Here is a 144,179-nt window from a genome sequence, read left to right on the forward strand (position 1 = left end):
ATACACTACCAAATGTTAAATAGAAGGCTAGTGGGAAGCTGCTGCAAAACACAGGGAGATCAACTCGATGATGGGTGATGACCTAGAGGGCTGGGATAGGGAGGGTGGGAGGCAGGCTCAAGAGGGAAGGGATATAGGGATATATGTATAAACACAGCTGATTCACTTTGTTGTACAGTGGAAACTGGCACATTGTAAAGCAATTATACTCCAGTAAAGATCTGAAGGAAAACAAAAAGGTATACAAACTTTAAAAAAAAAATCCCATAGAGTTGGACTTCCCTGGCAGTTCAGTGGGTAAGACTTCATGCTGCCAATGAAGGGGGCATGGGTTCCATCCCTGATCAGGGAACTAAGATACCACATGCTATGTGGCATGGCCAAAATATTAAAATTAATAATAATAATAAAAATAAAATCCCATGGAGTCAATCTGTGAAAAGCAAGTGGGAAAGGACTTCCTAGGTGGCGCAGTGGTAAAGAATCTGCCTGCCAATCTGCAGGGGACACAGGTTCAAGCCCTGCCCTGGGAAGATTCCACATGCCACGGAGCAACTAAGCCCGTGCGCCACAACTATTGAGCCTGTGCTCTAGAGGCCGTGAGCCACAACTACTGAGCCCATGTGCCGCAACTATTGAAGCCCACGTGCCTAGGGCCCATGCTCCACAGCAAAAGAAGCCACAACGAGGAGCCCGTGCACCACAATGAAGAGTAGCCCCCGCTCACAGCAACTAGAGAAAGCCCGTGTGCAGCAATGAAGACCCAATGCAGCCAATAAATAAATTAAATAAATAAATAAATTTATTAAAAAAAAAAAAGCAAGTGAGAAAGCCCCAGGTACTTTTGCCTCTTTAAGACTATATGACAATAAATGCTCTCTCATCAAAAAAAAAAAAAAAAACACTATATGACAAATGGGCCATGACTGCAGCAGTTTTGTAGGAGCAACAAGTGTTCTCTCAGAAACATCGAATTCTTTAGTTTGTGGAAGACAACAGCAGTTCTTTGCATGCAGAATTCAGTGTGTGAGCCCATTTACATTATTCCAAGTATCGCAGTTGACACACAGGCCCTGACTTTTATTGCGGATCATAAGACTCCCTTGCTGGTGGGCATGCAAGGCAAAAGAAAATGGCACCTTTAACTCACCGATCAACAAGACACCATTATACAGTGAAAACTTTGGACATCAGACAAATTGTTCTCTGACACCATATGAACATTCAAAATTCAAACATGTAACACATTTCAGTACCCATGACATATTGTTACATAGTATAGACAACGAACCGGCTCACAGGCCTCTCAACAACAAAATCACTTTTAAGTTTTTATCTTTTTACTCCAAGTTCTCTCAGATGCAGTCAACCCATTTTTTCAGAAATAGAAACCACAGGTATTTACACAGACATCACAACACCAATTTCCAGACGACCATCTAACTCTCCTTGGCTGGGAGCCCAGGAAAGGGGTAACAGGAAATAAGGGGTAAGGGGCGCAGGAACTGCAACTGGCACTAGTAAGCACAGGTTTGCACACACGTTTGACCATTCTGTGGACCTTGACAAACATACTTTTATCAATAACTAGGCACCAAACAGATGCGTGATGCCAATCCTACCTCTTCCTACCTAAACAACCAAATGTTTTTCAACAGGTAGCAGACACTATCCCATCCCAGAGAACCTACCTTACTCCTACTACACTGGCCCACACACCTCAAAAGAGGTTGGTCGGTGGGAGAACCCTTATGCTCCCCGCTCCTCACCGACCATGGAGACAAGGGTGTGCTACCAGATCCCGGGGAGCTACACCGCTCATAACCTGGCCCGCACTGCTCTACTGATGCGGGGGAGCCTTGATCTCTCCTAACCTGCTCTCGCTGTACACCCAGATTAGAGAGTCTGATCTCATCCACTAACCCAGCACGGGCTCCTAGGGAGCACAGATCCTAGGTGCATCATCCCTCCCAACACAGAACAGGCAATCTGTTAGTGGGGAGAACTTACCCTCCTCTCACCCACTGGCAGGTGAGCGTATGTGCTACCAGACGCAGTGGAATCTAGCTTAGGCAGTAATCTGTCCAGGGTGGCCTCTTGCCTAGGAAAAGGGCATCATAACTTTTCTTGGCCACACATCAGTGCCAAGTCTGGCATCTCACGCAAAGGAGACCTATGAGACCAAGGCTAAAGGCCAAGGCCAAATTATTGTCCCATCAAAAATACAAGAGGCCACTTTTACACTTTCACATTTTAATACTTACAAAGACACCAAAAAAAAAAAAGGAACGAGACAAAACTGTCAGCTCCCCATGATCCTTGTCCTCCACACCAACCTGACGACAGCGTAACAAAAGGGAGCAAATGACCTCAATGCAGGTTGTAGGATATCTCATTATGGACGAGGCACCTGTAGACTGCAGCTGAGTGGTTTTCTATTCTGCAGCTCTGTACTCAAGTGTTGGAAGGACAGAAATAACCAGGTCTCAACAGACCCTGAGCGGGGTTAGAAAACTGCCTCATGGGGATGAGGGTTGGAATGGCTAACCCAAGGGCAAGAGCTTCAGAAACCTTCACTCACATTCCCTGGAGTCAGAACAACACAGAACCTCGTGTCTGCCTCTTCTAGAAAGAATAGCTGGGGCTAGGGCGGCCCCTGCCTAGAAAGACAGAAGGAGGCTGACACAGGAGAGAACTGCACTTCCTCCAGCTGCAGCAGAAAGGAAGGTTCTCCAAGGTCCACACGTGGACCCTGAAGAAGGGAAATTGGTGGGCATTTTCTCCACCCTCACGAAGGAGGGACAAAGATTACTTCCCCCTCTGCCTCAAGCAAATGACAAACAGCTTCAGAAAGCTTGACGTATGTCTCCTGGGGTTAGAGGAACAGTGGGACTAGAGTGTGACTCATGCAAACGAAGTTGAGAACCTGGGGTAGAAACTGCCCAAATCAGAAGGTATAATATAATGGCTGGCACAGAACACAGTGCTTTTTCACCACCTGCATAAGAGAGGACTGTGTTTTCCATGGTCAATATGTGAACGCTGCTAAAGTGAGTGGACTAAGTTTGTCTTAAAAGGAAAGCACCAAGACCAGTGCCTAAAGAGAAAGAAAAGCTCAACAGAAGAGAGGGACACAAAAGTCTATATATTTAGGGGGAGTCTAAGGCCCAGACAACAGCTGCACCTGTGGACCCTTCCGGTAAATGGCGACAGCTACTAGTATGGGTATCGCATAGGAAGAGAAGCTAGAGATGCAGCTGCCCTGTAGAAGAAAGGACTTTCTGCCAAGGTTGACATGTGGACTCTGAGAAAGGGACAGTGGTGGGCATTTTCTCCACTGTCATGAGAACAAAGATAACTTCCCTCTGACCTTAATCAAGTGAAAAGGAGCTTAGGAACGCTTGAGTCATGTCTTCTGCAGTTAGCAAGACACAAGAACTAATGTCTGATTCATGCAAATGAAACCCAGCATCTACAGCAGAAAATGTCTGGCCAAAAGATGCAATAAGAGGAATGGCATAAAAATATACTTCACTCATGCCACATGCCAAAGAAAAGTCTGTGTTTATGGGATACAGTGAAGGCAGGGCTCTGAGAATAATTTATAGCTATAAATGCATACACTAAAAAAGAAAAGAGATCTCAGAATAAAACCTAACTTTACATCTTGAGGAACTCTAAAATGAAGAGCAAAATAAACACAAAGCTAGCATAAGGAAGAAAACGATAAATATTAGAGCAGAGACAAATAAAATAGAGAATTTTTTAAAATAGCAGTTCAATGAAACCAAAAGTTTGTTCCTTTAAGAGAGCAAGAGAAATGACAAACTATTAGTTAGATGACAAAGAAAAAGAAAGAAGACACAAATAACAAAAATAAAAAATGAAAGTGGGGGGACTTCCTAGGTGGTACAGTGGTTAAGAATCTGCCTGTCAATGCAGGGGACATGGGTTTGATCCCTGCTCCAGGAAGATCCCACATGCTGCGGAGAAACTAAGCCTGTGCACCACAACTATTGAGCCTGTGCTCTAGAGCCCATGAGCCACGACTACTGAGCCCGTGTGCCGCAACTACTGAAGCCTGGGTACCTAGAGCCTGTGGTCCACAACAAGAGAAGCCACCAAAATGAGGAGCCCGTGCATCACAATGACAAGTAGCTCCCCACTTGCTGCAACTAGAAAAAGCTGATGTGCAGCAACGAAGACCCAACATAGCCAATAAATTAATTAAGTTTAAAAAAATGAAAGTGGGAATATTACTACTGACCTTACAAAATTTAAAGGATTATAAGAGAATATTACAAGCAATCATTTGCCAAAAAGCTAGATAACCTAGATGAAACAAATTCCTAGATGTACAAAATCTATCAAAACTGAATAACAAAAACAGAAAATCTGAATAAATCTATAAATGTAGAGATTGAATCAGTAATCAAAAATCTCCCAACAAAGAGCTAAACCTAAGGGCTTCATGGTGAATTATACCAAACGTTTAAAGAACTAACACCAATCCTTCTCCAACTCGTCAAAAAAACTGAAGACAAGGAAACACTTCCTAACTGATTCTATAAGGCCAGCATTGTCCTGATATTAAGCCAAAGACACTATAAGAAAGTAAAACTACAGACCAATAGCCCTTATGAATATTGATGCAAAAATCCTCAAGAAAATACTAGCAAACTGAATTTAGCAGCATATTAAAAACATTATACACCATAACCGAGATTTATTGCTGGAAGGCAAAGATGATTCAACATACAAAAATTGATCAATGTAATACACCCCATTAACAGAATGAAGGAAAAAGAATACATGATCATCTCAACTGATGCACAAAAAGCTGAGCCCAGTCAAAACCACTCACCCACAGAAGGAACATTTAAAAATGAACCTAAAACTATATGATATCAAGTGAAAAAGACATATTGCCAAACAATAGGAATAGTATTCAAGCATAATTCAAAGCACGCAAATACCATACATTTATTGTTTACATTATATATTACTTACATGTAATAAATTATTTAAAATATTCTCAGAAATGAAACAAACCAAATACAGGTAACAAAAGAGGTGTACAATAGTGTTTTAGCTCTTTATGGTTGAAGTTGGGTGATAGAATATTGGTTACATTATACCATTCTTTCCACTCTGGGTTATGTTTGAAAAGTTTGATGACTAAAAAGTTGCTATACCAAACAACAGTTTAAAAAAAAACTTTGAGCAAGTTGGGGAAATCTGATTGTGGGCTGGGTATTAGACAATATTAAGAAATTTCCACTATTCCTGTCAGGTATAATAGTGACATGGTGGTCATGTGAAATAAACAAACAAACAAGCAAACCTCCATGATGCATACCAAAATATTTACAACTGAAACTACTTGATGTGTGGGATTTTTTAAAAAATATTTCAGCAATATAAGAAAAGGAGGTGGAGAATAGATGAAAAATAGTTCGGAAATATATTGATAAGTGTTAAAGCTGGATAAAAGGCTACATGAGTAGTCGGCATCCTATATATTTAGTGTATTTTTGAAGTTTTTCTAGTAAAAAGTTTTCATATACCAAATTATATTATATTGTGATGTACTATAATTACAGTATAGTATTAAGATTTGTAAAAACCAGAGGCTGGTACACAATTCTTCATTACATTTTCGTCTACTCTTTTCTATATGTCTGAATTATTAATTTTAGAAAGGAAATTCTACATCTTCCCCCATGTAAACTTTACCAGTCTCACAAATATCTCTATAATACCACTCTTTAAAAGCTTATCAGAAGCCTGCAAGTCCTACAAAGTAGAGTTTTTTGAAAGACTTCTATCTTAAAAATGTCATATGTTCCAGAAAAACCCCAAGAACTCAGAATTCATTTCCAAAGCAAAATGTACAAGATTCAGGAGGCTCCTAAAATTGTTTTCTCTTAGTATTTCCAAAGAGCTGTCATGCCCTTTTAATACAATGCCTCCTTTATCAACCAAAGAATTCCTGTTGCTTAACATCTCTGTGGAACCCCCAAGGTGCTATGAAGTAGGGTAAGTAAAGTATGCTCCCCTTGGAGGAAAAGTACTTGTCAGTAAGAAATAATTTACATCTTGAAGCCAAAATACACCATTTCACTGCCAGAAGAAGACAGTTTTGTCAAATCAAAAGGTAGGATTGTGAATGAGGATGGACGAGGAGAGGGAGATACAATTTGCCAAGGTAATGAAGCATGAAGGATGGTACCTTAGAAAAAGCACAGGCCTAGCGCCAGCCCCACCACATATAGTTGCATAGACTTGGGGAATCTGTTTTAACCTCTCTGTATTTCAGAAAAGTTGGTTTTTAATGGTGCAACCCTGGCTGCACATCTGAATTCCTGGAGAATGCCCAGGCCCTTCCCCAGTCAAATATCTCTGGGATAGATCTTGGGCAAGGACCATCCTTAACACTCCTCAGGTGATTCTAATGTCCAGCTAGATTTGTGACCCACTGGTTTAGGTCTTTTGAGGTCTCTTCCAGCTTTTCACTCTACCTGGATATATCTAGAGGAAACTATGATAGCTGTAGTTTTTGCCTTTCTAGAATGCCTAGTCGACACCTTCTTCCAGTAATAGCCACCTTCTGTTAGAGAACATGTTCCAAGCGGTTCTGTGGGGCTAATGTGTTGCTCATCTTATACTGAGCATTTTCTCTTTATTGTTATATCAAACTCAATATATGTCATTAAAGAGAATCAAGCAGTGGTTATAGCTGTGTCCAATAACCCCAAAGTTTGAAGGGCCCACAGGATGAAGGAGCCAAATAAAACATCCTGAAATCATGTTTTGCGTTTGATTTTGTTAGAATTCAGCAAGAGATATATTCACTGATCAAATCCCTATGATTCTATAAAGCTCTATCAATGACAATGATCCACTCCACTAAACACCTAAACTTTCTTCTGTTAAAGATCATTTATAGAGTGAGTTTCTGAACACAGAAAATGTGAATCCATAGCCTACAACTCTTAACTACAAACCAATATCATCCCAGAATAAAGAGCAGGGCATGCTCTTTATTTGTCTTGTGATTAATAGATGAGCGGGGTGGTGCGGTAGGGTAATAACCTTTTCAGAATTGTCACTGGCAATACAAAAACTGTTAGTTATCTCCTGAATTTAACGTATTACATTTCAAACTACTGTTTTTAAAAAATCCATGCTGCCATTTGGATACTCCTTTAATTTTTTTATTGAATTATAGTTGATTTACAATGTGTTAGTTGCAGGTGTACAGCACGGTGATTCAGCTATACACACACACATACATACATACACATATGCATATGTGTGTGCATGTGTGTGTATTTTATATATATATATTTTTTTTCAGATTCTTTTCCATTACAGGTTATTATAAGATATTGAGTATAGTTCCCTGTGCTATTCAGTAGGCCCTCGTTGGTTATCTAGTTTATCTATAGTAGTGTGTACGTGTTAATCCAAACTCCTAATTTATTGCCCCCCTTACCCTTTGATAACCATAAGTTTGTTTTCTATGTCTATGAGTCTATTTCTGTTTTGTAAATAAGTTTATTTGTATATTTTTTTAAGATTCCACACATAAACTATGTCATATGATATTTGTCTTTGTCTGACTGACTTTGCCTAGCATGATAATCTCTAGGTCCATCCATGTTGCTGCAAATGGCATTATTTCATTCTTTTTTAGGACTAATATTCCAGTGTGTGTGTGTCTGTGTGTGTGTCTGTGTGTGTGTGAGTGTACACACGTGTATATACACACCACATCTTCTCCGGATAGTCCTTTAATTTAACAAGCAGGGAAAGTTCATGTTTAAGTGGATTAAGTCAATTGTTTCCAGGTGACTTCTGTCTAAAAGGCTTAATCTATTCACTACCAATTTATCTTCCAAGTCCAACTTATTGAGCAGTATTTTTACTCAGTTTCTCTCCTTTCCTCTGATTGCCTGGGTAAACACCTGAGAAAAGGAGATAGGCACTAAACCAGATGCTGTACTTAGCTTCAGAATTACAATGCTCTTAAGATGCTAAAAACAAAAACAAAAACAAAAAACCTGGCCAGCAGTATACTATTTAAAATTAAAAGTTATTTGAAAGTTACATAAAACTATGAATAACTAGATATGTTTTTACTGACTACTCACATCAGAGGAGACTTGAGGAAACTGTTACTTCAGAATTGATTTATAACAGGTGATGCTCTAGACAGTTTCCCATATGTCTCCCCTTCAATTTCACTGTCATCTAATTCCTTCCATCTGCAAATTAAAACTGTAGACAAAGAAAAAAACAGAGAAATATGGTGAAGGGGATCAAAATGCCACCCCAAAAGATGCCACTTTAGCATAAGGATATTTTGAGCTGAAGCCTCTTAAGAAATAGCAGACACAGGAGGAACTCTCTGCCTTGCCCCTTTCTACCTAAAAGCAGGATATAAATTTCCATTTGCAAAGGTACCATGCATAAATCTTCACTTGTAAAGGTGTTCCCATCGCTTGTACCAGAAAGAAAATGACTCTTATTTGCACATCAAACTTTACTAAACAACCCTTATCTACCATACATTTCCTAGTTGCCTTGCCACAGTTTACCACCTCTAGAACCCTAAATCACCTTTTCCTTTTTTGTTTGTTTGGGATTTTTTTTTGTTTGTTTGCTGTTGTTGCCCACACTACATGGCATGTGGGATCCCCGTTCCCCGAGCAGGGATCGAACCCGTGTCACCAGCAGTGGAAGCATGGAGACCCAACCACTGGACTGCCAGTGAAGTCCCAAATCACCCTTTCCCTTGTCTAGTCACTTCACAATTTGGTGCCCTTTGCTAAGATGGTATATAAGCCCCAAATTAAAACCATCCCTTTGAGTTACTTATCATTGATTTCCCCCAAATACACACATGTTGCATGTATAAATAAATTCTGACTTTTTTGTCCTGTTAAACTGTCTTTTGTCAGTTTAATCTGTAGACACATTTACCAGTCGTAAGAGAGTAAATGAAAATTTTCTTTCCTCTTATAGACACTCACATTGAACTTAATGCAAAACTGTCCCAAAGGGATCAGCAGAAGGGTGGGAGGAGAAAGAAGGAAAAAAGAAGCCAATGTATTTGGTCCCAAAGTGGAGGAAAGAAAATGATGCTATCCTCAATTCCTCTCTCCTTCCTAGCCCCAAATTATCTCATCTTACCTGAAATTTTCCCATAACATTTTAGCCAAGTTCAATGTGCCTAAAGAGTTTTAATTTCCTGCCTTCTGCTATGAAAAGATGTTCCCTGGGGTAAAAACATGAACAAATCTCCTAATCTCTTCTGGCCTTGATCATTAAAAAGAGTATATAAGGTTTTCCCAGGTTGGAAACTGTCCTCAAAAATCAAACTCTTTTTTTAACCTTGTAAAAAACTGTAAAATCCAGGACATAAATAATCAGTGGCTTCAACCTTGAAACACAGACAATGGCATAAATTAAATCAAATTTTAAATTTAAAAGTTAAATGTATTGGAGGGGGCGGGGGGTGAAGGGGAAGCTGAGACGAAGCGAGAGAGTAGCACAGACATATATATACTACCAACTGTAAAACAGATAGTCAGTGGGAAGTTGTATAACAAAGGGAGTCCAACTCAAGGATGGAAGATGCCTTAGAGGACTGGGGCGGGGAGGGTGGGGGGGACTCCAGGTGGGGGGAGTCAAGGAAGGGAGGGAATACGGGGATATGTGCATAAAAACAGTTGATTGAACTTGGTGTACCCCCCAAAAAAAATTTTTAAAAAATGGCAAAAAAAAAAAAAAAGTTAAATGTATTAAAAAAAATTTTCCCCAGCTTTATTGAGACAAAATTGACATGTAACATTGTGTAAGTTTAAGGTATACAATGTGATGATTTGATACATGCATATACTGCAAAATGTTTACCACAAGGTTAATTAACATGTCCTTTACCTCAAATAATTACCATTCTGTTGTTATTGTTATGGTGACAACATTTAAGGTTTACTCTCATAGCAGCTTCCAAGTATACATTACACTATTATTAACTACAGTCACCATACTATAGCTTAGATTCCTAAAACTTTTTCATCTTCTAACTAAAAATTTGAACCCTTTAACCAATACCTCCCCATTTTCCCCACCCCTCATAACCATCAAATTACTATTTTTATGATTTTGACATCTCTGTAGTCCACATATGATTGAGATCACACAGTATTTGTCTTTCCCTGTCTTGCTTATTTGACTTAGCATAAAGCCCTTCAGGTTCATCCATGTTGTCACAAGTGGCAGGATTTCCTTCTTCTGTGCTTCTATTGTGCTACTAAATTTGGTTTGCTAGTACTTTGTTGAGATTTTTTGCATCTGTATTCATCAGCAATATTGGCCCTTTCTTGTAGTATCCTTCTGTGGCTTTGGTAGCAGGGTAATGCTGGAGTGGTAAAACAAGTTTGAGAGGGTTGCCTCCTTCTCAATTTTTTAGAAGAGTCTGAGAAAGATGATACTAATTCTTCTTTAAATATTTGGTTGAATTCTTCTATGAAGCCATCAGGTCCTGGGCTTTTCTTTGTTGGAAAGTTTTATTATTGATTCATTCTCCTTACTTGTTATTGTTCTGTTTATATTTTCTATTTTTTCATTATTCAGACTTGGTAGGTTGTATGTTTCTAAGAATTTATCCATATCTTGTAGGTTTTCAAATTTGTTAGCATATAATTGTTCATACTAATCTCTTACTATCATTTGTATTTCTGTGGTATTGGTTGTAATGTCTCCTGTTTCGTTTATAATTTTGAGTCCTCTCTGTTTTCCTTTTTAAGTCTAGCTGAAGGTTTGTCAATTTTGTTCATTTTTTTTCCAAAAAATCAACTCAGTTTCAATGAACTTTTCTATTGTTTTTGTATTCTCTGTTTCATTTATTTCTGCTCTGATCTTTGTTATCCCCTTCATTCTGCCAACTTTGGTCTTAGTTTGCTCTTTTTCTAATTCCTGAAGATGTAAAGTAAGGTTGTTTATTAGAGATATTCCTCATTTTTTAATATAGGCATTTATTGCTATCATCTTCCCTCTTCACACCACTTCTGCTGCATCCCATAAGTTTTGGTATGTTGCTTTCATTTCCTTTTGTTTCAAGATAACTTTTGATTTCCCTTTTGATTTATTCTTTGACCCACTGGTTGTTTAGGAGTGTGTTGTTTAATTTCCACATATTCATGAATTTTCCATTTTTCCTCCTGTTGTCAATTTCTAGTTTCATACCATTGTTTTCAGAAAAGATACTTGGTATAATTTAAATCTTTTAAAAATGGTTCAGACTTATTTTGTGACAGAAAACATGATCTATTCTGGAGAATGTTCTTGGTGTACATGAGAAGAATGTGTATTCTGCTACTTTTGAATGGAATGTTCTGTATGTGTCCGTTAAGTCTATTTGATCTAAACATAGTTCAAATCTGATGTTACCTTATTGATATTCTGTCTGGTGATCTAACCATTGTTCCAAGTAATGACTCTCCTGCTATTATTGTTGTCTTCTATTATTCCCTTCAGATCTGTTAGTATTTGCTTAATATATTTAGGTCCCCCAATGTTGGGTACATAAATATTTACAATTGTTTTATCCTCTTGATGAATTCAACCCTTTAAAATTATATAATAATCTTCTTTGTCTCTTGTTACAGTTTTAGACTTAAAGTCTATTTGTGTGATATAAGTATAGGTATGTTTGCTGTTTTTTGGTTTCCATTTGCATGGACTATCTTTTTCCATCAATTCACTTTTAACCTATTTGGGCACTTGAAGCTGAAGTGACTTTCTTGTAGGTGGCATATAGTTGAGCCTTGTTTTTTTAACCCATTCAGTCACTGTATTTCTTTTGACTGGAGAATTGAATCCATTTACATTTAATTATTGGGACTTCCCTGGTGGTGCACTGGTTAAGAATCCACCTGCCAATGCAAGGGACACAGGTTTGATCCCTCGTCCAGGAAGATCCTACATGCTGCAGAGCAATTAAGCCCATGTGCCACAACTACTGAGCCTGCGCTCTAGAGCCGGCGAGCCACAGCTACTGAAGCCAATGCACTCTAGAACTCATGCTCCACAATGAGAAGCCAATGCAATGAGAAGCCCTCGCACCACAATGAAGAATAGCCCCCACTCGCTGCAACTAGAGAGAGAAAGCCTGCACAAAGCAATGAAGATACAATGCAGCTGATAAATGAACTAATTAAGTTTTTAAAAAATAAAATAATTATTGATAAGTAAGAACTTACTATTGTCATATTGTTAATTGTTTTCTGCTTTGCAGTTTCTTTCTTCCTCTCTTGCTATATTCCTTTGTGAAATGATGATTTCCCATAGTGGTCTGCTTTGATTCCCTTTTCTTTATCTTGTATGTGTCTACTATAGGTTTTTGTTTTGTGGTTATCCTGAGGCTTACTTGAAACGTCTTACAGAAAAAGCAGTCAATTTTAAGCTTATCTCAACTAAATTCTGATTGCATATAAAAACTCTGCACTTTCACTCCCCTTCTCATATTTTATGTTTTTGATATAACAATTTATATCTTCTTATATTGTGTATCCATTATGGAAATCACTGTAGCTATAGCTATTTTTAATACTCCTCTCCTTTAACATTTATACTAGAGTTAAGTGCTTAACACATAACCATATTATAGTATTAGAGTATTCTAAATTTGACTATATATGTATGTTTACTAGTGTGTTGTATTTTTTTTATGCTTTCATGTTTCTCATTATTATCCTTTCATTTCGGCTTGCAAAACTCCTTTCAGCATTTCTTGTAAGGCAAGTCTAGTGGTGATGAACTCCCTCAACTTTTTTTTTTAGGTTGTGCTGCACAGCATGCAGGATCTTAGTTCCTTGACCAGGGACTGAAGCTCTGCCCCTTGCATTGGGAGCATAGAGTCTTAACCACTGGACTGCCAGGGAAGTCCCTCCCTCAACTTTTGTTTGTTTGAGAAAGTCTTTATCTCACCTTGATTTCTGAAGGGCAATTTTACTGCTTAAATATTCTCAGTTTGGCAGATTTTTTCTTTCAGCACTATGAATATATCATCTCACTCTCTCCTGGCCTGCAAGGTTTTTGCTGAGAAATCTGCTGGTTCCCTTATAAGGGTTGCTTTAAATGAGAGAATTTGTTTTTCTCGTTGCCTTTAAATTTCTCTTTGCTCTTATTTTAGGTGCATTATAATGTGACTTGAAGAAATTTTGATTTCAACTAAAATTTGAAGGTGACCAATTAACGTCAAAAATTTGGATGTCTAAATCTCTACCCAGATTTGGGAAGTTCTCAACCATTTTTTCTTTTTTTTTTAAGATTTTATTGGAATATAATTGCTTTACACTCTTGTACCAGCTTTTGAGGTACACCAAAGTGAATCAGCTGTATTTATACATATATCCCCATATCCCCTCCCTCCCATGACTCCCTCCCACCCTCCCTGTCCTGGGCCTCTAAAGCATCACCCATCATCGAGTTGATCTCCCTTTGTCATACAGCAACGACCCACTAGCTATCTATTTTACAGTTGGTAGTGTATATATGCCTATGCTACTCTCTCACTTCGTCCCAGCTTCACTTTTGCCCCCACCTCCACAATCCAGTGTCCTCCAGTCCATTCTCTGCATCTGCATCCTTATTCTTGCCCTGTCACTGGGTTCATCAGTACCATTTTTTTTTTGTTTTTTTAGATTCCGTATATATGAGTTAGCATACAGTATTTTTTTTTCTCTTTCTGGCTGACTTCACTGTATGACAGACTCTAGGTCTATCCACCTCATAACATACACCTCCATTTCATTCCTTTCTATGGATGAGCAATATTCCATTGTATATATATACCACATCTTCTTTATTCATTCATCTGTTGATGGACATGTAGGTTGCTACCATGTCCTGGCTATTGTAAATAGTGCTGCAGTGAGCATTATGGTACATGTTTCTTTTTGAATTATGGTTTTCTCTGGGTATATGCCCAGGAGGGGGATTACTGAATCATATGATAGTTCTATTTGTAGTTTTTTAAGGAACCTCCAAACTGTTTTCCATAGTGGCTGTACCAACTTACATTCCCACCAACAGTGCAACAGGGTTCCCTTTTCTCCACACCCTCTCCAGCATTTATTGTTTCTAGATTTTTGGATGATGGCCATTCTGACTGGTGTGAGGTGATACCTCGTTGTGGCTTTGACTTGCATTTCTCTAATGATTAGTGATGTGGAGCATCTTTTCATGTGTTTGTTGGCCATCTGTATGTCTTCTTTGGAGAAATGTCTATTTAGGTCTTCTGCCCATTTGTGGATTGGGTTATTTGCTTTTTTGGAATGAAGCTGCATGAGCTGCTTGTATATTTTGGAGATTAATCCTTTGTCCGTTGCTTCATTGGCAAGTATTTTCTCCCATTCTGAGGGTTGTCTTCTTGTCTTGTTTATGGTTTCTTTGGCTGTGCACAAGCTTTTAAGTTTCATTATGTCCCATTTGTTTATTCTTGATTTTATTTCCATGATTCTAGGAGGTGGGTCAAAAAGGATCTTGCTTTGATGTATGTCATAGAGTGTTCTGCCTATGTTTTCCTCTAGGAGTTTTATAGTGTCTGGTCTTTCATTTACGTCTTAAATCCATTTTGAGTTTCTTTTTGTGTATGGTGTTAGGAAGTATTCTAATTTCATTCTTTGACACGTTGCTATTCAATTTTCCCAGTACCACTTATTGAAGAGGCTGTCTTTTTTCCACTGTATATTCTTGCCTGCTTTGTCAAAGATAAGGTGCCCATATGTGCTTGGGTTTACTTCTGAGTTCGCTATTCTGTTCCATTGATCTTTCTTTCTATTTTTATGCCAGTACCATACTGTCTTGATCACTGTGGCCTTGTAGTATAGTTTGAAGTCAGAGAGCCTGATTCCACCAACTCCATCTTTCATTCTCAAGATTGCTTTCGCTATTCGGGGACTTTTGCGTTTCCATACAAATTGTAAGATTTCTTGTTCTACTTCTGTGAAAAATGCCATTGGTAATTTGACAGGGATTACGTTGAATCTGCAAATCGTGTTGGGGAGTACAGTCATTTTCACAATGTGGATACTTCCAATCCAAGAACATGGTATGTCTCTCGATCTGTTTGTATCATCTCTGATTTCTTTCATCAATGTTTATACTTTTCTGTATACGGGTCTTTTGCCTCCTTAGGTAGGTTTAATCCTAGGTATTTTATTCTTTTTGTTGCAATGGGAAATGGGAGAGTTTCCTTAATTTCTCTTTCTGCTTTTTCATTCTTTGTGTATATGAATGCAAGAGATTTCTGTGCATTAATTTTGTATCCTGCTACTTTACTAAATTCATCGATTAGTATTAGCAATTTTCTGGTAGCATCTTTAGGGTTTTCTATGTATACTATCATGCCATCTGCAGAGAGAGACAATTTTACTTCTTCTGTTCCAATTTGGATTCCTTTTATTTCATTTTCTTCTCTGATTGCTGTGGCTAAAACTTCCAAAACTATATGGAATAATAATGGTGAGAGTGGGCACCTTTGTCTTGTTCATGTTCTTAGAGGGAATTCTTTAAATTTTTCACTATTTAGAACAATGTTGGCTTTTGGTTTCTCATATATGGCTTTTATTATGTTGAGATAATTTCCTTCTATGCCCATTTTCTGGAGAGTTTTTATCATAAATGGATGTTGAATTTTGTCAAAAGCTTTTTCCACATCTATTAAGATGATCATATGGTTTTTATCCTTCAGTTTATTGATATGATGTATCACATGGATTGATTTGCGTATATTGAAGAATCCTTGCATCCCAGGGGTAAACTCCAATTTGATCATGGTATATGATCATTTTAATGTGCTGTTGGATTCTGTTAGCTAACATTTTGTTGAGGATTTTTGCATCCATATTCATCAGTGATAATGGCCTGTAATGTTCTTTTTTTGTGACGTCTTTGCCTGGTTTTGGTATCAGGGTGATGGTGGCCTTGTAGAATGAGTTGGGAGTGTTCCACTTTCTGCTCTATTTTGGAAGAGTTTGAGAAGGATAGGTGTTAGCTCTTCTCTAAATGTTTGATAGAATTCGCCTGTGAATCCATCTGGCCCTGGACTTTTGTTTGTTGGGAGATTTTTAATCACAGTCTCAATTTCAGTACTTGTGATTGGTCTATTCATAGTTCCTATTTCTTCCTGGTTCAGTCTCAGAAAATTGTACTTTTCTAAGAATGTATCCATTTCTTCCAGGTTATCGAATTTATTGGCATATAGTTGCTTGTGGTAGTCTCTCATGATCTTTTGTATTTCTGCAGTGTCAGTTGTTATTTCTCCTTTTTCATTTCTAATTCTGTTGATGTGCATCTTCTCCCTTTTTTTCCTGATGAGTCTGGCTAATGGTTTATCAATTTTGTTTATCTTCTCAAAGAACCAGCTTTTAGTTTCCTTGATCTTTGCTACTGTTTCCTTCCTTTCTTTTTCCTTTATTTCCGATCTGATCTTCATGATTTCTTTCCTTCTGCTTACTTTTGGGGTTTCTTTGTTCTTCTTTGCTAATTGTTTTAAGTGTAAGGTTAGTTTGTTTATTCGAGGTTTTTCTTCTTTCTTGAGGTAGGAATGTATTGCTATAAACTACCCTCTTAGAACTACTTTTGCTGCGTCTCATAGGTTTTGGGTTGTTGTGTTTTAATTGTCATTTGTTTCTAGATATTTTTTGATTTCCTCTTTGATTTCTGCAGTGACTTCTTGGTTGTTTAATAGCATATTGTTTAGCCTCCATGTGTTTGTATTTTTTACATTTTCCTGTAATTGATATCTAGTCTCATGGTTGTAGTCAGAGAAGATGCTAGATATGATTTCAATTTTCTTAAATTTACCAACACTTGATTTGTGACCCAAGATGTGATCTATTCTGGAAAATGTTCCATGTGCACTTGAGAAGAAAGTGTATTCTGTAGTTTTTGGATGGAATGTCCTATAAATATCAATTAAGACGTGATGGTCTAATGTGTCATTTAAAGCTTGTGTGTCCTTATTTATTTTCTGTTTGGAGGATCTGTCCATTGATGTAAGTGGGGTGTTAAAGTCTCCTACTATTATTGTGTTACTGTTGATGTCCCCTTTTATGGCTGTTAGCATTTGCCTTATGGGTTGAGGTGCTCCTATTTGGGTGCATAGATATTTACAATTGTTATATGTTCTTCTTGGATTGATCCCTTGATCATTATGGAGTGTCCTCCTTGTCTCTTGGAATAGTCTTTACTTTAAAGTCTAATGTGTCTGATATGAGTATTGTTACTCCAGCTTTCTTTTGACTTCCCTTTGCAAGTATTATCTTTTTTTCCATCCCTTTCCTTTCAGTCTATATATGTTCCTTGGTCTGAAGTGGGTTTCTTGTAGGCAGCATATAGAAGGGTCTTATTTTTGTATCCATTCAGCCAGTCTGTGTCTTTTGGATGGAGCATTTAATCCATTTACATTTAAGGTGATTATTGACATGTGTGTTCCGATTACCATTTTCTTACTTGCTTTGGGTTTGTATTTGTAGCTCTTTTCCTTTTCTTGTGTTTCCTACTTAGAAAAGTTCCTTTAACAATTGTTGTAATGCTGGTTTGGTGGTGCTGAATTCTCTTAACTTTTGCTTATCTGTAAAGCTTTTGATTTCTGCATCAAATCTGAATGAAATTCTTGCTGGGTAGAGCTTTCTTGGCTGTAGGTTTTTCTCTTTCAGGACTTTCCATATATTCTGCAACTCCCTTCTGCCCTGCAGATTTTCTGCAGAAAGATCAGCTGTTATCCTTATGGGTTTTCCCTTATATGTTGTTTGTTGCTTTTCTCTTGCTGCTTTTAATATTTTTTCTTTGTGTCTAATTTTCCTCAGTTTGATTAACATGTGCCTTGGTGTATTTCTCCTTGGGTTTGTTCTGTATGGGACTCTTTGCACTTCTTGGACTCGATTAATTATTTCCTTTCCCATGTTGGGGAAGTTTTCCACTATAACCTCTTCAAATATTTTCTCAGACCCTTTCTTTTTTTCTTCTTCTTCTGGGATGCCTATGATTCAAATGTTGGTGTGCTTAATGTTGTCACCAGGGTCTCTGAGACTGTATTCCATTCTTTTAATTCTTTTTTCTCTTTCCTGCTCTGTGGCAGTTATTTCCACCATTCTATCTTCCAACTCACTTACTCATTCTTCTGCTCAGTTATCATCAAGAGTATTTTTAATTTTGGTTATTGTGTTGTCCATTACTGTTTGTTTGCTCTTTAGTTCTTCTGTGTCCTTATTAACTCTTTCTTGTATATTCTGTATTTTGTTATTGAGATTTTGGATCATCTTTACCATCATTACTCTGAATTCTTTTTCAGGCAATTTTCCTATTTCCTCTTCATTTATTTGGTTTTGTGGGTTTTTTTCCTGCTCCTTTGCCTGCATGGTGTTTGTTTTCTCATTTTGTCTAATTTATAGGATTTGCTGTCTCCTTTCCCTGTGCTGCCTAGTAGTAATTCCTCTTGTTTCTGCCCTCTGCCTGCTGTGGTACGGTTTGTTCAGGGTCTTGAGTAGGCTTCCTGCTGGGGGGAGGGTCTGGTTTCTGCTTTCTGGTGTGTGGCTCTGTGTCTTCTCTCTGATGAGCAGGGCCGTGTCAGAAGGTGTGTTTTAGGGTATCTGTGAGGTTAATATGACTTTAGGTAGTCTGTGTGCTGTTGGGTGGGTTTGTGTTCCTGTCTTGTTTGTAGTTTGGTGTGAGGTGTCCAACACTGGCAGTTGCAGACAGACGAAGCCAAGGCTTAGACTCTGATACAGGGCTCTGTGAGAGTTCTCTGCAGTTAATCTTCCCTGTGTCTGAGGACTCCCTAGTAGTCTAGCGTCCTGGATTCAGGGCTCCCTCCCCAGAGCCTCCTACTTGACTTCTGATGGAGTAGTCCAGACTTCAGAGGTTGCTTGTCCTGGCAATAAAGGGGTTTCAAGAAGACTGTCCAAGCCCCAGACTAATGGCAGAGTGTTGAGTCAAACAAATACTGAGTCAAGGAAACACATACATGTATAAGACACACAAATCCTGAATCCAACAGAACGTAAGGCACTAGAAAGACCTGACAGAAGAACCCCAGTATGCCATCAAACAATCAAAGAGAAAACCAACAGAAATTCAAAACCAAAAAAAAAAAACCCACACACAAACACAAATCCAGGGAGATTTTGAAGGATAGGATCAAATATAATAAAGAGCAAGAGTACCACCAGATAGACTGAAGATTCTCAGAACAAAATCAGACAATTATACTTAGAACTAAGATAAAGACAAAACCTAATAAAAACCAAAGCAGTGTGTCATCTGGAGAATAAAGCAAGGAAACAGAGCAGACTGATAATATTGCTTATAAGTATACTGAGATAAAAGAAACTAAAAAAGGATAGAAAACAGGGCAACAGAAGAGTGTAGTGTGACTGGAGATATGAAAAGAAGAAGAGAGAAATAGAAATGTATAAAAGATAGAGATGAAAAGAAGGTAGGAGAGATACAGTCAGCACTACAAAAAACTTAGCTAGGAATAGAAATATATAAAAAGGCTAAAAATAAAAATAGAATAAAAAATATGTTATAAAACGTGTAGATACCTTAGGATTAAGATCATAATTAATAAATTTAAAAAACAAAAAAAACAAAACAAAACAACAAAAAACTAGAACTGACCCCAGAATGGACCAGATCAGTAGAATTAATAATATATCTGTTTCCTTGGGGTCTCAGCTGTAAGTGTCCTTCTACCCACCTTGGGCTTTTTGTATTACTCTGTGAACAGCAGAGCTTCCTTTATTCTTCGCCTGTAAGCGCTGGTGTGTGGGGAGAGAGGGTACAATAGTGGTTCCTTCCCCTGGGAGTGAGTGAGCAGTGGCGCCCTGCCTGGGTCATGGCGGCTTGGGCGGCTCAGGCCGAGCGAATGACTCCAACTGCGGCTCCTCCCCTCTGCCACAACTCCGCTGGGGCACCCTGCCTGGGTCACAGCAGCTCAGTAGGCCGTGGCGGTGCTTGTTGCAGAGGGATACCGGCGGCTCAAGTGTAAACAGAATGTCTCCAGAGCTGGGCCACACTGCGGACTTTTGGCTCTCGGCTGCAGGCACTCTAGGCCAGCCCCGCCCGGGGGCCTTTGTTATCCCTGAGTGCATTAGCCAGGTGCAGAGGGGTCCTTCCTTTGTGTATCACAGGTGCGGAATGAGAGGCTACACCCGTGGCTCCTCCCCCTGCTTGTGAGTCAGCAGTATCAAGCCGCCACTATGGCCACCCAGCTTTCCACGGTAGGCAGTCTCCACTGTGGATTTCTTCCCTCCTGCCCTCTCAGTCCGTCTCCCCACTGCCAACAATGTTTCTCACCCTGAACCAGTTCTCCGGTTTCCATGTTCCAGCTCCCAGACCCCCTGTTCAGCTGTGAATCAATGTCTCAGTCCGGACATGCTGAGCCGTGGTGCGGACCCTCCGTGCGTTTCTCACTCTTTCTCGTCTGCCACAGCTCAGCTGTTTCACCCTCTTTGAACAGTCCCAAATGCCTCCCTTCTGATCCAGGGAAATTCCCCGTTGGAGAAGGGGTTTCCCCGTCAGATAAGGGACGTTTCCCCAAATTCGGCAATCTCCCCTCTGTTTCAGATCCCCCCACCCCAGGGTGTGGCACCCATCCCTTTCCTTTCTTCTCCTCCTCTTTCTCCTTTTTGTTCACCCCTCTGTCCTACCCAGTTATGTTGGCATCTTTGCAGTCCTTTCTGGTGTCCGAGGTTGTTTGCTGGTGTTCAGCTGGTTCTCTGTGGGAATTATTGCATCTTTTGGTGTATTCCTGATGCATCTGTGGAGAGGGATGCATTCCACGTCCCTCTACTTCACCGCCATCTTTCTTCTCTCACCATTATTTCTTTAAATAAACTTTCTGACCCCTTTCTCTCTCTTCTCCTTCTGGGACTCTAATGACACATAGATTATTTTTCTTAATTGCGTGTCCAAGTCCCACAGGCTTTCTTCATTCCTTTTCATTCTTTATCCTTTTTGCTTCTTGGACTGTATTATTTTAAATGATCCTTCTTCAAGTTCACTGATTCTTTCTTCTGTATGGTCCAGTCTGATATTTAAGCTGTCTGAATTCAGTTCAGTCATTGTATTCTCCAGCTCCAAAATTTATGTATAGCTCTTTTTTATGTTTTCTATCTCTCTGTTGAACAGCTCATTTTGTGCTTGTAGTGTTTTCCTAATTTAACTAAATTGTTTGTGTTCTTTTGCAAATCTCTGAGCATCTTTAAAACAATTACTTTGAATTTTTTGTCAGAAAATTCATGTATCTGAATTTTGGAGGGATCAATAATGGAAATTTACTATGTCCTTTTGGTGGTGTCATGTTCCCTTGATGCTTCTTGATCCTTATACTCTTGTGTAAGTGTCTGTTCATTTGAAGGAAACAGTCACCTCTTCCAGACTTTATGGACTAATTTCAGTAAAGAAAGACCTTCACCTATGGTATAGGTAGGGTCATGCTAGAGTGTGCTGTGACCCTGGGTCTAGTGGTACATGGTACCAAGTATGGAGGCATGCGATGTGTCCAGAGGGGCACAGTTTCTTGGTCTGGGTACTGGTTACATGGATATGTCCACTTTGTGCAAATTAATTGAGCTGTACACTTATAATATGTGCTCTCTTCTGTATGCATGTTCTAGTTCAATAAAACTTACATTAAAATATACACATTTATATACACTAAAATCCAAATACGTTCATGATAATCTAACAGTCCATCATAAATATCAAGGAATCCTGTAGGAATATGTAGGAATCAGAATCAGACAGGATGAAACTAAGAAAATAGCTCACGGTAAGCAAGCTTTGAGCCAGGTTTTGAAGGAAGAGGTTACAAATTGGAGTGAAGTTAGGATAGTGAGTGTAGGGCTATTAAAAAGATGGCTTCAAATGACAGAAACAGTGTACACATAGAAGGGCTAGTCATGACATGGCCTGGGTTATGATCGTTAAATCCTTTTTGTAATGCATGATTATAAACTACAAAACAAATCGGGAGTTTTGACTTCCTGTTCTCATCCTGAAGAATAATATAGTTACAGTGTAATATTATGTCACAGATCACTTTTGCAAGGGCTAGTACCAAGTCTTACCAGTCTTTATATTCCTAGCATGTGAAATAATGACTAACACATGGTAACCTCTCAAAAAATGCTTACAGGTGTTTGTTAACTAACAATGAATGAAGTAACTAATTACCTAATCAAATGGGTATCTAGAAACTGTCTTGAACTGTATATATGTCCTCTGTATTGCTTAAATTAAAACCATATAATTGGGGATATCAGGGAATTTCTGAAGCAGACAACAGTCCTCAGCTATAGCCCAAGTAGGCAAGGAACACCCCAAATTTCTCCTTCTTACCATCAGTCAGCACAACACCAGGTGAGTCAGGGACCTCTGAAGCAGATGACGACACATTCATATCACAGCCCAGCTCTAGGCAAGCAGCAGTTGCTAAAAGTTCCTGACTGACCTGAGCAAGTCTACCAGGCTCATGAAGCCAAGGACAGCCCTAATCAAAACCTGCCAGACATTAGTCTGATCTGTCTGCATCATGCTACTTGGAGCACTCCATCATCTCACTGGGAAGTGTACTTGGATCCTTACTTCGAGGCCCAGAGAATAATTCTGCTCAGATGCCTTGTCTTAGCTCCTTAGGGCTAGACTCTTGGTGACTTCCAACATGACCATTAACTGGCCTCTTACATTAATCCATGCTATTGGGGTAGTAGGAAAAAGTTTTAAGGGACACCTACTATCTTTTTTCATCTATCCACTTTCTCTAACATGTACATTTAAACAGTTCTCTCTGCTCTAGGAACTAAAAAGAAAAGAAGTGTCAGAGACAAGAAGAGCTACCAAAATATTCAGCCTCTTTGGGGCTAGTAATCCTGCTTCTGAGAATTTATAAATAGGAAATATTCCAACAGGGGGAAAAAAAAGCTATCAGCAGATTTTCACTGAAGTATTATACATAATAGTAAAAATTTATAAATAATCTAGAAGTTACACAATATGAAAACTCTTGTAATTTATGATATATCAGCTCAGTATAGTACTCTAAGTTACAATAATTATGAAGATTGTCTAAAAAATGGAAACATACATAGCAGAGTGATCATTTTAAAGCAGAATTCAAAATTGTGACTATGCTCTGATTGCCATCTGTTACAGTAATATGACTATAGACAAAGACTGGAAAAGAACATGAGATAAAATGACATTTGATGCTTTAGCAATATAGGACTATGAGTATTTTTTAATTGAGAGGATCACCTAATATTGCTAAAACTGAATAGTCAACAATGTGTCATCTCTGAATCTCAGTGTTACCATAACATCATTTCCTTTGTTTCTGTTACTACACCAATTAAAAACCAAAAGAAAGAAACTGAAAGAAGTCTTGAGATCGCCATTTTGAATTTCATTTTCCTATCACAATTCCTAGAGGTCAAGAACTATTTTTTAATCATTCAATTCATTCAGTCTTTAATCTTCTGTATAATCCAACACAGTGTCTCCTACACATTAAGTACTCCATAAATATTGTTGAATCAAGAGAAGGAATAGTTCCCCACCCCACTCCACAAAAGAACTTGCAGCAAAGCTGTGGAAAACAGCCACATTAAATGAATGAATCTAAAGGCTTTGTCTGGGTTAGATTCTTCCAGAAGTAGACCCTGAGACAAGGATTCAGGTACAAGTAGTTTACTGTGGAGATGATCCCAGTAAGTTCTGGTAAGGGTGACAGGAAGTAAGCCAGGGAAGGGAAAGAAGCCAAAAAAGGGTTCATTATTGAGCAGGTTACTGTTGTAGGCAACTGAGGCTCAATCCTCCTGGGGACCTCTGAGATACTGTAGAACATATCTCAAAGTTATCCTCAGCAAAGGGTGAGGAAGCAGCAGAATTTACCCACCAGCTTCTCCTCTATCATTTGCTGAGGGCTGCTTCTGGGGCATTCACTTGCCCTAAACATGGGCTGAGCATAATCTTACCAGAAAAACCCCATAGGGAGAAAGTAGCAAGTAGCAAGTGTTCCTAGTGAGAAGCCAATATTTGTGTTTACATAAATCAGCAGTGTGTGTTGAGGGGCTATATGACAGAGGTGCTGACAGTGTCTGCCAAAGGGGCTATATGATAGATGCCAGAAGCCAGCTGAGACAAAGAGATCAGCCCAGTTGTAGAGCAAGTAGAACTAATCCTTAAAGAAGCAGCAGGATGTGAATGGAAATCACAATCCCTATGAAAGAAGGCTCCTGGGATATGTGAATTTATCAGCATCACACATAGCCCTTGATGAGTGCTCAGAAAATGTTAGTTTTTATCCTCTCCCAAGCTAAGAATATGGAGAGTCTTGAAATTGCTCTTCTATGAGTGTCCTAACATTCTAAATGGCAGAATGGAGAAGGCACGGCATGAGTCAAGTCCTAGGGCTGGGTATGTACAAGGGGTGCTCAATGGATGAGAGGAAAACAAGGTTAGTTGAAGCAAGTATCTTTGTGCCACCATTATTATCAATTTCAGTGAAACAGAGGAGGGGAAGAAACTACGGCAAGCAGGAGGAATGGAGATCTGGGGGCTCAATGTGACTTCAAATCAAACACCATCAGAAATGTTTAGAGAAATTTGTATTAAACTATCTTGTGTGAATTGTGGTCCATTTACATGTGAAGAAAAAAATGACCCTTGCCTACCAAGGACAGGGAACAAAGAGGAGATGGGGTAGTAGTGGTAGGAGGTGACAACATGATACTGAGTCTTTCCTGCTGAGAAGCCTCTAAAGTGCCCCTGCCCTTACCCACTCACATTTGAACCAACAGTCAGAAAGGGTTTGGCAGCCAGTACTAGGGCCATCTTCTCTAAAGCTTTGACAACCCAGCAACCAATGTGAGGACTAGCTCTGCAAGGAGACCCAAATTATGGTCACTTCACAGTCATCAGATCTTTGTTGCTTTCACAACAGTCCCTGGGTTTGAGTTGAGCAGGGAGAGAGGAGATGCAGGGTGCAGTGAGTCAGAATTCTAGGGGAAAATACTGAGTAAGGAAGCTGTGACGGCCTTCTTAATAACTAGCTTCCTGAGCTGGAACTGGAAATCAGAGCCCTCTGGTTACAGACGCTGGATTTCACATACCCCTGAAAACAGCTGTTCCATGCACTTTTTTTCTCAGTGTATGTGTGTACGTGAGCACACTCACAGACCAAAGCAAAGGTTTCAGGGACTCAGAAGAGTATATTATTTTCTCCCTAACTCTAATTCTTCATGACTCTTGATAATTTTCACTTGAGATGTGGTGAAAAGAGCTTTGGACATATCATCAGGCTGTGCTCAAACACTGTTTCAGTCGTGCTACTCCATTCTAGCTATACCATTCCAGGCAAGTTCATCAGTTCTTCACCTGTCAAATAGGGTTACCACAGGGCTTAATGACAAATACTAACGTGGTGCCCACCATGTGTCAGGCATTGCTCTAGTTGCTCATTCCAGATTCACCACAACCCTATTGGGTAGGTGCTAATATTACTACCCCATGCAACTCACGCAGGGTCACAAAGCTAATAAGAAGCAGGTGTGAGGCTTGAGCCCGGGCAACCTGGCTCCAGGGCCTGCCCTTTTAACCACCATGCTCTATCACTTCCCAGGAGGTAAAAATGCCTGGTAAACATGGAGGTGGGACTCAATACTTTACATTTACATTTTATACTTTGAAAGGTAACATGGTACAGTAGGAGAACTTGAGCTTTGGAGTCAGACTAATCTGAATCCCATTTAATTACTATGTGACCTTGGGAAATACATTATCTCTTTGAGTCTCAGTTTCCAAAAAGTGAAGTTGAAATCATAATCCCTATGTCGGAGGGCTGCTGGGATATGCAAATTTATCTCCACCACACCTGGCATTTGATAGGTGCTCACATAAACATTTGTTTTAATCCCGTCCCTAATCAGGTATATGTAGAGCCTTGAAATTGCTCCTCTATGAGTATACTAACACTCTAAGCCTTTCTCCCCTCTAACAACCCAAAGGGACAAACAAACAGGGCAATAAAAGTCATCAGGCATAGTACCTCAGTTCTCTCTGAAAATTTCCTGGAATTTTTCCTGACGGGAGGAAAATGAGAACTAGGAAAGATGTTTAGGGATGCCTCTATTCCCAAATGCAATAAATGACACCAAATAAGACAGACTGGGCAGCCAGGGTAATGGGCATCTTGTTAATATAATCAGCTGGCATTCTGCCAAACTCCCCTTTCTCTGACTAAACCTACTGCACACTATATTTAACCTATGAAATGCTGTATTGTGATAGAGAATTTAAAAAACAAAATTTTTTAAGAACTTTTATTGAGATACAGTTAACAGATAATAAATAGCATATATTTAGAGTGTACAATTTGGTATCCCAATCTCCCAATTCATTCCCCCCCAACCCTCCCCACTTTCCCCATTTGTTGTCCATGTGTTTGTTCTCTACATCTGTGTCTCTATTTCTGCCTTGCATTTCCTCTTTCATGGTTGTTAGCATTTGCCTTGTGTATTGAGGTGCTCCCATATTGGGTGCATATATATTTATAATTGTTATCTCCTCTTCTTGGATGGATCCCTTGATCTTTATGTAATGTCCTTTCTTGTCTCTTGTAACATTTTTTATTTTAAAGTCTATTTTATCTGATATGAGTATCACTACTCCAGCTTTCTTTTGATTTCCATTTGCATGGAATATCTTTTTCCATCCCCTCACTTTCCATCTGTATGTGTCCCTAGGTCAGAAGTGGGTCTCTTGCAGACAGCATATATATGGGTCTTGTTTTTGTATCCATTCAGCCAGTCTGTGTCTTTTGGTTGGGGCATTTAGTCCATTTACATTCAAGGTAATTATTGATAAGTATGTTCCTATTACCATTTTCTTAATTGTTTTTGTTTTTGTAGGTCCTTTTCTTCTCTTATGTTTCCCACTTAGAGAAGTTCCTTTAGCATTTGTTGTAGGGCTGGTTTGGTGGCGCTGAATTCTCTTAGCTGTTGCTTGTCTGTAAAGCTTTTGATTTTTCCGTTGAATCTGAATGAGATCCTTGCTGAGTAGAGTATTCTTGGTTGTAGGTTCTTCCCTTTCATCACTTGAAATATATCGCGCCACTCCCTTCTGGCTTGCAGAGTTTCTGCTGAGAAATCAGCTGTTACCCTTATGGGAGTTCCCTTGTATGTTATTTGTCATTTTTCCCTTGTTGCTTTTAATAACTTTTCTCTGTCTTTAATTTGTGTCAATTTGACTACTATATGTCTTGGCGTGTTTCTCCTTGGGTGTATCCTGCCTGGGACTCTCTGTGCTTCCTGGACTTGGGTAGCTATTTCCTTTCCCATGTTAGGGAAGTTGTCAACTAAAATCTCTTCCAGTATTTTTTTGGGTCCTTTCTCTCTCTCTTCTCCTTCTGGGACCCCTATAATGTGAATGTTGGTGCATTTAACATTGTCCCAGAGGTCTCTTAGGCTGTCTTCAGTTCTTTTCATTCTTTTTTCTTTATTCTTTTCTGCATCAGTGATGATCACCATTCTGTCTTCCAGGTCACTTATTCGCCCTTCTGCCTCCGTTAATCTGCTATTGGTTCCTTCTAGTGTATTGTTCATTTCAGTTATTGTGTTGCATATCTCTGTTTGTTTGCTCTTTAATTCTTCTAGGTCTTTGGTAAACTTTTGGATCTTTGCATCCAGTCTTTTTTCAAAGTCCTGGATCATCTTCACCATCATTATTCTGAATTCTTTTTCTGGAAGGGTGCCTATCTCCTCTTCATTTAGTTGTTTTTCTGGGGCTTTATCCTGTCCCTTCATCTGGTACAAAGTCCTCTGCTTTTTCATTTTCTCTCTCTTTCTGTGGCTGTGGTTTTCAGTTCTACAAGACAAAATACTGCTGATACTGCTGTCTGCCCTCTTGTGGAGGAAGCTATCTAGGAGGCTCGTGTGTGCTTCCTGATGGGAGGGACTGATGGTGGGTAGGGCTGGGTGGGCAGAGCTCAGTAAGATTTTAATCTGATTTGGTTGGCAGAGCTCAGTAAAACTTTAATCTGCTTGTCTGCTAATGGGTGCAGCTGTGTTCACACCTTGTTGGTTGTTTGGCCTGAGGTTACTTAGCACTGGAGCTTACAGGCTCTTTGGTGGGGCTAATGGTGGACTCTGCGAGGGTTCACGCCAATGAGCACTTCCAAGAACCCCTGATGCCAGTGCCCTGGTCTCCTCGGTGAGCCACAGCTGCCCCCCCACCTCTGCAGGCAAACCTCCAACACCAGCAGGTAGGTCTGGTTCAGTCTCCTATGGGGTCACTGCTCCTTCCCCCTGGGTCCTGGTGAGCACACTTTTTTGTGTGCCCTCCAAGAGTGGAGTCTCTGTTTCCCCCAGTCCTGTGGAAGTCCTGCAATCAAATCCCACTGGCTTTCAAAGTCTGATTCTCTGGGGATTCCTCCTCCTGTTGCTGGACTCCCAGGTTGGGAAGCCTGACGTGGGGCTCAGAACCCTCACTTTAGTGGGTGGACTTCTGCAGTATAACTGTTCTCCAGTCTGTGAATCACCCACCCAGCATTTATGGGATTTGATTTTAACGCGATTGCGCCCCTCCTACCGTCTCATTGAGGCTTCTCCTTTGTCCCTGGATGTGGGGTGTCTTCTTTGGTGAGTTCCAGTGTCCTTCTGTCGATGAGTGTTCAGCATTTAGTTGTAATTCCGGTGCTCTTGCAAGAGGGAGTGAGCGCACGTCCTCCTATTCTGCCATCTTAATCTTTTTTACATTTTGTAAAGAAAGGATCCATCAGTTACTCAAGTTTGAGACTCGTTAGATTGAGGAGAGGGATATTTATTTAGCTACCCATGCTGAGTGTAATAGGATTGAGAGTATCATAAGCAAAAATACTGGAGGTCATGAAATGTAAAGTGAAAGATTTTATCATTTCCCTTTGTGTGATGGTAAAGAGTGAAATTAATTTCTTAAAACAAAGGGAATTGGCTAAAGAAGTGAAGAAGAGCAGAAGTCCTACTTCAGAGAGGAAGGAAGGAAGGAAAGCAGGGAGAAAGGGAGGAAGGAAGAAAATAGATGATATAGCAGATTAGTCTAAAATTTTTATCTCAAATCCCAAATGCTTTAAAACAAATCCACTTCCTTCTTTCATCTTAGAGTAATAAAATTGTTATTCAAACCCTGGAAAGGCATGTGTTTCCTCTCCTTTCCCTCTGCCTCTACCAACACAATTTTACCAACTAATATATACTGTAAAGAGTGAGCCCATTGTAGCACTGCATCCAGAAAAGTTTTCATTAAACTATTTTCTTGAGAGCACAGCATCTTGCCATAAAGAAACTAACTCCCAAGATCTTCTTTTATAACCTCTATTAGAAACTAAATCATAAGACCAAATTTGCACTGACACAAATACCCTATAGGTTAAGTTGCTTACACCTTGCTAGGAATTGTTATAAAACCCAGGTCAAATTTGTCTGTTTGGGATAAGATTCTAAGACTTCAGAGAAATTAATTGGTAATATTTTCAATGTCTCCCTGGAACTCGCAAAGCTATATCTGATGCAACTATAAAAATCCATGGAATTAATTTCACCCTCAAGATCAAAACAGCTGCGTTAATAATTAACTTAGTAAATTTCAAAGCCATCTCAATTGTGCCTACAAATCCAGCACAGATTGAGATCAAACCTGAGACACAATTTAATTTTCCAAACTATGTACTAAATGTTGATGGAGAATGAAACTGTTGACTCACGTATACCTATTAGATTAAATATCATAATCATCATACTGTCCTCCGCATCAGAAGTTGACACCTACTGACCCACTTTTAGTAGGCTGTGATCCTAAAATGTTTTGTTTGTTAGAGTATTAAACTTGCTCTAGACATCTTCACTTAATTCCAGTTCTGATTAATACTTTCAAGAACACTACTTAGGGTTAAGAGAGCAGACTATGGCCAAGAAATAGCCAACTGTTTCACCAGGGAATCAAACCATGACCATGACCCCATAAGTATCTAAGCAGTCAGTGAATCATGCAGAAATCAGCAGTACAACTACTATAGAGCTCCTCAAGTATAACCTAAGGATGCTGAAGAAAGTTGGGTGAAAGATGTACTACTTTATCATTATCTATTCAAAAATTACAGGACAATAGGTGATTCCCGAATTTATTGAGGGATTTAAATTTATGGCTTGAAGAATGAAAAGCACACACTTCCCTTAGGAAGTAGAGTCCTTGTCCATCTCACGTAAAGAAGAACATATATTATCCAACTCTGATGAGAACAGGTTTCAGTACAGCTTATTATGCTATGGTGGGTGTATCGGTTTCCTAGGGCTGCTGCAACAAATTACCACTAACTTGGTGGCTTAAGACAACAGAAATTTATTCTCTCATAGTTCTGAAGGCCAGGAGCCTGAAATCAAGGTGTCAGCAGAGCCATGCTCCCTATGAAGGCTCTAGAGAAGAAATCTCCCTTGCCTCTTCCTATCTTCTGGTGGCTCTCGGCAATCCTTGGAGCTCCTTGGGTTGCAGCTATATCACTCCAACCTCTGCCTCCATTTTCACATGGCCTTCTTCCCTTTGTGTGTGTATGTGTGTGTGTCTCTGTGATCACTCCTCAACTTCTCATCTTATAAGGACACCCGTCATTGGATTTAGGGCCCACCCGAATTCAATATGACCCCATGTTAACTAGTTACAAATGCAAAAACCTTTTGCCAAATAAGGTTACATTCTGAAGTTATAAGATGGACATGAATTTTTGGAGGACACTATTCAACCCAGTACAATGAGCATTCTAAATTTGCCAAAGAGTAACCACTCTTACCAGACTGATCTTCTATATGGCTTCTAGGTTCTATTTATGGGTAGGAGATTATAAACCATTTTCCTTCCAGGTCTCCAAACTCCAGTATAATTTGATAGTCTACAAACAATGCCCAGTTCAAAATAATGTATAAAACATGTATGTAGTTTTATCTTCTTTCATTTTGCAAGACATCTAGCTCTAGATAAGAGTTAAAACTGACATGGAAATCAGCAAAAATGAAAGCAGCAATTTAAAACTATGATTCTTTTTAAAAATTTTGACCAAACATTAAGAAATTCGCAATAGCCAAAGAGGAAGATGATTCTAATGTTCAGCCAAGTTGAGAAGAACTCTAGAGCAGTGGTTTTCCAGGTGTGATCCCCAGACCATCTGCATCGGCATCAGCTGGGAGCTCCTTAGCAATGCAGAAGTTCAGTTCCCATCCCAGACCCACTGAATCAGAATTTTCATTCTAACATTTTTCTCCACATGATCCATATGGTCTGTTCTAAAATTCTGATGCCAAAAGTAAAAAGAAGTCTGACCCTCCCATATAATTCCATACTTTCTGGCAGGAATGGGTATTTGTTTTGCTGAGGATGGATAGGGACTGTTAAACACACACACACACACACACACACACACACACACTGGTCCTCTGCCTTCCCACAGAGTGTCAGCAGCTTTCCAAATGAACAAGCTGTTTCCATGACATCACACCCCTAATTCGAAGCAGATACACCAAGCATCCAGGAGTGTGATAGCACAATGCACCATTTCATATATATTTTATTTGTGTTCTTGGTCTCAAACATCTCCTCCTTGAAAAAGAAATCCTTGTGAAAAAAAAAACCTAGTATTTAGAGTAACACTTTAATTGATAAATTTGTCACCATTTTTTCTCTTGTAAGTAGGGCACTCTGAAGGATTCTGTGTTAAATCTCTTGTCATGGCTAATCAATCTGGGATAATAATATGAATGACTAGTAAATTAATTATACTACTGTGAGTATATGTTCTCCCCCTCCAGTGAATGTTTTCCTTTTCCCCACTGCAGTCCAGGCCATTTCATTCTTAATATAGTCTCAAAGTCAATTTCTTCTTTGCTGTGAACATGCTTTCTTCTCTTATTTCTCTGAACAAATGATGGAAAAATCCTCCCTTTCGCAGCATCTGTACTTAACAATATCCTGACGTGAGAGACAAAGCCAGGAATGTGACTACAAGAAATTCATTTGCATTAACAGCAGCCTGAAAAGATGAATCAACTCCTAGTCTCTTCCTAAAAATCCTCCCTTAAATGTTTATCTCCACAGTTTTTCTAAACTAATTTACCCAATCAACAAATTTAAAGGAGAAATCACATGGTGTTTAATGCCAACCGGTTTAAAAATAGTCAAGTCTGTTCTACAGGGAACAGACCAAATCCAAAAGTGCAGAAAGGAACCAAGTGTAAAGAGGGCGATTAAATAAGCACATACGCAGTAAAGCTCGAAGCCCCAGAACTACAGGCTCAGATGCAAATTGGCTTCACTGTGGAAGGTTCAGGCAGGAGCTGTTAGGAATTCTTCACAGCATTTTCTAGCCCATGACACCTACCAGGCTTTCGCCCACCTGCTCACACAAGTAAAATGCGAGAAAAAGAAAGCGTTGCTTGAATGCATAATTCCCAAAGGCTTAAGGCAACTAGATGTCTGAATTTGAGGGGTTCAGACCATTCCTAGCTCCTATGCTCCTGGGATTCAGTCCTTCAATCCCAGGGCTGCAGGGTATGAATCATTGCTGTAAATCACCTTCGATTTCCAAATATGTAAGGAGAGTTTGGGGGGAAAAACAAGGTGACGTTCTTTCCACAACCTTCAAGAACTGGCTGTGTGACAAGAGCCAGAGCCAGGGGAACCTAGCCATCGGAAGGAAGAAACAGCCCAGAAAATCCCTTTGAGACAGAAGGAGGGATAACAGGAAACAAGAGAAAGAAGCCGGGAGTGAGGCAGGGACTGACAAAACAGAGCTGAGCTTAGAGCTCAACCAGCTGCCTTTCTAGCATTTAAATTTCTCAAGGAGGCAAATGGGCTGCATTTTCTACACAGGTGTTGCAGCCGCCCTCCCATCCTACCTCTCCGGGGGAATGTGGCCTGCGTCTATTTTGATCACTTTAGCACTGAGCACAGTGACGGACACATAGTAGGAGCTCCATGTATACTTGTTGCTGTATTTGTTGATTAGATAAGTGATTAATTAATGACACAAAAATGTTCTCCACAAAGTTTATCAAATACTATTTCCGGAGAATTATCATTATAAAATGATACTTGTGTTCTCCTGGGGAGGTGTGGATAAGAATTTGTTTCCCTAGACAAAATAAAATCCTGTATTGAAATGTAAGACAAATTCAAAATCTCATGTTCTCCTAATAAGATATTATACACAATATAAGTTGAAACATAACGCAAGATATTCAGTCAACATTGTTTTTGAGTTTGTCTAATGATTTATCCTGCACTGATAGCCTAGTTGAGCAGAAAAGCGAGGCCAGAGTTCTTGGGTTTTTATCAAAGTTCTTGCCCAGCACTTTGCTCTGTATTCCACAAAAATGTTCAGTTTTTCCTGATTCCTCAGATTCAAACACACCATGGAAGCCGATAGTGGGGATGAGCACATTTCCCTGGGTGGATAAACCAAGCAGGTTTATGAACCAACATGTAGCAGCAATTAACAAGCATATGAAAAAGATACTGACTAGAATATACGAAAGAGTCTGGGAAAGAGGCGTGTTTTTAGCAGAACCACACACAGTAAAAATTTAAGAGGGAGTAAATCTTGGCAATGGAAAAGGTCTGATTGTCTTGCAGATGCTCTACTGTGTAAGAGATCTTTTTTTTTTTTTTTTTTTTTAAGTTTTTTTTTTTTTATTTTTTTTTATTTTTTTTTGGGGGTACACCAGGTTCAATCAACTGTTTTTATACACATATCCCCATATTCCCTCCCTTCCTTGACGCCCCCCCCTCGATTCCCCCCCACCCTCCCTGCCCCAGTCCTCTAAGCCATCTTCCATCCTCGAGTTGGACTCCCTTTGTTATACAACAACTTCCCACTGACTATTTTACAGTTGGTAGTATATATATGTCTGTACTACTCTCCCGCTTCTTCTCAGTTTCCCCTTCACCCCCCGCCCCCTCCCATACCTCGAGTTCTCCAGTCCATTCCCTGTATCTGCTTCCCTGTTCTTGTCACTGAGTTCATCAGTACCATTTTTAGATTCCGTATATGTGAGTTAGCATACAATATTTGTCTTTCTCTTTCTGACTTACTTCACTCTGTATGACAGATTGTAGTTCTATCCACCTCATTACATATAGCTCCATCTCATCCCTTTTTATAGCTGAGTAATATTCCATTGTATATATATGCCACATCTTCTGTATCCATTCATTTGTTGATGGGCATTTAGGTTGCTTCCATGTCCTGGCTATTGTAAAGAGTGCTGCAATAAACATTATGGTACAAGTTTCTTTTGGGATTATGGTTTTCTTTGGGTATATGCCCAGGAGTGGGATGACTGGATCATATGGTAGTTCTATTTGTAGTTTTTTAAGGAACCTCCAAATTGTTTTCCATAGTGGCTGTACCAACTTACAGTCCCACCAACAGTGCAGGAGAGTTCCCTTTTCTCCACACCCTCTCCAACATTTGTTGTTTCCAGACTTTGTGATGATGGCCATTCTGATTGGTGTGAGGTGATACCTCATTGTGGCTTTGACTTGCATTTCTCTGATGATGAGTGATGTTGAGCATCTTTTCATGTGTTTGTTGGCCATCTGTATGTCTTCTTTGGAGAAGTGTCTATTTAGGTCTTCTGCCCATTTGTGGATTGGGTTATTTGCTTTTCTGGTATTCAGCTGCATGAGCTGCTTGTATATTTTGGAGGTTAATCCTTTGTCCGTTGTTTCATAGGCAATTATTTTTTCCCATTCTGAGGGTTGCCTTTTAGTCTTGTTTATGGTTTCTTTTGCTGTGCAAAAGCTTTTAAGTTTCATGAGGTCCCATTCGTTTATTCTTGATTTTATTTCCATGATTCTAGGAGGTGGGTCAAAAAGGATGTTGCTTTGATGTATGTCAAAGAGTGTTCTGCCTATGTTTTCCTCTAGGAGTTTGATAGTGTCTGGCCTTATATGTAGGTCTTTAATCCATTTGGAGTTTATTTTTGTGTATGGTGTTAGGAAGTGTTCTAATTTCATTCTTTTACATGTTGCTGTCCAATTTTCCCAGCACCACTTATTGAAGAGGCTGTCTTTTTTCCATTGTATACTCGTGCCTCCTTTGTCAAAGATAAGGTGCCCATATGTGTTTGGGCTTACTTCTGAGTTCTCTATTCTGTTCCATTGATCTTCCTTTCTATTTTTGTGCCAGTACCATACTGTCTTGATCACTATGGCCTTGTAGTATAGTTTGAAGTCAGGAAGCCTGATTCCACCAACTCCATTTTTCCTTCTCAAGATTGCTTTGGCTATTTGGGGTCTTCTGCGTTTCCATACAAATCGTAAGATTTCTTGCTCTAGTTCTGTGAAAAATGCCATTGGTAATCTGATCGGGATTGCATTAAATCTGTAAATTGCTTTGGGTAGTACAGTCATTTTCACGATGTTGATTCTTCCAATCCAGGAACATGGTATATCCCTCCATCTGTTTATGTCATCTTTGATTTCTTTCATCAATGTCTTAAAGTTTTCTGCATACAGATCTTTTGCCTCCTTAGGCAGGTTTATTCCTAGGTATTTTATTCTTTTGGTTGCAATGGTGAATGGGAGAGTTTCCTTAATTTCTCTTTCTGCTCTTCCGTTGTTCGTGTATAGGAATGCAAGAGATTTCTGTGCATTAATTTTGTATCCTGCTACTTTACTAAACTCATCAATGAGTGCTAGCAGTTTTCTGGTAGAGTCTTTAGGGTTTTCTATATATAATATCATGTCATCTGCAAAGAGTGACAATTTTACTTCTTCTTTTCCAATTTGGATTCCTTTAATTTCTTTTTCTTCTCTGATTGCTGTGGCTAACACTTCCAAAACTATGTTGAATAACAGTGGTGAGAGTGGACACCCTTGTCTTGTTCCTGTTCTTAGAGGGAATTCTTCCAGTTTTTCTCCATTGAGAACAATGTTGGCTTTTGGTTTGTCATATATGGCTTTTATGATGTTGAGGTAATTTCCTTCTATGCCCATTTTCTGGAGAGCTTTTATCATAAATGGATGTTGAACTTTGTCAAAAGCTTTTTCTGCATCTATTGAAATGATCATATGGTTTTTATCCTTCAATTTGTTGATATGATGTATCACGTTGATTGATTTGCGTATATTGAAGAATCCTTGCATCCCAGGGATAAACCCCACTTGATCGTGGTGTATGATTTTTTTAATGTGCTGTTGCAGTCTGTTAGCTAGTATTTTGTTGAGGATTTTTGCATCTATATTCATCAGTGATATTGGTCTGTAGTTTTCTTTTTTTGTGACATCTTTGCCTGGTTTTGGTATCAGGGTGATGGTAGCCTCATAGAATGAGTTTGGGAGTGCTCCGCCTTCTGCAATATTTTGGAAGAGTTTGAGAAGGATAGGTGTTAACTCTTCTCGAAATGTTTGATAGAATTCGCCTGTGAATCCATCTGGTCCTGGGCTTTTGTGTGTTGGGAGATTTTTAATCACTGCCTCAATTTCTGTACTTGTGATTGCTCTGTTCATGGTTTCTATTTCTTCCTGGTTCAGTCTTGGAAGATTGTATTTTTCTAAGAATGTATCCATTTCTTCCAGGTTATCCAATTGATTGGCATAGAGTTGCTTGTAGTAGTCTCTCATGATGTTTTGTATGTCTGAGGTGTCCGTTGTTACTTCTCCTTTTTCATTTCTAATTCTGTTGATTTGCATCTTCTCCCTCTTTTTCTTGATGAGTCTGGCTAATGGTTTATCAATTTTGTTAATCTTCTCAAAGAACCAGCTTTTAGTTTTATTTATTTTTCTTATGGTTTCCTTCCTTTCTTTTTCATTTATTTCTGCTCTGATCTTTATGATTTCTTTCCTTCTGCTCACTTTGGGGTTTCTTTGTTCTTCTTTCTCTAGTTGTTTGAGGTGTAAGGTTAGGTTGTTTATTCGATCATTTTCTTGTTTCTTAAGGTAGGACTGTATTGCTATAAACGTCCCTCTTAGAACTGCTTTTGCTGCGTCCCATAGGTTTTGGGTTGTTGTGTTTTCGTTGTCATTTGTTTCTAGATACTTTTTGATTTCCTCTTTGATTTCTGTAGTGATTCCTTGGTTGTTTAATAGTGAATTGTTTAGCCTCCATGTGTTTGTATTTTTTGCAGTTTTTTTCCTGTAATTGATATCTAGTCTCATGGTGTTGTGGTCTGAGAAGATGCTTGATATGATTTCAATTTTCTTGAATTTGCTGAGGTTTGATTTGTGACCCAAGATGTGATCTATCCTGGAAAATGTTCCGTGTGCACTTGAGAAGAAAGTGTAGTCTGTCGTTTTTGGATGGAATGTCCTATAAATATCAATGAAGTCAAGATGGTCTAATGTGTCATTTAAAGCTTGTGTGTCTTTATTTATTTTCTGTTTGGATGATCTGTCCATTGATGTAAGTGGGGTGTTCAAGTCTCCCACTATAATTGTGTTACTGTCGATGTCCCCTTTTATAGCTGTTAGCATTTGCCTTATGTATTGAGGTGCTCCTATATTGGGGGCATAGATATTTACCATTGTGATATGTTCTTCTTGGATGGATCCCTTGATCATTATGTAGTGCCCTTCCTTGTCTCTTTTAATAGTCTTTACTTTCAAGTCTAATTTGTCTGATATGAGTATTGCTACTCCAGCTTTCTTTTGACTTCCATTTGCATGGAATATCTTTTTCCATCCCTTCACTTTCAGTCTATATGTATCCCTTGGTCTGAAGTGGGTTTCTTGTAGGCAGCATATAGAAGGGTCTTGTTTTTGTATCCATTCAGCCAGTCTGTGTCTTTTGGTTGGAGCATTTAATCCATTTACATTTAAAGTGATTATTGACATGTGTGTTCCAATGACCATTTTCTTAATTGTTTTGGGTTTGTATTTGTAGGTGTTTTCCTTTTCTTGTGTTTCCTACTTAGAGAAGTTCCTTTAGCACTTGTTGTAAGGCTGGTTTGGTGGTGCTGAATTCTCTTAACTTTTGCTTGTCTGGAAAGCTTTTGATTTCTCCCTCAAATCTGAATGAGATTCTTGCTGGGTAAAGTATTCTTGGCTGTAGGTTTCTCTCTTTCAGGACTTTCAGTATATCCTGCCATTCCCTTCTGGCCTGCAGAGTTTCTGTAGAAAGGTCAGCTGTTATCCTGATGGGTTTTCCCTTATATGTTGTTTGTTGCTTTTCTCTTGCTGCTTTTAATATTTTTTCTTTGTGTTGAATTGTCGTTAGTTTGATTAATATGTGTCTTGGTGTATTTCTCCTTGGGTTTATTCTGTATGGGACTCTCTGTGCTTCTTGGACTTGGTTCATTATTTCCTTTCCCATGTTGGGGAAGTTTTCCACTAGAACCTCTTCAAATATTTTCACAGACCCTTTCTTGTTTTCTTCTTCTTCTGGGATGCCTATAATTCGAACGTTGGTACGTTTAAGGTTATCACTGAGGTCTCTGAGGCTGTCTTCTAGTCTTTTTATTTTTTATCTTTTTCCTGCTCTGTGGCGTTTATTTCTTCCATTCTATCTTCCAACTCACTTATTCGTTCTTCTGCCTCAGTCATTCTGCTGGTTAGAGCATCTAGAGTATTTTTAATTTCAGTTATTTTGTTATCCATTGCTGTTTGTTTTTCTGAGTTCTTATGAGCTGTTTCTTGTACTTTCTCTAATTTGTTATCGAGATTTTGTATCATTTTTACTATCATTACTCTAAATTCTTTTTCAGGCATTTTTCCTATTTCCTCCTCATTTATTTGGTCTTGTGGGTTTTTTTCCTGCTCCTTTGCCTGCATGGTGTTTCTTTGTTTCCTCATGGTTGTCCAAGCTTTTGGGGTTGCTTGTCCTGGCGATAGAGGTGTTTATAGAAGACTGTCCAAGCCTCAGACTAATGTCCAAGTATTGGATTAGATGAATATTCAGTCTAGGAAACACATACATGTATAAGACACACAATTATTGAATCCGTTAGGACATAAGGCTCTAGAAAGACCTGACAGAACCCCAGTGTGCTATCAGATATTCAGAGAGAAACCCAGCAGAAATTGACAACTGAAACAGAACAAATCAGAGACAAAAGCAAAAGCAAACAAACAACAAATAACACCCTACACATACAAACATCAATCCAGGGAGATTTTGTAAGCTAGGATCAAATATAGAAATGAGCTGGAGTACCACCCGAGAGAATGGAGATTCTCAGAATGTAATTAGACAACTGTACTAAGAACTAAGATAAAGACAAAAGCCTAATATTAATACCAAGGCAGTGCATCATCTGGAGAATAGAGCAAGGAGTCTGAGGAGACCGATAGTGTTGCTTATAAGTATGTTAAGATAAAATACACTTAAAATGGCTGGAAGAAAGGGGAACAGAAGAGCGTAATGTGGTTGGAAATATGCAAAGAAAAAGAAAGGAATAGAAGTGTATAAAAGAAAGGGATGAAAGGAAAGTATGAAAGATATTTTGTCCGTACTACCAAAAACTTAGCTAGATATAGAAGTATTTTAAAAGGCAAAAAAAAAAAAGAGTAAAAAATATCCTTATAAAATTATGTTGTAAAACTTGTAGATCCCTTAGGGCTAAAATCGTATTTAATAAATCAAAAAAAAAAAAAAAAAAAAAAAGAGAAAGGAAAAAAAAAAAAAAAATCCAGAACTGATCCCCGAATGGACCAGTTCAATAGGTATTGATACTACTATTTCTGTTTCCTTAGCGTCTCAGCTGTAAGTGTCCTTTTCCTTGCCTTGGGTTTTTTTTTTTTTTGCGTTATTCTGTGACCAGCAGAGGTTCCTTTATTGTTCGTCTGTAAGCCTCGGTGTGTGGGGAGGGAGAGGGTGCAATAGTGGCTCCTTCTCCTGGGAGGGAGTGAGCAGTGGTGCACTGTTGCTTCAGTCAGGCTTGGAGGTGCCTGTTGCAGAGGGCGCTGGTGGCTCAGGCGTACACAGAAAGTCTTAGAGTTGGGCCTCTCTCGGGGTTTTTTCTTTTTGATGCTGGTTTTTTTTTTTTTTTTTTTCTCTCGGCAGCCTCCCTGCTGCTGGCGTTGCAAGGAGTTTTAATCTAGCCCCGCCCGAGCGCCTGAGGGTGCTTGTTATCCCTGAGCGCCTTATGTGGCCCCGCAGGGCGTCTCTCCGCTGCCTGTTGCAAAGGCGCAGAAAGAGAGAGAGAGGCTATGCGCGCGGCTCCTCCCCCCCCCCCCCCCCCCCCCCCCCCCCCGGAGCCTGCAGCCTCCAGCCGCCATCATGGTCGGGCAGCTCTCAGGGATCGGCACTCCTCTCCGCGGACCTCCTCCCTCCTGTCCTCTCGGTCCGTCACCCTACCGGCAACAATGTTTCTCCCCCTGAACCAGCTCTCCGGTTCCCACGCTCCCGCTCCTGGACCCGCCGTTCAGCCGCGGATCGATGTCTCGGTCCGGGAACGCTGAGCTGCGCTGCGGACCCTCCGTATGTTTCTCACTCCCTCCCGTCTGCCACAGCTCCGCCGCTTCACCCTCTTTGAGCCCTCGTAGATGCCTCCCTACCGGCTATGTCAGGTTTTCCGCAGCCCTTTCCGGTGTCCGAGGCCGTCTGCTGGTGTTCAGCTGGTTCTCTGTGGGAATGACTGCGTCCTTCCGTGCATTCCCAATGCATCTGTGGAGAGGGATGCACTCCACGTCTCTCTACTTCGCCGCCATCTTTTTCTCTTACATTTTCTCTTGATTGTAAGGAGTGTTCCCAGTGGGGAAGTGCCATGACAGAACAGTGGTGCTGGAATGAGTAAACAAGCAGGCGCCCACCAGGCTTCCTCAGCACAGCCATGATGTATCAGTAAAGCAGCATATGATGCTAGGTTTTGAAGGTGGAGTTGCATGAAAGGATGTCCTTACACTGATCATGGAACTCACGGAGGCAGAGGTACTTAAAGATACTGTACCACCCTAAAATAGCCCTGAATTATCCATGAAACAAGCCAAAAAAGTACTAGATGCCTCACTGCACCATATAGCAGCCTCAGTGAGGAGCAGTCCTCCTTGCACCTGAACTTCCAGGTTTCATAATGATCACAGGTCCTGTGTGCAGACTGAGGAGCCTGGCTTGCGATGGTGGACGTGCTAATGCTTTCTTCAAATCCCAGTGCATCCATGGGATCAGAGCCTATTTACCTTCCCTGGGTCTCAGGTCACAACATATGTTCAGTGTGCTGCCTCCCAAAGACCTAAAACTGATTTTTCTCCAGGCTGGGACATAGAAAAGATTGAAACCTCAGCCAGGTTGTCTTGATAACATTACATGGGTGACAGTATTCTGAATCAAAAGGCTAAGGACAACATACCATTTGTCTCAGGTAGGCAGTCCAATATCTGAGTAACCAGAGCTTGGAGATTAACCCTACAAGAACCAGCAGCCAGCCCCACCAAGTACAGTTATGTGGGCTGATGTCTATAAACAATCAATGAATGTGTTCAGTAAAAGCAAAATGTCCTAAAAGTTTCTGGAAGACCACATTTTGCACAGCTTATGACAAGGTTGTTCAGTAGTGGATGTGCTTTGTACCTCACATAGGGATCCTGCTCAGCCCATGACATTATACATCTTAAAGTGCATCTGATTTGACCAGCAGCCTGTCTCGAGACTGTCCAACAAGCTGTACAGTAGAATATGATTCCATTCAGGCAAGTACTTGTTCAGTACTTCTGAGGAACAGTGTCTGTGACTGACATTTATGCCAAGTAGAGCCTGTGGCAAAAAGATGTGGCCACTAGACAAGGGCACCCTTTGGGATTTGTTTGTGGCCCTTGTCTGAAACTGCTACAGTATACCCCATTTGAAAGACTGTTGCTCACCTATTGTGGATGCCCCTCAGTATTGAGAGTAAAAATGTAAGAGCAGGTGTTGTTACCCCCCAACTTTTCCCATGCTGTGGGGTGGCTCCCAAATGAGACCACCAACCAAGTGGGTGTAGACTAAGAAATAGCCACCTTACGTGAAGCTGCTAAATTTAGCAAAGAAGTACACCAGGCATTAATGGTGTCACAGAGGTATAAGAAAAAGCCACTCTGTAGATGTGGCTGTGTCAGATGCAGAGACTCTGCCAACATCTCAGCCTTCTGGTGGCAGTGGAGGAATTCTATGCAAGGACTCTTAGTTAAACTGTGTATGTGACAGTGTGTCAGCACTTCAGCCTTCTGATAGCTTCAGTACACCCAGGTTTCTGAGGATGCCTGGATATGGTTCATGAAAACATCAGTGAAGTTAAAGGCAGATGGGTCGTAGTGGGCTGTGGAAGATTTACAACCTAACAGAAAACTGCTTGCATCTGTGCAAGGCAAAGGTGATTCTACACAATGGGTGGTGTAGCTAGCCCTGGGCAACACCACCTCAAGTTCACCTTGATGTATTTTGGCTAGCTCTTGGGCAAGGACCCATGGATTGACAATGTTGGCTGGTATTAGGCAGCATAATCACTGGATGATCAAGTCTCAGCCCCTGTGGGGACAAAAATTATTATCAGATTGCTCGAGATGCTCACCTCCTATTTCTGTCCCTCATGCATACCTATGGATAACGACCTTTCAAGAATGGAAGTCAGTAGAATCAAGGATCTCATTACCTGTGATGCCCATGTTAAGACCATGGTCACTTGGATAGACCATTGCACAGCACTCGGTAATCCATCTTCACCTGGACCACAAAACAAGATCTAGTGATTCTAGCACATAAGGGTAAGGAATCCTGGAAATAAGTGCAGAGTCCCAGCTGCATAGTTGAGTAGAGAGGGGATGTCTGGGTTCCATAGCCAGCAGTACCAGTCTTGGTGCCCTAACCTCCTCTCAAGGGTATCTCTGGCCGTCGATGGAGTAGATAGCTTTTCAAGGAACAGCACTGACGTGCCTGTCCACATAGCAAGTATGGGCAGTACTCAAGGACTCTTATTTGCACTTTTATGTTTGTATTTACCAACTTCATCCAGTCCGACAGTGGTGCCACCTTCAGAGGGAAATGTACCCAGTGGTGGCCAGCTTCATGGGACTGTTACTGGACTAGTCATGCCCCATATCATTCATTATCAGCAGGTGCCATTGAAAGATTACATGGATTCTTAGAGAAGAGACAGTGGAAGATAAGTGGACAACTGATGCTTGGTCCCCAATGCAGCACACACTTAAGAAAGCAAGTTTGTTCTTTAAATGTGGCATTTCCCCAGCTGGCACAGCCTGTTTAAATAGAAGGTTTAATTATGAGGTTGAGAAGGTGGTGGAGGAGGCCCACAAAACAGGGAAGAAAATGCTTACCATACTGGTGACTCCCTTCCAAATTCCTTTCCTCCTCCTTCCACCTTAACTTTTTATATCCCAGAGATGGGCAATGAGCTGATATCTCCCTACACAGCTTTTTTAAGGTTTTGGCAAGATAGCTGAGTTCACACTTGAAGAGTACGGGTTACTTGGCATTTATGATTTTGGCTTTTGGAGCCTCTGGCAAAATTCTTATAATGCAGGGGCATTAACTTATCCATTTTACCTATCCTCACAAGTGGAGGGAAGTCAGTATTCTCTCATCCCATTGTTTTATAAGTAGGGTGCAGGAAGACTCTGCCACATATGTGACTGCCTTTGGCTCTCTCTGCAGGTAATGCCTCTTTTTTGTTTTCAGAGAGAATTTCATTTTGAGTTACCTTCCTGCAAAATTCTCCTCAACCTTTCAAGAGGGATATTTATACTAGGTAGCATTCTCAGAAAGCTTCTTTTGTATTTGCAGTGGCCTCTTAAAAAGATTTGGCATTTGTTGCTGTTGACTTTACTACAGTTTCAGGTATTGATTCAATCCCAGCAGCCAGTGTGTGTAGCCCTTCGTTTTAGCAAAAAGTAGCTCCCCACATATTTACTCCTTCTGTCATTTGGTTTGTGGTATGTTTGGCCTCCAGGACCCCAAGGTAGGAAGTTTGATCCCAACTTTGCATGTGGGGTAGTAACAGTACCTTAAAGGGCCTCATCTCTATGTTGATTTTAACCCAAGCTCCCATGTGGACTGAGTGGTTAGGATCCCAGATGGATTTTTTTAAAGCTCTTTATTGGAGTATAATTGCTTTACACTGTTGTGCCAGTTTCTGCTATACAACAAAGGGATTCAGCTGTATTTATATGTATGTCCCCATATGCCCTCCTTCTTGCGACTCCTTCCCACCCTCCCTATCCCAGCCCTCTAAGTCATTACCCATCATCGAGTTGATCTCCCTGTGTTATGCAGTTGCTTCCCACTAGCTCTCTGTTTTACATTTGGTAGTGTATGTATGTCAATGATACTCTCTCACTTTGTCCCAGCTTCCCCTTCACCCCCCCACCCTGTGTCCTCAGGTCCGTTCTCTACATTGGCATCTTTAGTTTTGCCCTGTCACTGGGTTCATCTGTACCATTTTTTTTAGATTCCATATATATGAGTGAACATACAGTATTTTTCTCTTTCTGGTTTACTTCACTTTGTATGACACTCTCTAGGTCCATCCACCTCACTACAGATGAATCAATTTCAGTCCTTTTTATGGCTGAGTAATATTCCATTGTATATACGTGCCACGTCTTCTTTATCCATTCATCTGTGGATGGGCATGTAGGTTGCTTCCATGTCCTGGCTATTGTAAATAGTGCTGCAATGAACATTGTGGTATGTGTTTCTTTTTGGATCATGTTTTTTTTCCTGGGTATATGCCCAGGAGGGGGATTGCTGGGTCATATGGTAGTTCTATCTTTAGTTTTTGAAGGAAGCTCCATACAGTTTTCCATAGTGGATGTAGCAGTTTACATTCCCACCAACAATGCAGGAGGGTTCCCTTTTCTCCACACCTTCTCCAACATTTATTGTTTCTCGATTTTTGGATGATGACCATTCTGACTGGTGTGAGGTGATACCTCATTGTGGCTTTGACTTGCATTTCTCTAATGATTAGTGACGTGGAGCATCTTTTTATGTGTTTGTTGGCCATCTGCATGTCTTCTCTGGAGAAATGTCTCTTTAGGTCTTCTGCCCATTTGTGGATTGGGTTATTTGCTTTTTTGGTATGAAGCTGCATGAGCTGCTTGTATATTTTGGAGATTAATCCTTTGTCCGTTGCTTCGTTGGCAAGTATTTTCTCCCATTCTGAGGGTTGTCTTCTTGTCTTGTTTATGGTTTCTGTGGCTGTGCAAAAGCTTTTAAGTTTCATTGGGTCCCATTTGTTTATTATTGATTTGATTTCCCTTATTCTAGGAGGTGTGTCACAAAGGATCTTGCTTTGATGTATGTCATAGAGTGTTCTGCCTATGTTTTCCTCTAGGAGTTTTATAGTGTCTGGCCTTACATTTAGGTCTTTCATCCATTTGGAGTTTATTTTTGTGTATGGTGTTAGGAAGTGTTCTTATTTCATTCTTTGACATGTAGCTGTCCAATTTTCCCAGCACCACTTATTGAAGAGGCTGTCTTTTTTCCATTGTATATTCTTGCCTCCTTTGTCAAAGATAAGGTGCCCATATGTGCTTGGGTTTACCTCTGAGTTCTCTATTCTGTCCCATTGGTCTTCCTTTCTGTTTTTGTGCCAGTACCATACTGTCTTGATCACTGTGGCCTTGTAGTATAGTTTGAAGTCAGGAAGTTTAATTCCACCAACTCCACCTTTCCTTCTCAAGAATGCTTTGGCTATTCGGGGTCTTTTGCGTTTCCATACAAATCATAAGATTTCTTGTTCTAGTTCTGTGAAAAATGCCGTTGGTAATTTGATAGGGATTGTGTTGAATCTATAAATTGCTTTGGCTAGTACAGTCATTTTCACAATGTGGATTCTTCCAATCCAAGAACATGGTATATCCCTCCATCTGTTTTGTATCATCTTTGATTTCTTTTATTAGTGTCTTTTAGTTTTCTGCATACAGGTCTTTTGCCTCCTTAGGCAGGTTTATTCCTAGGTATTTTATTCTTTTTGTTGCAGTGGTGAATGGGAGCGTTTCCTTGATTTCTCTTTCTGCTCTTTCGTTGTTAGTGTATAGGAATGCAAGAGATTTCTGTGCATTCATTTTGTATCCTGCTACTCTACTAAATTCATCGATTAATGCTAGCAGTTTTCTCATAGCATCTTTAGGGTTTTCGATGTATAATATCATGTCATCTGCAAAGAGTGACAGTTTTGCTTCTTTTTTTCCAATTTGGATTCCTTTTATTTCATTTTCTTCTGTGATTGCTGTGGCTAAAGCTTCCAAAGTTGTCTTGAATAATAGTGGTGAGCGTGGGCACCCTTGTCTTGTTCCTGTCTTTAGAGGGAATGCTTTCAGTTTTTCACCATTGAGAATCATGTTGGCTGTTGGTTTGTCATATATGGCTTTTATTATGTTGAGGTAATTTCCTTCCTTGCCCATTTTCTGGAGAGTTTTTATCGTAAATGGATGTTGAAGTTTGTCAAAAGCTTTTTCTGCATCTCTTCAGATTATCATATGGTTTTTATCCTTCAATTTGTTGATATGATGTATCACATTGATTAATTTGCATATGTTGAAGAATCCTTGCATTCCAGGGATAAACCCCACTTAATCTTGGTGTATGATCTTTTTAATGTGCTCTTGGATTCTGTTAGCTAGTATTTTGTTGAGGATTTTTGCATCTATATTCATCAGTGATATTGGCCTGTAATGTTCTTTTTTTGTGACATCTTTGCCTGGTTTTGTTATGACGGTGATGGTGGCCTTGTAGAATGAATTTGGGAGTATCTCTCCTTCTGCTATATTTTGGAAGAGTTTGAGAAGGATAGGTGTTAGCTGTTCTTGAAATGTTTGATAGAATTCGCCTGCGAAGCCATCCGGGCTTTTAGAAACTCTTAAACACTATACAGACCAGCCTTTCTACCCGGGCAAATCAGTCATGCAGTGTGTTCTGAGACGAAGTGTCAGAGAGTGACATTTATCTGGACTGGAACCTGTGGCAAAAGATGTGGTCACTGGGGAATGGCACCCTTTAGGATTTGTTTGTGGTACTTGCCTGACATCGTCACTAGATATACCCCATTTGAAAGACTTGTTAGTGTGTGCTGATGGACATTGAGAGGGTAGCACTGCATGAGGAAGAGTTGATATGCCCTAACTCGCCTGTCGTAAAGAAATGAGTCCTAAATGAGAACTCCAACAAAGTATGTATTGCTCAAGAAATATCCATTTTTATGGGAAAGTGGTATATCTAGAGAATAAGTAAACCCAGGCATTAATGGTGCCTCAGAGGTTCAGGAAAAAGTGTCTAGACATCTCTTCAACTGTGAGTGACTGAGATGCAGAGATGGTGCCGGCACCCCTGTTGGCTTTTATACACCCAGGCTCCTGAGGATGCCTGGGTCTGATACATGGACACATCTGCTAGACTAAAGACAGGTAGACCATAGTGGGGTGTGGAAGCTGTACAACCTCAAAGAAAACTACTTGCTCCTGAGCATGGACAAGGACAATCTGCTCAGCTGGTAAAGCTTGCCTGCATAGTCTGCAGGCTGTGGTGCTTGCCCTGGAAAAAAGCCCCGCAAACATACCTTGTTACATTTGACTGATTCCTGGGCAGGAGCCCATGGGCTGACAGTGTGCACAGGTACCTGGCAGCATGGCGACTGGATGATCAAATGTCAGTTTCTGTGGTAGCACACATTAGCAGCCAGTTGCACGAGATGTACATCTCCTATTTGTGCCCTATGTGATGTACATCACTGACTTTGAGAGTGAAATTCGTTGGAGTCAACAAGGTGATCAGACACTTCCCATCCAGGTTGGCACCCCGGTCACCTGGATAGACTATGCACTAGGAATGGTAATCCGTATACAATTTGAGACCTGGCCCCAAAACAAGACCCCGCGATTTGTGCACACAAGGCCAAGGAAGCCTGGAAATGTGCCAGAGTGCCAGCTGTACAGTCAAGCCAAGGGCATCTCCGGGTCTCATACACAGAGGTACTGGACCTGGCTTTGTAGTCTCCTTTCAAGATTACTACTGGGCATAGACTGCAGTCAACCCCTTTTCTGACTATGTCACTACCAACTTTTTGTACATGCACAGCAGATGGGGGAATTTTATGCAGGGACTTATAGTTGGATTGTGATTTTTTTTTGATTCATTGATCATATGCAGTCAGATATTGGGGCCCCTTTTATAGTAAAACCTGCTCAGCAGTGGACTACATCATGTGACATTCAACGGACCATTTATTCCCTGTGTTGTTACCAGGCAGCAAATGCCATTGAAAGGTGGCTTGAATTCTTTCAAAAAAAAAAAAAAAGAGGAATGGACAACGCATGCTCAGCTGCCAGTGGAGCACACACTTAAGAAAGTCAGTTTGGGGTCTAAATGTGGCATTCCCCCAGGAGGTACCTCCCATTTACATCGAATGTTTGATGGGTTTGGGGATGTGGGGAGGAGGCCCAGATTCTGATTGGGGAAGAAAAGGCCTACCACATGGATAACTCCCTCAGTTTCTTTCCCCCTTCCTCCACCTCAGCTTTTTATAACTCTGGTAGGAAATGGACTGATGCCAACTGGCCTACTTTTGCTCAGATTTTTGGCAAGACAGTACATGACCTCACTCCAGAAATGGCGTTCTAGATATTTGTTTTTAGTTTTTGGAGTCTTCGCCAAAATGTTTATATCTGAGGATGAGTCGCTTTCAACATCTTGTTCAAGGCAGGCTTCACAGACGTGTCTGACTCATGGCTCCTTCCCTCACCACGCCCTTAACTGTAGGTTCTGTGGGTACATTTCCTTATCCACTTTCAAATGTTGGGGAATCCAGTGCCTCTTCATCCCATCAGTCTGTGAGATGTCAGGGTGCATGCAGACTCTTCCATACATTGACTCCCTTGTGTTCTCTTCTGGCTTGCAGTCTTCTGGTTCTTAGAATTTTATATCAGATTATCTCCAGTCCAAACTTACCCTCTAGCTGTGAAGCAGAGGTGTTTTAGACTAGTGGGTGTTCTCTGGGAGTCCCTGAAAAGACTTGGTATTTGTTGTCTGTTGATTTCACTGTGGCTTCTGGTGTGTAGTCAGTCTGGGCTGACCAATGTGTGTAGTCCTTCTGTTTGGCAAATACCAATTTCCCAATTTTATACTTTTTCTGCCATTTGTACTGTGGCATGTTGGGGCTCGTGATCCTAGGCAAGGAATCCCCATCCCAAGTTTGCATGTGAGGTGGTGGTGGCACCTTAGGGTTCCTATCTCAATGTTGGCCTGGGTCCAACTTCCCCAAGGACAGGACAGTCTGGCCCCAGCTTCTTAGACAAATAGTCTCCATGATATGTTAGCCTCCTTCTCTTGAAGTCAGCTAAGTTTTAATGTCCTTTTGAAAAAATACTTGTGAGACCTTGCCTTTCATAATAGGACAAGTTGATATTGGAAAGGGAGGGCCGAGTTTCTGGAAGTGTTCCATGGTCATTTGCTGGCAGAACTAGTTTAGGGGAAAAAAACATATATGTAGGGGATGTGTTTGTGGAAATAGATTCCATTAGGATTCTCCCCATCCAGCTTACCTAAGAGTCTTCTTAAATGATTGATATGCTGTCTTTAGTGCTAGAGCCATTTCATCCTTTATAGATATCAATAAGCATAATGAGTGAGAACAGGGAGACCTTGGGAACATTTGACAAAAACGAAAGGAGGAAGACGGGGGAAAGGGGGTGAATTGAGAGATAGCCAGGAAGATAAGGCACATGAACGTGGATAAAATCCAGTATGCCTTCATCTCAACATCCTCTGAAGGTAGATTTTCCAGATCTGATAGTGTATGCAAGCTGTTGAAAATCTTTGTAGCTTGAGGCAGCAAATGTTATCATTAAAATCGCCTGAGATTGGCTATTTGGACTTTTGTTGAGCTGAAGCTGTCAAAACTGCCTGTCTAGCCAGACCTTACTCCATTCCAAAGCAAAGAAGCCTGTGGTTGAAGTCAAGGCCCCTCCATCTCCAAAAAGACCTGGAAAGTTCATGTATTGGGTAAAGCATAATAAAGGACTTGCCACAACCCAGATTGCCAAACCAGTGTGGGGTAGCACTTCATTTTGGTAAATACCAGTTCCTTGTGTCTTTTGAATAGTGACATGTCAGTGCTCCAGACATGCAGCCTCAGCCCCAAGCTGGGAAACCCGAGGCCAAGCTTGCCAGCTTGTCAGTGGCTCCTTCTTGAGTGGCCTGTCTTCATGTTGGCCCCTGGCTGGGGGTCTTGAACTCTCACAAGGACAGGTACTCAGAGCCCCACATATTTTTCATAGATTGACTCCATGAGATTTTTGACCCTTTTCTCCTGGAGGCTGCTAAGGCCACAGTGCTCTCTTGAAAATATGATGAAATACTGTAGGCCTAAACGGGATGCAGTCATTTGAGCATCATAGCTGTAAAGTGGGACACTGTCATCTCCAGTTCATTCCCATGCCAGCCCCCTTTTGTCCCTACTGGCTGGGCAGCTCCAGCCCCAGTTTTTCTCTCTACGTTAATCAGACACCAGGCCCGTGTCACCAGAGAACACAAGAGAAGCTTTCTGAAGCTCTTGCCCTTGGGTCAGCCATTCCAACCCTCATCCTCATGAGACGGTTTTCTCATCTTCCCTCAGGGTCTGTTGAGACATGGGAATTTCTGTCCTGCTCTCATCTGAGTACAGAGCTGTAGAATAGAAAACCACCTAGCTGCAGTCTAAAGGTGAGTCCTCCACACGTGGGTCTCCTACAACTTGTACTAACGTCATTTTCTTACCATGTTTTTTTTCTGTTGTGTGGCTTAAGGATTACAGGGAGTTGGAATTTTGCCTCATTCTCTTTTGCTGTGTTTGTAAACATTAATGTTTCAAAATATAAAAGGGCCTTTAAAAATATTATTAGTGGAACAAGTTTGACCTTTCTGTGGATTTGTATGTCTTCGTGAGTAAGATGCCAAATTTGGCACTGATCATGTGGCTGATAAAGTTATGATACTCTTTTATTAGACAAGAAGCCATGCTGGTCAGGTGAAAGGCTAAGATAGATTCCCCAGTATCTGGGATCACATCCTCTCACTTAAGTGGTGGTGAGAGGGACAAGGGGGTCCCTGCACTAATAGATGGCTTGTTCCATGGTAAAATGGATAAGGCATCTGGAATTGGTGGTACCTGTGATGATCCTGGCTGAGCCTGTGGATGGATGAGACTCTGCTGATCTAATAGCACAGCAAAGGCAGGTTAGGAGAGATGAAGGCTCCCATGGATCTGGTAGAGCACTGCAGGCCAAGTTATGGGGGGTGTGGCTCCCAGGATCTGGTAGCACATTCCTTCTCTACATGGTGGGCAAGATGTGATCATAAGGGTCTTCCCACTGTCCAACCACTGCCAGGGTGTGTGGGCCAGGACAGGGTTAAAATAGATTTCTCTGGGATCCAACAGTGGATGCTACCTGTTGAAAAAAGTTTTGGAGGTTTAGGCAGCAGGGTGTAAGTTGTAATCACGTGTTCAATGGGTGCGTAGCTGTTAAAAGTATGTTGGTTGTGGCCAAAGAGTGGCTGAAAGTATGTGTAAACCAGTGATTGCTCGTGCCGGTTGCACCTCCTGCTTCCTCTACCCCTACCTCCTGGGCTTCTGTCTAAGGAGAGTAGATGGTCTTCTGTGAGCTGGTATGTTATATCTGTGTAAAAAATACACATGGCTTTTCTGTGAAAAGTGTCTGAATGGAGCTATAGAACTACCAGTGGAAAGATAAAAAGTTAAAAGTGATTGTGTTCTTGAGAAGCCTGCAAGCCAATTCATTGTATGTGCCACGTACTAATGTGTGATTGGAACGTGTTCCATGTTGAAGTATGAATATGCCTACAGTATCAGAGGATAGTTACTTGGATGTCCAAAGTTTTCAGTATATCATGATGTCTTGTTGATTGGCAAATTACAGGTATCGTTCTCAATGTCTTTGAGTGCTCACCAGAAGGGAGACTTACAATTCCCAACAAATTTGAGGACGTACTTGTCAGCTATAATACTTGATATTATTTAAATGGATTCACACACAGAATCCCATGTATAGTCAAAAAGCAATAGCTGTCCATCACACACTCTAATATCCTGTATTCCTGAGAGAACAGTTGTAGCTTCTTCAAAACTACTGCAAAAATTGCTGGTTTGTCTCTCAGTAAAAGAAGTAATGCTGCACTAGGGGTTCATACCACCTTCTTTTGGCAGATTGACTCCATGGATTTAAACTCCTTCCTCTGGAGGGTGATTAGGTTACAATGTCTTTTTGGAAAAAACCCCAGCATACCTAAGTATGGAACGGGGCCCCGGGGACAGTAGCAGACCTCATTGATAAAGTGTTTGATGACTAGGGGTAGTTGGTTATGTCAAAATGTACTAAGGACCACTCCTACAGTGAGAGGGAAAGACGTAATGGTAAGACTGGGGTTGGGTAAAAGCCCAGTGGAATTATAAAGACTTCCTTTTTGACCAGTGGATGAGGGAGCCCTGCCAGTTTTCCTGGAGGACGAGGAGTTGAGATCAACCCATTTTCTATGACTGACCCCATGTTACAAGCCAGTCTGGCCATGACCACATTGCTCATAACAGTAGCAAGACAATGAGGTCTTAAACCCTCTTGATGAAGTCATTGGTGCTTGGAGGCAGTTTTCTCATTCCCTCAGGGTTTGTTGAGATATGAGAATTTCTGTCCTGCCTTTGTAGAAAACCACTTAGCTGGAGTCTAGAAGTAGCTCCTCCAGAAGGGAGTAGCCTACAGCTTTCATTGACATCATTCATCCTCTTTGGTTATCCTGTCAGTATTTTTGGTGTGTGGGACAAGGTTCACTCAGAGCTGGCACTTTTACCTCCTTTACTTTTTGGCATCTTTGTAAGTATAATATTAAAGTGTCTAAACATAAAAGTGATTTTTTTTTTGTATTTTTAACTGGAACAGTATATTAGGCCTTGTCCTTGGCCGTGCTTATCTCTGTGCATGAGATGACAAATTTGGCCTCAGATCTATGGCTGATAAAGGTACAATGCCCATTTATTAGACAGTAGGTCGTGCTGGCCAGGTTAGTGCCTGGGATAGATGACCAGCATCTGGTCACATCCTCTGACCTAAGGTGTGAGTGAGAAGTGGGTATAGGGTCTCCCCACTAAGGAACTTTGTGTTCCATGTTAGGACTGACAGGACTTTTGGATCTCTGGTTCAGCGGATGAGACTTTCCTGATGTTGTTGCCCAGCCTGGGCAGTTTAGGAGAGATCAAGTCTCCCCTAGATCAGGTTGAAAAGCGTGGGCCAGGTTATGAGAGAAGCATCTCACCAGGAGGTAGAAACTAACCCTTGTCTACGTGGTGGGAGAAGGGGGAGCATAAGGGTCCTCCCAGTGTCCAGCCTCTTCCAGGGTGTGTGGGCCAGCTCACAGGTAAGATAGATTCTCTGGGATATGATAGTGTCTGCTACCTGTTGAAACAGTTTGGAGGATTAGGCAGCAAGAGGTAGGATTGAAGTCACCTGTCTGGTTGGTGCGTAATTGTTTTTAAAAGCACATTTTTGGTGGCCAAAGAGTGGTTGAAAGTAAGTGCAAATCTGTGCCTACTGGTGTCAGTCGCTCCACCTGCATGTTTTCTCCTTTATTTCCTGAGCTTCCACTTTAGGAGAATAGGTAGTTTCCTGGAAGCTTGTGTTGTAGTGTTTGTGTAAAAATATCCATTGTCAGTGTTTTTGAAAAAGGTATGTGAATGCAACTCTAGAACTGACGGTGAAAACATAGAGTTAAAAGTGATTTTGTCATTGAGAGGCCTGCAAGTCAATTCATGTAATATATTGTGTAATAATGTGTAATTGGTATTGCATTTGACTAGTGAAGTATGAATCAGGACCCAGGGCAGTAGCAGTCTTCATGGATAAATTGGTGACAAGGGGCAGTTGCTTACAGGGAAATGTACTGAGGCTTTTGCTCCTACAGAGAGTGAGAGAGACGTGATATTAAGGATATATTTGAGCAAATACTCAATGAGACCATACAGGCTTCTTCCTTGACTAGCAGATGCGAGAGCCCTGCCAGTTTTGCTGGAGGGTGAGGAGTGGAGATCATGTGGTTGCTTAATCACTGTCCTCATGTCTAAGGCAGTCAGGCCACCAACACCTGGTAAACACAGGAGGAGGACCAAGAAGACCTAGAAAACCTTGCTGAGATCTATCTTTTGACTGATGTTTATTTAATGCATTCAACAACACCTTTCTACACAGACTCTTTTTCTTTCAAGCACAAACAGGTCTAAGGTAGAGGTCAGGACATGCTAGACCTTCTCCAACTGGAACAGGAAGTTTTATCCACTTGTCTAGGTGTGCTGGGGACTTGATTTCAGACTGGTTCTGAACTTTTTCAGTTGTTATGTAGGTGGGGACTGAAGTTACTCTGCTGCCTTGATGTCCTCATGGGCACAGTCAAAAATTTACTTTGGATATAGGAATAACTCTCAGATTGGACTATGGACTGATGTGAGTTTATGGTAGAGGCCACGTGGACCAATACACATACAAATTTTTATCACTTATACTTCTGAGAGTTTTATGGAAATAGTTGTGTTAACTGTGTGTAGTTCTTCTCTTGATTGGGAGGGATGCTCCCAATGGGGAAATACCATAATTATAACAGTTGTAGTGGTGCAAATGGACAATTTGGAGCCCACAGACTTCTCCAGCCCTGCCATGAGGCATCAGTAAAGCAGTGTAGGATACTGGCTTAGAGAGCAAGTGATGAGAGGTTCGTTACACTGATCAAGGAACTAATGGAGATAGAGGTTCTTAAAAAGACCATACCATCCTACAGTAGCCCTGTGTCCAATGATAAAAGCCAATGGTACTTCACCCCTTTCTGTACCTTATTGTAATCTCAATGCAGTGTCAGTCTTCCTTGCCCCTGAGGTTCCAGATATCATAATAGTCACGGAGTCCACTCCACAGACTGAAGAGCCTGGTACGCAGTGCTGGACATGTTAATGTTTTCTTCATATCCCACTGCGATCAGATGATCACAGCCTGTTTGCCTTTATGGGGCCTTCTGCCACATGGCAACCTAAGGCTTTCCATGATTTTTCATTGATGGATTGACCAAGAACTACAGAAAACTGAGTGTTCACCAGAGGAGTCCTGTTGTCATTTAACAATGACATTATTCTGATTGGAAGGACTAAAGACAGCATATTTTCTGTCTTACATAGATGGTCTAGTACTTGGGTAACTAGAGCAAGAATCAATGGCCAGCCACCCATAGTTAGTTCTAGGGAAGCATGCCAGCTCAGGACCAGATAACAATCTTCCAGCCTATTCAAGAAAATCTGATGGCCTTAAACCTCCAGAAAATGCCACTGAAAGATGAATGGATAAATAATGTGTGGCACACACACAGTGGAATACTATTCAGCTATAAAAAAGAATGAAATAATGCCATTTGTAGCAAAATGGATGGACCTGGAGATGATCATACTAAGTGAAGTAAGCCATGCAGAGAAAGATAAATATCATGATATCACTTATATGTGGAATCTAAAAATGATAAAAAAAGCTTATTTACAAAACAGAAATAGACTCACAGACATAGAAAACAAATTTATGGTTACCAAAGGGGAAAGGGAGAGGGATAAATTAGGAGTTTGGGATTAACATATATACACTGCTATATATAAAATAGATAACCAACGAGGACCTACTTATGGGAAGAAGCAACAAGGGAAAATGTCTCCTGGATCATAATTAGACAGAGGATCCAGAAAATCTTTAATTATCAATAGGGCCTAATACAAAAATTAGCACCTGGAGTGGTATATCAAGAATTTTCGCCTGACCTGGGATGAGCCTCCCAGCACTGTGGGACAAAATTTGATCATGAAATGTCTTCCAAATACGGGTCAAATTCCTGACCAAGTGGAGAGGATCAGTCATTGGAGGCCCTCCATTGTGAGCCGGTGAACCCTGAGGAAACTCAGGAAGGAGAAGAATACCTGCCATCTAGCAGCCATCAGACTGCAGCCACTCCCTATGGTGAGCCCTGAGGAAACTCAGGAGGTGAAAATACAGGATACAGGCCCCAGACAGCTGTGGTACATATGAAAAAAAATGATTTCAGCAAGCTCAGACTCTTGCATCTTCCCATACATAGAAAAATGCCAAGTTCCTTAACTTGAGATGTGGCCTCCTGCGCTTCAAGCCCTCAAAATTCATAATAACTCTCAACTTTTGGATTGTAAATATTTTTAAGTCTACAGGTGGAAAGTAGACACTTTCAAAGCAGAACAAATCTCAACATTTGGAACACTGACACTGATGGCAGACACTCCCAGAAAGATCCATCTGATAGAGTGATTAGAACGTTGCCACCCCTTCTTCCACAAGATTGTGGAGTGGACATTGACAGTAGGGAATTGTAACAGGGAAGAGCTAAATCGGACTCCATGTTGGGTCTGTTTCTTTGACTTTAACCTTTGCTTTTCGTTGCTTTTGTTATTATAATTTTACATGATGGCCTGCCTCAGGCAACCCTGCCCCTCTGCCTGAATGTTAAGCTAAAATGCCTCTGTTCAGCTCACAGGCAGGCAGTCTGCCCTGCCCACCTGTGTGAATGGCTGCAGAAAAGAAGAAATGAACACCTCCCCTCCGCGAGGCTGGTCATTCCAGGAGATATTTTGCAAGGCTGATAGCCCTTTTTACTTTACTTCCCCATGCTTCTCCCTCTATTTTGCCTTTTACTTTACTTCCTCACCCTCTCTGACTCTATAGAACAAACTGGCATCCAGACCCTGATAAATTGGTTTTTCAGAGACACTAGTCTGCCATCTTCTTGGTCTGCCGGCTTTCTGAATAAAGTTGTATTCCTTGCCTCAAAAAAACAAAAACAAAAAAACCAAAAACAAAAAAGAAAAAAAAGACAAAAACCAAACCAACTCCCCCCCCCCCCACAAAAAAAACCCTACTGTGTAGCACAGGGAACTATATTCAATATCGTGTAATAATCTATAATGGAAAAGAATCTGAAAAAGAATACATATATGTGTGTATATATATACACACACACACATATATGTATCTGAATCACTTTGCTGTATACCTGAAAACTAACACAATATTGCAAATCAACTATACTTCAATAAAAAAACAAAAACAAAACCTCCATAAAACAATATTTGGCATAGCATATGGTAAGCTTGATCAGTATTGGAGGAACTTCATGCCTTACATGGGGATCCTGCTCAGCTCATTGCATAAGATTACTCTAAAGGCACCCACTCTGACCAACAACATGCTTAGAAACTCTACAGCAAACTGTAGAGAACAACTTTTTACTGGGCCAGTCATCTGTGCAGTGTATTTTGAGAGAATATGTCATTGACACTTTTTGCAGACTGTAACCTCTGGCAAAAAGATGTGACCCCTAGGCAGTGGTGCCCTTTGAAATTTGTTCATGATGCTTGCCTGACATTGCCACCCAGTATACCCCATTTGAGAGAGTATTGCTGCTGCTTAGTGGGTGCTGGTGGACATCGAGAATACAAAGCAGTAGCAGGGGTTATTACACCCTGACTTCCCTACCATGAGATAGGGCCTAAATGAAAATAATAAAATGAGTGTTGCCCAGGGAACATACATTTTTAGGTGAAAAAGGTGAATCCAGAGGAGAAGTAAACTAGACATTAACAGTATCTCAGAAGTGTAGGAAAAAGTGTCCCCAGTCACCCTCAAGATATAGTTGACTGAGATGCAGGGACTATGCTAGCAACCTGACTCCTAGAAACTCAGTACATCCAGGTTCCTGACGATGCCTTGGTCTAGTACATGGATGAATTTGCTTAAATGTAGTTAAATGCAGCAGAAGTTTTAGAATACCAAGGAAAACTACTTATATCTGTACATGGAAAATGGAGTCTGGCATAATGGATAAATATATGGGCTCTGTGCTTGCTCTTGAAAATACCCATCAGATGCACCCTTTTATATTTTGATTGACTTCTGGAAGATGCTTATGGGCTGACAATGTGGAAAGATCCTGGCAATGTGATAAGTGGTTTATCAAGTCTCAGTCTCTAAGGTGACATACCTAATCAGCTAATTGCACAAAACCCACACATCTGGTTCGTGCCCCATGTGGATTGCATAGATAAGGATCCTTTGAGAATGAAATTCAAGGAATCAACAAGCTGATCAGACCTATCCTGCTCTGGTTAGGGCCATGGTCACCTAGCTAGACAATGTAACGAGGCATGGAAGTTCACCTACAATTTAGGACCTGGCCCAAAGGCAAGACTTAGTGATTCCTGCACATAAGACCAAGGAAAGCAAGGAAATGTACCCAGGGGGCCAGCTACACAGTGGGGTAGAGAGGGGATCTCCAGGTCCCAAACACAGATGTACTTGATCTGGCTCATTCCCTCTACTCAAGGTTACTGCTGGGCATCAACTGCAGTAGATTCCTTTTCTGAGTACGGCACTGCCAACCCCTGTGTGCACAGCAAAGACTTTTAGTTGGAGTGTGTTTATATTTGGATTCACTGGCCACATGCAGTCAGATGATGGCATCACCTTTGTAGTAAAATATACCCAGCAATGGGGTACTTGATGAACCATTGCCCCTCTGTGTGTGATCCCCAGGCAGCAGATGCCATTGAAAGATGGCTAGGATTCTTAAAAAAAAAAAACAAAAAAAAACTCAAAGAGGAATGAATAACTGATGCTAATCTCCCAGTGGAACATACACCTAAGAAAGTCAGTTTGGGATCTAAATATAGCATTTCCCCAGCAAGTGCCTCTTATTTAAATTAAGTGTTCAATAGTGAGGTTGTGAAGGGAAGAGGAGGCCTGGAATCAATCTGGGAAGAAAATACATACCACACTAATAACTTCCTCCCAAGCTTCTTTCCTCTTTTGCCACCTCAGTTTTCATATCTTTAAGTTTGAAATGGGCTAGTGCCTGCTGACTCAGTTTTGCTTAAGTTTTTGGCAAGTATTACTTTCAAAAGACGTTTATTATTTTGGCCTTTGGAGCATCTGCTAATTTTCTCATATCCAAAACATATTGCTTTCAACATCCTGTTTAAGGCATTGCTAATACATTTTGTTATTGACTTTACATATTTCCAAAGTGGATAGAAGTCAGTATCCCTTCATCCCATCAATCTATGAGATGTCAAGTTACCTTCAGACCCTGCCACGTATTAGCTCTCTTTTGCTCTCTCTGAGCGCAAAGCTTTCTGGTTGTTCTTAGGAGGAACTTTATATTAGATTATCAGCAGTCCGAACTTGCTCCCAACTATCAAGTGGGGGTATATAGACTAGTGGTTATTGTCTGGGAGCCTCATTTGTATTTTCAAAGGCCCTTTTGGGGCCTTGGTATTTGTTGGTTGCCGATCTACTGCAGCTTCTGGTGTGTAGTCAGTCCAGGCTGACGGTATGTCTAATCCTTCAGCCTGGCAAATAGCAGTTCCCTGCATTTATACTCTGTCTGCAATGGATCACAACGTGTTGGGTCACCAGGCACCATGCTTGGAAGCGTGATCCTGAGGTTGTGTATGAAGTGGTAGCACCTCAGGGATCCTATCTCCATGTTGACCTGGGTTGTACTCCCCGTGACCTGGGCCATCTGGGCCCCAACTTCTTGGAAAAATGTACTCTATGGTATTGTTTAGCCACCTCACCTAGAGGCTACTAAGTTGATAATGCCCTTTTGGAAAAATACTGATGAGACCCTGTAGATCAATATAGGTCAAGTGTCTTGTGAAAAGGGAGGGAGGGGATACTGGAAGTTCTCCATGGCCATTCACAAGCAGATGAAATTTCAGAAACCAGACGTATGGAAGATGAATGTATGGAAACAGGACTAGGATTCTCCTTGCCTAGCTCTCCTTAGTCTCCTTCAGTGATTAGGGTCCTTCCTTCAGTCCAAGAGCCACTGCATTGTTTATAGATATCACTCAGCATAATGAGTAACAACAGGGGAGACCTGGAGAAAACTAGACAAAAACAGAAAAGGGAAAAGAAAGGAGTAAAGAGAATGAATTTTGAGATATCCAGGAAAACAAGGTGCATGTAATATGGGTGTAACCCAGTATGCCTTCATCCCAACATCCTCTGAAGATAGATTTCACGGATCTGGTAGCTTATGCTACTTGCTGAAAAATGTTTATAGGATTAGGCAGCAGGTGTTTTTTTGTTGTTTTTGTTTTTTAAGTGTACAATTTGATATTTTTTTCTTATTAGTAATGTATATATGGCAATCCCAATCTCCCAGTTCATCCCCCCAACCCCCCCCAAACCTCCCCCCCCTCCGCTTTCCCCACTTGGTGTCCATATGTTTGTTCTCTACATCTGTGTCTCTATTTCTGCCTTGCAAACTGGTTGATTTCTATCATTTTTCTATATTCCACATATATATGTTACTATATGATATTTGGTTTTCTCTTTCTGACTCACTTCACTCTCTATGACAGTCTCTAGGTCCATCCATGTCTATACAAATGTCCCAATTTCATTCCTTTTTACAGCTGAGTAATATTCCATTGTATATATGTACCACGTCTTCTTTATCCATTCCTCTGTTGATGGACATTTAGGTTGCTTCCACGTCCTGAATGTTGTAAATAGTGCTGCAGTGAACATTGGGGTGCATGTGTCTTTTTGAATGATGGTGTTCTCTGGGCATATGCACAGGAGTAGGATTGCTGGGTCATATGGTAACTCTGTTTTTAGTTTTTCAAGGAACCGCCATACTGTTCTCCATAGTGGCTGTATCAATTTACATTCCCACCAACAGTGCAAGAAGGTTCCCTTTTCTCCACACCCTCTCCAGCATTTACTGTTTGTAGATTTTTTGATGATGCCCATTCTAACTGGTGTGAGGTGATACCTCATTGTACTTTTGATTTGCATTTCTCTAATAATTAGTGATGTTGAGCAGCTTTTCATGTGCCTCTTGGCCATCTTGTATGTCTTCTTTGGAGAAATGCCTATTTAGGTCTTCTGCCCATTTTTTGATTGGGCTGTTTGTTTTTTGATATTGAGCTGCATGAACTGTTTATATATTTCAGAGATTAATCCTTTGTCTGTTGATTCATTTGCAAATATTTTCTCCCATTCTGAGGGTTGTCTTTTCGTCTTACGTATAGTTTCCTTTGCTGTGCAGAAGCTTTCAAGTTTCATGAGGTCCCACTTATTTATTTTTGTTTTTATTTCCATTACTCTAGGAGGTGGGTCGAAAAAGATCTTGCTGTGATTTATGTCAAAGAATGTTCTTCCTATGTTTTCCTCTCAGAGTTTTATAGTGTCTGGCCTTACATGTAGGTCTTTAATCCATTTTGAGTTCATTTTTGTGTATGGTGTTAAGGAGTGTTCTAATTTCATTCTTTGACATGTAGCTGTCCAATTTTCCCAGCACCACTTACTGAAGAGGCTGTCTTTTTTCCATTGCATATTCTTGCCTCCTTTGTCAAAGATAAGGTGCACATATGTGCATGGGTTTATCTCTGGGCTCTCTATTCTGTTCCATTGATCTGTATTTCTCTTTTTGTGCCAGTACCATCTTGTTTTGATTACTGTAGCTTTGCAGTATCGTCTGAAGTCAGGGAGTCTGATTCCTCCTGCTCCACTTTTTCCCCTCAAGATTCCTTTGGTTATTAAGGGTCTTTTGTGTCTCCAAACAAATTTTAGGATATTTTGTTCTAGTTCTGTGAAAAATGCCATTGGTAATGTGATAGGGGTTGCAGTGAATCTGTAGATTGTTTTGGGTAGTAGAATCATTTTCACAATGTTGATTCTTCCAATCCAAGAACATGGTATGTCCCTCCATCCGTTTGTGTCATCTTTGATTTCTTTCATTAATGTCTTATAGTTTTCAGAGTACAGGTCTTTTACCTCCTTAGTTAGGTTTATTCCTAGGTATTTAATTCTTTTTGTTGCAATGGTGAATGGGATTGTTTTGTTAATTTCTCTTTCTGATCTTTCATTGTTAGTACAGAAATGCAAGAGAGTTCTGTGTGTTAATTTTGTATTCTGCAACTTTACCAAATTCATTGATTAGCTCGAGTAGTTTTCTGGTGGCATATTTAGGATTTTCTATGTATAGTATCATGTCATCTGCAAACAGTGACAGTTTTACTTCTTCTTTTACAATTTGGATTCCTTTTATTTCTTTTTCTTCTCTGATAGCTGTGGCAAGGACCTCCAAAACTATGTTGAATAGTAGTGGCGAGAGTGGACATCCTTGTCTTGTTCCTGATCTTAGAGGGAATGCTTTCGGTTTTTCACCATTGAGAATGATGTTTGCTGTGGGTTTGTCATATATGGCCATTATTATGTTGAGGTGGATTCCCTCTATGCCCACCTTCTGGAGAGTTTTTATCATAAATGGGTGTTGAATTTTGTCAAAAGCTTTTTCTGCATCTATTGAGATGATCATGTGGTTTTTATCCTTCAGTTTGTTAATGTGGTGTATCACATTGATTGATTTGCATATATTGAAGAATCCTTGGCAGCAGGTATTTTGATTAAAATCTCCTGAGATCCTATCTCTTTGGACTTTGTTGATCTAAAGCTTTAAATACCACCTTTTAAGCTAGACCTTTGTTCTTTCGAAAACAAAGTGGCCTATGATAAAGTCAAGGCCCCTTTCTTACTAGAATCAGAGGCTTCAGGCACTGGTTAAAATGTATAAAGGACTTGATAGCACCCAGGTTTCCAAACCTTTTCAGCCATTTTGGACACTTGGGCACAAGTCACTGTGCTTTGTCCCAAAGCGCAAATTTTACTTTGACTGGACTTAGAAATAGTCTTTGCACTGGATAATGGACTGATATGTGTTTATAGTTGCACTCTTTCAGGTCAGTACACACAGAGGATGTTGTAATTGATACTGTTGAGGGTACTTTGGGAAGAGTTGTGTAAAGGGTGTTTCCAATGGAGAAATGCCACAATAGAACAGTGGTAGTGGGACAAGTAGACAACTCGCAGTCCCATAGGCTTCCTCAGCACAGCGAAGAGGTATCAGTAAAGCAGAGTAGGATACCAGGTTATGGGGTATACTGATGAAAGGAAGTTTCTACACTGATCAAGGAACTAATGTAGGCAGAGGTGATTGAGAGATCATCCCCTTCCTACAGTGGCCTTGAATAACCAGTGCAACAAGCCAGTGGTACACCTTGCTATATCATAACATAAGAACAGTGAGGCAGCAGTCCTCCTTGTACCTGCCCTGCTCTTCCAGATATCATAACAGTCGTGGAGTCCATTGTACAGACTGAAGGACCTGGTATGAAGTAGTAGATGTATTAATGCTTTAGATCTTACCGTAATCAGAGATTCAAAGCATATTTGCCCTCGTGAGGCTTATATACATTCACGGTGCTGTTCAGTGGGGCAGTAATCCTCCTTGAACCTGAACTTCCAGAAATTATAATGATCACAGAGTTCATTCTGTAGACTGGAGGCCACGTTCATGGTGGTTTACATAGCAATGCTTTCTTAAGAGGCTTCTGCCTCCTTGGGATCAGAGCCACTTTACCTTACTGGACTCAGATTAAAACCCATGTTCATCATTTGCCCCAAGATGATGTAAAAATTGCCAATGATGTCCCACATATGTCTAACTCTAGCAAAACATGTGGGTTGATACCCAGAAAATAATTCCTGGGTTCTTTCAAGTGAGACAGATGTCCTTAATATATCTATAAATGAAATCTGGCAGTGCATATGATAACCTTATTTCCTACTGCATGCAATTCATACTTCATATGGGACTGTTTCTCGGCCCATGACATAAGATTATTCTAAAAGCATGCATGTTGGCCAAATTCTCCAATCAGTGGTATAGACCACCTTCCCACACAGCACAGTCACCTGTGCAGAGCAGGTTTTGAGAAAGTGTCAATTGTTAGTCACTTTTTCTAGTCTGATTTGTATATAGACTAGAATCCGTGTAAAACAATCTGGCCACCTGGCAACGGCACCTTGTGGAATTAGCTCCTGGCAGTGCCTTCAAACTGCCACTTGATATATCCCGTTTGACAGACTAGTGCTGCCTTTTTAGTGTAGGACATTGAGAGAGCAACAAAGCAAGAGAAGTTGTACAAATTTAAATTCATGAGAATGTGACGTGATACACATGAGAATTCAAACAATATAAATATTGCCCAAGAAACATCCATTTTATAGTGAAAGTAGTATATCCACAAAAGAAGTAAACCATGAATTACTGGTGTCTAAGAGGTACTGAGAAAAAGTGTCCAACCACCCTCCAAGATGGGGCTGTATTAGATGCAACGTGTGTGTCACCTCATCTTCCTGGGACAGCTTCAGTACACCCAGGTTCCTGAAGAAGCCTGCATGGGATTCCTGGTCACATCCACTAAGTTAATGGCTAGTGGGGTATGGTTGGAAGTGGAGGTCACATGACCACAGAGAACATTGCTTGCACCTGTTCACGGACAGAAGGGAATGCTGCTCAATGTGTGGGTCTGGGCTGTGGTGCTTGTCTGAAAGCATCCTCCTCCCCCAAGTGTACATCATTCATTTTTTTTTTCAGTTCCAAACACTACAGTTTATTACACAGAAAGTAATGACTCTCAATATGAAAATGAGGGCATTGAAGCAATCCACTGTGACAGTATTTCAGCTGTGGACAAAAGCACCTTTAAAGGCGATCTCTGGAAAATCTCTAGCAAAAAGGTTTAAAACAGGACTGCATCCTGCAATACAATTCTATGCAGCTAGAAGTCGTCACAAGGGGAAGCGATAAACAAATGAAAGAAAATTTCCAAACTACTTATAGTTAAGAACAATTTAACTTGTTCTAGTTGCTAAGGGGGCATATTTAAAATGTAAATAAAATAAGTAAAAAGCAATGTACCTTTTAAGACTAAAGAGATTACAAAGGATGTTAATTCTCTTTAAGTTATCATGTTAAGAAAACATGATGGAATCAGACAGATAATTGAAAAAGTACTTACAGTTGTCAAGATATCTTCATCCCCAAATGGTCTAAGAGGACATTAATGGGTAAGTATTTTGTTTCAGATAAATATTTTTACAAAATGTGCTTTCAAAGTCCCCCCCAGAGTCCCATCAGCTAAGTCATGTCCCTTTAGAATTAGACTATCAGAGCAGAGTCCCAGGGTCCTAGGAAATGTTCATGGGTCACGAAGGAACGGCCGTTTACTTCCCAGGAATCCGTGTTCACGTTCAGTCACTCGATCTCCGTAGCCAGGCTACTCTGTAGACTCTCCTGTGTGGGACACGTCACCACGGAGTCTGGTGTGGTCAGCTTTAGCCTTCTGCCAGTTTTACTGCAAAATACACTCTCGAATTCCTTTTTAAGAGAATCTCCATGTCTCTCCTGAATATACTTCAGGAAGGCCGTGGTCCACCGCAGGGTCGTTGCCTTATCGGTCTCAGCGTTGCAGAACGGGACTAAAAGATTCAACTCGTCACAAGAGATGCGGATTCTGCGCCTTCTATCTCTCTCCAAGTGGTTGTGCCTCTCCCTGGGCTGGGACCTGCCTCCCTGGGGCCCGCTCTGCATCTGCTCCCCGAGGGTGGCCTGGGACAGCTCCGCCGACGGCCAAGCACCCTGCGCCGCTGTGGAGGCTTCGCCCACGTTCTGAATCTCTCCAAGGGCTCTTCGCTCTATGTGCGTGTCCAACTGACATATGCTGCTCCGATTCCTCTTATTTATTGCTTGTTTACATAGCGCTTCTTCTCCGACTTTAATCCAAACCTGCTCCGGCAAAGCTTTGTTTCTACCACCCAAAGTCTGTTTAGTGGATTCAGTTTCTTGCTGATAACAGAAAGAAAATGCTCTCGGCAATCCAATATTCTGATGCTTGGCAGCTTCGAGTATAGAACATGAGTTACTAGAACTCTGTGTTTGGGAAAGATTAGAACTTCCACTAGTAGAGCAAGCACTGGTAGTGAACAGAGGGTATGTAAACTGCAAAGCGGTTGTTGCAGCAGCAGTTTTGTTTTTCCCTAATGTTGTACATTTGTTTTGCTGCTGATGAAGAGGCACATTCATTAACTCGGATGGATGGCCAATAAGAGTTACCAAATTGCTGAGCGCCACGCCGGGTTCCGGGGGCTCCGCGCCGCGCGGGCCGGGCGGGGGCTCGGCGGGGATGCTGTTGAAGCGGTCCTCCAGGCAGTCGCGCACGGCCGGCTTGGCCCGCGCCTCGGGCGCGCCCTCCGCGTTCTCCTTGCCAGCGCCCTCGGGCGCCCGGGGCCGGGGCGCGCCGGGGCCCGGGCCGTTAGCGCCCGGCGTCCGCTCCGCGGCGGCGGCCGCGCCCGCCTCACTCAGCAGCATGCTGTGCAGCTCCTGCACGTCGACGGCGCCCAGGCACGGGCGGGCGCCCGCGAAGCCGCCGTCGGCCAGCGCGGGGGGGCACAGCGCGGGGTACACGGGTGGCGCGCCCCCCGCTGCCGCCGCCGCCGCCAGGAAGGCCGAGCTGAGGCGCGTCTCGAGCTCGCCGTCGGCCGCCGCCGCCTCCGCCGCCGCCTCCGCCTCCGCCTCCATGTGCGAGCAGAGGATGTGCTGCAGCTGCGTGTACTCCATCTCCGTCATCTCCACCAGGCTCAGGTCGGCCGTCGTGAAGCTCAGCCCCGCCTCGTCCAGCGCCGCGTCCGTGCCCTCGGGGCCCTCCGGCCCGCCCGCCTGCGGCGGCTCCCGCGGCCCGGGGCCCGACATGGCAGCGCCAACGGCTGGGAGCGCGCGGCCGGCCGGCGGGGCGGGGCCGGGCGGGCGGGCGGGGGCGTGGAAACCGCGGGCCGCAGCGCGCCTGCGCCGCCCGCAACGGCAGCCCCCCATCATTCATTTTTGACTGATGCTTGGGTATGCATCCATGTGTGGACAGTGGGCACTGGTGCCTGGCAGAGGGATGCCCAGATGATCAAGTCTCAGCCTCTGTAGTGGCACACATGATCAGCTGATTGCACAAGATGCGTACCTCCTTTTCATGCCCCATGCGTATAGGTAAGGACAGTTTGAAGATGAAAATCAATGGAATCGACAGGGTCATCAGATCTGCACTGCCCAGGTTAAGACTATGTCTGCCCAGATAAACTTGGCACAAAAAATGGTAATTCACGTACAAATTAGGCCTTGTCCCTAAAACAATTCCTAGTGATTCCAGCACATGAGGCCAAGGAAGCCTGGCAAATGTGCCCAGAGTGCCAGCTGCACAGTCGAGTAGAGAGGGGATCTCCAGTTCCCATACAGAGGTGTGCCAGACCAGGCACTCTGCCCTCCTCTCAGGGGGACCACGGGCATGGACAGCAGTAGATCCCTTTTCTGACTATTGCCCTGACAATCCCATGCACATCAGATGGGGGATCTATACAAGGAGTGTTAACTGGACTGTGTATGTTCTTCTTTTTCTTTTTTCTTCCATTTGCCAGTGAGACCTAATCAAGCAAATGGTGTCACTTTTATGGCAAAAACTACCCAGTAGTGGGGAACTCCATGGGACGTTTGCTAGACTATTCATACCACATGTCATTTCCAGGCAACAAGTGCCAGTGAAGGATGGTTTGGATTCTTGAAGAAAAAACATTAAGAGAAGTGGAAAAGCCATGCTCAGCTCTTAGTGGAGCATACACTAAAGAAAGTCAGATTGGGCTCTAAATGTGGCGTTTCCTTAGCAGGTTCCTCTCAATGAAATAGAAAGTGTCATTATTAGGAAGGAAACACAGATTACAGGCAGGTAGAAAATGCTTACCACTCTGTCAGTTCTGTGCAAAATATCTTCCTTCTTCCACTTCACTTTTCATTTTCTGAGGCTGTCAGTGGGTCAGTGCCAGCTAAGGATTTGGTAGGATATTAAAGTACTTACCTTAGAATATGGAGTCCTTGGTATTTATCATTTTAGTTTTTGGAGCTTCTCCAAACACTTATATTGACATCATTTTGCTTTCAAAATCTTTTACAAGGCAGGCTTGCAGGGGTGTGTTTGACCCAGAGCATCTTCTCCCACCGTGCCCTTAATTGTAGGAACCGTGGGTACATTTCTTATCCACTGTAAATATTTCAAATTGGGGGGAAGCCAGTATCCTTTCATCCCATCATTCTGTGACTTGTCAGGGTTCATGCACGTTTGTTGACTCCCTTCTGCTCTCTCCTGACTGGGACCACTCTGGTTGTTCTCAGAAGGAATTTTTATACTGTATTATTATCTCCAGTGCAACTCTGTCCCTTAACATTCACACCTGGCTGTGTAGGTGTGTGGGTTTCCTGGTATATTTATAGGCCCCTGAGAAAGAGTTGGCATTCTTTGGTTTTTGAATGCACAGTAGCTCAGGAGGCTGGTTAGTCCCAGCTTGCCAGCGTGGGCAGTCCTCTATTTTGGCAAACAAAAGTTTCCCAATTTTTGCTCAGTTTTTTTTTTTGTTTTGACACGACGTTCTGGGCTTGCAGCTGCCTCTGGCTCAGCCTCAGGCCTGGCAGGTGCCCAGGTTTGCGTGTCAGGCACGACGAGACTGTGTCTGTCTGCTCTGGCTCTGGCCCGGTCCTCTGTGTGCCTCTCTTGGGGCAGTTCCAGCCCCACGTGTGGAGTTCACTTGCCCGAGTCAGATACTTCTTCATGTGTTTCCCAGCACCAGTGGGGATAAGACCAGCTTTCCAAAGCTGCTTGCCATTTGCTTGGATCAAAACTCAGGTAGCCTTCAGGTCCCTCTCATGAAAGTGGAGGGGAGGCCCGGAGGCCCGCCGCATGCCTTTCTGCAAGTCCACATGTGGATCGTGGAGAACACAGCCTTTTTCTTGCTGGTGATGGGGTGCAGTTTGCCACGATTTGAACAATACTGAGCCTAAGGGGACGCGCTCATGGGCACATTTTTAACTTCCTAAAGGGGCCTCGGGCCTTGGGCTACTGCCCCACCCTGTGCCTTTCTTCTGAACTGCCATAGTGTCCCCTTGAGCCCCTGAATTGTTGAGTCTCACCCTCTGGTGGTGATTCCGGCCCTCCTGTGCCTCTCCTCTGTGCTTTCCTTTTAAGAAAATCTCAGTACACGCACTTTCATTGGGTTCTCATGTTGACCACAGAAAACATAGAACGTTCTCTGCATGTGGCAGAAGTACGGTTCGCTTACAAGCCATATGTTCATGTATCTTCTGCTCGAATATGTACAGCCCTAGATTCTTGACTTCATTTGCATGAGTTGTACTAGTCCTGGTGTCCCCCGCTCCAGCAGACTTAAGTTCAGTTTTCTGAAGCTCTTTGTCATTTGCCCTGGTCAAGGACACAGGGGGAAGTAATCTTTGTCCCTCCCTCGTGAAGTTCTAGAAAATGCCCCCTCAGTCTTTCTCAGAGTCCTCATGCGATCTTGGAATAGCCATCCTGTCTTATGTAGCTGCTGGAGGTGCAGTTCTCTCCCAAGTCAGCCTCTTTTTGTTTCCAGTGGCAGGGGAAGCCCCAGCCCTAGTTTTTCTTTTATGTGAGTCAGGCATTAGGCTGTGTGTTGCTGTCCGTCCAGGGAACACAGCTAAAGCTTTCTGCAATGGTACGTTTGGGTCAGTGGTTGCAGTCCTCGTCCCTCATGGGGCAGTTTTCTCGTCCCTCACAGAGTCTGTAGAGACATGGGCATGTCTGCCCTGCCTTTGCCTGAGTACAGAGCTGCAGAATAGAAAACCACTTAACTGTAGTCTACAGATGCGTCCTCCACAAGGGGGTGTCCTGCAACTTGCATTGAGGTCACTTGCCCCGTTTGGTTACTCTGTTGTCTTTTTTTGGTGGGTAGGGCGTGGATCCTGGGGAGCTGGCGTTTTTGCCTTATTCTTATTTTTGTGGTCCCTTTAAGTATTAAAGTGTCAAAATATAAAAAGGCTTTTTATAGTTTTATGTTTTAAATAAGTTGGGCCTTTTCCTGGGCCTTGTATGTCTCTGTGCTTTCAGTGACAACTTTGGCACTGAATGTGTGGTTAATAAAGTTACAAAGCCCCCCTTTTTAGACAAGAGACCACGCTGGCCTGGTTAGTGCCTAATTAGATTCCCCAGCATCTGTTGGCACATGGTGTGCTAAGTGGTGGATGAAAGGGGCGACAGAGTCCCCCCACTAGGGGACTGTGTGTTCCAGGTTAAGATGGATAAAGTATCTGTGAATTCGTGGCATGTGGGAATACCTCGGCAGAGTCATTGGTTGAGATGAAACTCTCCTGACCTGGTCTTAGAACAAGGAGAAATAGAGTTCTCTGCATCAGTAGAGCAGTGCAGGCCACATTCTGAGAGATACAGCTCTCCTGGATCTGGTAGCATACCCTTGTCTACAAGGTGGGTAATCGGGGAGCATAACGGTCTTCCCACCGTCCCACCTCTTTGAAGGTGTGTAGGCCAGGTTGGTAGTAAGATAGATTCTTTGGCATCAATAATATATGCTTCCATTTGAATAAAGGTGGGAGGGTTAGGTAGCAAGAGTTAGAATTGAAATAACCTAATTGGTGCCTAGTTCTTGAGAAAAGAGTCTTTGTACCATGGAGTGGACTAAAGTATGAGCAGCCCGGGCTTACTGGTGTCTGTTGTTCTCCCTGTGTTTCTTCCCCTCTTTTCCTTGGGCTTCTAATTGAGGAAAGTAGAAGTACTGTTGGAAGCTTGTGTTGTAGTGTCTGTATGAAAATATCTATGGTTTGTGTTTCCAAAGAATCTGTCTGAATGCCGCTGAGAGAAGTTACAGTGAAAAGGTGAAAAATTAAAAGTTACTATTTCGCTAAGATGCCTACAAGCTACTTACTGTTTGTACTCTGTAATAATGTGTCATTGACGTTGACACATATCCTTTTTTGAATTTTGAATGTTTATAGCATATCAAAAAGAGTTCCTCTGATGTCCGAAGTTTTCACAGTTCATGTTGTCTCGTTGATTGGCAAGGGAAAGGTGTTATTCTCTATGGCCGTGATTGCCCACCAGAAGGGAGACATACAATTCCTAACAAAATTGAGGGCAATGTGATTTCACACACGGGTAGTCAAAGAACAACTTCTGTCTTCTGTGTACTCTAGTGTCCTACACTCCTGAGACAACAGTTGTGTCTACTACAAAACTGCTGTGAAAATGGTCTCTCTCTGAGGCAGCACTACATGGGACTTTGCCACACCTGATTTTGCCAAATTGACTTTATGAATTTTAAGCTCCCTCTTCCTGGAGGCAGACTGATAAGGACACAAAATCCCTTTGCATAAATACAGGTGAGACCCAGAAGGTTGCCTGTCCAGGTATGGAACAGGATCTGAGGGACAGGAGCCAACCTCATCGATAAAATATTTGGTGACAAGGGATAGGTGGTTGTGTCAAAATGTACTAAGTTCTGCTCCTAAAGTGAGTTGGAAAGAAGTGATATTGAGGATGGAATTGGGTAAAAGCCCAGTGAGGTTATAGAGGTTTCCTTCTTGACTAACAGATGAGGGACCCTGCCAGTTATCTGGAGGATGGGGATGACCATCTCATTCTCTGTCACTGACCCCATGTTACAAGCCAATTTGGCCATGACCACGTTGCTCTTAACAGGTGATGGATCAAGAGGACTTAGACCCTATTGTGATATCTGTGCGATTCTGACTGATTTTCATCTGACACATTCAGTACCACCTTTCTACTCAGACTCTTCAGTTTTCAAGAGCAAACAGGTCTAAGGCAAGGTCGTGGCCCCTCCTTCTCTATTTGAGGCTTTATGTACTAGTCAAGGTGTTTTGGGGACTTGGTGACACTTGAAGTTGTCACACTTTTCAGCCCTTATGGACACTGGGGCACAAGTCACTGTGGTGCCTATGTGCCTAGAATCCTCTGTGGGCTCAGCTGAAAATTTACTATGGATGTGGAAATAAGTCTAAAATTGGACTACGGACTGATGTGCATTTATGGGAAGGCTCTTTTAGGCCAATGTACACAAGATGCTATAACTGATACTGCTGAATGGATTCTAGGAAGAGTTGTATTAAGAATGTATAATTCTTCTCTAAATGTTTGATAGAATTCACCTGTGAAGCCATCTGGCCCTGGGCTTTTGTTTGTTGGGATATTTTTGATCACAGTCTCAATTTCAGTACTTGTGATTGGTCTGTTCATATTTTCTGTTTCTTCCTGGTTCAGGAAGATGATGAAGGAAATCAAAAATGATACAGAGATGGAGGGCCATACCATGTTCTGGGATTGGAAGAATCCACATTGTGAAAATGACTATACTACCCAAAGCAATTTAGAGATTCAACACAATCCCTATCAAATTACCAATGGCATTTTTCACAGAACTAGAACAAGAAATTTTACAATTTGTATGGAAATGCAAAAGACCCCAAATAGCCAAAGCAATCTTGAGAAGGAAAGATGGAGCTGGTGGAGTCAGGCTCCCTGACTTCAAACTATACTACAAGGCCACAGTGATTAAGACAGTATGGTACTGGCACAAAAACAGAAAGGAAGATCAGTGGAACAGAATAGAGAGCCCAGAGATAAACCCATACACATATGGGCACCTTATCTTTGACAAAGGAGGCAAGAATATACAATGGAGAAAAGACAGCCTTTTCAATAAGTGTTGCTGGGAAAATTGGACAGCTGCATGTCAAAGAATGAAATTAGAACATTTCCTGACACCATACACAAAAATAAACTCAAAATGGATGAAAGACCTACATGTAAGGCCAGACACTATAAAACTCCTAGAGGAAAACATAGGCAGAACCCTCTATGACATACATCAAAGCAAGATTCTTTGTGACCCACCTCCTAGAATAAGGGAAATCAAATCAAAACCAAACAAATGGGAGGTAATGAAACTTAAAAGCTTGTGCACAGCCACAGAAACCATAAACAAGACAAGAAGACACTCCTCAGAATGGGAGAAAATACTTTCCAATGAAGCAACAGACAAAGGATTAATCTCCAATATATACAAGCAGCTCATGCAGCTTCATACCAAAAAAGCAAATAACCCAATCCACAAATGGGCAGAAGACCTAAATAGACATTTCTCCAGAGAAGACATGCAGATGGCTAACAAACACATGAAAAGATGCTCCACATCACTAATCATTAGAGAAATGCAAGTCAAAGCCACAATGAGGTATCACCTCACACCAGTCAGAATGGCCATCATCCAAAAATCTAGAAACAATAAATGCTGGAGAGGGTGTGGAGAAAAGGGAACCCTCTTGCACTGTTGGTGGGAATGTAAGTTGGTACAGCCACTATGGAAAACAGTTTGGAGGTTCCTTAAAAAACTACAAATAGAACTATCATATGATTCAGTAATCCCCCTCCTGGGCATATACCCAGAGAAAACCATAATTCAAAAAGAAACATGTACCATAATGCTCACTGCAGCACTATTTACAATAGCCAGGACATGGTAGCAACCTACATGTCCATCAACAGATGAATGAATAAAGAAGATGTGGTATATATATACAATGGAATATTGCTCATCCATAAAAAGGAATGAAATGGAGGTGTTTGTTATGAGGTGGATAGACCTAGAGTCTGTCATACAGTGAAGTCAGCCAGAAAGAGAAAAAAAAAATACTGTATGCTAACTCATATATACGGAATCTAAAAAAAAAAAAAAATGGTACTGATGAACCCAGTGACAGGGCAAGAATAAGGATGCAGATGCAGAGAATGGACTGGAGGACACTGGATTGTGGAGGTGGGGGCAAAAGTGAAGCTGGGACGAAGTGAGAGAGTAGCATAGGCATATATACACTACCAACTGTAAAATAGATAGCTAGTGGGTCGTTGCTGTATGACAAAGGGAGATCAACTCGATGATGGGTGATGCTTTAGAGGCCCAGGACAGGGAGTGTGGGAGGGAGTCATGGGAGGTAGGGGATATGGGGATATATGTATAAATACAGCTGATTCACTTTGGTGTACCTCAAAAGCTGGTACAAGAGTGTAAAGCAATTATATTCCAATAAAATCTTAAAAAAAAAGAAAAAATGGTTGAGAACTTCCCAAATCTGGGTAGAGATTTAGACATCCAAATTTTTGACGTTAATTGGTCACCTTCAAATTTTAGTTGAAATCAAAATTTCTTCAAGTCACATTATAATGCACCTAAAATAAGAGCAAAGAGAAATTTAAAGGCAACGAGAAAAACAAATTCTCTCATTTAAAGCAACCCTTATAAGGGAACCAGCAGATTTCTCAGCAAAAACCTTGCAGGCCAGGAGAGAGTGAGATGATATATTCATAGTGCTGAAAGAAAAAATCTGCCAAACTGAGAATATTTAAGCAGTAAAATTGCCCTTCAGAAATCAAGGTGAGATAAAGACTTTCTCAAACAAACAAAAGTTGAGGGAGGGACTTCCCTGGCAGTCCAGTGGTTAAGACTCTATGCTCCCAATGCAAGGGGCAGAGCTTCAGTTCCTGGTCAAGGAACTAAGATCCTGCATGCTGTGCAGCACAACCTAAAAAAAAAAAGTTGAGGGAGTTCAACACCACTAGCCTTGCCTTACAAGAAATGCTGAAAGGAGTTTTGCAAGCCGAAATGAAAGGATAATAATGAGAAACATGAAAGCATAAAAAAAATACAACACACTAGTAAACATACATATATAGTCAAATTTAGAATACTCTAATACTATAATATGGTTATGTGTTAAGCACTTAACTCTAGTATAAATGTTAAAGGGGAGGAGTATTAAAAATAGCTATAGCTACAGTGATTTCCATAATGGATACACAATATAAGAAGATATAAATTGTTATATCAAAAACATAAAATATGAGAAGGGGAGTGAAAGTGCAGAGTTTTTATATGCAATCAGAATTTAGTTGAGATAAGCTTAAAATTGACTGCTTTTTCTGTAAGACGTTTCAAGTAAGCCTCAGGGTAACCACAAAACAAAAACCTATAGTAGACACATACAAGATAAAGAAAAGGGAATCAAAGGAGACCACTATGGGAAATCATCATTTCACAAAGGAATATAGCAAGAGAGGAAGAAAGAAACTGCAAAGCAGAAAGCAATTAACAATATGACAATAGTAAGTTCTTACTTATCAATAATTATTTTATTTTTTAAAAACTTAGTTAATGTATCAGCTGCATTGTATCTTCATTGCTTCGTGCAGGCTTTCTCTCTCTAGTTGCAGCGAGTGGGGGCTATTCTTCATTGTGGTGCGAGGGCTTCTCATTGCATTGGCTTCTCATTGTGGAGCATGAGTTCTAGAGTGCATCGGCTTCAGTAGCTGTGGCTCGCCGGCTCTAGAGCGCAGGCTCAGTAGTTGTGGCACATGGGCTTAATTACTCTGCAGCATGTCGGATCTTCCCGGACGAGGGATCAAACCTGTGTCCCTTGCATTGGCAGGTGGATTCTTAACCAGTGCACCACCAGGGAAGTCCCAATAATTAAATGTAAATGGATTCAATTCTCCAGTCAAAAGAAATACAGTGACTGAATGGGTTAAAAAAACAAGGCTCAACTATATGCCACCTACAAGAAAGTCACTTCAGCTTCAAGTGCCCAAATAGGTTAAAAGTGAATTGATGGAAAAAGATAGTCCATGCAAATGGAAACCAAAAAACAGCAAACATACCTATACTTATATCACACAAATAGACTTTAAGTCTAAAACTGTAACAAGAGACAAAGAAGATTATTATATAATTTTAAAGGGTTGAATTCATCAAGAGGATAAAACAATTGTAAATATTTATGTACCCAACATTGGGGGACCTAAATATATTAAGCAAATACTAACAGATCTGAAGGGAATAATAGAAGACAACAATAATAGCAGGAGAGTCAATACTTGGAACAATGGTTAGATCACCAGACAGAATATCAATAAGGTAACATCAGATTTGAACTATGTTTAGATCAAATAGACTTAACGGACACATACAGAACATTCCATTCAAAAGTAGCAGAATACACATTCTTCTCATGTACACAAAGAACATTCTCCAGAATAGATCATGTTTTCTGTCACAAAATAAGTCTGAACCATTTTTAAAAGATTTAAATTATACCAAGTATCTTTTCTGAAAACAATGGTATGAAACTAGAAATCGACAACAGGAGGAAAAATGGAAAATTCATGAATATATGGAAATTAAACAACACACTCCTAAACAACCAGTGGGTCAAAGAATAAATCAAAAGGGAAATCAAAAGTTATCTTGAAACAAAAGGAAATGAAAGCAACATACCAAAACTTATGGGATGCAGCAGAAGTGGTGTGAAGAGGGAAGATGATAGCAATAAATGCCTATATTAAAAAATGAGGAATATCTCTAATAAACAACCTTACTTTACATCTTCAGGAATTAGAAAAAGAGCAAACTAAGACCAAAGTTGGCAGAATGAAGGGGATAACAAAGATCAGAGCAGAAATAAATGAAACAGAGAATACAAAAACAATAGAAAAGTTCATTGAAACTGAGTTGATTTTTTGGAAAAAAAATGAACAAAATTGACAAACCTTCAGCTAGACTTAAAAAGGAAAACAGAGAGGACTCAAAATTATAAACGAAACAGGAGACATTACAACCAATACCACAGAAATACAAATGATAGTAAGAGATTAGTATGAACAATTATACGCTAACAAATTTGAAAACCTACAAGATATGGATAAATTCTTAGAAACATACAACCTACCAAGTCTGAATAATGAAAAAATAGAAAATATAAACAGACCAATAACAAGTAAGGAGAGTGAATCAATAATAAAACTTTCCAACAAAGAAAAGCCCAGGACCTGATGGCTTCATAGAAGAATTCAACCAAATATTTAAAGAAGAATTAGTATCATCTTTCTCAGACTCTTCTAAAAAATTGAGAAGGAGGCAACCCTCTCAAACTTGTTTTACCACTCCAGCATTACCCTGCTACCAAAGCCACAGAAGGATACTACAAGAAAGGGCCAATATTGCTGATGAATACAGATGCAAAAAATCTCAACAAAGTACTAGCAAACCAAATTTAGTAGCACAATAGAAGCACAGAAGAAGGAAATCCTGCCACTTGTGACAACATGGATGAACCTGAAGGGCTTTATGCTAAGTCAAATAAGCAAGACAGGGAAAGACAAATACTGTGTGATCTCAATCATATGTGGACTACAGAGATGTCAAAATCATAAAAATAGTAATTTGATGGTTATGAGGGGTGGGGAAAATGGGGAGATATTGGTTAAAGGGTTCAAATCTTTAGTTAGAAGATGAAAAAGTTTTAGGAATCTAAGCTATAGTATGGTGACTGTAGTTAATAATAGTGTAATGTATACTTGGAAGCTGCTATGAGAGTAAACCTTAAATGTTGTCACCATAACAATAACAACAGAATGGTAATTATTTGAGGTAAAGGACATGTTAATTAACCTTGTGGTAAACATTTTGCAGTATATGCATGTATCAAATCATTACATTGTATACCTTAAACTTACACAATGTTACATGTCAATTTTGTCTCAATAAAGCTGGGGAAAATTTTTTTAATACATTTAACTTTTTTTTTTTTTTTGCCATTTTTAAAAAAATTTTTTTGGGGGGTACACCAAGTTCAATCAACTGTTTTTATGCACATATCCCCATATTCCCTCCCTTCCTTGACTCCCCCCCCGTGGAGTCCCCCCCACCCTCCCTGCCCCAGTCCTCTAAGGCATCTTCCATCCTTGAGTTGGACTCCCTTTGTTATACAACTTCCCACTGACTATCTGTTTTACAGTTGGTAGTATATATATGTCTGTGCTACGCTCTCGCTTCGTCTCAGCTTCCCCTTCACCCCCCGCCCCCTCCAATACATTTAACTTTTAAATTTAAAGTTTGATTTAATTTATGCCATTGTCTGTGTTTCAAGGTTGAAGCCCCTGATTATTTATGTCCTGGATTTTACAGTTTTTTACAAGGTTAAAAAAAGAGTTTGATTTTTGAGGACAGTTTCCAACCTGGGAAAACCTTATATACTCTTTTTAATGATCAAGGCCAGAAGAGATTAGGAGATTTGTTCATGTTTTTACCCCAGGGAACATCTTTTCATAGCAGAAGGCAGGAAATTAAAACTCTTTAGGCACATTGAACTTGGCTAAAATGTTATGGGAAAATTTCAGGTAAGATGAGATAATTTGGGGCTAGGAAGGAGAGAGGAATTGAGGATAGCATCATTTTCTTTCCTCCACTTTGGGACCAAATACATTGGCTTCTTTTTTCCTTCTTTCTCCTCCCACCCTCTGCTGATCCCTTTGGGACAGTTTTGCATTAAGTTCAATGTGAGTGTCTATAAGAGGAAAGAAAATTTTCATTTACTCTCTTACGACTGGTAAATGTGTCTACAGATTAAACTGACAAAAGACAGTTTAACAGGACAAAAAAGTCAGAATTTATTTATACATGCAACATGTGTGTATTTGGGGGAAATCAATGATAAGTAACTCAAAGGGATGGTTTTAATTTGGGGCTTATATACCATCTTAGCAAAGGGCACCAAACTGTGAAGTGACTAGACAAGGGAAAGGGTGATTTGGGACTTCACTGGCAGTCCAGTGGTTGGGTCTCCATGCTTCCACTGCTGGTGACACGGGTTCGATCCCTGCTCGGGGAACGGGGATCCCACATGCCATGTAGTGTGGGCAACAACAGCAAACAAACAAAAAAAAATCCCAAACAAACAAAAAAGGAAAAGGTGATTTAGGGTTCTAGAGGTGGTAAACTGTGGCAAGGCAACTAGGAAATGTATGGTAGATAAGGGTTGTTTAGTAAAGTTTGATGTGCAAATAAGAGTCATTTTCTTTCTGGTACAAGCGATGGGAACACCTTTACAAGTGAAGATTTATGCATGGTACCTTTGCAAATGGAAATTTATATCCTGCTTTTAGGTAGAAAGGGGCAAGGCAGAGAGTTCCTCCTGTGTCTGCTATTTCTTAAGAGGCTTCAGCTCAAAATATCCTTATGCTAAAGTGGCATCTTTTGGGGTGGCATTTTGATCCCCTTCACCATATTTCTCTGTTTTTTTCTTTGTCTACAGTTTTAATTTGCAGATGGAAGGAATTAGATGACAGTGAAATTGAAGGGGAGACATATGGGAAACTGTCTAGAGCATCACCTGTTATAAATCAATTCTGAAGTAACAGTTTCCTCAAGTCTCCTCTGATGTGAGTAGTCAGTAAAAACATATCTAGTTATTCATAGTTTTATGTAACTTTCAAATAACTTTTAATTTTAAATAGTATACTGCTGGCCAGGTTTTTTGTTTTTGTTTTTGTTTTTAGCATCTTAAGAGCATTGTAATTCTGAAGCTAAGTACAGCATCTGGTTTAGTGCCTATCTCCTTTTCTCAGGTGCTTACCCAGGCAATCAGAGGAAAGGAGAGAAACTGAGTAAAAATACTGCTCAATAAGTTGGACTTGGAAGATAAATTGGTAGTGAATAGATTAAGCCTTTTAGACAGAAGTCACCTGGAAACAATTGACTTAATCCACTTAAACATGAACTTTCCCTGCTTGTTAAATTAAAGGACTATCCGGAGAAGATGTGGTGTGTATATACACGTGTGTACACTCACACACACACAGACACACACACAGACACACACACACTGGAATATTAGTCCTAAAAAAGAATGAAATAATGCCATTTGCAGCAACATGGATGGACCTAGAGATTATCATGCTAGGCAAAGTCAGTCAGACAAAGACAAATATCATATGACATAGTTTATGTGTGGAATCTTAAAAAAATATACAAATAAACTTATTTACAAAACAGAAATAGACTCATAGACATAGAAAACAAACTTATGGTTATCAAAGGGTAAGGGGGGGCAATAAATTAGGAGTTTGGATTAACATGTACACACTACTATAGATAAACTAGATGACCAACGAGGGCCTACTGAATAGCACAGGGAACTATACTCAATATCTTATAATAACCTGTAATGGAAAAGAATCTGAAAAAAAAAAATATATATATATAAAATACACACACATGCACACACATATGCATATGTGTATGTATGTATGTGTGTGTGTATAGCTGAATCACCGTGCTGTACACCTGCAACTAACACATTGTAAATCAACTATAATTCAATAAAAAAATTAAAGGAGTATCCAAATGGCAGCATGGATTTTTTAAAAACAGTAGTTTGAAATGTAATACGTTAAATTCAGGAGATAACTAACAGTTTTTGTATTACCAGTGACAATTCTGAAAAGGTTATTACCCTACCGCACCACCCCGCTCATCTATTAATCACAAGACAAATAAAGAGCATGCCCTGCTCTTTATTCTGGGATGATATTGGTTTGTAGTTAAGAGTTGTAGGCTATGGATTCACATTTTCTGTGTTCAGAAACTCACTCTATAAATGATCTTTAACAGAAGAAAGTTTAGGTGTTTAGTGGAGTGGATCATTGTCATTGATAGAGCTTTATAGAATCATAGGGATTTGATCAGTGAATATATCTCTTGCTGAATTCTAACAAAATCAAACGCAAAACATGATTTCAGGATGTTTTATTTGGGTCCTTCATCCTGTGGGCCCTTCAAACTTTGGGGTTATTGGACACAGCTATAACCACTGCTTGATTCTCTTTAATGACATATATTGAGTTTGATATAACAATAAAGAGAAAATGCTCAGTATAAGATGAGCAACACATTAGCCCCACAGAACCGCTTGGAACATGTTCTCTAACAGAAGGTGGCTATTACTGGAAGAAGGTGTCGACTAGGCATTCTAGAAAGGCAAAAACTACAGCTATCATAGTTTCCTCTAGATATATCCAGGTAGAGTGAAAAGCTGGAAGAGACCTCAAAAGACCTAAACCAGTGGGCCACAAATCTAGCTGGACATTAGAATCACCTGAGGAGTGTTAAGGATGGTCCTTGCCCAAGATCTATCCCAGAGATATTTGACTGGGGAAGGGCCTGGGCATTCTCCAGGAATTCAGATGTGCAGCCAGGGTTGCACCATTAAAAACCAACTTTTCTGAAATACAGAGAGGTTAAAACAGATTCCCCAAGTCTATGCAACTATATGTGGTGGGGCTGGCGCTAGGCCTGTGCTTTTTCTAAGGTACCATCCTTCATGCTTCATTACCTTGGCAAATTGTATCTCCCTCTCCTCGTCCATCCTCATTCACAATCCTACCTTTTGATTTGACAAAACTGTCTTCTTCTGGCAGTGAAATGGTGTATTTTGGCTTCAAGATGTAAATTATTTCTTACTGACAAGTACTTTTCCTCCAAGGGGAGCATACTTTGCTTACCCTACTTCATAGCACCGTGGGGGTTCCACAGAGATGTTAAGCAACAGGAATTCTTTGGTTGATAAAGGAGGCATTGTATTAAAAGGGCATGACAGCTCTTTGGAAATACTAAGAGAAAACAATTTTAGGAGCCTCCTGAATCTTGTACATTTTGCTTTGGAAATGAATTCTGAGTTCTTGGGGTTTTTCTGGAACACATGACATTTTTAAGATAGAAGTCTTTCAAAAAACTCTATTTTGTAGGACTTGCAGGCTTCTGATAAGCTTTTAAAGAGTGCTATTACAGAGATATTTGTGAGACTGGTAAAGTTTACATGGGGGAAGATGTAGAATTTCCTTTCTAAAATTAATAATTCAGACATATAGAAAAGAGTAGACGAAAATGTAATGAAGAATTGTGTACCAGCCTCTAGTTTTTACAAATCTTAATACTATACTGTAATTATAGTACATCACAATATAATATAATTTGGGATATGAAAACTTTTTACTAGAAAAACTTCAAAAATACACTAAATATATAGGATGCCGACTACTCATGTAGCCTTTTATCCAGCTTTAACACTTATCAATATATTTCCGAACTATTTTTCATCTATTCTCCACCTCCTTTTCTTATATTGCTGAAATATTTTTTAAAAAATCCCACACATCAAGTAGTTTCAGTTGTAAATATTTTGGTATGCATCATGGAGGTTTGCTTGTTTGTTTGTTTATTTCACAGGACCACCATGTCACTATTACACCTGACAGGAATAGTGGAAATTTCTTAATATTGTCTAATACCCAGCCCACAATCAGATTTCCCCAACTTGCTCAAAGTTTTTTTTTAAACTGTTGTTTGGTATAGCAACTTTTTAGTCATCAAACTTTTCAAACATAACCCAGAGTGGAAAGAATGGTGTGATGTAACCAATATTCTATCACCCAACTTCAACCATAAAGAGCTAAAACACTATTGTACACCTCTTCTGTTGCCTGTATTTGGTTTGTTTCATTTCTGAGAATATTTTAAATAATTTATTACATGTAGGTAATATATAATGTAAACAATAAGTGTATGGTATTTGCGTGCTTTGAATTATGCTTGAATACTATTCCTATTGTTTGGCAATATGTCTTTTTCACTTGATATCATATAGTTTTAGGTTCATTTTTAAATGTTCCTTCTGTGGGTGAGTGGTTTTGACTGGGCTCAGCTTTTTGTGCATCAGTTGAGATGATCATGTATTCTTTTTCCTTCATTCTGTTAATGGGGTGTATTACATTGATCAATTTTTGTATGTTGAATCATCTTTGCCTTCCAGCAATAAATCTCGGTTATGGTGTATAATGTTTTTAATATGCTGCTAAATTCAGTTTGCTAGTATTTTCTTGAGGATTTTTGCATCAATATTCATAAGGGCTATTGGTCTGTAGTTTTACTTTCTTATAGTGTCTTTGGCTTAATATCAGGACAATGCTGGCCTTATAGAATCAGTTAGGAAGTGTTTCCTTGTCTTCAGTTTTTTTGACGAGTTGGAGAAGGATTGGTGTTAGTTCTTTAAACGTTTGGTATAATTCACCATGAAGCCCTTAGGTTTAGCTCTTTGTTGGGAGATTTTTGATTACTGATTCAATCTCTACATTTATAGATTTATTCAGATTTTCTGTTTTTGTTATTCAGTTTTGATAGATTTTGTACATCTAGGAATTTGTTTCATCTAGGTTATCTAGCTTTTTGGCAAATGATTGCTTGTAATATTCTCTTATAATCCTTTAAATTTTGTAAGGTCAGTAGTAATATTCCCACTTTCATTTTTTTTAAACTTAATTAATTAATTTATTGGCTATGTTGGGTCTTCGTTGCTGCACATCAGCTTTTTCTAGTTGCAGCAAGTGGGGAGCTACTTGTCATTGTGATGCACGGGCTCCTCATTTTGGTGGCTTCTCTTGTTGTGGACCACAGGCTCTAGGTACCCAGGCTTCAGTAGTTGCGGCACACGGGCTCAGTAGTCGTGGCTCGTGGGCTCCAGAGCACAGGCTCAATAGTTGTGGTGCACAGGCTTAGTTTCTCCGCAGCATGTGGGATCTTCCTGGAGCAGGGATCAAACCCATGTCCCCTGCATTGACAGGCAGATTCTTAACCACTGTACCACCTAGGAAGTCCCCCCACTTTCATTTTTTATTTTTGTTATTTGTGTCTTCTTTCTTTTTCTTTGTCATCTAACTAATAGTTTGTCATTTCTCTTGCTCTCTTAAAGGAACAAACTTTTGGTTTCATTGAACTGCTATTTTAAAAAATTCTCTATTTTATTTGTCTCTGCTCTAATATTTATCATTTTCTTCCTTATGCTAGCTTTATGTTTATTTTGCTCTTCATTTTAGAGTTCCTCAAGATGTAAAGTTAGGTTTTATTCTGAGATCTCTTTTCTTTTTTAGTGTATGCATTTATAGCTATAAATTATTCTCAGAGCCCTGCCTTCACTGTATCCCATAAACACAGACTTTTCTTTGGCATGTGGCATGAGTGAAGTATATTTTTATGCCATTCCTCTTATTGCATCTTTTGGCCAGACATTTTCTGCTGTAGATGCTGGGTTTCATTTGCATGAATCAGACATTAGTTCTTGTGTCTTGCTAACTGCAGAAGACATGACTCAAGCGTTCCTAAGCTCCTTTTCACTTGATTAAGGTCAGAGGGAAGTTATCTTTGTTCTCATGACAGTGGAGAAAATGCCCACCACTGTCCCTTTCTCAGAGTCCACATGTCAACCTTGGCAGAAAGTCCTTTCTTCTACAGGGCAGCTGCATCTCTAGCTTCTCTTCCTATGCGATACCCATACTAGTAGCTGTCGCCATTTACCGGAAGGGTCCACAGGTGCAGCTGTTGTCTGGGCCTTAGACTCCCCCTAAATATATAGACTTTTGTGTCCCTCTCTTCTGTTGAGCTTTTCTTTCTCTTTAGGCACTGGTCTTGGTGCTTTCCTTTTAAGACAAACTTCGTCCACTCACTTTAGCAGCGTTCACATATTGACCATGGAAAACACAGTCCTCTCTTATGCAGGTGGTGAAAAAGCACTGTGTTCTGTGCCAGCCATTATATTATACCTTCTGATTTGGGCAGTTTCTACCCCAGGTTCTCAACTTCGTTTGCATGAGTCACACTCTAGTCCCACTGTTCCTCTAACCCCAGGAGACATACGTCAAGCTTTCTGAAGCTGTTTGTCATTTGCTTGAGGCAGAGGGGGAAGTAATCTTTGTCCCTCCTTCGTGAGGGTGGAGAAAATGCCCACCAATTTCCCTTCTTCAGGGTCCACGTGTGGACCTTGGAGAACCTTCCTTTCTGCTGCAGCTGGAGGAAGTGCAGTTCTCTCCTGTGTCAGCCTCCTTCTGTCTTTCTAGGCAGGGGCCGCCCTAGCCCCAGCTATTCTTTCTAGAAGAGGCAGACACGAGGTTCTGTGTTGTTCTGACTCCAGGGAATGTGAGTGAAGGTTTCTGAAGCTCTTGCCCTTGGGTTAGCCATTCCAACCCTCATCCCCATGAGGCAGTTTTCTAACCCCGCTCAGGGTCTGTTGAGACCTGGTTATTTCTGTCCTTCCAACACTTGAGTACAGAGCTGCAGAATAGAAAACCACTCAGCTGCAGTCTACAGGTGCCTCGTCCATAATGAGATATCCTACAACCTGCATTGAGGTCATTTGCTCCCTTTTGTCACGCTGTCGTCAGGTTGGTGTGGAGGACAAGGATCATGGGGAGCTGACAGTTTTGTCTCGTTCCTTTTTTTTTTTTGGTGTCTTTGTAAGTATTAAAATGTGAAAGTGTAAAAGTGGCCTTTTGTATTTTTGATGGGACAATAATTTGGCCTTGGCCTTTAGCCTTGGTCTCATAGGTCTCCTTTGCATGAGATGCCAGACTTGGCACTGATGTGTGGCCAAGAAAAGTTATGATGCCCTTTTCCTAGGCAAGAGGCCACCCTGGACAGATTACTGCCTAAGCTAGATTCCACTGCATCTGGTAGCACATACGCTCACCTGCCAGTGGGTGAGAGGAGGGTAAGTTCTCCCCACTAACAGATTGCCTGTTCTGTGTTGGGAGGGATGATGCACCTAGGATCTGTGCTCCCTAGGAGCCCGTGCTGGGTTAGTGGATGAGATCAGACTCTCTAATCTGGGTGTACAGCGAGAGCAGGTTAGGAGAGATCAAGGCTCCCCCGCATCAGTAGAGCAGTGCGGGCCAGGTTATGAGCGGTGTAGCTCCCCGGGATCTGGTAGCACACCCTTGTCTCCATGGTCGGTGAGGAGCGGGGAGCATAAGGGTTCTCCCACCGACCAACCTCTTTTGAGGTGTGTGGGCCAGTGTAGTAGGAGTAAGGTAGGTTCTCTGGGATGGGATAGTGTCTGCTACCTGTTGAAAAACATTTGGTTGTTTAGGTAGGAAGAGGTAGGATTGGCATCACGCATCTGTTTGGTGCCTAGTTATTGATAAAAGTATGTTTGTCAAGGTCCACAGAATGGCCAAACGTGTGTGCAAACCTGTGCTTACTAGTGCCAGTTGCAGTTCCTGCGCCCCTTACCCCTTATTTCCTGTTACCCCTTTCCTGGGCTCCCAGCCAAGGAGAGTTAGATGGTCGTCTGGAAATTGGTGTTGTGATGTCTGTGTAAATACCTGTGGTTTCTATTTCTGAAAAAATGGGTTGACTGCATCTGAGAGAACTTGGAGTAAAAAGATAAAAACTTAAAAGTGATTTTGTTGTTGAGAGGCCTGTGAGCCGGTTCGTTGTCTATACTATGTAACAATATGTCATGGGTACTGAAATGTGTTACATGTTTGAATTTTGAGTGTTCATATGGTGTCAGAGAACAATTTGTCTGATGTCCAAAGTTTTCACTGTATAATGGTGTCTTGTTGATCGGTGAGTTAAAGGTGCCATTTTCTTTTGCCTTGCATGCCCACCAGCAAGGGAGTCTTATGATCCGCAATAAAAGTCAGGGCCTGTGTGTCAACTGCGATACTTGGAATAATGTAAATGGGCTCACACACTGAATTCTGCATGCAAAGAACTGCTGTTGTCTTCCACAAACTAAAGAATTCGATGTTTCTGAGAGAACACTTGTTGCTCCTACAAAACTGCTGCAGTCATGGCCCATTTGTCATATAGTCTTTTTTTTTTAATTTTTTTTGATGAGAGAGCATTTATTGTCATATAGTCTTAAAGAGGCAAAAGTACCTGGGGCTTTCTCACTTGCTTTTTTTTTTTTTTAATAAATTTATTTATTTATTTAATTTATTTATTGGCTGCGTTGGGTCTTCATTGCTGCACACGGGCTTTCTCTAGTTGCTGTGAGCGGGGGCTACTCTTCATTGTGGTGCACGGGCTCCTCGTTGTGGCTTCTTTTGCTGTGGAGCATGGGCCCTAGGCACGTGGGCTTCAATAGTTGCGGCACATGGGCTCAGTAGTTGTGGCTCACGGCCTCTAGAGCACAGGCTCAATAGTTGTGGCGCACGGGCTTAGTTGCTCCGTGGCATGTGGAATCTTCCCAGGGCAGGGCTTGAACCTGTGTCCCCTGCAGATTGGCAGGCAGATTCTTTACCACTGCGCCACCTAGGAAGTCCTTTCCCACTTGCTTTTCACAGATTGACTCCATGGGATTTTATTTTTATTATTATTATTAATTTTAATATTTTGGCCATGCCACATAGCGTGTGGTATCTTAGTTCCCTGATCAGGGATGGAACCCATGCCCCCTTCATTGGCAGCATGAAGTCTTACCCACTGAACTGCCAGGGAAGTCCAACTCTATGGGATTTTTTTTTAAAGTTTGTATACCTTTTTGTTTTCCTTCAGATCTTTACTGGAGTATAATTGCTTTACAATGTGCCAGTTTCCACTGTACAACAAAGTGAATCAGCTGTGTTTATACATATAACCCTATATCCCTTCCCTCTTGAGCCTGCCTCCCACCCTCCCTATCCCAGCCCTCTAGGTCATCACCCATCATCGAGTTGATCTCCCTGTGTTTTGCAGCAGCTTCCCACTAGCCTTCTAGTTAACATTTGGTAGTGTATATATGTCAGTGCATGGGATTTTAAACTCTCTTTTCCTGGAGGCTGATAAAGTCACAGTGCCCTCTTGGAAAAATACAGATGTGACCCCACAGGTTGACTAGCTAAGTATGGGACAGGACTTGGGGGGCAGTAGCAGATCTCATTGATAAAGTGTTTGGTGACAAGGGGCAGTCAGTCATGCAGAAATGTACTGAGATATATAAGTAAAAAGTGGGAAAGAAGTCATATTAGGGATAGATTTGTGCAAATGCCCAGTGAAACTGACTATATTTGTTTGGGCCCTTGGCTAACAGATGATGGAACCCTGCCAGTCATGCTGGAGGACAAGGAGTGGAGATCACCTGGTCATCTAATGACTAACCCCATGTTTAAAGTCAGCCTGGCCATGACATCCTTGCTAATGAAAGGTGGAGGATCAAGTAGGAAACTTTGCTGAGATTGATGCTATTCAGAAGGATGTTTATCCAATGCTTTCAACATCACCTTTCTACCCAGACCTTACTTCTTTCAACAAGAAGAGGTTTAGGCTATAGAGTTCAAGGGCTGTCCGTCTGTAATTGGTTAAAGTATGTTGGGCTGACTGGTATGCTTAAAAAAGGAGGACTTTTGGACACAACGAGAGACACCAGGGGTGTGTGCACAAGGAGGGAAATCCATGTGAGGACACAGGGAGAAGGCGGTCATCTGTAAACCAGTTAGGGGGTTCTCAGGGGAAAGCAAACATACAGATATCTTGATCTTGGACTTCTGGCCTCCAACACTGTAATAAAATAAATCTCTGTTGTACCATCCCCCCCCCCCCCAATAATAAAGTATTTGGGGGAATTGACTGTACCTTGGTTGCCAAACCATTCTGGCAATTTTGGACCCTGGGAACTATGCTGTGTAGAAGCCCCTGATGTCATGGTCAAGGTTTGCACTTACTGTATTTGGAAATAATTCTCAGACTGAAGGATAGCTTATCTGAGTTTATAGGTGGGTCCTTTCTGGCCAGTACACATGCAATGTGTTGTAACTGGTATGGGTGAGTGTGTTGTGGGAAGAATTGGGTTAAATGTGTGTACATTTTCTCTTGATTGTAAGGAGTGTTCCCAGTGGGGAAGTGCCATGACAGAACAGTGGTGCTGGAATGAGTAAACAAGCAGGCGCCCACCAGGCTTCCTCAGCACAGCCATGATGTATCAGTAAAGCAGCATATGATGCTAGGTTTTGAAGGTGGAGTTGCATGAAAGGATGTCCTTACACTGATCATGGAACTCACGGAGGCAGAGGTACTTAAAGATACTGTACCACCCTAAAATAGCCCTGAATTATCCATGAAACAAGCCAAAAAAGTACTAGATGCCTCACTGCACCATATAGCAGCCTCAGTGAGGAGCAGTCCTCCTTGCACCTGAACTTCCAGGTTTCATAATGATCACAGGTCCTGTGTGCAGACTGAGGAGCCTGGCTTGCGATGGTGGACGTGCTAATGCTTTCTTCAAATCCCAGTGCATCCATGGGATCAGAGCCTATTTACCTTCCCTGGGTCTCAGGTCACAACATATGTTCAGTGTGCTGCCTCCCAAAGACCTAAAACTGATTTTTCTCCAGGCTGGGACATAGAAAAGATTGAAACCTCAGCCAGGTTGTCTTGATAACATTACATGGGTGACAGTATTCTGAATCAAAAGGCTAAGGACAACATACCATTTGTCTCAGGTAGGCAGTCCAATATCTGAGTAACCAGAGCTTGGAGATTAACCCTACAAGAACCAGCAGCCAGCCCCACCAAGTACAGTTATGTGGGCTGATGTCTATAAACAATCAATGAATGTGTTCAGTAAAAGCAAAATGTCCTAAAAGTTTCTGGAAGACCACATTTTGCACAGCTTATGACAAGGTTGTTCAGTAGTGGATGTGCTTTGTACCTCACATAGGGATCCTGCTCAGCCCATGACATTATACATCTTAAAGTGCATCTGATTTGACCAGCAGCCTGTCTCGAGACTGTCCAACAAGCTGTACAGTAGAATATGATTCCATTCAGGCAAGTACTTGTTCAGTACTTCTGAGGAACAGTGTCTGTGACTGACATTTATGCCAAGTAGAGCCTGTGGCAAAAAGATGTGGCCACTAGACAAGGGCACCCTTTGGGATTTGTTTGTGGCCCTTGTCTGAAACTGCTACAGTATACCCCATTTGAAAGACTGTTGCTCACCTATTGTGGATGCCCCTCAGTATTGAGAGTAAAAATGTAAGAGCAGGTGTTGTTACCCCCCAACTTTTCCCATGCTGTGGGGTGGCTCCCAAATGAGACCACCAACCAAGTGGGTGTAGACTAAGAAATAGCCACCTTACGTGAAGCTGCTAAATTTAGCAAAGAAGTACACCAGGCATTAATGGTGTCACAGAGGTATAAGAAAAAGCCACTCTGTAGATGTGGCTGTGTCAGATGCAGAGACTCTGCCAACATCTCAGCCTTCTGGTGGCAGTGGAGGAATTCTATGCAAGGACTCTTAGTTAAACTGTGTATGTGACAGTGTGTCAGCACTTCAGCCTTCTGATAGCTTCAGTACACCCAGGTTTCTGAGGATGCCTGGATATGGTTCATGAAAACATCAGTGAAGTTAAAGGCAGATGGGTCGTAGTGGGCTGTGGAAGATTTACAACCTAACAGAAAACTGCTTGCATCTGTGCAAGGGAAAGGTGATTCTACACAATGGGTGGTGTAGCTAGCCCTGGGCAACACCACCTCAAGTTCACCTTGATGTATTTTGGCTAGCTCTTGGGCAAGGACCCATGGATTGACAATGTTGGCTGGTATTAGGCAGCATAATCACTGGATGATCAAGTCTCAGCCCCTGTGGGGACAAAAATTATTATCAGATTGCTCGAGATGCTCACCTCCTATTTCTGTCCCTCATGCATACCTATGGATAACGACCTTTCAAGAATGGAAGTCAGTAGAATCAAGGATCTCATTACCTGTGATGCCCATGTTAAGACCATGGTCACTTGGATAGACCATTGCACAGCACTCGGTAATCCATCTTCACCTGGACCACAAAACAAGATCTAGTGATTCTAGCACATAAGGGTAAGGAATCCTGGAAATAAGTGCAGAGTCCCAGCTGCATAGTTGAGTAGAGAGGGGATGTCTGGGTTCCATAGCCAGCAGTACCAGTCTTGGTGCCCTAACCTCCTCTCAAGGGTATCTCTGGCCGTCGATGGAGTAGATAGCTTTTCAAGGAACAGCACTGACGTGCCTGTCCACATAGCAAGTATGGGCAGTACTCAAGGACTCTTATTTGCACTTTTATGTTTGTATTTACCAACTTCATCCAGTCCGACAGTGGTGCCACCTTCAGAGGGAAATGTACCCAGTGGTGGCCAGCTTCATGGGACTGTTACTGGACTAGTCATGCCCCATATCATTCATTATCAGCAGGTGCCATTGAAAGATTACATGGATTCTTAGAGAAGAGACAGTGGAAGATAAGTGGACAACTGATGCTTGGTCCCCAATGCAGCACACACTTAAGAAAGCAAGTTTGTTCTTTAAATGTGGCATTTCCCCAGCTGGCACAGCCTGTTTAAATAGAAGGTTTAATTATGAGGTTGAGAAGGTGGTGGAGGAGGCCCACAAAACAGGGAAGAAAATGCTTACCATACTGGTGACTCCCTTCCAAATTCCTTTCCTCCTCCTTCCACCTTAACTTTTTATATCCCAGAGATGGGCAATGAGCTGATATCTCCCTACACAGCTTTTTTAAGGTTTTGGCAAGATAGCTGAGTTCACACTTGAAGAGTACGGGTTACTTGGCATTTATGATTTTGGCTTTTGGAGCCTCTGGCAAAATTCTTATAATGCAGGGGCATTAACTTATCCATTTTACCTATCCTCACAAGTGGAGGGAAGTCAGTATTCTCTCATCCCATTGTTTTATAAGTAGGGTGCAGGAAGACTCTGCCACATATGTGACTGCCTTTGGCTCTCTCTGCAGGTAATGCCTCTTTTTTGTTTTCAGAGAGAATTTCATTTTGAGTTACCTTCCTGCAAAATTCTCCTCAACCTTTCAAGAGGGATATTTATACTAGGTAGCATTCTCAGAAAGCTTCTTTTGTATTTGCAGTGGCCTCTTAAAAAGATTTGGCATTTGTTGCTGTTGACTTTACTACAGTTTCAGGTATTGATTCAATCCCAGCAGCCAGTGTGTGTAGCCCTTCGTTTTAGCAAAAAGTAGCTCCCCACATATTTACTCCTTCTGTCATTTGGTTTGTGGTATGTTTGGCCTCCAGGACCCCAAGGTAGGAAGTTTGATCCCAACTTTGCATGTGGGGTAGTAACAGTACCTTAAAGGGCCTCATCTCTATGTTGATTTTAACCCAAGCTCCCATGTGGACTGAGTGGTTAGGATCCCAGATGGATTTTTTTAAAGCTCTTTATTGGAGTATAATTGCTTTACACTGTTGTGCCAGTTTCTGCTATACAACAAAGGGATTCAGCTGTATTTATATGTATGTCCCCATATGCCCTCCTTCTTGCAACTCCTTCCCACCCTCCCAATCCCAGCCCTCTAAGTCATTACCCATCATCGAGTTGATCTCCCTGTGTTATGCAGTTGCTTCCCACTAGCTCTCTGTTTTACATTTGGTAGTGTATGTATGTCAATGATACTCTCTCACTTTGTCCCAGCTTCCCCTTCACCCCCCCACCCTGTGTCCTCAGGTCCGTTCTCTACATTGGCATCTTTATTTTTGCCCTGTCACTGGGTTCATCTGTACCATTTTTTTTAGATTCCATATATATGAGTGAACATACAGTATTTTTCTCTTTCTGGTTTACTTCACTTTGTATGACACTCTCTAGGTCCATCCACCTCACTACAGATGAATCAATTTCAGTCCTTTTTATGGCTGAGTAATATTCCATTGTATATACGTGCCACGTCTTCTTTATCCATTCATCTGTGGATGGGCATGTAGGTTGCTTCCATGTCCTGGCTATTGTAAATAGTGCTGCAATGAACATTGTGGTATGTGTTTCTTTTTGGATCATGTTTTTTTTCCTGGGTATATGCCCAGGAGGGGGATTGCTGGGTCATATGGTAGTTCTATCTTTAGTTTTTGAAGGAAGCTCCATACAGTTTTCCATAGTGGATGTAGCAGTTTACATTCCCACCAACAATGCAGGAGGGTTCCCTTTTCTCCACACCTTCTCCAACATTTATTGTTTCTCGATTTTTGGATGATGACCATTCTGACTGGTGTGAGGTGATACCTCATTGTGGCTTTGACTTGCATTTCTCTAATGATTAGTGACGTGGAGCATCTTTTTATGTGTTTGTTGGCCATCTGCATGTCTTCTCTGGAGAAATGTCTCTTTAGGTCTTCTGCCCATTTGTGGATTGGGTTATTTGCTTTTTTGGTATGAAGCTGCATGAGCTGCTTGTATATTTTGGAGATTAATCCTTTGTCCGTTGCTTCGTTGGCAAGTATTTTCTCCCATTCTGAGGGTTGTCTTCTTGTCTTGTTTATGGTTTCTGTGGCTGTGCAAAAGCTTTTAAGTTTCATTGGGTCCCATTTGTTTATTATTGATTTGATTTCCCTTATTCTAGGAGGTGTGTCACAAAGGATCTTGCTTTGATGTATGTCATAGAGTGTTCTGCCTATGTTTTCCTCTAGGAGTTTTATAGTGTCTGGCCTTACATTTAGGTCTTTCATCCATTTGGAGTTTATTTTTGTGTATGGTGTTAGGAAGTGTTCTTATTTCATTCTTTGACATGTAGCTGTCCAGTTTTCCCAGCACCACTTATTGAAGAGGCTGTCTTTTTTCCATTGTATATTCTTGCCTCCTTTGTCAAAGATAAGGTGCCCATATGTGCTTGGGTTTACCTCTGAGTTCTCTATTCTGTCCCATTGGTCTTCCTTTCTGTTTTTGTGCCAGTACCATACTGTCTTGATCACTGTGGCCTTGTAGTATAGTTTGAAGTCAGGAAGTTTAATTCCACCAACTCCACCTTTCCTTCTCAAGAATGCTTTGGCTATTCGGGGTCTTTTGCGTTTCCATACAAATCATAAGATTTCTTGTTCTAGTTCTGTGAAAAATGCCATTGGTAATTTGATAGGGATTGTGTTGAATCTATAAATTGCTTTGGCTAGTACAGTCATTTTCACAATGTGGATTCTTCCAATCCAAGAACATGGTATATCCCTCCATCTGTTTTGTATCATCTTTGATTTCTTTTATTAGTGTCTTTTAGTTTTCTGCATACAGGTCTTTTGCCTCCTTAGGCAGGTTTATTCCTAGGTATTTTATTCTTTTTGTTGCAGTGGTAAATGGGAGTGTTTCCTTGATTTCTCTTTCTGCTCTTTCGTTGTTAGTGTATAGGAATGCAAGAGATTTCTGTGCATTCATTTTGTATCCTGCTACTCTACTAAATTCATCGATTAATGCTAGCAGTTTTCTCATAGCATCTTTAGGGTTTTCGATGTATAATATCATGTCATCTGCAAAGAGTGACAGTTTTGCTTCTTTTTTTCCAATTTGGATTCCTTTTATTTCATTTTCTTCTGTGATTGCTGTGGCTAAAGCTTCCAAAGTTGTCTTGAATAATAGTGGTGAGCGTGGGCACCCTTGTCTTGTTCCTGTCTTTAGAGGGAATGCTTTCAGTTTTTCACCATTGAGAATCATGTTGGCTGTTGGTTTGTCATATATGGCTTTTATTATGTTGAGGTAATTTCCTTCCTTGCCCATTTTCTGGAGAGTTTTTATCGTAAATGGATGTTGAAGTTTGTCAAAAGCTTTTTCTGCATCTCTTCAGATTATCATATGGTTTTTATCCTTCAATTTGTTGATATGATGTATCACATTGATTAATTTGCATATGTTGAAGAATCCTTGCATTCCAGGGATAAACCCCACTTAATCTTGGTGTATGATCTTTTTAATGTGCTCTTGGATTCTGTTAGCTAGTATTTTGTTGAGGATTTTTGCATCTATATTCATCAGTGATATTGGCCTGTAATGTTCTTTTTTTGTGACATCTTTGCCTGGTTTTGTTATGACGGTGATGGTGGCCTTGTAGAATGAATTTGGGAGTATCTCTCCTTCTGCTATATTTTGGAAGAGTTTGAGAAGGATAGGTGTTAGCTGTTCTTGAAATGTTTGATAGAATTCGCCTGTGAAGCCATCTGGGCTTTTAGAAACTCTTAAACACTATACAGACCAGCCTTTCTACCCGGGCAAATCAGTCATGCAGTGTGTTCTGAGACGAAGTGTCAGAGAGTGACATTTATCTGGACTGGAACCTGTGGCAAAAGATGTGGTCACTGGGGAATGGCACCCTTTAGGATTTGTTTGTGGTACTTGCCTGACATCGTCACTAGATATACCCCATTTGAAAGACTTGTTAGTGTGTGCTGATGGACATTGAGAGGGTAGCACTGCATGAGGAAGAGTTGATATGCCCTAACTCGCCTGTCGTAAAGAAATGAGTCCTAAATGAGAACTCCAACAAAGTACGTATTGCTCAAGAAATATCCATTTTTATGGGAAAGTGGTATATCTAGAGAATAAGTAAACCCAGGCATTAATGGTGCCTCAGAGGTTCAGGAAAAAGTGTCTAGACATCTCTTCAACTGTGAGTGACTGAGATGCAGAGATGGTGCCGGCACCCCTGTTGGCTTTTATACACCCAGGCTCCTGAGGATGCCTGGGTCTGATACATGGACACATCTGCTAGACTAAAGACAGGTAGACCATAGTGGGGTGTGGAAGCTGTACAACCTCAAAGAAAACTACTTGCTCCTGAGCATGGACAAGGACAATCTGCTCAGCTGGTAAAGCTTGCCTGCATAGTCTGCAGGCTGTGGTGCTTGCCCTGGAAAAAAGCCCCGCAAACATACCTTGTTACATTTGACTGATTCCTGGGCAGGAGCCCATGGGCTGACAGTGTGCACAGGTACCTGGCAGCATGGCGACTGGATGATCAAATGTCAGTTTCTGTGGTAGCACACATTAGCAGCCAGTTGCACGAGATGTACATCTCCTATTTGTGCCCTATGTGATGTACATCACTGACTTTGAGAGTGAAATTCGTTGGAGTCAACAAGGTGATCAGACACTTCCCATCCAGGTTGGCACCCCGGTCACCTGGATAGACTATGCACTAGGAATGGTAATCCGTATACAATTTGAGACCTGGCCCCAAAACAAGACCCCGCGATTTGTGCACACAAGGCCAAGGAAGCCTGGAAATGTGCCAGAGTGCCAGCTGTACAGTCAAGCCAAGGGCATCTCCGGGTCTCATACACAGAGGTACTGGACCTGGCTTTGTAGTCTCCTTTCAAGATTACTACTGGGCATAGACTGCAGTCAACCCCTTTTCTGACTATGTCACTACCAACTTTTTGTACATGCACAGCAGATGGGGGAATTTTATGCAGGGACTTATAGTTGGATTGTGATTTTTTTTTGATTCATTGATCATATGCAGTCAGATATTGGGGCCCCTTTTATAGTAAAACCTGCTCAGCAGTGGACTACATCATGTGACATTCAACGGACCATTTATTCCCTGTGTTGTTACCAGGCAGCAAATGCCATTGAAAGGTGGCTTGAATTCTTTCAAAAAAAAAAAAAAAAGAGGAATGGACAATGCATGCTCAGCTGCCAGTGGAGCACACACTTAAGAAAGTCAGTTTGGGGTCTAAATGTGGCATTCCCCCAGGAGGTAACTCCCATTTACATCGAATGTTTGATGGGTTTGGGGATGTGGGGAGGAGGCCCAGATTCCGATTGGGGAAGAAAAGGCCTACCACATGGATAACTCCCTCAGTTTCTTTCCCCCTTCCTCCACCTCAGCTTTTTATAACTCTGGTAGGAAATGGACTGATGCCAACTGGCCTACTTTTGCTCAGATTTTTGGCAAGACAGTACATGACCTCACTCCAGAAATGGCGTTCTAGATATTTGTTTTTAGTTTTTGGAGTCTTCGCCAAAATGTTTATATCTGAGGATGAGTCGCTTTCAACATCTTGTTCAAGGCAGGCTTCACAGACGTGTCTGACTCATGGCTCCTTCCCTCACCACGCCCTTAACTGTAGGTTCTGTGGGTACATTTCCTTATCCACTTTCAAATGTTGGGGAATCCAGTGCCTCTTCATCCCATCAGTCTGTGAGATGTCAGGGTGCATGCAGACTCTTCCATACATTGACTCCCTTGTGTTCTCTTCTGGCTTGCAGTCTTCTGGTTCTTAGAATTTTATATCAGATTATCTCCAGTCCAAACTTACCCTCTAGCTGTGAAGCAGAGGTGTTTTAGACTAGTGGGTGTTCTCTGGGAGTCCCTGAAAAGACTTGGTATTTGTTGTCTGTTGATTTCACTGTGGCTTCTGGTGTGTAGTCAGTCTGGGCTGACCAATGTGTGTAGTCCTTCTGTTTGGCAAATACCAATTTCCCAATTTTATACTTTTTCTGCCATTTGTACTGTGGCATGTTGGGGCTCGTGATCCTAGGCAAGGAATCCCCATCCCAAGTTTGCATGTGAGGTGGTGGTGGCACCTTAGGGTTCCTATCTCAATGTTGGCCTGGGTCCAACTTCCCCAAGGACAGGACAGTCTGGCCCCAGCTTCTTAGACAAATAGTCTCCATGATATGTTAGCCTCCTTCTCTTGAAGTCAGCTAAGTTTTAATGTCCTTTTGAAAAAATACTTGTGAGACCTTGCCTTTCATAATAGGACAAGTTGATATTGGAAAGGGAGGGCCGAGTTTCTGGAAGTGTTCCATGGTCATTTGCTGGCAGAACTAGTTTAGGGGAAAAAAACATATATGTAGGGGATGTGTTTGTGGAAATAGATTCCATTAGGATTCTCCCCAACCAGCTTACCTAAGAGTCTTCTTAAATGATTGATATGCTGTCTTTAGTGCTAGAGCCATTTCATCCTTTATAGATATCAATAAGCATAATGAGTGAGAACAGGGAGACCTTGGGAACATTTGACAAAAACGAAAGGAGGAAGACGGGGGAAAGGGGGTGAATTGAGAGATAGCCAGGAAGATAAGGCACATGAACGTGGATAAAATCCAGTATGCCTTCATCTCAACATCCTCTGAAGGTAGATTTTCCAGATCTGATAGTGTATGCAAGCTGTTGAAAATCTTTGTAGCTTGAGGCAGCAAATGTTATCATTAAAATCGCCTGAGATTGGCTATTTGGACTTTTGTTGAGCTGAAGCTGTCAAAACTGCCTGTCTAGCCAGACCTTACTCCATTCCAAAGCAAAGAAGCCTGTGGTTGAAGTCAAGGCCCCTCCATCTCCAAAAAGACCTGGAAAGTTCATGTATTGGGTAAAGCATAATAAAGGACTTGCCACAACCCAGATTGCCAAACCAGTGTGGGGTAGCACTTCATTTTGGTAAATACCAGTTCCTTGTGTCTTTTGAATAGTGACATGTCAGTGCTCCAGACATGCAGCCTCAGCCCCAAGCTGGGAAACCCGAGGCCAAGCTTGCCAGCTTGTCAGTGGCTCCTTCTTGAGTGGCCTGTCTTCATGTTGGCCCCTGGCTGGGGGTCTTGAACTCTCACAAGGACAGGTACTCAGAGCCCCACATATTTTTCATAGATTGACTCCATGAAATTTTTGACCCTTTTCTCCTGGAGGCTGCTAAGGCCACAGTGCTCTCTTGAAAATATGATGAAATACTGTAGGCCTAAACGGGATGCAGTCATTTGAGCATCATAGCTGTAAAGTGGGACACTGTCATCTCCAGTTCATTCCCATGCCAGCCCCCTTTTGTCCCTACTGGCTGGGCAGCTCCAGCCCCAGTTTTTCTCTCTACGTTAATCAGACACCAGGCCCGTGTCACCAGAGAACACAAGAGAAGCTTTCTGAAGCTCTTGCCCTTGGGTCAGCCATTCCAACCCTCATCCTCATGAGACAGTTTTCTCATCTTCCCTCAGGGTCTGTTGAGACATGGGAATTTCTGTCCTGCTCTCATCTGAGTACAGAGCTGTAGAATAGAAAACCACCTAGCTGCAGTCGAAAGGTGAGTCCTCCACACGTGGGTCTCCTACAACTTGTACTAACGTCATTTTCTTACCATGTTTTTTTTCTGTTGTGTGGCTTAAGGATTACAGGGAGTTGGAATTTTGCCTCATTCTCTTTTGCTGTGTTTGTAAACATTAATGTTTCAAAATATAAAAGGGCCTTTAAAAATATTATTAGTGGAACAAGTTTGACCTTTCTGTGGATTTGTATGTCTTCGTGAGTAAGATGCCAAATTTGGCACTGATCATGTGGCTGATAAAGTTATGATACTCTTTTATTAGACAAGAAGCCATGCTGGTCAGGTGAAAGGCTAAGATAGATTCCCCAGTATCTGGGATCACATCCTCTCACTTAAGTGGTGGTGAGAGGGACAAGGGGGTCCCTGCACTAATAGATGGCTTGTTCCATGGTAAAATGGATAAGGCATCTGGAATTGGTGGTACCTGTGATGATCCTGGCTGAGCCTGTGGATGGATGAGACTCTGCTGATCTAATAGCACAGCAAAGGCAGGTTAGGAGAGATGAAGGCTCCCATGGATCTGGTAGAGCACTGCAGGCCAAGTTATGGGGGGTGTGGCTCCCAGGATCTGGTAGCACATTCCTTCTCTACATGGTGGGCAAGATGTGATCATAAGGGTCTTCCCACTGTCCAACCACTGCCAGGGTGTGTGGGCCAGGACAGGGTTAAAATAGATTTCTCTGGGATCCAACAGTGGATGCTACCTGTTGAAAAAAGTTTTGGAGGTTTAGGCAGCAGGGTGTAAGTTGTAATCACGTGTTCAATGGGTGCGTAGCTGTTAAAAGTATGTTGGTTGTGGCCAAAGAGTGGCTGAAAGTATGTGTAAACCAGTGATTGCTCGTGCCGGTTGCACCTCCTGCTTCCTCTACCCCTACCTCCTGGGCTTCTGTCTAAGGAGAGTAGATGGTCTTCTGTGAGCTGGTATGTTATATCTGTGTAAAAAATACACATGGCTTTTCTGTGAAAAGTGTCTGAATGGAGCTATAGAACTACCAGTGGAAAGATAAAAAGTTAAAAGTGATTGTGTTCTTGAGAAGCCTGCAAGCCAATTCATTGTATGTGCCACGTACTAATGTGTGATTGGAACGTGTTCCATGTTGAAGTATGAATATGCCTACAGTATCAGAGGATAGTTACTTGGATGTCCAAAGTTTTCAGTATATCATGATGTCTTGTTGATTGGCAAATTACAGGTATCGTTCTCAATGTCTTTGAGTGCTCACCAGAAGGGAGACTTACAATTCCCAACAAATTTGAGGACGTACTTGTCAGCTATAATACTTGATATTATTTAAATGGATTCACACACAGAATCCCATGTATAGTCAAAAAGCAATAGCTGTCCATCACACACTCTAATATCCTGTATTCCTGAGAGAACAGTTGTAGCTTCTTCAAAACTACTGCAAAAATTGCTGGTTTGTCTCTCAGTAAAAGAAGTAATGCTGCACTAGGGGTTCATACCACCTTCTTTTGGCAGATTGACTCCATGGATTTAAACTCCTTCCTCTGGAGGGTGATTAGGTTACAATGTCTTTTTGGAAAAAACCCCAGCATACCTAAGTATGGAACGGGGCCCCGGGGACAGTAGCAGACCTCATTGATAAAGTGTTTGATGACTAGGGGTAGTTGGTTATGTCAAAATGTACTAAGGACCACTCCTACAGTGAGAGGGAAAGACGTAATGGTAAGACTGGGGTTGGGTAAAAGCCCAGTGGAATTATAAAGACTTCCTTTTTGACCAGTGGATGAGGGAGCCCTGCCAGTTTTCCTGGAGGACGAGGAGTTGAGATCAACCCATTTTCTATGACTGACCCCATGTTACAAGCCAGTCTGGCCATGACCACATTGCTCATAACAGTAGCAAGACAATGAGGTCTTAAACCCTCTTGATGAAGTCATTGGTGCTTGGAGGCAGTTTTCTCATTCCCTCAGGGTTTGTTGAGATATGAGAATTTCTGTCCTGCCTTTGTAGAAAACCACTTAGCTGGAGTCTAGAAGTAGCTCCTCCAGAAGGGAGTAGCCTACAGCTTTCATTGACATCATTCATCCTCTTTGGTTATCCTGTCAGTATTTTTGGTGTGTGGGACAAGGTTCACTCAGAGCTGGCACTTTTACCTCCTTTACTTTTTGGCATCTTTGTAAGTATAATATTAAAGTGTCTAAACATAAAAGTGATTTTTTTTTGTATTTTTAACTGGAACAGTATATTAGGCCTTGTCCTTGGCCGTGCTTATCTCTGTGCATGAGATGACAAATTTGGCCTCAGATCTATGGCTGATAAAGGTACAATGCCCATTTATTAGACAGTAGGTCGTGCTGGCCAGGTTAGTGCCTGGGATAGATGACCAGCATCTGGTCACATCCTCTGACCTAAGGTGTGAGTGAGAAGTGGGTATAGGGTCTCCCCACTAAGGAACTTTGTGTTCCATGTTAGGACTGACAGGACTTTTGGATCTCTGGTTCAGCGGATGAGACTTTCCTGATGTTGTTGCCCAGCCTGGGCAGTTTAGGAGAGATCAAGTCTCCCCTAGATCAGGTTGAAAAGCGTGGGCCAGGTTATGAGAGAAGCATCTCACCAGGAGGTAGAAACTAACCCTTGTCTACGTGGTGGGAGAAGGGGGAGCATAAGGGTCCTCCCAGTGTCCAGCCTCTTCCAGGGTGTGTGGGCCAGCTCACAGGTAAGATAGATTCTCTGGGATATGATAGTGTCTGCTACCTGTTGAAACAGTTTGGAGGATTAGGCAGCAAGAGGTAGGATTGAAGTCACCTGTCTGGTTGGTGCGTAATTGTTTTTAAAAGCACATTTTTGGTGGCCAAAGAGTGGTTGAAAGTAAGTGCAAATCTGTGCCTACTGGTGTCAGTCGCTCCACCTGCATGTTTTCTCCTTTATTTCCTGAGCTTCCACTTTAGGAGAATAGGTAGTTTCCTGGAAGCTTGTGTTGTAGTGTTTGTGTAAAAATATCCATTGTCAGTGTTTTTGAAAAAGGTATGTGAATGCAACTCTAGAACTGACGGTGAAAACATAGAGTTAAAAGTGATTTTGTCATTGAGAGGCCTGCAAGTCAATTCATGTAATATATTGTGTAATAATGTGTAATTGGTATTGCATTTGACTAGTGAAGTATGAATCAGGACCCAGGGCAGTAGCAGTCTTCATGGATAAATTGGTGACAAGGGGCAGTTGCTTACAGGGAAATGTACTGAGGCTTTTGCTCCTACAGAGAGTGAGAGAGACGTGATATTAAGGATATATTTGAGCAAATACTCAATGAGACCATACAGGCTTCTTCCTTGACTAGCAGATGCGAGAGCCCTGCCAGTTTTGCTGGAGGGTGAGGAGTGGAGATCATGTGGTTGCTTAATCACTGTCCTCATGTCTAAGGCAGTCAGGCCACCAACACCTGGTAAACACAGGAGGAGGACCAAGAAGACCTAGAAAACCTTGCTGAGATCTATCTTTTGACTGATGTTTATTTAATGCATTCAACAACACCTTTCTACACAGACTCTTTTTCTTTCAAGCACAAACAGGTCTAAGGTAGAGGTCAGGACATGCTAGACCTTCTCCAACTGGAACAGGAAGTTTTATCCACTTGTCTAGGTGTGCTGGGGACTTGATTTCAGACTGGTTCTGAACTTTTTCAGTTGTTATGTAGGTGGGGACTGAAGTTACTCTGCTGCCTTGATGTCCTCATGGGCACAGTCAAAAATTTACTTTGGATATAGGAATAACTCTCAGATTGGACTATGGACTGATGTGAGTTTATGGTAGAGGCCACGTGGACCAATACACATACAAATTTTTATAACTTATACTTCTGAGAGTTTTATGGAAATAGTTGTGTTAACTGTGTGTAGTTCTTCTCTTGATTGGGAGGGATGCTCCCAATGGGGAAATACCATAATTATAACAGTTGTAGTGGTGCAAATGGACAATTTGGAGCCCACAGACTTCTCCAGCCCTGCCATGAGGCATCAGTAAAGCAGTGTAGGATACTGGCTTAGAGAGCAAGTGATGAGAGGTTCGTTACACTGATCAAGGAACTAATGGAGACAGAGGTTCTTAAAAAGACCATACCATCCTACAGTAGCCCTGTGTCCAATGATAAAAGCCAATGGTACTTCACCCCTTTCTGTACCTTATTGTAATCTCAATGCAGTGTCAGTCTTCCTTGCCCCTGAGGTTCCAGATATCATAATAGTCACGGAGTCCACTCCACAGACTGAAGAGCCTGGTACGCAGTGCTGGACATGTTAATGTTTTCTTCATATCCCACTGCAATCAGATGATCACAGCCTGTTTGCCTTTATGGGGCCTTCTGCCACATGGCAACCTAAGGCTTTCCATGATTTTTCATTGATGGATTGACCAAGAACTACAGAAAACTGAGTGTTCACCAGAGGAGTCCTGTTGTCATTTAACAATGACATTATTCTGATTGGAAGGACTAAAGACAGCATATTTTCTGTCTTACATAGATGGTCTAGTACTTGGGTAACTAGAGCAAGAATCAATGGCCAGCCACCCATAGTTAGTTCTAGGGAAGCATGCCAGCTCAGGACCAGATAACAATCTTCCAGCCTATTCAAGAAAATCTGATGGCCTTAAACCTCCAGAAAATGCCACTGAAAGATGAATGGATAAATAATGTGTGGCACACACACAGTGGAATACTATTCAGCTATAAAAAAGAATGAAATAATGCCATTTGTAGCAAAATGGATGGACCTGGAGATGATCATACTAAGTGAAGTAAGCCATGCAGAGAAAGATAAATATCATGATATCACTTATATGTGGAATCTAAAAATGATAAAAAAGCTTATTTACAAAACAGAAATAGACTCACAGACATAGAAAACAAATTTATGGTTACCAAAGGGGAAAGGGAGAGGGATAAATTAGGAGTTTGGGATTAACATATATACACTGCTATATATAAAATAGATAACCAACAAGGACCTACTTATGGGAAGAAGCAACAAGGGAAAATGTCTCCTGGATCATAATTAGACAGAGGATCCAGAAAATCTTTAATTATCAATAGGGCCTAATACAAAAATTAGCACCTGGAGTGGTATATCAAGAATTTTCGCCTGACCTGGGATGAGCCTCCCAGCACTGTGGGACAAAATTTGATCATGAAATGTCTTCCAAATACGGGTCAAATTCCTGACCAAGTGGAGAGGATCAGTCATTGGAGGCCCTCCATTGTGAGCCGGTGAACCCTGAGGAAACTCAGGAAGGAGAAGAATACCTGCCATCTAGCAGCCATCAGACTGCAGCCACTCCCTATGGTGAGCCCTGAGGAAACTCAGGAGGTGAAAATACAGGATACAGGCCCCAGACAGCTGTGGTACATATGAAAAAAAATGATTTCAGCAAGCTCAGACTCTTGCATCTTCCCATACATAGAAAAATGCCAAGTTCCTTAACTTGAGATGTGGCCTCCTGCGCTTCAAGCCCTCAAAATTCATAATAACTCTCAACTTTTGGATTGTAAATATTTTTAAGTCTACAGGTGGAAAGTAGACACTTTCAAAGCAGAACAAATCTCAACATTTGGAACACTGACACTGATGGCAGACACTCCCAGAAAGATCCATCTGATAGAGTGATTAGAACCTTGCCACCCCTTCTTCCACAAGATTGTGGAGTGGACATTGACAGTAGGGAATTGTAACAGGGAAGAGCTAAATCGGACTCCATGTTAGGTCTGTTTCTTTGACTTTAACCTTTGCTTTTCATTGCTTTTGTTATTATAATTATACATGATGGCCTGCCTCAGGCAACCCTGCCCCTCTGCCTGAATGTTAAGCTAAAATGCCTCTGTTCAGCTCACAGGCAGGCAGTCTGCCCTGCCCACCTGTGTGAATGGCTGCAGAAAAGAAGAAATGAACACCTCCCCTCCGCGAGGCTGGTCATTCCAGGAGATATTTTGCAAGGCTGATAGCCCTTTTTACTTTACTTCCCCATGCTTCTCCCTCTATTTTGCCTTTTACTTTACTTCCTCACCCTCTCTGATTCTATAGAACAAACTGGCATCCAGACCCTGATAAATTGGTTTTTCAGAGACACTAGTCTGCCATCTTCTTGGTCTGCCGGCTTTCTGAATAAAGTTGTATTCCTTGCCTCAAAAAAACAAAAACAAAAAAACCAAAAACAAAAAAGAAAAAAAAGACAAAAACCAAACCAACTCCCCCCCCCCCACAAAAAAAACCCTACTGTGTAGCACAGGGAACTATATTCAATATCGTGTAATAATCTATAATGGAAAAGAATCTGAAAAAGAATACATATATGTGTGTATATATATACACACACACACATATATGTATCTGAATCACTTTGCTGTATACCTGAAAACTAACACAATATTGCAAATCAACTATACTTCAATAAAAAAACAAAAACAAAACCTCCATAAAACAATATTTGGCATAGCATATGGTAAGCTTGATCAGTATTGGAGGAACTTCATGCCTTACATGGGGATCCTGCTCAGCTCATTGCATAAGATTACTCTAAAGGCACCCACTTTGACCAACAACATGCTTAGAAACTCTACAGCAAACTGTAGAGAACAACTTTTTACTGGGCCAGTCATCTGTGCAGTGTATTTTGAGAGAATATGTCATTGACACTTTTTGCAGACTGTAACCTCTGGCAAAAAGATGTGACCCCTAGGCAGTGGTGCCCTTTGAAATTTGTTCATGATGCTTGCCTGACATTGCCACCCAGTATACCCCATTTGAGAGAGTATTGCTGCTGCTTAGTGGGTGCTGGTGGACATCGAGAATACAAAGCAGTAGCAGGGGTTATTACACCCTGACTTCCCTACCATGAGATAGGGCCTAAATGAAAATAATAAAGTGAGTGTTGCCCAGGGAACATACATTTTTAGGTGAAAAAGGTGAATCCAGAGGAGAAGTAAACTAGACATTAACAGTATCTCAGAAGTGTAGGAAAAAGTGTCCCCAGTCACCCTCAAGATATAGTTGACTGAGATGCAGGGACTATGCTAGCAACCTGACTCCTAGAAACTCAGTACATCCAGGTTCCTGACGATGCCTTGGTCTAGTACATGGATGAATTTGCTTAAATGTAGTTAAATGCAGCAGAAGTTTTAGAATACCAAGGAAAACTACTTATATCTGTACATGGAAAATGGAGTCTGGCATAATGGATAAATATATGGGCTCTGTGCTTGCTCTTGAAAATACCCATCAGATGCACCCTTTTATATTTTGATTGACTTCTGGAAGATGCTTATGGGCTGACAATGTGGAAAGATCCTGGCAATGTGATAAGTGGTTTATCAAGTCTCAGTCTCTAAGGTGACATACCTAATCAGCTAATTGCACAAAACCCACACATCTGGTTCGCGCCCCATGTGGATTGCGTAGATAAGGATCCTTTGAGAATGAAATTCAAGGAATCAACAAGCTGATCAGACCTATCCTGCTCTGGTTAGGGCCATGGTCACCTAGCTAGACAATGTAACGAGGCATGGAAGTTCACCTACAATTTAGGACCTGGCCCAAAGGCAAGACTTAGTGATTCCTGCACATAAGACCAAGGAAAGCAAGGAAATGTACCCAGGGGGCCAGCTACACAGTGGGGTAGAGAGGGGATCTCCAGGTCCCAAACACAGATGTACTTGATCTGGCTCATTCCCTCTACTCAAGGTTACTGCTGGGCATCAACTGCAGTAGATTCCTTTTCTGAGTACGGCACTGCCAACCCCTGTGTGCACAGCAAAGACTTTTAGTTGGAGTGTGTTTATATTTGGATTCACTGGCCACATGCAGTCAGATGATGGCATCACCTTTGTAGTAAAATATACCCAGCAATGGGGTACTTGATGAACCACTGCCCCTCTGTGTGTGATCCCCAGGCAGCAGATGCCATTGAAAGATGGCTAGGATTCTTAAAAAAAAAAAAAAAAAAACTCAAAGAGGAATGAATAACTGATGCTAATCTCCCAGTGGAACATACACCTAAGAAAGTCAGTTTGGGATCTAAATATAGCATTTCCCCAGCAAGTGCCTCTTATTTAAATTAAGTGTTCAATAGTGAGGTTGTGAAGGGAAGAGGAGGCCTGGAATCAATCTGGGAAGAAAATACATACCACACTAATAACTTCCTCCCAAGCTTCTTTCCTCTTTTGCCACCTCAGTTTTCATATCTTTAAGTTTGAAATGGGCTAGTGCCTGCTGACTCAGTTTTGCTTAAGTTTTTGGCAAGTATTACTTTCAAAAGACGTTTATTATTTTGGCCTTTGGAGCATCTGCTAATTTTCTCATATCCAAAACATATTGCTTTCAACATCCTGTTTAAGGCATTGCTAATACATTTTGTTATTGACTTTACATATTTCCAAAGTGGATAGAAGTCAGTATCCCTTCATCCCATCAATCTATGAGATGTCAAGTTACCTTCAGACCCTGCCACGTATTAGCTCTCTTTTGCTCTCTCTGAGCTCAAAGCTTTCTGGTTGTTCTTAGGAGGAACTTTATATTAGATTATCAGCAGTCCGAACTTGCTCCCAACTATCAAGTGGCGGTATGTAGACTAGTGGTTATTGTCTGGGAGCCTCATTTGTATTTTCAAAGGCCCTTTTGGGGCCTTGGTATTTGTTGGTTGCCGATCTACTGCAGCTTCTGGTGTGTAGTCAGTCCACGCTGACGGTATGTCTAATCCTTCAGCCTGGCAAATAGCAGTTCCCTGCATTTATACTCTGTCTGCAATGGATCACAACGTGTTGGGTCACCAGGCACCATGCTTGGAAGCGTGATCCTGAGGTTGTGTATGAAGTGGTAGCACCTCAGGGATCCTATCTCCATGTTGACCTGGGTTGTACTCCCCGTGACCTGGGCCATCTGGGCCCCAACTTCTTGGAAAAATGTACTCTATGGTATTGTTTAGCCACCTCACCTAGAGGCTACTAAGTTGATAATGCCCTTTTGGAAAAATACTGATGAGACCCTGTAGATCAATATAGGTCAAGTGTCTTGTGAAAAGGGAGGGAGGGGATACTGGAAGTTCTCCATGGCCATTCACAAGCAGATGAAATTTCAGAAACCAGACGTATGGAAGATGAATGTATGGAAACAGGACTAGGATTCTCCTTGCCTAGCTCTCCTTAGTCTCCTTCAGTGATTAGGGTCCTTCCTTCAGTCCAAGAGCCACTGCATTGTTTATAGATATCACTCAGCATAATGAGTAACAACAGGGGAGACCTGGAGAAAACTAGACAAAAACAGAAAAGGGAAAAGAAAGGAGTAAAGAGAATGAATTTTGAGATATCCAGGAAAACAAGGTGCATGTAATATGGGTGTAACCCAGTATGCCTTCATCCCAACATCCTCTGAAGATAGATTTCACGGATCTGGTAGCTTATGCTACTTGCTGAAAAATGTTTATAGGATTAGGCAGCAGGTGTTTTTTTGTTGTTTTTGTTTTTTAAGTGTACAATTTGATATTTTTTTCTTATTAGTAATGTATATATGGCAATCCCAATCTCCCAGTTCATCCCCCCAACCCCCCCCAAACCTCCCCCCCTCTCCGCTTTCCCCACTTGGTGTCCATATGTTTGTTCTCTACATCTGTGTCTCTATTTCTGCCTTGCAAACTGGTTGATTTCTATCATTTTTCTATATTCCACATATATATGTTACTATATGATATTTGGTTTTCTCTTTCTGACTCACTTCACTCTCTATGACAGTCTCTAGGTCCATCCATGTCTATACAAATGTCCCAATTTCATTCCTTTTTACAGCTGAGTAATATTCCATTGTATATATGTACCACGTCTTCTTTATCCATTCCTCTGTTGATGGACATTTAGGTTGCTTCCACGTCCTGAATGTTGTAAATAGTGCTGCAGTGAACATTGGGGTGCATGTGTCTTTTTGAATGATGGTGTTCTCTGGGCATATGCACAGGAGTAGGATTGCTGGGTCATATGGTAACTCTGTTTTTAGTTTTTCAAGGAACCGCCATACTGTTCTCCATAGTGGCTGTATCAATTTACATTCCCACCAACAGTGCAAGAAGGTTCCCTTTTCTCCACACCCTCTCCAGCATTTACTGTTTGTAGATTTTTTGATGATGCCCATTCTAACTGGTGTGAGGTGATACCTCATTGTACTTTTGATTTGCATTTCTCTAATAATTAGTGATGTTGAGCAGCTTTTCATGTGCCTCTTGGCCATCTTGTATGTCTTCTTTGGAGAAATGCCTATTTAGGTCTTCTGCCCATTTTTTGATTGGGCTGTTTGTTTTTTGATATTGAGCTGCATGAACTGTTTATATATTTCAGAGATTAATCCTTTGTCTGTTGATTCATTTGCAAATATTTTCTCCCATTCTGAGGGTTGTCTTTTCGTCTTACGTATAGTTTCCTTTGCTGTGCAGAAGCTTTCAAGTTTCATGAGGTCCCACTTATTTATTTTTGTTTTTATTTCCATTACTCTAGGAGGTGGGTCGAAAAAGATCTTGCTGTGATTTATGTCAAAGAATGTTCTTCCTATGTTTTCCTCTCAGAGTTTTATAGTGTCTGGCCTTACATGTAGGTCTTTAATCCATTTTGAGTTCATTTTTGTGTATGGTGTTAAGGAGTGTTCTAATTTCATTCTTTGACATGTAGCTGTCCAATTTTCCCAGCACCACTTACTGAAGAGGCTGTCTTTTTTCCATTGCATATTCTTGCCTCCTTTGTCAAAGATAAGGTGCACATATGTGCATGGGTTTATCTCTGGGCTCTCTATTCTGTTCCATTGATCTGTATTTCTCTTTTTGTGCCAGTACCATCTTGTTTTGATTACTGTAGCTTTGCAGTATCGTCTGAAGTCAGGGAGTCTGATTCCTCCTGCTCCACTTTTTCCCCTCAAGATTCCTTTGGTTATTAAGGGTCTTTTGTGTCTCCAAACAAATTTTAGGATATTTTGTTCTAGTTCTGTGAAAAATGCCATTGGTAATGTGATAGGGGTTGCAGTGAATCTGTAGATTGTTTTGGGTAGTAGAATCATTTTCACAATGTTGATTCTTCCAATCCAAGAACATGGTATGTCCCTCCATCCGTTTGTGTCATCTTTGATTTCTTTCATTAATGTCTTATAGTTTTCAGAGTACAGGTCTTTTACCTCCTTAGTTAGGTTTATTCCTAGGTATTTAATTCTTTTTGTTGCAATGGTGAATGGGATTGTTTTGTTAATTTCTCTTTCTGATCTTTCATTGTTAGTACAGAAATGCAAGAGAGTTCTGTGTGTTAATTTTGTATTCTGCAACTTTACCAAATTCATTGATTAGCTCGAGTAGTTTTCTGGTGGCATATTTAGGATTTTCTATGTATAGTATCATGTCATCTGCAAACAGTGACAGTTTTACTTCTTCTTTTACAATTTGGATTCCTTTTATTTCTTTTTCTTCTCTGATAGCTGTGGCAAGGACCTCCAAAACTATGTTGAATAGTAGTGGCGAGAGTGGACATCCTTGTCTTGTTCCTGATCTTAGAGGGAATGCTTTCGGTTTTTCACCATTGAGAATGATGTTTGCTGTGGGTTTGTCATATATGGCCATTATTATGTTGAGGTGGATTCCCTCTATGCCCACCTTCTGGAGAGTTTTTATCATAAATGGGTGTTGAATTTTGTCAAAAGCTTTTTCTGCATCTATTGAGATGATCATGTGGTTTTTATCCTTCAGTTTGTTAATGTGGTGTATCACATTGATTGATTTGCATATATTGAAGAATCCTTGGCAGCAGGTATTTTGATTAAAATCTCCTGAGATCCTATCTCTTTGGACTTTGTTGATCTAAAGCTTTAAATACCACCTTTTAAGCTAGACCTTTGTTCTTTCGAAAACAAAGTGGCCTATGATAAAGTCAAGGCCCCTTTCTTACTAGAATCAGAGGCTTCAGGCACTGGTTAAAATGTATAAAGGACTTGATAGCACCCAGGTTTCCAAACCTTTTCAGCCATTTTGGACACTTGGGCACAAGTCACTGTGCTTTGTCCCAAAGCGCAAATTTTACTTTGACTGGACTTAGAAATAGTCTTTGCACTGGATAATGGACTGATATGTGTTTATAGTTGCACTCTTTCAGGTCAGTACACACAGAGGATGTTGTAATTGATACTGTTGAGGGTACTTTGGGAAGAGTTGTGTAAAGGGTGTTTCCAATGGAGAAATGCCACAATAGAACAGTGGTAGTGGGACAAGTAGACAACTCGCAGTCCCATAGGCTTCCTCAGCACAGCGAAGAGGTATCAGTAAAGCAGAGTAGGATACCAGGTTATGGGGTATACTGATGAAAGGAAGTTTCTACACTGATCAAGGAACTAATGTAGGCAGAGGTGATTGAGAGATCATCCCCTTCCTACAGTGGCCTTGAATAACCAGTGCAACAAGCCAGTGGTACACCTTGCTATATCATAACATAAGAACAGTGAGGCAGCAGTCCTCCTTGTACCTGCCCTGCTCTTCCAGATATCATAACAGTCGTGGAGTCCATTGTACAGACTGAAGGACCTGGTATGAAGTAGTAGATGTATTAATGCTTTAGATCTTACCGTAATCAGAGATTCAAAGCATATTTGCCCTCGTGAGGCTTATATACATTCACGGTGCTGTTCAGTGGGGCAGTAATCCTCCTTGAACCTGAACTTCCAGAAATTATAATGATCACAGAGTTCATTCTGTAGACTGGAGGCCACGTTCATGGTGGTTTACATAGCAATGCTTTCTTAAGAGGCTTCTGCCTCCTTGGGATCAGAGCCACTTTACCTTACTGGACTCAGATTAAAACCCATGTTCATCATTTGCCCCAAGATGATGTAAAAATTGCCAATGATGTCCCACATATGTCTAACTCTAGCAAAACATGTGGGTTGATACCCAGAAAATAATTCCTGGGTTCTTTCAAGTGAGACAGATGTCCTTAATATATCTATAAATGAAATCTGGCAGTGCATATGATAACCTTATTTCCTACTGCATGCAATTCATACTTCATATGGGACTGTTTCTCGGCCCATGACATAAGATTATTCTAAAAGCATGCATGTTGGCCAAATTCTCCAATCAGTGGTATAGACCACCTTCCCACACAGCACAGTCACCTGTGCAGAGCAGGTTTTGAGAAAGTGTCAATTGTTAGTCACTTTTTCTAGTCTGATTTGTATATAGACTAGAATCCGTGTAAAACAATCTGGCCACCTGGCAACGGCACCTTGTGGAATTAGCTCCTGGCAGTGCCTTCAAACTGCCACTTGATATATCCCGTTTGACAGACTAGTGCTGCCTTTTTAGTGTAGGACATTGAGAGAGCAACAAAGCAAGAGAAGTTGTACAAATTTAAATTCATGAGAATGTGACGTGATACACATGAGAATTCAAACAATATAAATATTGCCCAAGAAACATCCATTTTATAGTGAAAGTAGTATATCCACAAAAGAAGTAAACCATGAATTACTGGTGTCTAAGAGGTACTGAGAAAAAGTGTCCAACCACCCTCCAAGATGGGGCTGTATTAGATGCAACGTGTGTGTCACCTCATCTTCCTGGGACAGCTTCAGTACACCCAGGTTCCTGAAGAAGCCTGCATGGGATTCCTGGTCACATCCACTAAGTTAATGGCTAGTGGGGTATGGTTGGAAGTGGAGGTCACATGACCACAGAGAACATTGCTTGCACCTGTTCACGGACAGAAGGGAATGCTGCTCAATGTGTGGGTCTGGGCTGTGGTGCTTGTCTGAAAGCATCCTCCTCCCCCAAGTGTACATCATTCATTTTTTTTTTCAGTTCCAAACACTACAGTTTATTACACAGAAAGTAATGACTCTCAATATGAAAATGAGGGCATTGAAGCAATCCACTGTGACAGTATTTCAGCTGTGGACAAAAGCACCTTTAAAGGCGATCTCTGGAAAATCTCTAGCAAAAAGGTTTAAAACAGGACTGCATCCTGCAATACAATTCTATGCAGCTAGAAGTCGTCACAAGGGGAAGCGATAAACAAATGAAAGAAAATTTCCAAACTACTTATAGTTAAGAACAATTTAACTTGTTCTAGTTGCTAAGGGGGCATATTTAAAATGTAAATAAAATAAGTAAAAAGCAATGTACCTTTTAAGACTAAAGAGATTACAAAGGATGTTAATTCTCTTTAAGTTATCATGTTAAGAAAACATGATGGAATCAGACAGATAATTGAAAAAGTACTTACAGTTGTCAAGATATCTTCATCCCCAAATGGTCTAAGAGGACATTAATGGGTATTTTGTTTCAGATAAATATTTTTACAAAATGTGCTTTCAAAGTCCCCCCCAGAGTCCCATCAGCTAAGTCATGTCCCTTTAGAATTAGACTATCAGAGCAGAGTCCCAGGGTCCTAGGAAATGTTCATGGGTCACGAAGGAACGGCCGTTTACTTCCCAGGAATCCGTGTTCACGTTCAGTCACTCGATCTCCATAGCCAGGCTACTCTGTAGACTCTCCTGTGTGGGACAGGTCACCACGGAGTCTGGTGTGGTCAGCTTTAGCCTTCTGCCAGTTTTACTGCAAAATACACTCTCGAATTCCTTTTTAAGAGAATCTCCATGTCTCTCCTGAATATACTTCAGGAAGGCCGTGGTCCACCGCAGGGTCGTTGCCTTATCGGTCTCAGCGTTGCAGAACGGGACTAAAAGATTCAACTCGTCACAAGAGATGCGGATTCTGCGCCTTCTATCTCTCTCCAAGTGGTTGTGCCTCTCCCTGGGCTGGGACCTGCCTCCCTGGGGCCCGCTCTGCATCTGCTCCCCGAGGGTGGCCTGGGACAGCTCCGCCGACGGCCAAGCACCCTGCGCCGCTGTGGAGGCTTCGCCCACGTTCTGAATCTCTCCAAGGGCTCTTCGCTCTATGTGCGTGTCCAACTGACATATGCTGCTCCGATTCCTCTTATTTATTGCTTGTTTACATAGCGCTTCTTCTCCGACTTTAATCCAAACCTGCTCCGGCAAAGCTTTGTTTCTACCACCCAAAGTCTGTTTAGTGGATTCAGTTTCTTGCTGATAACAGAAAGAAAATGCTCTCGGCAATCCAATATTCTGATGCTTGGCAGCTTCGAGTATAGAACATGAGTTACTAGAACTCTGTGTTTGGGAAAGATTAGAACTTCCACTAGTAGAGCAAGCACTGGTAGTGAACAGAGGGTATGTAAACTGCAAAGCGGTTGTTGCAGCAGCAGTTTTGTTTTTCCCTAATGTTGTACATTTGTTTTGCTGCTGATGAAGAGGCACATTCATTAACTCGGATGGATGGCCAATAAGAGTTACCAAATTGCTGAGCGCCACGCCGGGTTCCGGGGGCTCCGCGCCGCGCGGGCCGGGCGGGGGCTCGGCGGGGATGCTGTTGAAGCGGTCCTCCAGGCAGTCGCGCACGGCCGGCTTGGCCCGCGCCTCGGGCGCGCCCTCCGCGTTCTCCTTGCCAGCGCCCTCGGGCGCCCGGGGCCGGGGCGCGCCGGGGCCCGGGCCGTTAGCGCCCGGCGTCCGCTCCGCGGCGGCGGCCGCGCCCGCCTCACTCAGCAGCATGCTGTGCAGCTCCTGCACGTCGACGGCGCCCAGGCACGGGCGGGCGCCCGCGAAGCCGCCGTCGGCCAGCGCGGGGGGGCACAGCGCGGGGTACACGGGTGGCGCGCCCCCCGCTGCCGCCGCCGCCGCCAGGAAGGCCGAGCTGAGGCGCGTCTCGAGCTCGCCGTCGGCCGCCGCCGCCTCCGCCGCCGCCTCCGCCTCCGCCTCCATGTGCGAGCAGAGGATGTGCTGCAGCTGCGTGTACTCCATCTCCGTCATCTCCACCAGGCTCAGGTCGGCCGTCGTGAAGCTCAGCCCCGCCTCGTCCAGCGCCGCGTCCGTGCCCTCGGGGCCCTCCGGCCCGCCCGCCTGCGGCGGCTCCCGCGGCCCGGGGCCCGACATGGCAGCGCCAACGGCTGGGAGCGCGCGGCCGGCCGGCGGGGCGGGGCCGGGCGGGCGGGCGGGGGCGTGGAAACCGCGGGCCGCAGCGCGCCTGCGCCGCCCGCAACGGCAGCCCCCCATCATTCATTTTTGACTGATGCTTGGGTATGCATCCATGTGTGGACAGTGGGCACTGGTGCCTGGCAGAGGGATGCCCAGATGATCAAGTCTCAGCCTCTGTAGTGGCACACATGATCAGCTGATTGCACAAGATGCGTACCTCCTTTTCATGCCCCATGCGTATAGGTAAGGACAGTTTGAAGATGAAAATCAATGGAATCGACAGGGTCATCAGATCTGCACTGCCCAGGTTAAGACTATGTCTGCCCAGATAAACTTGGCACAAAAAATGGTAATTCACGTACAAATTAGGCCTTGTCCCTAAAACAATTCCTAGTGATTCCAGCACATGAGGCCAAGGAAGCCTGGCAAATGTGCCCAGAGTGCCAGCTGCACAGTCGAGTAGAGAGGGGATCTCCAGTTCCCATACAGAGGTGTGCCAGACCAGGCACTCTGCCCTCCTCTCAGGGGGACCACGGGCATGGACAGCAGTAGATCCCTTTTCTGACTATTGCCCTGACAATCCCATGCACATCAGATGGGGGATCTATACAAGGAGTGTTAACTGGACTGTGTATGTTCTTCTTTTTCTTTTTTCTTCCATTTGCCAGTGAGACCTAATCAAGCAAATGGTGTCACTTTTATGGCAAAAACTACCCAGTAGTGGGGAACTCCATGGGACGTTTGCTAGACTATTCATACCACATGTCATTTCCAGGCAACAAGTGCCAGTGAAGGATGGTTTGGATTCTTGAAGAAAAAACATTAAGAGAAGTGGAAAAGCCATGCTCAGCTCTTAGTGGAGCATACACTAAAGAAAGTCAGATTGGGCTCTAAATGTGGCGTTTCCTTAGCAGGTTCCTCTCAATGAAATAGAAAGTGTCATTATTAGGAAGGAAACACAGATTACAGGCAGGTAGAAAATGCTTACCACTCTGTCAGTTCTGTGCAAAATATCTTCCTTCTTCCACTTCACTTTTCATTTTCTGAGGCTGTCAGTGGGTCAGTGCCAGCTAAGGATTTGGTAGGATATTAAAGTACTTACCTTAGAATATGGAGTCCTTGGTATTTATCATTTTAGTTTTTGGAGCTTCTCCAAACACTTATATTGACATCATTTTGCTTTCAAAATCTTTTACAAGGCAGGCTTGCAGGGGTGTGTTTGACCCAGAGCATCTTCTCCCACCGTGCCCTTAATTGTAGGAACCGTGGGTACATTTCTTATCCACTGTAAATATTTCAAATTGGGGGGAAGCCAGTATCCTTTCATCCCATCATTCTGTGACTTGTCAGGGTTCATGCACGTTTGTTGACTCCCTTCTGCTCTCTCCTGACTGGGACCACTCTGGTTGTTCTCAGAAGGAATTTTTATACTGTATTATTATCTCCAGTGCAACTCTGTCCCTTAACATTCACACCTGGCTGTGTAGGCGTGTGGGTTTCCTGGTATATTTATAGGCCCCTGAGAAAGAGTTGGCATTCTTTGGTTTTTGAATGCACAGTAGCTCAGGAGGCTGGTTAGTCCCAGCTTGCCAGCGTGGGCAGTCCTCTATTTTGGCAAACAAAAGTTTCCCAATTTTTGCTCAGTTTTTTTTTTTGTTTTGACACGACGTTCTGGGCTTGCAGCTGCCTCTGGCTCAGCCTCAGGCCTGGCAGGTGCCCAGGTTTGCGTGTCAGGCACGACGAGACTGTGTCTGTCTGCTCTGGCTCTGGCCCGGTCCTCTGTGTGCCTCTCTTGGGGCAGTTCCAGCCCCACGTGTGGAGTTCACTTGCCCGAGTCAGATACTTCTTCATGTGTTTCCCAGCACCAGTGGGGATAAGACCAGCTTTCCAAAGCTGCTTGCCATTTGCTTGGATCAAAACTCAGGTAGCCTTCAGGTCCCTCTCATGAAAGTGGAGGGGAGGCCCGGAGGCCCGCCGCATGCCTTTCTGCAAGTCCACATGTGGATCGTGGAGAACACAGCCTTTTTCTTGCTGGTGATGGGGTGCAGTTTGCCACGATTTGAACAATACTGAGCCTAAGGGGACGCGCTCATGGGCACATTTTTAACTTCCTAAAGGGGCCTCGGGCCTTGGGCTACTGCCCCACCCTGTGCCTTTCTTCTGAACTGCCATAGTGTCCCCTTGAGCCCCTGAATTGTTGAGTCTCACCCTCTGGTGGTGATTCCGGCCCTCCTGTGCCTCTCCTCTGTGCTTTCCTTTTAAGAAAATCTCAGTACACGCACTTTCATTGGGTTCTCATGTTGACCACAGAAAACATAGAACGTTCTCTGCATGTGGCAGAAGTACGGTTCGCTTACAAGCCATATGTTCATGTATCTTCTGCTCGAATATGTACAGCCCTAGATTCTTGACTTCATTTGCATGAGTTGTACTAGTCCTGGTGTCCCCCGCTCCAGCAGACTTAAGTTCAGTTTTCTGAAGCTCTTTGTCATTTGCCCTGGTCAAGGACACAGGGGGAAGTAATCTTTGTCCCTCCCTCGTGAAGTTCTAGAAAATGCCCCCTCAGTCTTTCTCAGAGTCCTCATGCGATCTTGGAATAGCCATCCTGTCTTATGTAGCTGCTGGAGGTGCAGTTCTCTCCCAAGTCAGCCTCTTTTTGTTTCCAGTGGCAGGGGAAGCCCCAGCCCTAGTTTTTCTTTTATGTGAGTCAGGCATTAGGCTGTGTGTTGCTGTCCGTCCAGGGAACACAGCTAAAGCTTTCTGCAATGGTACGTTTGGGTCAGTGGTTGCAGTCCTCGTCCCTCATGGGGCAGTTTTCTCGTCCCTCACAGAGTCTGTAGAGACATGGGCATGTCTGCCCTGCCTTTGCCTGAGTACAGAGCTGCAGAATAGAAAACCACTTAACTGTAGTCTACAGATGCGTCCTCCACAAGGGGGTGTCCTGCAACTTGCATTGAGGTCACTTGCCCCGTTTGGTTACTCTGTTGTCTTTTTTTGGTGGGTAGGGCGTGGATCCTGGGGAGCTGGCGTTTTTGCCTTATTCTTATTTTTGTGGTCCCTTTAAGTATTAAAGTGTCAAAATATAAAAAGGCTTTTTATAGTTTTATGTTTTAAATAAGTTGGGCCTTTTCCTGGGCCTTGTATGTCTCTGTGCTTTCAGTGACAACTTTGGCACTGAATGTGTGGTTAATAAAGTTACAAAGCCCCCCTTTTTAGACAAGAGACCACGCTGGCCTGGTTAGTGCCTAATTAGATTCCCCAGCATCTGTTGGCACATGGTGTGCTAAGTGGTGGATGAAAGGGGCGACAGAGTCCCCCCACTAGGGGACTGTGTGTTCCAGGTTAAGATGGATAAAGTATCTGTGAATTCGTGGCATGTGGGAATACCTCGGCAGAGTCATTGGTTGAGATGAAACTCTCCTGACCTGGTCTTAGAACAAGGAGAAATAGAGTTCTCTGCATCAGTAGAGCAGTGCAGGCCACGTTATGAGAGATACAGCTCTCCTGGATCTGGTAGCATACCCTTGTCTACAAGGTGGGTAATCGGGGAGCATAACGGTCTTCCCACCGTCCCACCTCTTTGAAGGTGTGTAGGCCAGGTTGGTAGTAAGATAGATTCTTTGGCATCAATAATATATGCTTCCATTTGAATAAAGGTGGGAGGGTTAGGTAGCAAGAGTTAGAATTGAAATAACCTAATTGGTGCCTAGTTCTTGAGAAAAGAGTCTTTGTACCATGGAGTGGACTAAAGTATGAGCAGCCCGGGCTTACTGGTGTCCGTTGTTCTCCCTGTGTTTCTTCCCCTCTTTTCCTTGGGCTTCTAATTGAGGAAAGTAGAAGTACTGTTGGAAGCTTGTGTTGTAGTGTCTGTATGAAAATATCTATGGTTTGTGTTTCCAAAGAATCTGTCTGAATGCCGCTGAGAGAAGTTACAGTGAAAAGGTGAAAAATTAAAAGTTACTATTTCGCTAAGATGCCTACAAGCTACTTACTGTTTGTACTCTGTAATAATGTGTCATTGACGTTGACACATATCCTTTTTTGAATTTTGAATGTTTATAGCATATCAAAAAGAGTTCCTCTGATGTCCGAAGTTTTCACAGTTCATGTTGTCTCGTTGATTGGCAAGGGAAAGGTGTTATTCTCTATGGCCGTGATTGCCCACCAGAAGGGAGACATACAATTCCTAACAAAATTGAGGGCAATGTGATTTCACACACGGGTAGTCAAAGAACAACTTCTGTCTTCTGTGTACTCTAGTGTCCTACACTCCTGAGACAACAGTTGTGTCTACTACAAAACTGCTGTGAAAATGGTCTCTCTCTGAGGCAGCACTACATGGGACTTTGCCACACCTGATTTTGCCAAATTGACTTTATGAATTTTAAGCTCCCTCTTCCTGGAGGCAGACTGATAAGGACACAAAATCCCTTTGCATAAATACAGGTGAGACCCAGAAGGTTGCCTGTCCAGGTATGGAACAGGATCTGAGGGACAGGAGCCAACCTCATCGATAAAATATTTGGTGACAAGGGATAGGTGGTTGTGTCAAAATGTACTAAGTTCTGCTCCTAAAGTGAGTTGGAAAGAAGTGATATTGAGGATGGAATTGGGTAAAAGCCCAGTGAGGTTATAGAGGTTTCCTTCTTGACTAACAGATGAGGGACCCTGCCAGTTATCTGGAGGATGGGGATGACCATCTCATTCTCTGTCACTGACCCCATGTTACAAGCCAATTTGGCCATGACCACGTTGCTCTTAACAGGTGATGGATCAAGAGGACTTAGACCCTATTGTGATATCTGTGCGATTCTGACTGATTTTCATCTGACACATTCAGTACCACCTTTCTACTCAGACTCTTCAGTTTTCAAGAGCAAACAGGTCTAAGGCAAGGTCGTGGCCCCTCCTTCTCTATTTGAGGCTTTATGTACTAGTCAAGGTGTTTTGGGGACTTGGTGACACTTGAAGTTGTCACACTTTTCAGCCCTTATGGACACTGGGGCACAAGTCACTGTGGTGCCTATGTGCCTAGAATCCTCTGTGGGCTCAGCTGAAAATTTACTATGGATGTGGAAATAAGTCTAAAATTGGACTACGGCCTGATGTGCATTTATGGGAAGGCTCTTTTAGGCCAATGTACACAAGATGCTATAACGGATACTGCTGAATGGATTCTAGGAAGAGTTGTATTAAGAATGTATAATTCTTCTCTAAATGTTTGATAGAATTCACCTGTGAAGCCATCTGGCCCTGGGCTTTTGTTTGTTGGGATATTTTTGATCACAGTCTCAATTTCAGTACTTGTGATTGGTCTGTTCATATTTTCTGTTTCTTCCTGGTTCGGGAAGATGATGAAGGAAATCAAAAATGATACAGAGAGATGGAGGGCCATACCATGTTCTGGGATTGGAAGAATCCACATTGTGAAAATGACTATACTACCCAAAGCAATTTAGAGATTCAACACAATCCCTATCAAATTACCAATGGCATTTTTCACAGAACTAGAACAAGAAATTTTACAATTTGTATGGAAATGCAAAAGACCCCAAATAGCTAAAGCAATCTTGAGAAGGAAAGATGGAGCTGGTGGAGTCAGGCTCTCTGACTTCAAACTATACTACAAGGCCACAGTGATCAAGACAGTATGGTACTGGCACAAAAACAGAAAGGAAGATCAGTGGAACAGAATAGAGAGCCCAGAGATAAACCCATACACATATGGGCACCTTATCTTTGACAAAGGAGGCAAGAATATACAATGGAGAAAAGACAGCCTTTTCAATAAGTGTTGCTGGGAAAATTGGACAGCTGCATGTCAAAGAATGAAATTAGAACATTTCCTGACACCATACACAAAAATAAACTCAAAATGGATGAAAGACCTACATGTAAGGCCAGACACTATAAAACTCCTAGAGGAAAACATAGGCAGAACCCTCTATGACATACATCAAAGCAAGATTCTTTGTGACCCACCTCCTAGAATAAGGGAAATCAAATCAAAACCAAACAAATGGGAGGTAATGAAACTTAAAAGCTTGTGCACAGCCACAGAAACCATAAACAAGACAAGAAGACACCCCTCAGAATGGGAGAAAATACTTTCCAATGAAGCAACGGACAAAGGATTAATCTCCAAAATATACAAGCAGCTCATGCAGCTTCATACCAAAAAGTCAAATAACCCAGTCCCCAAATGGGCGGAAGACCTAAATAGACATTTCTCCAGAGAAGACATGCAGATGGCTAACAAACACATGAAAAGATGCTCCACATCACTAATCATTAGAGAAATGCAAGTCAAAGCCACAATGAGGTATCACCTCACACCAGTCAGAATGGCCATTATCCAAAAATCTAGAAACAATAAATGTTGGAGAGGGTGTGGAGAAAAGGGAACCCTCCCGCACTTTTCGTGGGAATGTAGATTGGTACATCCACTATGGAAAACCGTATGGAATTTCCTTCAAAAACTAAAACTAGAACTACCATATGACCCAGCAATCCCACTCCTGGGCATATACCCGGAAAAAAACATAATCCAAAAAGAAACACATACCACAATGCTCATTGCAGCACTATTTACAATAGCCAGGACATGGAAGCAATCTACATGCCCATCCACAGATGAATGGATAAAGAAGATGTGGCACATATATACAATGGAATATTACTCAGCCATAAAAAGGACTGAAATTGATTCATTTGTAGTGAGGTGGATGGACCTAGAGACTGTCATACAAAGTGAAGTAAGCCAGAAAGAGAAAAATGCTGTATGTTCACTCATGTATATGGAATCTAAAAAAATGGTACAGATGAACCCAGTGACAGGGCAAGAATAAAGATGCACATGTAGAGAACGGACTTGAGGACACAGGGTGGGGGGGTAAAGGGGAAGCTGGGACAAAGTGAGAGAGTATCATTGACGTATATACACTACCAAATGTAAAACAGAGAGCTAGTGGGAAGCAACTGCATAACGCAGGGAGATCAACTTGATAATGGGTGATTACTTAGAGGGCTGGGATAGGGAGGGTGGGAAGGAGTCGCAGGATGGAGGGCATATGGGGATATATGTATAAATACAGCTGAATCCCTTTGTTGTACAGCAGAAACTGACACAGCAGTGTAAAGCAATTATGTTCCAATAAAATATTAAAAAAAAAAAAGAATGTGTAATTCTTCTCTTGAATTGTAAGGGATGTTCCCAGTGAATAATCACCACAATTAGAACAGTGGTCATGGGACGCGTAGAAAAATGGGAGCCACCAGGTTTTCCCACTCCAGCCCTGGGGTATAGGTAAAGCACAGTTGGATATTGGTATGGGGGGGAGCTGGTTAAAGGAAGTTCCTAATAGTTTTAAGGAACTATTAGAGTTGAAGGTTCTTAAACAATCTAGACCATTCTACAATCATGTTGTGTCTAGTGATGAAAGCCAATGGTTCTTGAGTCCTCACTGTGGATTAGTGTAAGCTCATCGTGGTAGCAGTCTTCCTTACCCTTGTACTTGCAGATATCAGAATGGTCGCAGAGTCCAGTGCACAGACTGAAGGGTCTGATATGCAGTGGTGGACATGCTAATACCTTTTTCAGATCCTACTGCAAGCCGAAGACCAGAGCTTTGTTGCCTACATGAGAGGACAATACTTATTTATTCTGCAGCTCTGTGACAACCTCAGCCTTCTAATGATTTCTTATCAGAGGATAGACTGAGACCTAGGGAAGACTGAAACCAGGGGTCTTAGTGCCCTTGCCTGGTGACATTATTCTGATTTAAAGGAGTAAGGGTAGCATACTATCTGCCTCAGAGAGATGGAGCAATATGTGAGTAACCAAGGGCTGAACTGTTAATCCTGACAAGTCTCGTTGGCAAGCCACCAAGGTTAACTTCATGGAAACCACGTGACTGGTGCCTAGAAGCAATCCGTGAGTCTATTCCTGAAAAACTGATGGCCTTGAAATCTCCAGGTAACCAAAAGGGGGCAAGAGCATATGATAGCCTCATGCAGTATTGGGTGCACATCATGTTTTACATGAGGATCCAGCTCAGCCCATTACATACGATTACCTAACAAGCACTGGAGTTGACCAACATCCTGCATTAGAAACTACCCATCAGACTGTACAGCCCACCTTTCCACTCGGGCCAGTCATCCATGCAGCATATCTTTAGGGAAATGGTCAGTGACTCACATTTATGCAGAATGGAACTTGTGGCAAAAATATGGGTCCAGTAGGCAATGGCACTCTTAGGGGTTTGTTCATGGTCCTTTCTTGAATCTGCCACATGATATACCCCATTTGAGAGACTATTGCTGGCTTGTTAGTGGGTGCTAGAAAGTAACAAAACAAGAGCAAGGATTGTTACACACTGGCTCCCATATCATGGCATTGGTCCCAAATGAGAACATCAACAAAATGGGTATTGTACAGGAAACGTCCATTTTATGGGAAAGTGGTATATTTAGGGAGGAAGTAAACTGGGCTCTAATGGTGTCTCAGAGGCACAGGAGAAGATATGCAGTCACTCTCCAGATGTAGCTGTCTCAGATGCAGATATTGTGGCAGCACCTCAGCCTCTGGTGGCTTTGATACAGCTAGGTTCTTAAGGTTGCTGGGTCTGATCCAGCAGCTAAGTTTAAGGCAGATGGGTTGCAGTGGGCTGCAGAAACTGTCAAACCCCAAAGAAAAGTGGAAATGCAGGCTGCGGTGCTTGCCCTGGAAAATATCCCTCCAAATGTACCTTTTTACATTTTGAATCACTCATGTGAATTTACAGTTTGGTCTGGTGTCTGACAGTGTGCCAAATGTATCGTCATATCTCAGCTCCCCTGGAGACAAAAATCATCTGCACATTACCCAAGATGCATCCCTACTTATGTACTCCGTGTGGAGGTACATGGATAAGTACCCTTCCAAGATGAAAATCAATAAGATCATCAGGCTCATCAGACCTGAACTTCCAAAGTTAGCAGCATGGTCATCTGGATAGATCACCACACAGGACATGGTAGTCCATCTGCAATTCAGAATTTGGCCCCAGAATAAGACGTAGTAATTCCAGCACATGAGACCAAGGTAGCCTGCTAAATGTTCCCAGAGTGACAGCCACACACAAATACAAAAGAGATCTCCATATCTCATAACTAGGAGAACTAGACCTGACACCCTAACCTCCTCTCAGGGGTCACTCTGGCCACGGATGTAATAGATACTTTTACAAAGAATGGTGCTGACATCCCCGCCTGCATTACAAATGGAACAATATGCAAGGACTCTTACTAGGACTGTATTTTATATTTTTATTCCCCTATCACATCCAGGCAGACAATGGTGTCACCTTCAGAGGAAAATAAACCCGGTCGTCGGCAGCTTCATGGGACTTTCACTGGATTATTCTTGCCCTATATCGTTCCAGATTGCATAGATTCTCAGAGATTAGACTGAGTCAGATACATACACAACCAGTATTCCGGACCCAGTGGAGCACACAATTTAGAAAATAAATTTGGGCTCTAAATGTGGCATTTCCCCAGCTGGTATCACCTATTTAAATAGAATGTTTAATTGAAAGGTTAGGCAAAGGGGTGGAGGCCCAGAGTCAGGATTGGTAAGAAAATGTCTACTACACTGACAACTCCCTCCAATATGCCTTTCCTCTTTCCAGCTCAACTTTTTATATCCTTAAAGTGTGTGCAGTGGGCTAATGCCAGCTGAACCATTTTTGGTTAAATGTTTGGTAAGGTACCTTAGAACCTTGCTGTAGAATATCAGGCACTTTGTGTTTATTGTTTTGGCCTTTGGAGTCTCTACAAAATTCTTATGTTTGAGGATGGGTCACTTAGATCATCCTATGAAGGCAGGCTTTCAGAGACATGTCAGAACCACGGCACCTTCACGCACTACACCTTAACTGTAGGCACTTGAGTGCACTTCCTTATCCAGTTTACTTACCTCAGAAGTGGGGGGAAGCCAGTATCCCTTCATCCCCTAATTCTTTTATGGTCAGGGTGCATGAAGACTGCCACATACGTGAATATTTCAGTTCTCTCTGGAATAAATGCCTCCTCATTGCTCTCTAAGAGAATTTCATATGGGTTGTCAACTTAAAAAGATGGACAAGATGAGAGTTATGAGTTGTTTTATTTGGGGCAAAATGAGGACTGCTTCCCGGGAGACAGCATCCCAGATAGCTCTGAGAAACTGTTCCGAAGAGGCAGGGGGAAGGTCAGTATATATGTAATCTTGGTGAAGGAGGAGTACATGCAATCAAACACATATTTTTTAAATTAATTAATTTATTTATTTGCTGTGTTAGGTCTTCATTGCTGGACACGGGCTTTGTCTAGGTGTGATGAGCTGGGGCTACTCTTCGTTGTAGTGCACGCGCTCCTCATTGCTATGGCTTCTTTTGTTGCGGAGCACGGGCTCTAGGTGCATGGGCTTCAGTAGTTGCGGCACATGGGCTCAATAGTTGTGGCTCATGGGCTCTAAAGCACAGGCTCAATAGTTGTGGTGCACGGGCTTAGTTGCTCTGTGGCATGTGGGATCTTCCTGGAGCAGGGATCGAACCCATGTCCCCTGCATTAGCAGGTGGATTCTTAACCACGGTGCCACCTAGGAAGCCCCTCAAACACATATTTTTGTAGAGGGTTTCTGCTAGTCATGAGGAGCAGACATCACCATGAAGGGATTTAGTGCTTTTCTAGATATGCGGAGATGCAAGGATCGGCTCACAAAATCAGCTCCTGAAAACATCTAACTATCTGAAGACCTGTTCCACCCGTTTTTCCAAAGCAGAGTGCCTCATTCCTGATCTCCACCCTGAATTCCCTTCAGGGGATGATGAAGGTCAGCAGCTGCAGCAGCAAATATGATTTAATCCTTGTAGAGGTAGATGGCAAGTGCCAATTTATAGTTGACAGGATTATCTTCCGTCCAGACTTATCCCCCAGCTGTCATGTGGGGGTATGTCGATTCTCTTGGTATTCTCTGGGAGCCTCTTTTGTATTTTCAAAGGCCCCTGAAAAGAGTTGGTTGTTTGTTGGCTGTTGATTTTATCCCAGCTTCACGTATTAATTCAATCCTGGTGACCAACGCGTGTAGCTTTTCAGTTTAGGAAATACGAGTTCCCTGCCTTTGTACTCCTTCTGCCATTTGGATTGTGATATTAGGTCTCCAAACACCAAAGTAGGAAGTGTGATCCCAACTTTTGTGTGTGCTGGTGGTGGTACCTCAGGGAGCCCCATCTGCTTGTTTTACCCATAGGAGGTGAGCTATTAGCGACTCAGTTTCCTTTGGCAGATTTACTCCATGTGACTTTCAATCCCCTTTATCTGGAGACTGGTGTGGTTACACTGCCCTTTTAGAAAAATATAGGTGAAAACCCGAAGATCAAAATAGGACAAGTAGCCAATAAAAGGGAGGGAGGAGATGCTCCAGTAAAAGGGTGTTCTCCATGGTCATTCTTGGGCCCATCTAACGTAGGAAACCATATGTGTGGGAGAAGACTATGTGGAAATGGATTCAATTCGTCGTCTTCTTTCCCAGATAACCCTATGAAAGTTTCTTTTAACGATTGGGGTCCTGTTTTTAGTCTGGGAATCACTGCTTTTTTTGTACATATCACTCAGCAAAATGAATGAGAACATGAGACATGGGGAACAGCAGAGAAAAACAGAAGGAGAAAGTGAGAAAATGGTGGTGAATTGGGAGTAATCCAGGAAACTGCCTGTGGGTGTAACCCAGTGTCCCTATATCCTGGTCTTCGGTGACTTGTCAGAGTATGTGCAGACTCATCATATATATAATTGCCTTCAGGTCTCTGGGTTTGTAGCCTCCTTGTTTTTGTGGGAGGATCATTTCTCGTCCAAACTTAACCCCATCCTTCAAGCAGGGGACTTTGTACAAGTCGGTTTTCTTAAGGGACTATTTTGTCATATTTTTAAAGATAAATTAAAAAATACAAAACCTTAACTTCCTTTTTGTCTGACAGTTGAGGGAGCCCTGCTAATTGTGCTGGATTTGAAGAACAGAGGTGTTCAGGGTGGCGCTCAGTATCCTGCCTCTGATACGAATCAGGGGCTTTATGCAGTGGTCAAGATTTGAAAGCATCCAAGATTGCCAAAGCTTTCAGCTGTATAGAAAGTGGGGTGCAAGCCACTGTGCTTCATGTAAGTTCCCATCTGCATGGTTAAGATTTTCTTTGGACTGCATGTGGAGATAATTCTCACATTGGCATGAGGACTGATCTGAGTTTATGGCTGGGCCCTTTCAGGAGGTGAATTTCCTGGATGTTCATGAGTATAATTTTAAAAGTGCATCATTTCATTGCTTCGCTGGATCCCAACCTTCATGCGTGGGTCTTTGAACCAGGGAGTTTTTTTTTTTTCAGAGAGCGTCTTTTCTTTTGTGATTTCAAAGGTCCCTTCAAAATAATAGAAGTATATGTTTTTGGGTAGCTAAGAAGTCACAACGTGTCTTAATCTCCTGCCTTGTGTTATCAAATAGTGCAAACATGCATGGTGTTCCTGCAGTCCTCACTTTGACTTTTGTGTTGTTATAAAACTTTACAACACAGATTCAAATTCAGTCAGTATTTCTTCTTTTGAGTTCCTGGTGAGTTGATGTCAGTGGGGTCAAAAAGAAAGTAACTTTATCTGTGTTCTTTTCCCCTAAGAAAAATGATTCAGGGAGTTCTTGCCATGTTTTATAGGAAAGCCCAGGAGGTTCCCATCATTTTTCTGGTTACTCTGACATAGCAAAATGTGCTGGCACCACTTCCATTTGGTAAGAGGTCTGTTCTGTTGTATTAACCCCAACCTCAATTCCTGAATCTTGGAAACTATCTTCCAGTCCCAGCTGGACCCTTTGTGAAGACTGGAATCCTGCACATGATGTGTATATGTGAGTGTGGGGGCAGTCATAGACAAAGTCTTTTTGCCTTTTTGTTCTCAGTCTACTCTCTGCTTGACCACTTGCTCATTCTTCTGATATGTTCCCCAGAGAGAGAAGGGCTCAGAGAGAAGACCTCCCAGTGACATGGTTGGCCAAGTTGTAGTGTGGAGACAAGCTCTGCAATATGGAGGACACTATGATATGATGCTCTCAGAGAACATTTTCCTTCTCCTTCAGGGACCCCTGACTTTGTGCCACTGTCACATGTGGTGACTTTCCTCTGACTTGTCTCAATCCCTAGGCCTGTTGTGACCTTTTCTTCTGTTGTCTTCTTTCTCAGGCTTTTCATTTTCCCAGGACAACATGTAGGCCCAGGAAATTAATATCTTTCTCTGGAATTGCTGTTCACTCACAAGATGCACACTTACTGTCCTTTCTCCAGGGGCACCTCAAGCCCCAACCTCTTGATTTTACATGTGTGAGTCACACAGTAGTTCCTATGTCTTCCAGCCTTCATCAGCCTCAGTGATTTTCTCTTCAGCTCAGTGGATTGCAGCAAGGGGGAAACAGTCTTATCTCACCCTTACGAGTGGTTAGAAAATGCCCAGCACACTGACAGAATTCTCGAAAAATTCTTTTTTTCTTTCTTCTATGTCGATTCTTTTACATCTCTGTGGAATTTAATGGAGTAATGCTGGCATACCTGTTTGGTACCATTTGTTTGCCAGCTGACCAGCACCTCACTTTAGAATATGGGTGTTTTTGACACTAATTGTCTTGGCCTTTGGAGAGACGTGTTAATTTACTAGGGCTGCCATAAGAAAGTAACCAAAACTGGGTGGCTTACACAACAAAAGTTTATTGTTTCACGATCTAGGCCTCTCTCCTTGGCTTGTAGATGGCTAGCTACATGGTCAACAGCATTCTCCATGTATATGTATCTATGGCCACATTTCCTTTTCTTATAAGGACAACAGTCCTGTTAGAGTCACTCTTAATGACCTCATTTAACTTTATTATCTCTGTAAAACCCTTTTTCAAAATAAGGACACATTCTAAGGAATTGGGTGCTAGGATTTCAACATATGTGTTTTTTTTGGTGGGGGCGCGTAATTAAACCCATAACAGACCTTTTGCCAAGTCTCTTACCTGAGAGATCTTGTGTTCAACATCCTGTTCAATGCAGGCTTTCAGAAATGTGCCTTTACTGTACCTGGCTGATAGATGGACCCTGGCCCTTAGGATTTTGTGATCCACCCCATTGTTGTGTCCCCTTTTCTTTCTAAGGGCTCCTCTTTTAAAATTTATTGTTTCATGTGTACAACATTATATGTTGTATACTTTTGTGTACTCTACGTGTTCACCAAAAATTCAGTTTCCATGCATCACTGAGTAGTTGATCCTATTCATTTTGCCCTCCCTCCACCTCTCCCCCTTTGGTAACCACTACTCTGTAACTCTGTTCTTTATATCTACGTGTTTGTTTTTGTGAGTTTTTTTGTTTGTTTGTTTGCTTGGGTTTTTTTGGCTGCACCTCCAGGCTTGTGGAATCTTAGTTCCCCAACCAGGGATCGAACTTGGGCCCCCGGAGGTGAAAGTGTGTAGTCCTAACCACTGGACTGCCAGGGAATTCCCATCTACATATTTGTTTTTGTTTGGTTTGGTTTGTTCATTTTTTGTTTGTTTGCTTGTTTATTAGTTTTCTATATCCCACATATGAATGAAATCATACAGTATTTGTCTTTTTCTTTCCCTTTTTAAAATTGAAGTATAGTTGTTATACAATATTATATATATTACAGGTGTACAATATAGTGATTCACAATTTTAAAGGTTATACTACATGTATAGTTATTGTAAATTGTACCTCTTTTTCTCCTGCCTCTGTGTTGCCCCTTCCTCCTTCCCTCTGCCTACTGGTAACCACTAGTTCTCTATATCTGTGAGTCTGCTTCCTTTTTTTTTTTTTAATATTCACTCGTTTGTTGTGTTTTTTAAATTCCACATATGGCATCATACAGATTTGTCTTTCTCTCTCTGACCTATTTCACTCAGCATAATACCTTCAAGGTCCATCCATGTTGTCACAAATGGCAAGATTTCATCTTTTTTTTATGGCTGAGTGGTATTCCATCAAGTGTGTGTATATATATACACACATACACACACACATAGACATACCATGTCTGTTTTCTTAAATTGAAGTATAGTTGATTTACAATGTCATGTTAGTTTTCAGGTGTACAGCATACAGCACAGTGATTCTGTGAATATATATATATTCTCCTCCAGATTCTTTTTCCTTATAGGTTATTACAAAATATTAAGTATAGTTCCCTGTGCTATAAGGAGGTCCTTGTTGGTTATCTATTTTATATATAGTAGTGTGTATAATTTAATCCCAACCTCCTAATTTATCCCTCCCCTTTTTCCCCTTTGGTAACCATAAGTTTGTTTTCAATGTCTGTGGGTCTATTTTTGTTTTGTAAATAAGTTCATTTGTATCTATTTTTTAAGATTCCACATATGAGCTACATCATATGATATTGGTCTTTCTCTGTCTGGCTTACTTCACTTAGTATGATAATCTCCAGGTCTATCTGTGTTGCTGCAAATGTCATTATTTCATTCTTTTTTATGGCTGGGTAATATTCTATTGTATATATGTACCACATCTTCTTTATCCATTCATCTGTTGATGGACATTTAGGTTACTTCCATGTCTTGGATATTGTAAATAGTGCTACATTGAACATTGGGGTGCATGTATCTTTTTCTTTTCTTTTTAATAACCAAGTTTTTGAAGTGTTTTTTTTTAATTTAAAAAAAATGTTTATGTATTTATTTTGGCTGTGCCAAGTCTCTGTTGTAGCACACAGATCTCCTTTGCGGCATGTAGGCTCATGGTTGTGGCATGTGGATTTCTTAGTTGCAGTGTGCAGACTCATAGTTGAGGCATGCATGTGGGATATAGTTCCCCCATGAGGGATTGAACCCGGGTCCCCTGCATTGGGAGCTCAGAGTCTTACCCACCAGACCACCAGGGAAGTCCCTATATTTTTCGAATTGTGGTTTTATCTGGATGTGTGTTACTTTTTTATTTTTTTAAAAAAAATCTTAATTGACGAAAAAATATTTGTACAGAAAAGTTCACATACCATAATTGTAATGTAGCATGCCGCATGTTTACAAAATGAACACACCATGTAACCAGCACCAAGATCAAGATATAGCACTTGACCAGCAACCCTGATGCCTTTCCTCATGCCCCCTTCCAGTCATTACCTCCCCCAAAGATACCCCAAAACTGAATTTAACAACAAAGATCAGTTTTGCCTGTTTTTGTACTTTATAGAAATGGAGTAATATGATAGGTATTATTTTGTGCCTGGCTTCTTTCGCTCAAGATTTTGTGAGATTCTTGCAAGTTATTGTGTGTAACTGTAATTTATTCTTTTTCATTGCTATGTACTATTCCATGGAATTAATATAGCACCATTGATTTCTCTATTATTGGGTTATTTGCAGTCCTTTTAAGCTCTTTATTGGATTATAATTGCTTTACACTCTTGTACCAGTTTTTGAGGTAACATCAAAGTGAATCAGCTGTATTTATACATATATCCCCATATCCCCTCCCTCCCCTGACTCCCTCCCACCCTCCCTGTCCTGGCCCTCTAAAGCATCACCCATCATCGAGTTGATCTCCCTTTGTTATACAGCAACTTCCCACAAGCTATCTATTTTACATTTGGTAGTGTATCTATGTCTATGCTACACTCTCACTTCATCCCAGCTTCCCTTTCGCCGCCCCCCCCCCCAGCCCCTTGTCCTCAAGTCCAATCTCTACATCTGCATCTTTATTCTTGCCCTGTCACTGGGTTCATCTGTACCATTTTTTTAGATTGCATATATATGAGTGAGCATACAGTATTTGTTTTTCTCTTTCTGGCTTACTTCCCTGTGTATGACAGACTCTAGGTCTATCCACCTCATTACATATAGCTCCATTTCATTCCTTTTTATGGCTGAGTAATATTCTATTGTATATATGTGCTGCATCTTCTTTATCCATTCATCTGTTGATGGGCATGTAGGTTGCTTCCATATCCTGGCTATTGTAAAAAGTGCTACAATGCACATTGTGGTACATGTTTCTTTTTGGATTATGGTTTTCTCTGGGTATATGCCCAGGAGGGGGATTACCGGATCATATGGTAGTTCTATTTGTAGTTTTTTAAGGAACCTCCATACTGTTTTCCATAGTGGCTACACCAGGTTACATTCCCACCAACAGTGCAGGAGAGTTCCCTTTTCTCCATACCCTCTCCAACATTTGTTGTTTCCAGATTTTTTGTTGATGGCCATTCTGACCAGAGTGAGGTGTTACCTCATTGTGGCTTTGACTTGCATTTCTCTGATGATTAGTGAGTGGAGCATCTTTTCATGTGTTTGTTAGCCATCTGCATGTCTTCTCTGGAGAAATGTCTATTTAGGTCTTCTGCCCATTTGGGGACTGGGTTATTTGCTGTTTTGGTATGAAGCTGCATGAGCTGCTTGTATATTTTGGAGATTAATCCTTTGTCCGTTGCTTCGTTGGCAAGTATTTTCTCCTATTCTGAGGGTTGTCTTCTTGTCTTGTTTATGGTTTCTTTGGCTGTGCACAAGCTTTTAAGTTTCATTACGTCCCATTTGTTTACTCTTGATTTGATTTCCCTTATTCTAGGAGGTGGGTCACAAAGGATCTTGCTTTGATGTATGTCATAGAGGGTTCTGCCTATGTTTTCCTCTATGAGCTTTATGGTGTCTAGCCTTACATTTAGGTCTTTCATCCATTTTGAGTTTATTTTTGTGTATGGTGTTAGGAAGTGTTCTAATTTCATTCTTTGACATGTAGCTGTCCACTTTTCCCAGCACCACTTCTTGAAGAGGCTGTCTTTTTTCCATTGTATATTCTTGCCTCCTTTGTCAAAGATAAAGTGCCCATATGTGCTTGGGTTTATCTCTGGGCTCTCTATTCTGTTCCACTGATCTTCCTTTCTGTTTTTGTGCCAGTACCATACTGTCTTGATCACTGTGGCCTTGTAGTATAGTTTGAAGTCACGAATCCTAATTCCACCAACTCCATCTTTCCTTCTCAACATTGCTTTGGCTGTTTGTGGTCTTTTGCATTTCCATTCAAATCATAAGATTTCTTGTTCTAGTTCTGTGAAAAATGCCATTGGTAATTTGATCGGGATTGCGTTGAATCTGTAAATTGCTTTGGGTAGTATAGTCATTTTCACAATGTGGATTCTTCCAATCCAAGAACATGGTATGTCCCTCCATCTGTTTGTGTCATCTTTGGTTTCTTTCATCAGTGTCTTATAGTTTTCTGCATACAGGTCTTTTGCCTCCTTAGGCAGATTTATTCCTAGGTATTTTATTCTTTTTGTTGCAAGGGGAAATGGGAGTGTTTCTTTAATTTCTCTTTCTGATCTTTCATTGTTAGTATATAGGAATGCAAGAGATTTCTGTGCATTAATTTTGTATCCTGCTACTTTACTAAATTCATCGATTAGTGGTAGCAGTTTGTTGCTGGCACCTTCAGGGTTTTCTATGTATAATATCATGTCATCTGCAAAGAGTGACAATTTTACTTTTTTTTTCCAGTTTGGATTCCTTTTATTTCATTTTCTTCTCTGATTGCTGTGGCTAGAACTTCCAAAACTATGATGAATAATAGTGGTGAGAGTGGGCACCCTTGTCTTGTTCCTGTTCTTAGAGGGAATGCTTTCAGTTTTTCACCACCGAGAATGATGTTGGCTGTTGGTTTGTGTTATATGGCTTTTATTATGTTGAGGTAATTTCCTTCTATGCCCACTTTCTGGAGAGTTTTTATTTTATTTTTTTTAAATTTTTTTGAGAACTTTTATTGAGATACAGTTAACAGACAATAAGCTGCATATATTTAGATTGTACAATTTGGTATCCCAATCTTCCAATTCATTCCCCCCAAACCCTCCCCGCTTTCCCCACTTGGTGTCCATATGTTTGTTCTCTGCATCTGTGTCTCTATTTCTCCCTTGCAAACCGGTTGATTTGTACCATTTTTCTATAGTCCGCATATATGTGTTAATATACAATATTTGTTTTTCTCTTTCTGACTCACTTCACTCTCTATGACAGTCTCTAGGTCCATCTATGTCTCTACAAATGTCCCAGTTTCATTGCTTTTTACAGCTGAGTAATATTCCGTTGTATATATGTATCACATCTTTTTTATCCATTCATCTGCTGTTGGACATTTAGGTTGCTTCTGTGTCCTTTCTATTGTACATGGTGCTGCAATGAACATTGAGGTGCATGTGTCTTTTTGAATTATGGTGTTCTCTGGGTATATGCCCAGCAGTGGGTTTGCTGGGTCATATGGTAACTCTATTTTTAGTTTTTCAAGGAACCTCCATACTGTTCTCCATAGTGGCTGTATCAATTTACATTGCCACCAACAGTGCAAGAGGGTTCCCTTTTCTCCACACCCTCTCTAGCATCTACTGTTTGTAGATTTTCTCATGATGCCCTTTCTGACCGGTGTGAGGTGATACCTCATTGTAGTTTTGATGTGCATTTCTCTAATAATTAGTGATGTTGAGCAGCTTTTCATGTGCCTCTTGGCCATCCATATGTCTTCTTTGGAGAAATGCCTATTTAGGTCTTCTGCCCATTTTTTGATTGGGTTGTTTGTTTTTTTGATATTGAGCTGCATGACTATTTATATATTTCAGAGATTAATCCTTTGTCTGTTGATTCATTTGCAAATATTTTTTCCCATTCTGAGGGTTGTCTTTTCATCTTGTTTATAGTTTCCTTTGCTGTGCAAAAGCTCTGAAGTTTCATGAGGTCCCACTTATTTATTTTTGTTTTTATTTCCATTACTCTAGGGGGTGGATCAAATAAGATCTTGCTGTGATTTATGTCAAAGAATGTTCTTCCTATGTTTTCCTCTCGGAGTTTTATAGTGTCTGGCCTTACATGTAGGTCTTTAATCCATTTTGAGTTCATTTTTGTGTATTGTGTTAGGAAGTGTTCTAATTTCATTCTTTGACATGTAGCTGTCCAGTTTTCCCAGCACCACTTATTGAAGAGGCTGTCTTTTCTCCATTGTACGTCCTTGCCTCCTTTGTCATAGATTAGTTGACCATAGTTTATCTCTAGGCTTTCTCTCCTGTTCCACTGATCTTCCTTTCTGTTTTTGTGACAGTACCGTACTTTCTTGATCACTGTAGCCTTGTAGTATAGCCTGAAGTCAGGAAGCCTGATTCCACGAACACCATTTTTCCTTCTCAAGATTGCTTTAGCTCTTCGGGGTCTTATGCGTTTCTATACAAATTGTAAAATTTCTTGTTCTAGTTCTGTGAAAAATGCCATTGGTAATTTGATCAGGATTGCATTGAATCTGTAAATTGCTTTGGGTAGTATAGTCGTTTTCACAATGTTGATTCTTCCAATCCAGGAACATGGTGAGTGCCTCCATCTGTTTGTGCTGTCTTTGTTTTCTTTCATTAGCGTCTTGTAGTTTTCTGAGTACAGGTCTTTTACTTCCTTGGTTAGGTTTATTCTCAGGTATTTTATTCTTTTTGTTGCAATGGTGAATGGGATTATACCCTTAATTTCTCTTTCTGATCTTTCATTGTTAGTGTATAGAAATGTAGGAGATTTCTGTGTGTTAATTTTGTATCCTGCAACTTTACCAAATTCCTTGATTAGCTCCAATAGTTTTCTGGTGGCATCTTTCGGATTTTCTATGTCTAATATCATGTCATCTGCAAACGGTGACATTTTTACTGCTTCTTTTCCAATTTGGATTCCTTTTATTTCATTTTCTTCTCTGATTGCTGTGGCTAGCACTTCCAAAACTATGTTGAATAGTAGTGGTGAGAGTGAACATCCTTGTCTTGTTCCTGATCTTAGAGGGAATGCTTTCAGTTTTTTGCCATTGAGAATTTTTGCTGTGGGTTGGTCGTATATGGCCTTTATTATGTTGATGTAGGTTCCCTCTATGCCCACCTTCTGGAGAGTTTTTATATAAATGGATGTTGAATTTTGTGAAAAGCTTTTTCTGCATTTATTGAGATTATATATGGTTTTTATCCTTCAATTTGTTAATATGATGTATCACGTTGATTGATTTGCTTATATTGAAGAATCCCTGCATTCCAGGGATAAACGCCACTTGATCATGGTGTATGATCTTTTCAGTGTAATGTTGGATTCTGTTAGCTAGCATTTTGTTGAGGATTTTTGCATCTATATTCATCAGTGATATTGGTCTGTAATTTTCTTTTTTTGTGATACCTCTGCCTGGTTTTGTTATGAGGGTGATAGTGGCCTTGTAGAATGAGTTTGGGAGTGTTCCTCCTTCTGCTATATTTTGGACGAGTTTGAGAAGGATAGGTGTTAGCTCTTCTCTAAATGATTGATAGAATTCACCTGTGAATGCATCCAGTCCTGGGCTTTTGTTTGTTGGGAGATTTTTAATCACAGTCTCAATTTCAGTACTTGTGATTGGTCTATTCACATTTTCTATTTCTTCCTTGTTCAGCCTTGGAAGATTGTACTTTCCTAAGAATGTATCCATTTCTTCCAGGTTATCCAATGTATTGGCATCTAGTTGCTTGTAGTAGTCTCTCATGATCTTTTGCATTTCTGCAGTGTCCGTTGTTACTCCTCCTTTTTCATTTCTAATTCTGCTGATGTGCATCTTCTCCCTTGTTTCCTGATGAGTCTGGCTGATGGTTTATCAATTTTGTTTATCTTCTCAAAGAACCAGCTTTTAGTTTCCTTGATCTTTGCTATTGTTTCCTTTCTTTTTCCTTTATTTCTGATCTGATCTTTATGATTTCTTTCCTTCTTCTCACTTTGGGGTTTTTCTGTTCTTCTTTCTCTAATTGTTTTAGGTGTAAGGTTAGGTTGTTTATTCGAGATTTTTCTTGTTTCTTGAGGTAGGATCATATTGCTATAAACTTCCCTTTTAGAGCTGCTTTTGCTGCATCCCATAGGTTTTGGGTTGTTGTGTTTTCATTGTCATTTGCTTCTAGGTATTTTTTGATTTCCTCTTTGATTTCTGCAGTGATTTCTTGGTTGTTTAATAGCTTGTTGTTTAGCCTCCATGTATTTGTATATTTATACAATTTTTTTTCCTGTAATTGATATCTAGTCTCATGGCATTGTGATTGGAGAAGATGCTTGTTATGATTTCAATTTTCTTGAATTTACAGAGGTTTGCTTTGTGCCCCAAGATGTGATCTATTCTGGAAAATGTTCCATGTGCCCTTATGAAGAAAGTGTATTCTGTAGTTTTTGGATGGAATGTTTTGTAAATATCAACTAATTCGAGATGGTCTAATGTGTCATTTAAAACTTGCTTGTCCTTATTTATTTTCTGTTTGGATGATCTGTCCATTGATGTAACTGGGGTGTTCAAGTCTCCTACTCTTATTGTGTTACTGTCGATGTCCCCTTTTATGGCTGTTAGCATTTGCCTTATGTGTTGAGGTGCTCCTATGTTGGGTGCATAGATATTTACAATTGTTATATGTTCTTCTCGGATGGATCCCTTGATCATTATGGAGTGTCCTTCCTTGTCTCTTGGAATAGTCTTTACTTTAAAGTCTAATGTGTCTGTTATGAGTATTGCTACTCCAGCTTTCTTTTGACTTCCATGTGCATGGAATATCTTTTTCCATCCCCTTACTTTCAATCTGTATGTGTCCCTAGGTCTGAAGTGGGTTTCTTGTAGGCAGCATATAGAAGGGTCTTGTTTTTGTATCCATTCAGCCAGTCTGTGTGTTTTGGTTAGAGTATTTAATCCATTTACATTTAAGGTGATTATTGACATGTGTGTTCCTATTACCACTTTCTTAATTGCTTTGGGTTTGTTTTTGTAGGTCCTTTCCTTCTCTTGTGTTTCCTGCCTAGAGAAGTTCCTTTAGGAATTGTAAGGCTGGTTTGGTGGTGCTGAATTCTTTTAACTTTTGCTTGAATGTAAAGCTTTTGATTTCTCCGTCGAATCTGAATGAGATTCTTGCTGGGTAGAGCATTCTTGGCTGTAGGTTTTTCTCTTTCAAGACTTTCAGTATATCCTGCCACTCCTTTCTGGCCTGCAGAGTTTCTGCAGAGAGATCAGCTGTTATCCTTATGGGTTTTCCCTTATATGTTATTTGTTGCTTTTCTCTTGCTGCTTTTAATATTTTTTCTTTGTGTTTAATTTTCGTTAGTTTGAGTACTATGTGCCTGGGTGTGTTTCTCCTTGGATTTATTCTGTATGGGACTCTCTGTACTTCTTGGACTTGATTAATTATTTCCTTTTCCATGTTGGGGTAGTTTTCTACTATAACCTCTTCAAATATTTTCTCAGACCTTTTCTTTTTTTCTACTTCTTCTGGGATGCTTATGATTCGAAAGTTGGTGTGCTTAATTTTGTCACCAAGGTCTCTGAGACTGTCTTCCATTCTTTTTATTCTTTTTTCTCTTTCCTGATCTGTGACAGTTATTTCCCCCATTCTGTGTTTTAACTTCCTTCCTTCTTCTTCTGCCTCAGTTATTCTGCTGTTTATAGCATCTAGAGTATTTTTAATTTAGGGTATTTTGTTGTTTATTACTCTTTGTTTGCTCTTTAGTTCTTCTAGGTCCTTATTAACTGTTTCGTGTATTTTCTCTATTTTATTATTGAGTTTTTTATATCATCTTTGCTATCATTACTCTGAATTCTTTTTTAGGCAGTTTTCAGTTTTCTGTATTTTTACCTTGTTCCTTCATCTGTGACATATTTTTTTGTCATCTCATTCCCCCACCCCCCCTTTGAATGGGTGGGATTGTGTTACTGTCCCACTGGTTGTTTGGCCTGAGGTTTCAAGCACTGCAGTTTGTAGACTGTTGAGTATAGCTGGCTGGGTCTTGATGTTGAGGTGAGAACCTCTGGGAGTCCTCTCTCTGATGAATATTCCCTGGGAACTGGGTTTCCCTGTTAGTTCAATGTTTTGGACTCAGAGCTCCTACCTTAGGAGCTCAGGCCTGACCCTGGGCTTGTGAATCAAGATCCTACAAGCCTTATGGAGCAGGAAAATGAAAAAAAAAATGTAGGAGAACAGCAGAAGAATAGCAAGATAAAAAATACGATAAGAATAGGAAACCAACAGATATGTTAGAAAAAATTAAAAAAAAATAGTTGGAGCAACAACTGAAAGGTAAAACAACTGCGATAGCCAAAGTGAGGAGGTGGGAAAAAGAAAAAAAGGAAAAAAGAAAAAAAAAAGCCAGAAAAGGCCTTGGCTGTGGGGATGGCGCTTAGACAAGGGTGGGGGTGGGGCGAAGGTTAGGCAATGGGCAGGGCCTATGCTTAGAAAAGGCCCTGGGGGTGGTGGGGAATGGGGCTTAGGTCCAATGAGGCAGAGGGGCCCAGGAATGCCTCTGGTCCTGGGGGCAAAGGACCAGGTCAAGGTACCCAGCAGGCTCCCTGGGCCCCAGCTGGTGGGAGAAATGCTAGGCATCTCCCCTAGTCCTCCAATCTTGGAGGGTCACTCCCCCTTGCATTCTCTTTTTCCTCACCCCCTCACTCCTATTCCCCTAGGCCCCTCACAGCTGCAGGGGGCACTGGAAGGCAGGAGACAAGACTCTGACACCCAACAGGCTTCTCAGGGCCAACTGGGCTAGGGTAACACCTGCAGCACTTCCCCAGATCTCCCAGTCTCGTAGGGTCGCTGTCTGCCTTTCTTGCTCTCCCCGCCCCCCACTCTCCTAGGTCCCAAGCAGCTGGAGGGGGCCCTAGAGTGTGAAAGACCAGGTCTGTGAGCCTAGCAGGCTTCCCAGGGCTAGTGGGCAGGGGAAATACCTTCCATGCCTCCCTTGATCCTCCAATCCCAGAAGGCCCCCTCCCCTGCCTGCCTCTCCTCTTCTCCCCTGCTTTCCTCCTACACCCCTAGGACCAGTGAGACCTAGAGGGGCCCCTAGAGGACTGAAGACCAGGCCTGGGGGCATAACAGGCCTTGCGGTGCCAAGTGGGTAGGGAGATTTCCCACAGCATCTCCCCTGATCCTCTGGTCCTGCAAGGTTCCCCCCACCACTGTCTGCTTCTCTTCCTCTTCCCCTCTCCTCCCTCCTTCCCATGCCTGTAGGACCCATGCAGCCGGAGAGGGCCCCAGAGACAGAGGGACCAGACTTGGAGGCCCAGCAGGCCCTCCGGGCCCAAGTGGGCAGGGGAAAGGCCCTCCACGCCTCCCCTTGTCCTCTGATCCTGGAGCATCCCACCACCGGTCTGCCTCTCTTTCTCTTCCCCTGCCACACTCCTATGCCTCTGGGACCAACGCATCTGGGAGGGTATCCTGGAGAGTTGGAGACCATGCCCGGGAGCCCAGCAGCCTTCCTGGGCCAGTGTGCAGTGGAAGTGCCTTCCGCGCCTCCCCCATCCTCTGATCCCAGAGGGTCCCTCCCCACTTATACCTCTTTTCTTCTCCCCCCACTGCTTCTCTGCTATACCTCTAGGACCAACGGCCTGGAGGGGCCCTTGGAAGGTGGAGGACCCACCCGGAAGAAATACCCGGCGGCGCCTCCCCTATTCTTCTGATCTTGAGAAATCCCTTCCCACCCCCACTGTCTGCCTCTCACCCTCCCCCCTGTCCCTCTCCCCTCATGGTCCCAGGATCCACATGCCAGAGGGGTCCTGGAGAGTGAAGGACCAGGCCCGGGAGCCTAGTTAGCCTCCCTGGCCAAGAGGGCAGACGAAACACGCTCTCGCCTCCCTGTCCCCTGATCTCAAAGCCCCCACCCCCACCAGTCCGCCTCTCCACCTCCTTGCCCCTCCTCCCTCCCTCCTACAACCCCAGGACCCAGGCAGCCCGGAGGGGGCCTTGGAGGGTGGAGGACCCCGCTGGGGAGCCCAGCAGGCTCCCAGGCCCGGGAGCTCAGCAGGCCTCCTGGCCACCTGGGCGGGAGAAACCCAGATGTGGTCTCCCGATCCCCCCAGACCCCAAGGGTCTCTCCAGGCGGGAACCTCCCCCCTCACCCAGCCAACCCCCAGGGGCGCTGGTCCCATCCGGCTTCCCCTTCCCTGCCCTCCTGACTTCCCCCAGGTCCTGCCCATTTGCTCCAGGGTTTCTCCTGTCTCCTTGGGCCTCAGGTCCCCCACCAGCCTCCGGCAACCGATCTAGTTGTGGGGAGACGCGATCCCCGCGTCTTCCCATGCTGCCATCTTGACTCTGCCTATTTGCAGTTTGAAATCATCTTCTCTGAATATACTTATTCATGTATTTCAGTGCACACATGTGCAGGCATTTCTGCTGGGTCTTTAGGGAAAAATGTTAAGTCCTTGGATATACGGGTCTTTAACTTTAGTAAATAATGTCAAACTGTTTTTCAAAGCAGTTTTTATCAGTTTACACTGCCACCAGCAGAGTGTGAGAATGCTGTTGCTTCACATCCTTGCTAACATTTGGTATACCACATCTTTATCCACTCATCTGTTGATGAGTACTTTTTATATCTTGGCTATTGTAAATAATGCTGCAATGAATGTAGGGGTGCATAATCTTTCCAGATTAGTGTTTTCATATTCTTTGGATAAATACCCAGAAGGGGGAGAACAGGATCTTATGGTAATTCTATTCTTAATTTTTTGAGGACTCTCCATACTCTCTTCATTAGTGGCTACATCAGTTTACATTCTCGTCAACAGTGTATGAGGATTCCCTTTTCTCCATATCTAAGGTCTTCTCTTGAGTGATTTAACTTGGGTATGATCTCAGACCACTCCCCATCATGGTTGCTACATGTGGACATTGTTGATCATAACCTTTTCTTCTGCAAGTGCTGGAGGTGCAGTTCGCTCCCAAGTGGGAATTCTATATAAGGATTCTAAGACTTTGCTTCATGTTTGGATACTCCAAAATGGTGCTTCGTTTACAGGATGAAGTACTCAGCTTGGACAGCTACCTAGGATGTTTTCTAGATCATTAGTTCTCTATATAATAGCATAGTAGGAGCTGTGATTGAAGGATGGCTTGAATTCTTAAGGAATATTCTGGAGGAGAGGAATACATTACCGATGCTCAGCTCCAAGTAAAACACATGATTAAGAAAGCGAGTTTGGGTTTTAAATGCAGCAGTTCCCCTGAAGGCCACCTCTCATTTAAAAAGATCATTTAATTATGTGTTTTGGAATTGAGGAGGGCAGACTCTTGCTGGTTGGAAATATGTCTCCCATATATTGACCACTGACACTAAAAAATTCTATATTCCTTCCAACTAAACCCGTTTGTGTCTTTGGGCTGGAACATGGGATAATGCTAGCAGAACCAGTTATGGTCTATTTCTTTACAAGATGGCCTAGCTCCTCAACTTACAATATGGTTGTACTGGGTATTTAATGATTTGTCCTTTAGATTTTTGCTGTATCTCTTACAGATTAGGGGACGTGTCACTTTCAACATCCTATTCAATGTAGAATTTTAGAGACGTGTGTGAATCACTGCCTCTTCTATTGTTGCATCCTTAATTGTAGGCACTGCTGGTAACTTTCTAATGCACTTTACTTATTTCAAGCGTTCCCCTATCCTTGTATACAGCCTTATGGTTCCAGCAAGTGGAAGGTAACCTCCCCAGGAGGACACAGGGTGACACCTTCATCTAGTATGATACTTCCTCTCCCTCTTGTCTAAACACACAGGGTTTGATTCATAATTTCTGGTTTAATTCTGAGCTCCACCAGTTATTAACTGCGTGGCCTTGGGAGAGACATTTAATCTCTTCAAGTCTCATATTCTTATTCTTTACATGGGAGATATTTTATGACACTCCCTATGTATTATAGCTGAAATGAGATGATAGGTATAAAACTGTATATCTTGATATCTAGGATTGTAGGTCTTATTAATAATGGAAATCAAGTGTTAGATTCAGTCAAAAATGTAGGAATTCAAAGCAAGGACAGTGAGCTAAGGCTCATCAAGGTGAGAATTACAAATGATTGTCCTGGTATTATGCATGTGTAGAGAATTGGCACTACATTTTCCCCCAGGTCACCTTGCACGTATCCATGTAGGCCAGGCAGGGAAAAGCTTGAAGCATAGCTCATCTGATTGTGACCGAATGTCCTGTGGTCCTCCCAGAATGAAAGAGGATGAGAGGCCTGTGATGCCTTCCTCTGAGACCATGTCCCACTTACCTTCTTTCTCCTTTGAAAGGCTGTCATAAGGCCATTTCTGCAGAAGCTGGGATGCTAATGCTGCATCTTGAACCTTCTAGAGGAGTAAGAAGAGCCCCACATTCTCTTGCTGCTTGAGTCAGACACTAGGTCTCACACCTTTGGAACTCCAGTGAATAGTACTGTAGTCTTCTGAAGGTCTTAGTCATTTGCTTGAAGTAAGAGTCAAGTAATTTTTGTCCATCCCTCATGAGCATGGAACAAATTCCCACCACACTCCTGTTTTATGATTCTACATGTCTACCATGGAGAATGAGCTCTTTTTACTGTGGGTGGTAGACTTGCAGTTCACTCCCAAGTGAGCACCTTTGGACATTCTACAGAGGCATACTGAGACCTGACTTCTCTTCCTCAGTGAGTCAGACACTAGTACCCTTATCCTTACTTGTGGGGACCTCAAATTCCAGGGGTTGAAATTCACAAACATTTTCCTACCCCTTTCATTATTAAGCACTCCCCTGGATGCTGCAAGTGTACAAGTAGACCTTAAAGCTTTTTTTCTTTTTTAAATTTTATTTATTTATTTATTATTTTTTGGGGGGTACACCAAGGTCAGTCATCTGTTTTTATACACATATCCCCGTATTCCCTCCCTCCCACGACTCCCCCCCACCCTCCCCGTCCCAGTCTTCTAAGGCATCATCCATCCTCGAGTTGAACTCCCTTTGTTATACAGCAACTTCCCACTGGCTATCTATTTTACAGTTGGTAGTATATATATGTCTCTGCTACTCTCTCACTTCGTCTCAGCTTCCCCTTCACCCCCGGCCCCCCCAAACCTCGAGTTCTCCAGTCCATTCTCTGCATCTGCAGAGTTGGCAACTCAATAGTTGTTTTGGAGGACCTTGAAAAAGCTGGTGGAGGAGTAGGACGTGGAGATCACCTTCCTCCCCACAAATACACCAAAAATACATCTACTTGTGGAGTGGTTCCTGCAGAACACCTTCCAAATGCTGGCAGGAGACCTCAGACCTCCAAAAAGGCAAGAGAATTTCCATGTAATTGGGTAGTGCAAAGGAAAGAAGGGCAAAAAAGAGACAAAGGAATCCTGAGGAGACCAGCCCCTCTGGGAGGGAGCTGTGAGGGAGGAAGGCTCCCACACACTGGGGAGCCCCCTCACAGGTGGGGAAGGACAGGGGGAGCCTCTGAGCCCCCAGGAGAGAGAGCAATGGCAGCTCTGCCGAGGGCAGAGTGGAAAGATCTCTGCATGGAGGATTCAGGCAGCACTCCACAGCCAGAGAAGCTAATCTCACTCAGTGGCAGTGGGGGCTGGGCACTGAGGCTTGGGCTTCGGAGAACAGACACCAGGGAGAGAGCTGGGGCTGGCTGCATGAGAGCAACCTGGGGGGGCAGTTGCACCAGCAAGCTAGGAGGGAGTTTGGGGAAAATCCTGGGCCAGACGGAGAGGCAGGGGACCTTTGTTTTTGAGTGCTTGGGAGGAACGTCCCTTTCTGCGAACTCACAGGCTGCTGGATCGAAAAGCCTGCCTGCTGCTCTGTTGCCCCTGCCCTGCTGTGTGCCCTTGGGCCCCACTGCCTGCCTGCCCTGCATGCCTCTAGACCCCACTGCTCGCCTTCCCCGCGTGCCTCTGGGCCCCACTGAACGCCCACCTGCATGCCCGCCACCCCACTCCCCAGCCCACTGCGTGCTGCCTGGGCCCCACTGCCCACCCACCCGCTGCTGC

The 144,179-nt window shown here is 41.9% G+C and overlaps 2 protein-coding genes across 2 annotated transcripts; both read right to left on the reverse strand.

Moving 5' to 3' along the window:
* Window positions 1–28,715: 28,715 nt before the first annotated feature.
* LOC130841269 (transcription factor-like 5 protein) lies at window positions 28,716–66,760 on the reverse strand. Its single transcript, XM_057717335.1, has 2 exons — window positions 64,998–66,760; window positions 28,716–28,824 (listed from the first exon to the last, which is right to left on the reverse strand). Exon 1 carries the CDS (start codon window positions 66,725–66,727, stop codon window positions 65,234–65,236), a length of 1,494 nt encoding a protein of 497 aa, XP_057573318.1. The 5' UTR covers window positions 66,728–66,760; the 3' UTR covers window positions 28,716–28,824; window positions 64,998–65,233.
* Window positions 66,761–112,645: 45,885 nt separating this feature from the next.
* Window positions 112,646–114,347, reverse strand: LOC130841946 (transcription factor-like 5 protein). Its single transcript, XM_057718579.1, has one exon. It carries the CDS (start codon window positions 114,312–114,314, stop codon window positions 112,821–112,823), a length of 1,494 nt encoding a protein of 497 aa, XP_057574562.1. The 5' UTR covers window positions 114,315–114,347; the 3' UTR covers window positions 112,646–112,820.
* Window positions 114,348–144,179: the final 29,832 nt, after the last annotated feature.

This window comes from Hippopotamus amphibius, chromosome X (genome assembly GCF_030028045.1).
Source record: "Hippopotamus amphibius kiboko isolate mHipAmp2 chromosome X, mHipAmp2.hap2, whole genome shotgun sequence".
NCBI classification, from domain to species: Eukaryota; Metazoa; Chordata; class Mammalia; order Artiodactyla; family Hippopotamidae; genus Hippopotamus; species Hippopotamus amphibius.

Bases quoted from the DNA above. Each gene is read 5' to 3' on its own strand.
- LOC130841269 (XM_057717335.1), bottom strand. From the start codon at position 66,727: ATGTCGGGCCCCGGGCCGCGGGAGCCGCCGCAGGCGGGCGGGCCGGAG.
- LOC130841946 (XM_057718579.1), bottom strand. From the start codon at position 114,314: ATGTCGGGCCCCGGGCCGCGGGAGCCGCCGCAGGCGGGCGGGCCGGAG.